Here is a 121,896-nt window from a genome sequence, read left to right on the forward strand (position 1 = left end):
ATAAATTGAAAATGAACGAAAATTTTAGGCATTATCTTAGATTATTTTTTAGGTTTCATATTGTAATTCCATTTTAGCAAAAACATATATACTTCAATTGCATGCATGCACTTTCAATTTATCTGGAATTGGGCATCTAGAAGCCTATAGAAGAACACATATAGTTCGCTCATTTAACTATCTCTACCATGCCAACATCATGCCATATACTGGAACATGACCACTGACTGTAAGGTGTTAGTGTTGGCCAAACTGCAAAGAACAGTGATGTTGCGGGGTTTCGCCTAGCCCCCACCGTCTGGACAGAGAAAGCGACTGCGTCCCTCCCGAGGTATTGTTCGCTCTGGAAGGTTCGTGGATCGTAGCCTGCGGAGGTCCGCGTAGGTACTGCCCCCTTTTTTTTTTTTTTTTTGCTAAAAAATAGGGGAAGGGGGGAGGAAGGGACAAGCCCACCCCCGCGTAGCAGCTCCGACCACTGGGCCCCCACCCCGCCAGGAGAATGTTCGATGCGGGTAGACCGAGTCGTGTGTTGGGCACTCCGACCTATTTTACTCATACCCTCCCCACCCGTGGGCCGGCTCAGTTACCCGACCCGACCCTCCGTGTGAGTACGTCACACCTGGCACCACCCAGGCTACCAGCCGACCAGTAGCGCTTCCAGACCCCGTGTCCAGGCATGGGGCATCCGGTCCCCAAATTTAATCGACGCCCGCGCGTTTCGAACCTGGAACCACTTGGTTGGAAGCAAACGCTCCGTTCCAACTGGGCTACCACCTTGGTACTGCCCCTTTTTTGACAGGAGCCACCAGCCCTCCCCTCACGATTTTGCCCCAAAGGGCGCCTCGAGAGGAAAGGTTTTAGCCTCCTCATTATAAGACACAGACCTTTCCGCTATCCGGCGATGTGGGACTAAATTCGAGAACCCATCCCACAGCAAGTGAAGTCGCTACAAATAGCTTGGCATGCATAGTGGTCAAGTACACAATAGAACCAGCAGCCCCACACGTATTTTACTTGGGATTCTGGTGAGGACGGCTTCGTACTGCACTTTGATCTGCAAGCCATGCTCCTACCAAGCTTCTCTTGTGCTCTTCTATTGTATGGCCAAATGCTATTGTCTTAGATCTGCACAAAGCCTCACTATCTCTGAGTAGAAGGCTTTGATGAAATTCCACTAGAGTCACATAATCAGACTGTGCCGGACAACTTGAACATGGTGAACATAATCATTAAAACAAGAAATGCCATGGAGGACCTGCTCCTGTTTGGTGCTCTACAAGAAGCTAATCATCCAGCTGATTGGTTAACTATGAGAAGTTTTTTTTCTAAAAGCTGGGAAATTTAATTTTTCAATCCTGAGCCCGATTAAGCACGGCAAGTAACATCTCTTCAATGGTTTTAATGGATTTCTGAACTCAGGTATATACTCCATCTCTTTTCTCTTCTGTTGGAACTGGCAATGTCCAAATCACTGGACTCGCATGTCCAAGCGCAAGCAAGATGCTGGTATCATGCAATAATAAAGTGGCCCACCAGTTTTGGAAAGACTTGGCTGCTGGCAGAATTATACCGTTTGTTCCAGCTGAAAATTTGTAAAAGCTTGACCAAGTCACAGGTGACAGCACACTCGAAAGAGACGGATATGCGATCCTTTTCTTGCTACTAGTTGGATACCATAAATATTGAATTATGGACTAAGGTGATAAAATGCCACCATTACACAATGATTAAAGCTACAAGTCAGCTAACCAGTATTAATAACACCATCACACGATTATTAAAACTACAAATATGTTCTGACACTGCAAAGAAGGCTAAACTCTGGCCTAGATTAAATGAGGACGATGATAGAGATGCCTCGTTCTGGTGGATCCCAAGATAGAGGTGCCACCACTGGACAGGGCTGATAACCTGTGAGATCAAAGCCTGCTAGACTCGGATTCCAAACATCATTAGGCATTTTATTACAAAGCATGTATACTTGGTGTAGAGTAACATGTTAGCATCCAGCTGGTTCTAAAAATTAAAGAGGATGCTGCAACCCAAGCGTTCAACCAAATGGTCATTTCTTCATCGTTGTAAAAGGCCGTTTTTACTTGTTACATAAGCACTAGATACCTAGGGCATGGAATAGAAGAGAGTAAAAGTAGATTTATCCATTAGTTATTCTACCCTTTTTCCAGAAGGGCAAAATTCTAATATATTAGTACACAACCTTTTACCTTCTAAACCTACTTACTCCACTTAACTCATGAATGAATTACTCTACCGTACAGAGTGAAGTAATTTATCATAGAGTAAAAAGAGCAAATTACCATATTTATTATAAATTAACTTATTCACTTCCAAATAGAGCCAAAAAGTAGAATAAATATTCTAAATATTTACAAGAAGAAAATCCTACTACACGAAGCTCCCACTATTGTGAGTGTTGTGGTTCAGTTTCTGCCCGAGGGTGATCATGCCGGAGGAGTCGGGGGAGCTACCGGTCGGGATGGAGTGGGGATGCCGCTTCCTGCACACCGGCGGACCTACACAAAGTCTCACCGGTGGAATTCCGGTAAGAGCCCTCCAACGATTAAATTAGAGTGGATCTTAGGTGGTCCAGCTAAAAGTCTTTAGGCGTTACCTGATGAGACTATTTATAGTCCCTGCGGAGGTGCCCAGGTAGCGTGTGGCCACGGCTTGCTTTGGGCACAAGTTTCGAGCTGTTCCTGCGCACGGTATGGCGCTGCAGGCATTAACAGGGTATGGCCCTTGGCAGCAGGGTATGGCCCCTGGTCGTCATGTCGTAGAGTGGCCAGCAAGCAAAGCATGACGCAGTGAGGTTGTAATGTACGGCCACATATGCGGACGTAGGGGCGTGCATGTATACGCGGCCGTAGGCGAGATCAAGCTCGCTTAGAGACCACAGCCTTTACTTGGTGAAGTTAGCTTGATGAGCACTGAGGTCAGGACGATTTGGAGGGCCGCGGCATACGTTCGGTGAGGTCGGCTCGGTGGACTCTGAGGTTGGCCCAGCCTCCGTGGCTTTGAAGTCAGCTCGGTAGGGGGCCCCGAGCTCGGACTGGGGCGTCATTGTGGATACCTACGGTCGATGGGGCCTCTTTGGCTCTTGGTCGATCTTGCAGAGCGCCCCGAACCCGGCTCAAGAGGCGTCATTGTAGATATCTGCGGTCGACGGAGCCTCTTCGGCTCTTGGTCGATCCTGCAGGGCGCCCCAAGCGGAGAGGTCTGGCCGAGGTCGACTCGGCCTTTTGTAAGGTCCGGGGTCGGACTGATGCTCAGCGAGACCGAGGTCTGGCCTGCTCCGTGTTAATATCTATTTGGCTGAAATTAGGTGGTCCCATGTTGTGAGAAGGACGATCCATTTTGCCCTCCATCATTTGCTCCCCAACTTCCAAGGTAGAGTCGCTCTTTGGCTCAGGCGAGGGAAGTAGCTGGACAGTTGGTCGTCCTGTCATAACCAAGTGCTTATGAAGATGTGGGCACTGAGCTGGGTATACTTTGCATAATTGAGGGCTGGTTACTTCAGGCCGACTCCTGCAAGCCGAGCTTGAGTGGATCAGGTTGCCACGTCAATTGAAGCGGGAGCGGCCACAGGAGCTCTTTGAAGTGTTGCGTGCATACTCCTTCTCAAGACGTCGCTGAGTGAAACGCGAGGAGTCAATCATTAATGCTCCGTTCTCCAAAGCGGCTCTCATGACCATTTTGGTCTTCAATGCTATGATCCAGAAAGATCCGCTGAGGGAGCTTCTAAATGAGGGTACTCCGGCCGAGGATGGAGCACGCTGTGTACCGGAGGCGGAAGGCCGAGGCTCGAGCAACGGCCGCCGAGCAATAGCAGCCAGAAGGCCGAAGAGCGGGCGACGACTGCCGAACAGCGGCAGCATGTGGCCAAGGAAAGGGCGGCGACTGCCGAGCAGCGGCAGCAGGAGGCCGAGAAGAAGGCAAGGGCAGCCGAAGTTCTGATCAAAGCCGGGCTCGTCCAAATCCGTGACATGGAGGTCGAGCATGCCCGAGCTTATTCGGCTGCTAAGGGCCGTATTTCTGAGCTTGAAGCTGCACTGGGCGGCCAGAGGCACGAAGCCGAGGTTATAAGGCTAAAAGCCGAGCGGCTTGAAAGGCGCATGGAGGAGCAAGTCCGGGAGGCCGTCCAGAACTTTGCCAGTCCGAGGAATATGTGAACGAGCTGGCGGAGGGGGCAATTGACGCTCTGATCCAAGGCTTTAAAAACTATTGGGATCAGGGAGTTGACCTCAGCGGCCTTCGTCCAAATCTGTGGGGTCGCCGAGGAAGCAATTTTGGCGGAGGTGAGTGAGCCAACCGAGGCATGCGAGCTCATCACCGATGCTGCGGATGAAGACGTCGCAAGAGCTACTTCCGAGGTCGGGACTGGAGCCGATCCTGAAGTTGCCGCTGGGACCGAGGCCGCTACTGAAGTCGAGCCCGAGGCTGCCCAAGAACCTAAGCTTTGTCCTTTGTACCCATTTTTCTTCTTTTTTGTGTATTCAATCCGGCCTCTTTTGTATTCGGCCTTCAGCCTTTAATCATCAATAGAACATACATCTTTAGCATTCCGTGTTTTTGAAATTTAGCCAAATACTTGGGCTTGCCTTGCTTTGCGCCTTGTGTCGAATCACTGTGCTCGACTAACAGAATCCGAACTTCATAACAGGGGCGCCGACTTAGTTTTTACGCTGTTAGATAACTTTGGCCAAGTTACTATGCCCGACCCTTACCTCCGACTTAGTCATAACCTTGGAAAGTTGGTAAAGAGCTAGCTGCTCCCAAGCTTACCCACTGGGGCACTTTGGGCACCCAAGTCGAGCATCAGGTTTGCTTTGGACCCTCCTATAAAAATCGAGATCAGGGTCTTTTCACTTCTGTACCACAGTGTGCCAGAGGACCTTTTAGACAGGGGGGTCATCATAAGCTTTTTTGCCTTGTAGATTTCCATAGGCTTTAACCGGGGCGCTCGATCTATGGTCGGGTCGCCCTCGAATATTTTTCTTGAAGTCGAAGGAGTCTTGTTGACTTGCGGCCGTTACAGCAGGGCGCCCGAGTTTGGGCTTGGGATGTCCTTCCATGCGATCAATGGGGCCTCTTCGGCTCTTAGTGCCTACGATCGCGGGAGCTCTTCGGCTCGCGATCAACACAACGCATGGCACCCCGAACTCAGGTCGGAGGGCATTGTCGAAAAATACTTGGTGCCCTGAGCTCGGGTCGGGGCGCATTGTCGAAGAATACTTGGTGCCCCGAGCTCGGGTCGGGGCGCATTGTCGAAGAATACTTGGTGCCCCGACCCGAGCTCGGGGCATATTGTTGGAGAATAATTGGTGCCCCGAGCTCGGGTCGAGGCGCGTCGTCGTAGATGGGCGCCCAGAACTCGGCCGAGGCGCGTCGCGTAGATGGGCGCCCCGAACTCGATCGGGGCGCATCGTCGTAGATGAGCACCCTAAACTCGGCCGGGGCATGTCGTCGTAGATAGGCACCTCGAACTTGACCTCTTCGGCTCTTAGTTGATTGTGCAGGATGCCCCCACTCAAATCAGGGCGCCTGTGTTGATGGGCCTCTTCGGCTCTTAGTTGATTTTGTAAGACGCCCCCACTCAGATCAGAATGCCTATGTTGATGGGCCTCTTCGACTCTTAATTAAGATCATTGTATGTCGTTGAATGTCGTCGAGATAGCGTCGAATGTCCTCGAAATACTCCTGTGATCGCAGAAGCTCCCTGGCTCGCGATCGACACAACGCAGGGCGCCCCGAACTCAGGTCGGTGTGCGTCGTCATGATATTTGGCGCCTCGAGCTCGGGTCGGGGTGCGTTTGTCGATAATATTTGGTGTCGTTATGTCGTAGTTATGAGCTCGTGCCGTGGAAACAACCAAGTCGTGTCGAATCCATTAAGGCATTTCAGAGACACATTCTTTAAGGCCTAAAGGACAATTTTCATTGATAATATACTTTTAAGATCAGAGTTCTAACCTAAAGGAGCTAAAATCTCATCTAGGGGTGACAGCCTGTGGGCCCTAGGCCGCTAGACCCAAGCTAGTGGGGATGAGGCCTTCGCCACTGCCCCCCGAGGTCAAGAAGTTGCCAGCACGTGGGATACATGGCTATGTTGTTGATGGTGCCCGCGATGGGGCGATTGTTGTTCTGCCCCTCGCGCAGCTCTGGGCTCTGTTCCTCAAGCTCTCACAAGTCGGCATGGGCACGGACAAACTGACCTAATATACCTCGACGGATAAATGCTTCGATCTCATCTCGGAGCTGGTAGCAGTCCTCCGTATCATAGCTAGGGCTGGAAGTGGGCTTCGGGTCGGGCCGCCCGCGGGGCGGGCTATGGGCTAGGCCCAATGCATTTCGGGCTGGGCTCGGGCTGAATGATTAAGCCCATTTCTATTTCGGGCCGGGCTCGGATATTTCATTGGCCCGGCCCGGGCCCGGCCCAGCCCGAATGTGTCTGGCTGTCTGCTAGGGCTGGAAGTGGGCTCGGGCCGCCCGCGGGCCGAGCTATGGGCTAGGCCCAATGCATTTCGGGCCAAGCTCGAGCTGAATGATTAAGCCCATTTCTATTTCGGGTTGGGCTCGGTATTTCATTGGCCCGGCCCGGGCCCGTCCCAGCCCGAATGTGTCTGGCTGTCTGCCGATTGCCGAATGGCCCGAATCACGGCTAAACCCAGTTGCCCGAGGGATTTGCAGAGGCGCAGAGGCAGAGCGATGGAGGCGACGAGGCGTGGAGCTAGGGTTTCTCCGCTTGTCGGCTAGTCGTCGGTCGCCACTCGCCAGTCGTCGTCCTCGACCGTCCAAGCTCGGCGAAGTGGTGAAGAGGAGTCCCGACCACCCTATCGTCGGCGAAGCTAAGTTTTGAGGTACGATTACGAATGAACTTCTTCCTTTTGGTTGAGATTTGCAGAGGCGCAGAGCGGACGAGCGGTGGAGGCGTGGAGCTAGGATTTCTCCGCTTCTCCTTGTCGGCTCGTCGTCGATCGCCAATCGTCGTCGTCGACCGTCCAAGCTCCGCGAAGTGGTGAAACCCTAGATCCGAGGGCTCGTCGACCGTCCAAGCTCGTCGACCGTACTCGACCGTCCTCACCCCCATCGCGATTTGAGGGCTTTCACCCCCATCGCAATCTGAGGGCTTCGATCCCTGAAATGCATTTGGTTCTGAACTCTGATCTCTCTGATCTCTGTCTGGAATTTTGGTTCTGGAGTCGGATGGTGGTGTTGTGTACTTGTGTTAGTCTAGCAATTCTTCTCATTATCTTAACAATGATTCTTTGCTATGGTGTTAGAGAATCATCAGTAGTGAACTCTGTTATGACAGTAACAAAGGTAATCCTTTATGAACTAGTATGATTCTCTTCCACCAGTTTGTTAAATGGGTAATATTTTGTCTATCGTGCAGCTTGGCTTCTTGCAATGGTCAAAAGAAGTTCTTCGGTAAATTTTTGTGTGGATTGATGTTCTGTAATAGTCATCTATGTGTAGGCAAAGTAATAGAAAATTGTGTGCAACATAATTAAACTATACAAGCCCTTTTCATAAAGATATTTGAACTTATCCACCAAATGGGTCCCTTTTTCATGAAGAGAGCTTTTCCTCTTTCCTCTCTCACATGAGCAGGCACATAAACACATATTATTTATTTTGTTATAGGTTAAATTTGTGATATTTATTTTGTTATTTGGGCAGGTTATTTTTACTAATGTCTCATTCTAAAATGGGTGAAAATGAGATTATTGAAGATTTAAGGGATGAGGATGATAGAAATGAAGTTACTGCTGAAAATGATTGTGACAATTCTTCTAGAAAAAAATCTTGGGTATGGAATCACTTTATCGAGGAAAAAAATTCTGAAGGGTCAATAGCTAAGTGCAAATATTGTAAAAAAATTTTAAGTGGGAGCACTAAAGGAGGAACGAGTCATCTAAAACGCCATCTTGAAAATGTTTGCAAGAAGTATAGAAAGAATCCGACTAATCAGTTGCTCTTACTACCAAGTTCAAAAAATCCGATAAAGTTTTTCAAATTCAATCAAGAAGAGAGTAGAAAAATTCTTGCAAAATTTATTATATGTGCTGAGCTTCCACTTCGTATTGTTGAGCACACTGTTTTTCTAGATTTTATGAGATCTCTTCAGCCATTATTCAAAATTATAGGTCGTAAGACCGTAAAACATGATTGTATGGCTTTATATCAAGAAGAGAGGAAAAAATTGCATGATGTATTCAAGAACCTAAGTTCTCAGGTTAGTTTCACTACTGATATTTGGACATCAAATCAAAAAATTGGTTACATTTCTTTCACAGCACATTATATTAATTCTGATTTTATTTTACATAAAAAGATTATTAATTTCAAGAAACTCTCATACCCTCACACCAGCTTTGCAATTGAAGATGCTATAAGAAAATGTCTTGTTGAATGGAAATTGGATTGTAAAATATGTTGTATTACTTTGGATAATTGCAGCACAAATGATACTGTAATGAGAAGGCTCTGAGATCACTTTTGTTATGCAACGTTGTTTGGTAGGGAGTATAGTCATATTAGATGTTGTACACATATGTTAAATACCATGGTTCAGGATGGAATGAAAATCATTCATGAAGCTATTGAATGTATAAGAGAAATTGTTAGATATGTCTCTGCATCCCCATCTCGAATGCAAGCATTTAATGAAATTGTACAACATATGAGACTTCCTGCTAGAAAAGGACTCACTTTGGATGTTCTTACAAGGTGGAATTCTACTTATGAAATGTTGCATGATGCATTTGGTTATAAAGATGCTCTTATTAGATATGCAACTGAGCATTCATGTGTATGCCCCACCAATGATGAATGGAAAAAGAATTCTATAATTCTTAAATTGTTAGAAGCCTTTCTTGATGCCACTAAAGTATTTTCTGGTTGTAAGTATCCCACATCCAATTTATACCTAAAAGAAGTTTGGGAAAATAGAGCTTTATTGATGGATGAAAGTATCGATACTGATGAAACAGTGAAGCAATTAACAAATGAGATGCTAAAGAAGTTTAACAAATATTGGTCTCGGTGCAATAATTTGTTGGTAATTGCTTCTATTTTGGATTCCAGATCAAAGTTGATATTTGTAGAGTTTTGTTATCAAAAGGCATTTGAGTTGGAGTGCAAGAAAAAGATTGATGATATTCGTGCTTGTCTTTTTAAATTGTATAATGAGTATGTAGATGCAACAAGGGTGCAGCCTTCTATGAGTTCAAGTGAGCGAACATCTAATTTTGGTGGACAAGGTGATATAAGTTCTGTTTCTTCCAAAAAGAAATTTGGTATGGATTTTGCTCAATTTAGAAGTCAGAGTTCTTCAAAACGCCCAAAGAGATCCGAGCTAGATAGTTATTTGGATGATGATGTGCTTCCTGATTTGGAGAATAAGGAGTTTGACATCTCAGCTTAGTGGAAGAGCAATGCAGCAGTCTATCCTATACTATCAAGAATGGCTCGAGATGTTCTAGCTATTCCAGTCTCCACTGTTTCATCTGAGTCGGCATTCAGCACTGATGGTAGAGTTGTGGATCAGTATCGAAGCTCTTTGAGCCCATCTACCGTAGAAGACTTAGTTTGTACCCAAAATTGGCTTCGTGAACAATATGATGAAGGTATATAAATCTTTTAAATTTATCTAATATTTTTTATTTGCTTATTGTACTTATAATTTAAACATTTATGATTGATTTGTGTGTTAACAGTTGCAAATTGCTCGAGTTCTATAACGTTGAATGTAGATGACGACACCCTGGAGTGGGCAATGTAGATGAACTTTTCAATTTTTCTCTATCTGATTGTAAGAGATGCTGCCAACTTATCGCCTTTAAAATTTATGTTTGCCATCTTGTACATGATATATTTTTCTAGACATCACTAATTGCTGTTTAGTGTTCCAATCATTATTATCTGCACTTTTATTCCTGAAAACTGTTATCACGATCAGGCTGTGTAGGCCTCTCTCCTCTAGCTGCAAATTACAGGTCAAGCATCACAGGTTAATATTTCTAGCGTGTTTGCATTGATTTTTTTTTGTTGATATTGACTTTTTTTTAGGCATCTAGCCTGCTATTGTGGTTAACCCTGACTCGTGAATTCATCTAATGGCTTGCTTGAACTTAATGTGCATGTTAGAGAGCACTATTTTTTTTAGCAACATTCAAGCTGTGAAAGCTTGGAAATGGTAGCCAATAAAAATTGGTGCGTTGAATCAAACGGGTGTGTGATTTTCCTGTGTGCGAACATGATAAATTTGTTAGCAAGCTTTATTCTGCACCCAAGGTTAAGGCAGTTGCAGTCAGAGAACATAGAGGAATTGAAGTGCTCGGGTCGGGCTCGTGATCGGGCCAGGCCCAATCGGGTTGGCCCAATCGGGCTCGGGCCGAGTTTCTGTAAAACTGTTCGGGCCTAGGCTCGGCCCGAAGCCCGAAAAATAATTCCGGGCCTAGCTTGGGTAGGGATGTGGCCCGGCCCGGCCCGGCTGGAAGCCGTGATCTTTGTGGAAGTGGCAATATTTGGCCGAGCGCTTCCGCAACTCGGACGGTTGCATCTCGGTGATGGTCAGAGGTAAGCTTGACCCTCGATTTCCATGAGGATCTCGGCTCGGGTAAAGATAAGGGAAGTGTATTTTCCAAACTTATGGAGAGACCTTGGACGAGCCGAGCTCTTAGGCCGAGGAAAATTTCTCTCAAGCCGGGGAGATCTACTCCTTGGTCGGTCGTATTCCCTTTCAGTGAACCATCATGTGCCGCGTGGCAGGGGAGTAATGTTGCGAGTGTTGTCCTGAGGGCTTGCGCCCGCGAAGAGGAAGTGTAGACTAGGCTACCGTCTGCTGCAGGCCTTGAATGGCCGCAACAAGCGTTTGGACTTGTTGGATGAGCAGATTAAACTGCTCTGATTGGACCTGAGGAGTTTGGTCGCCGGTGCAGGTGCTACAAGAGGTGGACTTTGCAACGAGTTGCCGAAAGTTGGTGCCCAGCTCCTCGATGTGTTTAAAGCTCCGTGGCTCCTCAGTCTCATGATCACGACTTAGGCCCTTCCTTTAGCGTCAAATGTTGTGGTTCAAATTCGGCCCGAGGGTGACCACGCCGGAGGAGTCGGAGGAGCCACCGGTCGGGATGGAGTGGGGACACTGCTTCCTGTGCGCCGGCAGACCTGCACAAAGTCTCACCGGTGGAATTTCGGTGAGAGCCCTCCAATGATTAAGTTAGAGTGAATTTTAGGTGGTCCGGCCAAAAGTCCTTAGGCATTACCTGATGGGGCTATTTATAGTCCCCACGGAGGTGCCCAGGTGGCGTGTGACCACGGCTTGCTTGGGGCACAGGTTTCGAGCTGTTCCTGAGCACGGTATGGCGTTGCTGGCGTTAACAAGGTATGGCCCTTGGCAGCAAGGTATGGCCCCTGGTCGTCATGTTGTAGAGTGGCCAACAAGCAAAGCATGACGCGGTGAGACTGTAATGTACGGCCACGCATGTAAGCGTAAGGGCGCGCATGTGTATGCGGCCGTAGGCAAGATCGGGCTCGCTTGGAGGTCACAGCCTTTACTTGGTGAAGTCAGCTTGATGAGCACTGAGGTCGGACCGATTTGGGGGGCCGCGACATACATTCAATAAGGTCGGCTCGGCAAAATCTGAAGTCGGCATAGCCTCCTCAGCTCTGAAGTTAGCTCGGTAGGGAGCCCCGAGCTCGGGCTGGGGCGTCATTGTGAATACCTGGGGTCGACCGGACCTCTTCGACTTTTGGTCGATCCTGCAAGACGCCCCGAGCCCGGCTCGAGGGACGTCATTGTAGATACCTGCGGTCGACGGGGCCTCTTCAGCTCTTGGTCGATCCTGCAGGACGTTCCGAGCCCGGCTCGAGGGGCGTCATTGTAGATACCTGCGGTCCACAGGACCTCTTCGGCTCTTGGTCGATCCTGCAGAGCGCCCCGAGTGGAGAGATATGGCGGAAGTCGGCTCGGCCTTTTGTAAGGTCCGGAGTCGGACTGGTGCTCAACGGGACCGAGGTCTGGCTTGCTCGGTACTAATATCTATTTCGCTGAAATTGGGTAGTCCAATGTTGTGAGCAGGACGATCCATTTTGCCCCCCATCAGTAAGGTATGGCGAGAAACTATTATACATAGTCTTATCCACATGTGCATAGACTATTTTCATGTTTCGAATCCGTAACATGTAGATCATAATGGAGCAACCTTGCACTTGTGCCAAGGTCATTCCAGATATTCACATGTGCTTATCAAAATTTAGAAAGATCTGAATGCAAGCCTTTTTTTTAAAGATGAAGAAAATAGCATAAAATTTGATAATCTACATGCACTTGCGTACTTGTATATGCGACAAAAATGGGATGGCAACAGATAATCAGTGAATAAGTAGGATATAATAATTCATAATTAGGAACAATATTTGAAATTTAGACATTGTTGTGACTGTTCAGAAACAAGAAATAAGACTGCAAAGATAAGAAATTTAATGGCATTGTATACAGACAGAAGCAGGAGATAATGAGTAAAAACACACTAGCATCACCAGAACCAGGGCTGGTTGGAAGTCTGAGAAATAAGAATCAGTAGCAACCCATCAAAATGGTTGCAATCCAAATAGATGGACTAATTCAGCTATAAAATTATCAATACATCCACCTTTTATTACAAGAGAGCATATAAATGGTGATCTTCTTCATCCATTACTAGCTTGAAGAACAAAAAAGGCAGGTCTATGAAAATATAAAATGTCAAAAGATATGCAAAACTTCGAGGCACAGACTAGCAGCATGGTGTGTATACACATGCTACAAAGAAGGAACCAAACTGCTGCTGAAAATCTTACCAGGTAATGTAGAGACAGACCACCTCATCACTTTCATCTCAGACTCTACATAATAATACATCACCGTGTTTCATCTTCTAGATTACGGAACCCAGCAGTGAGGTCATCATATAATTTCTTGAACTTTGCAACAAGGGCTTCCTCGCCTTCTGCGGGATCTTCAAATTTCTGGGACCTGGTGTAATAAATGAATACATTCATATTAATGTCATTTCTAACATCAAGAAGTATAGCTTTTTGACTAGCCTTAACCAAGATACAACTTTCTGTCACAAACGGCCAACTCAATTTATAATGAACTTCACTGATCTGATATGCATTGCAATTCGTGGATTTGCTTAAGTTTAATGGAAAGCAAACACTGTCCTCCAGGAAGAATAGCAACATTACCCACAGAAAATTTAATATTTTTCTTTTACCAACCAAAAAACCATATAGGATTGCTTTTGTACTGACATGTTTGAAGCAAAGCTTTCCAAGCTTAATGAAGTTGTTCCCAGAGGAATAAGATAAGAAGACCTTCATCGAGAAAGGATCTCTGTTCTTCGCTTGATGAAATATCTCTCATGAGAGTTGTTACTATTTAAAAATACGATAGTAACACAGAAATTGGTGTCTGTTGTCCTGCACTACTTTTTCAAGCTACACCAACTTTTTTCACATGTCTATTTACACATGCCCAAAGACCAAAACAAAAGACATTTGACATGGTACTAAGCAAGGGCTAAAAATGTTAGGAGTTAGGATGTGCCATTTTGATAAAAATGCATTGAGCCAGTTACTCACACTAGACGATAGAAAAGATCACCCAAACGATGCTTGACGACACTGTATGTTATCTTCTGGCCTTCAGAACCTGCTCCTCGCTCAACTGCCTGCAAATAAACAGCATAAAGTACGTATGGAGAATCAGAGAATCCATCATGTAAATAAACAGAACAAATAAATTTATGGAGCAATAAAATACATTAGAAGATAAAACACATAGAAGTCAACAAAAGTATAATTCAAAGAACCCCTTAAAGCTGTTTCGTAGATAAATCTTTTCATCAGCATCAGCCAGAATTCGTTTGTTAAAATGAGGTATTATATCAAATTCTTCAACAACACATCAAACATTTGAGAAAGATATTTTGAACAGCTTTATGCAACAATTTGGCAAGCCAAATCCAAGCAAAAGATATCAAGAACCGAAGTTAAAACACTGGTACCAACCAATGAATCATCATTGGATTTTTGTAAGGTAAAATAGTGAATAATTTCAGGATTTACCTGATTTGCCAGACTATTAAAATGAATAATGTTGCGCATCATCCAAACTGATTTATAGAATGGGCAGAATTTATCATACCTGTCACAATTGCCATAAGTGTCTTTTATGAAGAGATTGCACAAAACTACTAATATCGAGGGACAGAAGCAACTGATAAAACAGCAGAGGTAGCTTATTATGATGAATTAGTATACTTACGGTGTAAACGCATTCTGTGCGAGGTAATCCTCCCTCAGAAGCTTTGCTGTCTCTAGGATGATTTTGTCAGTTTCCGCTAATGCATCTTTGCCAACAAGCTGCAGTATTGCCAGTTAATCAGACAAAAGGCAAAACTTGATAGCAATAAAACAAGCGATTGGAGATCTAATCTTCTCATCACTAGCTAGCATAAGACATCCAAAGCATGCCTCTACAGGTCTAGAAGTTTTCATCAAAAGCAATAGCAGATGCTGCATGACAAATAGAACAGATAAAGATAAAGAATCACTGAACAAATGTGATAATAATAATATTCTGCTGCAAATTATAGTCTCAATAGAACTCATGACCATGAGAGACATGTTTTAGAATTGTACGCATAGAGATAACAATTACCATTATCGTCATTTTGGGCTTGTTTCCATGGATAAGTCTTTTACAACTCCTGACAGACTTGACACTTTATATCTCAAATGTGTTAGAGAAACATCAAATATAGGAGTTACAAGGTCATCAATATTGTGGAGAAACTGATTGTGGACAAGTAGATATATTGCCTACAGTGAATGTTAACATTTGCAATACATATCCTTCACAAAAAAAACATATTGCCTACGAAACTACAGTAATAATATATTCCACACACTGAAACCATGAAAGACTGTGTCTTCCTTTTTCAGGTTTCTGCATTATGATTTGCCAGAGAGAACCCAAAATAGGTGATGAGATCAATGTAGTTAAAAATGGCAAGCCATATTAAGATTTGTCAAGCTGGAAAGAATACCTGGACAATTTCATTTAGATCATCCTCTCTCTGCAACACCTCACGGGCTTTTGTTCTGATGTCAATAAAATCTGGATCGAACTTCTCATAGAAAGATTCTAAGGCCTGCAGTACATAACATAATGAAAGAACTGAAATTAAACTTAGCTTAAACAGTATATCACTTGAATGTGTTTGTGAGTGCACTCTGAGAAACTGTGATTAGATCATAACATATAAAACTTGTATGAAGTAAGTGTTGCAGATAAGAGCAATGGAGGGGAAAACAGGAAACTACTGTTGCTTTCTGTGCATTAGTGCCATATTCGTGGAAATCCTTGATATGGTTTGCATTTCTTTCTTTTTCTTTCTTTCTTTTTTTCCATTCTTTTTTGAGGCTCTCTAACAAACAAGAGTGTCATGCTTCCTCGTAATAAATTATGTCTTAGGCATAAGAAATATGGTACAATAGCAAACCTTTGAGTACTTTGAATATGATATAAGCCAATTCACTGATGGAAAATGCTTCCTCTGAGCAAGCTTCTTATCCAGGCCCCAAAAGACCTGTAGAACAAGGTATCAAGGCAATGGACAAATAAAACAGGATCAACAAATAAAGATTATCGTATCTTAAGCTAGTAGTATTTCCTTTCACCTGAACAATACCAAGAGTTGCAGAAGTCACTGGGTCTGAAAAATCACCACCAGGAGGGGAAACAGCACCAACAATTGTGACACTGCCAGTTCGATCTGGACCGCCAAGGCACTTCACTTTACCAGCACGTTCATAGAAGGATGCTAGACGTGCTGCAAGATATGCAGGATAACCACTATCGGCTGGCATTTCAGCCTGTCACAAAACATGGTTACCATTAGTTGCAAAGTTAATAACGCACTATTTTTTTCCTTTAAAGTAGATAAACTCGAAAGACAATACATAGAAGACTTGAGATGGGATATATATTAATTAAACAACTTCCTAAAATAAAATTTCTGATAGTTCGACCTATGGGAAAGTGAATTGCCACATTCCACATTAAACAGCATTGTCCTGTTTAAGTTGGCTACTTAATTATTTCTTCACAATCCTTTTAAAAACCAGATAAGATGGTTTATACATATATGATTAGTTCTCCTGTATATAACAATAGCTATATACATATATATAACTTCAACCATCCACATTTTTCTTGTAATCCAAAATGCTTTTCATAAAGTTGGACAGCTAATATCTGCTTCGTTCCACAAAGATGTGCTCCAGCAGTGTCTTCCAACTTGAAGTACCAAACATGCATTAAGCGCAGGTAGAACTTAAGCAGTAGAGGAACAAGGACATTAAGAAAAGAATCTATATTCTCTATATTCCAGAATTGCTTGCCTTTAGTTCCTCACTACTGTATAATAGCACACATCAAATGAGTGAGAGAGTGTGGAGTCAGCATGCATGCGTGCACAGAGAGAGAACTGTCACAGGATAGGGAAAATCTACACAGAAAGAGAGAGAACACAGAAAGAGAGAGAGAGAGAGAGAGAGAGAGAGAGAGAGAAATCTGTCACGAGATAAGAAAATCTAAGGTTAATTACCAGTCGGCCGGATATTTCACGCAATGCTTCTGCCCAACGAGAGGTGGAATCAGCCATCATGCTAACATTGTAGCCCATATCTCTAAAGTATTCAGCAATAGTAATTCCTGAAGACAACCAAGATCATTAAAAATCATTTTTCAGAAAATATAAAACCAAGGAATTAATATATAATATTACAGAATAAATGTTTAACATAAGCTTCTGAATAAAGATAACAAGCAAAACAAATTCATCATGACACAGTGATGTCCTTGTTATCTGAGGAATGAATCTAAGATTTACACATTCATTGATATCGAACAAGGGAATATAGCAAAAGCGCTCCATATATTAAGAAACATCATAAAATATAACATTCTCATGCACACCAAATTCCACTCAAGTTGATCTTTGATCTTTAAAGCCCCTTTTGGCTTCTGGCTAAGAAAAAAATGAAAGTGAGAAGATTAGGGTTGAATGATTGATTATGTTCGCATTGATAAAAATTATGTGCATCCTATGAAGGCTTTATCAATGCTATGAAAGAAACTAAAAAGAGAAAATGGGTGTGTGCCCAGACTGGGAGAATATTGTGTATTCTTCCCTGAGTAAAACCTCTAGTTTGATCTTTTTTCCTGTGCACATTTGCAATATTCAAAGAGATACTAAGACAACAGGTATCCATAAAACTTAAGAGGTGCCAAACAGAAAGCATGCACTCTATAGCATACTTGGTCTGGTATATCAGGATTTACAGTATGGTTCTGTAAATGTTCAACTTTTTAGGTGCATCGTTGCTTTAGCATGAGCCATTGCAAAATGTCCACCACTCTGCATAACCCGTGTTTGCACATAAAAATCAACTATTCAGTAGCATTCATTCCCATGTATGTGAGAATGAGCGAGAGTGAATCGGTGGAGCAGTGACAGAATTACATAATTGGTCTCGCATATCAGGATTTACAGTATGGCTCTGTAAAATGTTCAACTTTTTAGGTGCATCGTTGCTTTAGCATGAGCCATTGCAAAATGACCACCACACTGCATAACCCGTGTTGCACATAAGATTCAACTATTCAGTAGCATTCATTGCCATGTATGTGGGAATGAGCGAGAGTGGATTGGTGGAGCAGAGACAGAATTACATAATTACAGAAAATGAAATGCCAGAGACATCTCAAATCCTTAATTTGGTCAACTAGTGATCATTAAGAATAGCAAAGCAACCAAAATTCAATAGGATATAATCAAGTTAGAAGACATTATATTTTCTAATAATCCTTAGAAAATTTAACTATCAAAAATAGTAATATTCTGTAAGCAGAACATTCGTGCAATAAAATCACCTATGCAAATATCATTGAACATGACTAGAAAGACAAAAAAAACTCATATGTTTATAAAAGTCTAATATTATGCGTAGGGCTGTCAGTTAATTGGGTTCTGACTAGAACCTGATCAGGTTAAGCTGGATAAAGTCAATATTTATCACTCAAATGACCCACTAACAACCCCATTAAGGATGAATGGATAATCTCAATATTTATCAGACTGAACTCAGGATGGTGGTCAAGCAATCTGGTAATGACCTGACCCACCTATCTTACTATATGATATTGATATATCTTAGATAATATAACTATATCAAATATATGAAAATCAAAACCCAATCAATGCTATTTCCATGTCCACTTCTCTCACAACCGACACTATCCTCATCTCCTCCACCCTACTCCTTCCATCAAGGCCAACCACCTTGCTCCCAATCCCAAATCCTAAACATTAATGAGAGTTGGACGGGTTAAGGTAGCTTTCTCTCCAATCCAACAGGCTGTCACATCAGCTCATTTTTGGATCAGACTTGGATCAACCTCAATCCATTAGCAGTCTTTTTTGTTTGGATCAGCCTCAATCTGAACTAAATTCAATCATTAGCAGTCCTAGTTAAGAGCCCACTCCACATAGTTGTTTGTTTCTCCCTAACTGGACAAATAGAAGCGATCTGACTAGAGTATTCAGCTCCAATTTGTTTATGGTTGCCTCGTGCTTTTAATTCCACCAAGCAGATGTTTTATCCTCTCTTGATTGAACATATGAATCATTTGCATTGGGGTGCAGGGATTGGAACTGATACCTGTATAAATAGAAGCCTCTCGAGCAGCCACAGGCATATTGGAAGTATTAGCCACAAGTGTAGTCCGTTTCATGACAGATTCTTCACGTCCATCGGGCAATGTCATTGTCAATTGGGGAAAATCCATAAGCACCTGCATAGCAGTAAACATTAGATATCCAGAAAAACTGAAATGAACAGGACAAGGTAAACTGGAGAGGGGGGATGCAAACCTCAGCCATTTCATTTCCTCTTTCTCCACAACCCACATAAACCACCGTGTCAGAATTGGAGTACTGGACAAGTGGGATCAGGTCACAAAAATAAGTGAAAGGTCATGTTGAGACAGAAAACATAAAACAAGAAATAATCATTCAATCAATGGTTACCTTTGACAGTGCCTGACTGATGACTGTTTTTCCACAACCAAATGCTCCAGGTATAGCACAAGTGCCCCCAAGAACAGAAGGGAAAAGGGCATCAAGTACACGCTGAACACCATTTACACAATTTGGTAAATTTAGAGAAATGATATGCAAGGACAAATGAGGTCACTAATAATAGAAATAATATTAAAACTATAATTCATTTTTACCTGCCCTGTTAACAGAGGTGTATCAGCAGCAAGCTTTGCTGCTACAGGCCTTGGTGTACGCACTGGCCATGTCTGCATAAAAGGACATTAAGTAAAACTGGCAGAAATTCAGCATACCGCTAACAAAAACCAAACTCTGAAAATAAACAAGTTATTAACCTGAAGCATTGTGAATTGCTTTTTGACACCTTGAAACTCAAGCTCAAGAACTGTATCCTGAATAAATCACACAATAATAAAGAAAAAGGAAGCAAAAGATGATGAAAAGTCATATAAGCTTGTTTAACAAAGATTAAAAGCCTTAAAATTCAAAAGCAGGGAAAACTGATTACAGACCTTCAGGCTGTAATGACCAGCAGGGGCAACATAAGTGACCTTGCCCATGGAACCTGGAGGAAGTGCAACATTGTGTTGCATTAAAGTGTTCTCAAAAACAGTCTGCATAGTAAATAATCAATGTTATGCTCTCTATAGAACTGAAATAGAGCTAAGAATTTTTCTGCCATCAATTAAAAGAGTATGCATTACAAACTCAAAAAAAAAAAAAATCATCCAATATTGCACAACTTACAGCATATAGATCTCCACCAGTAAGAAGATCTCCGACACCTGCAACAAGTGCAATAAAATATCAAGATTCTAAACTATACAAATAGCTGCCAAAAGTCTAACAACTGAAACAAGTGTGCTGGAAAACAAAGGCATGACTCAGTCAACTCACCTAATTTCTTAGGCTCAAAATCCCACAATATATCTTTGTCAAGGGCAGGGACAGAAACACCACGAGGAATGTAGACATCACCAGACTTTAAAGCAATAGTTTTTAGAGGGCGCTGTATTAAAGGAGAACAAAGAAATGCACTGTTAGGTAATCATTTACTAACTGCATCACTGCATGATGGTTAAACCATATTAGGCATCTAAAGCATGATGCTTGGAATAGCTGAATCATCCGAAGAACAACAACCTACAAGACAACAAATAGCCAAATAGCTTTTGAGACACAAAAGAAAATGAGTTACATGGCCAAACAGCAGCTGCACCATATGCTTATTAACAAGTAGCAAGCATCACGAATATAAGCTGCTAATTAAATTGAAACATGCCAAATGTACTTAAGTTCTTAAATTCATAGGCTAACCTGAATCCCATCAAAAATATTGCCCAAAATACCAGGCCCAAGCTCCACGGAAAGAGGCTGCAGGAAAAAACATCAAACACATAAAAGGGAGCACACTACAATCAATCAATATTGATTGCACACAAGACACCCCCGCATATATACCTTATGGGTTCGCAAAACAGGGTCATTTACCGTCAAACCAGCAGTTTCTTCATAAACTGAAATACAAGCAACAATGTTTATGTTATAGCAACTCCGAATTTCTCATGCACTATCATGTACTAAATCAAAATAATTCCACAAAAGAGAAACAGAAACACACAGAAATAAGAATATGATTAAAAGTCTATCAAGCTTTGTACCCTGAATGGTAGCTGAATCTCCCTCCAACCGAATAATCTCACCAATAAGGTTATCATGACCAACACGAACCAATTCATACATGGCAGCACCTCCCATTCCATCTGCCACGACAACTGGCCCAGAGACCTGCAAATTTTCATGGAAGAGTCAACCAAATAACACATCAAGGCTCAGTTCCACAATGTCGTCCCATTACAGTCAAGGAAATGCAAATGAGCTTGTGCATCTGTCTGGAAGTCCCACTTCCAAATGTCAAAATAGAAGTATATTCAATAATGGAGATAGGCATGATTGAAAAAAAAAAAGCATTTTGGAACATAAGTAATTGGGATTGTTCGCATGCAATGGAAAAAGAGAAGTAATTCAAAATAGGTCTAAGAGTAAGTTGTTTAGAAACGTTTGCAGCAACCAAAGAGTATAAAGCCTTTTCACCCATAACTGAAAACAAATTCAATTGCTCTGTAAAAATATGTAGGTTGCTACATTTCACAAGCCCATAATGTAGCAACACTTCTAATGTTTTTTTTTCTGGACTTACTGGTGACAGGCAACAGAATAAAGCTTAAAACACTGCTTAGAATTAGGAGAATTGGAAATAAAACTTTCTGTTCATCTCAGAGTCTATTATGAATTTGAAACCACAGATGGGCCATATTGCATGGAATCTTTTACCTACAGTTTTGGAAAACACATGGTCATTGAATAAACAGATTTATCATAGTTTAGTTGAGCACAACGTTTCCTACAACAATTCACAAATTGATGAGGCCAAAAAAATGTGATAAAACTCAGCTAGAAAGAAAATGGTACTTCATAAGAAGCTGACAAAGGACAATCAACCAACAGAAAACATTTGAAAACGTTTGAAGATCAATCCAGCAAGTTGATGCTGACAAAATGTTGAAGTCATTCTGTTTATTTTTTTCCCCTAAACTTGAACATATAGGATGGTACATTTCTTTTATCTATGGCATTCAGAAAAGCAGTCAAGTACACGAATGTAAAAGCATATGATGGAAACATTTCAATAAGCAGAAAGTCTCAACCAAAGTAATATTGAAACAAGACCAATAAAAGACCTGCTAGCAAACATGATATAAAAGTAGTATTCCTGGCTAAACAGAGATAACCAAGAATGCTTTTGCATCTGATATAACCAGGTTCAAATTCAAAACTGAGCTGGTCTCAAGACATTTGTCTGGGAATATGGTTCAAAACTAATATTCCTAAGCACAGTATTAAAGGATCAGCTTTATCTGTACCTCCAATGGATCATTTTGTACTAGTAATGATATTATGAAATACCATTTCTCACAGTCCAGCACACACCAATTCAGATGAAAGAGATATTCCAACCATAAGAAAGAAGATTTTAATTTTCGAAAATCTAGATGAGCAAAGACCAAGTTTTCAATTGAAAATTGACACCTGAGATGTAAAGAACCTGAGCACCTAACCATAACTAGATCGTAGCCCTTGCCCTCACTATGTGAGATCCACTTTGTAGATGCCTCTTTGTCATTCATTCTTTCAAAGGCACTTCATAGTTCATACCCTAGCAAAACTCTTCCCGTTTAGAAAATTTATAACCCAATAACCTTAAGTCACCTTCTCTGTTTCCAGAATTTTAGATAGACACCGTACAGCTCCTCTCAAAGAAATCTCCTAAAAACTTTGATGCACATGCCAAAACAATCTTAGTGAGTTCTTAACTCTTTCATCCCGAAAGGCATGCTCTTATGAAAAGGAAAACTTTGATAAGGTGTACAAACTAGATGGAAGACAAGCATTCAAATAGTCATGGTGGATCATTTGAAACTTGAAAGAAACTATCATGACCACAAATAAAAGACCTCATATCCTTGCTTATCAGGGTGCTTCTTAAAAGATATACTTTCCATAGTCTAAGCCTTACCATCATTCATGAAAACTTCTGTGAAGCTACACGCCAACAAACCAAATTTTTTATTCATTAATTAAACTTTTAAAAAGAAGAAATTCAGTTTTTATTTCATCAAAATATAATGAGAATTGACCTTCATGGTTGAATCTCATGAGGGGGTGAGACCTGGCTTTTCAAAAACCAGATACAAGAATGTGGTGGACAGGTCTCAGACTGGGCAAATAGAAAAATGTTTGAGATGTATTTAATTGTTACTATCAATCATACTAGGTCTTGGGGCATAGCAAAGTGTTCTAGTTCCCAGGGTGCATCATAGTTCATAGAAGTTAATGTTCACAACCATAAGAATGTGCTGGAAGGGTCACAAATCAGGGAAAGAGCAACATGTTTGAAAATGCATTTAAATGTTACAACCAGTCATACTAGGTTTCGGGATGTAGCAAAATGGTTTGATTCATGATACATAGTCCTTGGTCATAGAAGTTAATGTTTGCAATAAGGCCACCAACTGCAGTGGTTAGATACATGTTAATTACAGGCAACTCAAAAGAAAGGAGGGGGTGCAAGTTTAGCTTCTGAAGGAATGATTCAGTAGAAAACAATGGAAGTGCAATAGTCAAACGGTTTGCACTTAGCAGATCTCTTTATCTTGTTATCACACTAAGCATTTGAGCAAGAAATTTCCTTTTCTTTTAACATAATTGAAGGCATATAATTTTTGAAGAAAACCATAATAGCAACAGTCCATATACAATGTCCCTCTTCATACAGAGTATCTTTCAAAAATATATTCGGGCCATTTTTTTTCATCTAATAATTAAAATCAGAGGGACAAAGGGAGAATGTTGCCAGTTAAGGGGAAAACAAAAGTTATATTTATTATGGTGGGATGAAATTTAAACTGCTCCAGGTACATAAATGCAATAACTTATTTGTAAGTTGGTTTGGACATTCAGGGTTAAATATCTAGAAGGCATGTCTTCCTCATACAGACCAGAAATTTTACAATGATTAATTGTCGACTGAGAGAATTATGCCGTCAACTGTATGTCTTTTCTCTCAAGAAACATAAAGTGGCTCTATACTTCACAAACAAACCATATGACGAAAAATCTCTCTTGACATGAAGGCTAAGTGGAAAACATAAAAAAATGCCGCAAAAACAAAAATAGAATATTTAGCGAAAAAATTCCACATCTTGCTCTCAGGTAAATAGTCAAATTAACACAGCATTTGCATGAGTCAGATGACGTCGGAGGAAGGAAGGGAGGGAAAAAACTGCAAAAATCCAACATAAATCATGATACAAATGCGTCACTACCGGGAACTTGGCAGACATTCCGACACTTCTAACAGCTTGATTACCAGATAATTTTGATCCGTCGAAATCAAGTCCAGAAAATGATCTTGAAAAGTCCATTACATTCAAAACCCACTTAGAGATGAAACGATGCGAAACGTCCAACAAATCTATTACCTCTTTACAAATTTTTTCTTTAAAAAAAAAAAAGAATGAGAGAAAGAAAGAAATCTCACAAAAAAAAAAAAATCGCCCATAAAAAGCTGATCCACATAAAATCTGGACATCTTTGTAATTTCTAATCGCATATTAAAAAGAGAAGCCCTGAATACATCTCAAGATTTGAAAGCTCAAATCAATGAAATCATATACTCCATCAAATCTGATCCTCGTAAACAGAAGAATAAATAAGAGTCCAGAAACGATACCTTGCGGACATATCCATACTCGCTTTCCTTCTCCGAATCCTCGAAGGTCGTCATCCGATCGCCGTAGGCCATCTCGGCGGGTCGAGATCAAGAATCAAGAAAGAAGAACCGATCGGAAATCCAAATTCCACGATCCGAGGGAAGACTTCCTCGGAGATCAAGGGCGATCGCAGCGAAAAGAGAGCAAAATTTAGGGTTTTTTTTTAGAGAAGGCGAGATCTGGAAGCCCAGGGCCAGAGAGGATGACAACGAGCACCCCGTGGGGATATACCAGGAATTGAGACCTCAGAGAGCGATCTCCTGCACGCTAAAAAATAATGCGAGGGCGATCTGATTTCTTTAATTAAATTTACCATGTTGCCATGATTGATTGACTGTTAGATCGGCTGTCTCTCCTCGAACAGCATTACAGCAATCTGCCGCCGTTCGATGAGATAGCAGGTCAGAGATTTGGCGGGACCTCGGACGAAGATGTGGGCCCACAGAACCGACTTTGGGATGTCGCTTGAGTTCCTGCCACGTCGAGAAAAAGAGAGCGCTGTCCGCTGACTTGCTGTGAGCCAATGTCCTTCGCCCACGTTTAAATCGTGTCTCATCGAAAGGGACTCGAGGAAGAATTAGAGGGAAATGGTGCAGCTCACGGGCTGCGGAGAGATACACCTTGGGCTTGGCTTGTGGAGAGATGCGCCTTGGGCTTGGCTTGGGAACCGGTTGGGCCTGGAACATTCGTTCTCTACAAAATTGGGTATGTTAAGGATCGCCGGAGTTGGGCCTGAAACATTCGTTCTCTAGAAAATTGAGCGTATCAAGAATCGCTAGATCCAAGACAGCTTAGTCTTATCGCTTTAAAAAGTTGTATTGTCAAAATACTGATTTTTTTTCATAAATCCGATTTATTACATAAATTTAGTGTAAATATATCCATAAAAATTTAAAAATAAAATATTTAAAGATTAAAAAAAAAATCTAGTATATATTGGGATACGGTGATCTAGTATATATTGGGACATCCAGTTTGAAGCACTATTAGCTTATCTATAGGTATGTATCATCTCATAAGAAAATAAAAGTTCATGTGACTAACGAGAGAACAACTTGTTCTTCTTTCTATCTGCTTTCGACATCGTCTATCCTCCTTTTTTTAGCATAGCTCCACTTTAATAATGTTAAAGAGCTCCTTTGGCCCGTCACAACTCGCAACTCTAACTTTCCTTCGACGTCCTATCTTTCTTCTCTTCTCATCAAATCCCGATGACCTAAATTTTCATAAATTGGATGTTCTTTGCCTCACAAACTTGGCTCATTGCTGTAGTCTTCGAAGAGGTGCCTAAAATTAGATTGTCATTAGTAAGACAAGTGCGTGCTAGCAATACAATAAATGTGTATCAACGAATAGTTAGGTATGCATTAGAGGAGACTTAGGTGTGTATTATGTTGACAAATATTATGTATTAGCTAAATAACAATTTAGACTTATATTGCCGTTTCATTCTGATCTCTTTCGGCATCCATTATTGCCTTTGCCCAGCCCCCTAGGGCCTCTTTCCCCTCCTTGCCTACTTCCCCCAGCTCCTTCCCTCTTTCTATTTCTCTCTCTATGTGGGCCCCCTTCCTCGATTTGTCTCTCCTCCTCTCTCGTTCTCTCTCTCTTTGTAAGTGCACCTCCTCGATTAGTTCTTCTCCCTCTCTGCTAGCTCTCCAGGACCATGCCCTCCTCTCCTTTCTCTTTCTCTCTCTTCAGTGCAGATATCTCCCTCTAGTTACGTTGAAGGAAAAAACTGAGAAGTGGTAGCAAAGGCAAGGTGATGCCGTGATGGTGGCAGGGAATGGTGGTGGAGATAATAATGAGTGTTGGGGAGATGGAACAACTGAAGGATGGTATGAAAAATAATGTAAAGTTGGTGCAGCTACCAAAGAATACTGCAAAGAGGGTAGATGGGTAGAATACAACTAGATTCATTTGAGTTTTGAATTTTGAACTAATATGTGGCTCGTTGGATAAGATCATTGTGTTGTTTAGGTTTGTTCAGCATTGTTGGACTTTTCCCTTTCCTCCTCCTTTGTTTTGTTTTTCTTTTGCTTCTTGAGTAAAACAATTGAAGGATGCCTAGAAGGATCACTAGAATTAACTGAAACAAAAAAAAGAAAGTACACACACACACACACACATACACACACACAAAAACAAAAAAAATGACTACCTTAGTTTGTGATATTCATCAATACACCATAAGGCGTGTCTTAACAAAATAATAGATGCATCAACAGACGGTTGGGCATATATCAGCATACGGAGAGTTTGTATTGTAGATGGTAGTATTTTGGTGCTCCAGTCGAGTTCTAGAGAGAAGATGGGAGAAAGATGTGAGAGAAGAACAGACGAGACGAGGGGAGGAGACTGGTGTCTTTGCATGCACGACGATCTTGATAGGGTTCCTTCCCATAGGCTTTTTATTCACTAAGAGGCCTATTACAAGAGTACATTATGTACGGTCTATGATACTGTATAGGAATTCTCATGCAGAAGTACGTGTTTTCGGTTATATTTGTGGTTGTTTCTCTGTTGATACAATGGGGCTTAACTAGCACTCACGGAATGGGTGGCCCTGGTTCACAAGCGTCACATGCCCGACTAAATGATGATGACCATTTTCTCTCCTTAGTAACGGAATCGTTTGATGGATGCCAATCATTGATCAACTTTGCCGTGTCCATATTCATCATTTCATATCCGAGGTTTTAGGGTAATCAGCTCTTTCTAGGTCAAGCCTGAGATTGAATCTAGGCTTGCACTCCGAGCGCAAGCTCTAGACTGTAGACCAAGCCTCGACAGAGTTAGGATTGACCATCCGGCCTCGAAAATTAGGGTTTTTGTTCAATGACGGGGGCTTGTGCTAAGGAATGCATGATGATCATCGATGCGAAATGGCAGGATTATGGTGTTCGAGATTAAGTGGTTTTGGATTTAGTATTTGTTTCGCGAACATAGTTTAGTTAAGTTCGCATTAAAAGCAAATCAATTAAATTCCAAACACTCTTTTGTTTGATATTGGACTCAAGAGAGACTCCTTCGTGCGATCATGGCTATTTATGTACTGATTGTATGATGAAAAACACATGCCTGCATGCTCTCTCTCCCTCTCCCTGTTTTTACCTCTCTTTTTTCTAGGTAAATCAGTTAAATTATTAGAAACACAATCAGAGGCCCATGTCAATTGCAGGCTAAAATCTTTTTGGCCATAGCAATGGCTGGAAAGAAAATGCCTTTTCTATCAATCAAGTACCCTACTTTTTCTCAAATTCAAAAAAGGGGGGGTGGGGGACGCAAAGTGGCTTCCTTTTTCTATCAATCAAGTAATGGAAAAAAAAAATACCCTACTTTTTCATATGCGTGCGTTGGGTGGGTTGGGTTGGGGTGGGGTGGGGTCTTGAAATTTTTGGAGTCACATTGCCTTGCTATTGGGACGTAAAGTGGCCAAGCTGCAGACCACATTGAAAATTATTTAGGTTGGATCTCAATACTTAACCTATTAAGGGCTCATGATTTTATTATTATTATTATTTTTAATTTGTAGAGCTACAAATTGCATCTAATTGCACCATACATGATATGCTCAATTATAATAGCATACCCAACTCCTAAATTACATTCTGATCACATTATAAACTATGCATATCGTTTTGCTTGCTTATAGAAATATTTAAAACAGCCCAAGGCACAATTTCACAAAAGAACCAAACATCACTTCTTTATTTAGGAGGCTAGCTAGTTTAGATAAAGCTTTAACTTGCCGTTAGATTGTAGATTGTTAGATCAAGATATCTTTTCAAATCATTTTTATGGCCAACATTTAAGCATACATGCGCAAATATTAGTCCCAAGTATCCTCTTCCTTCTATGCCTTTTACCTGTATAGCTGTTACTTTTTTCGGTCACATGTCCTTCATTTTTATCCAAAAGATATTGCTTGTTCTCTCATTTTATCACTCAATGATCAATAGGTCTTTACTACATGCGCAATCAATAATTTAGGAATCTAGAGCATATGGATATTCTCATGCATTATTTATACATTAAAATTTAAAGCCACATTTATATGTGCTAATTGAGACTTACAGCAATTCTGAGTTACTATTCCAATATTTTATATGTGCTAGTAACATCCCCCCCCCCCCCCCCCCCCCCCCTCTCTCTCTTTTCCATTATTTGCTCTTATACTAGGACAAACAAAGCAACACTAAAAATGAATATCTTTACTTACGTCAATCGATTTTCGCTAAACAATACCCAGAATAATGTACTCCTATTTTCCATGCTTTTTCCATGGTGTTTCTTTTCTCTTTTTTTTTTTTTTTTGAGAAAACATGTTTTAGAAGCCGAGCAAAGTTATAATTAAAGTAATTATGGATGCAAAATTTATCAAGTATGTTGATGATCACAAATAACTTATTGTTATGTGATTTCTAGGAGAGAAAAGGGGCCAGGAGAGCCATCTTTAGCAAACAAATTTCAAATTCAAGTGAATGATTTTTTTATTGTGCTATTTGCTATCTTAAAATGATATGTGAATCCAATTAAAAAAGAAAGAAAGAAAGAAAAACACTCCTCGATGCATCGATAAATCAATGAACGTAACTTCATAAAATGATCATCTGGACATCCCAAACCCTCCTAGATTAATGGAATGAATAGCTACTAATTTATGGTTGAAGAAGTTTGCATGCTGAGTCACTAAGATATAAAACACATCATTTTGTTTAATAAAAAACAGATGCCTCTCAACCATCAACCATCAACCATCAACCATCAATATCTGAACTAAATAATAATATTGCCCATGATAATGCACTGTTCAGTGTCACAGTCTATACAAGCATTACACATCTATGAGAATAATACTATTCATGATAACGTAGCAGCGGCAGCGGCGGCACCAAAATTTCCAAGGGAAGACCCCCAAAAGAAGCGGGGACACGACAACGGATAGGGTGGCAGGAGACTGGCTCCAGAGGAGAAGGGAAAGCGATATTTGGCCTCTTCTTTTTATAACACTTGCCTGACTTCAACCACCATTATTTCACCAGTGGAACTTGAAATTATTGAAAAAAGGGGGTGTATACATCAACGAATCCAGTTATTTTTTCCCGATGGTTCGCTTGTGGGGGAACCAACCGCCCGATTACCCGGTCCAGCGGACCGACTGTTTCCCGGTCATAGCGGAAGGAGAGTAAGGGAAGGGCCCAGCTGACGTGTCGAACAGGAACTGGCGGGATTCGGTTGTCTGTTGGGAGGCCGGTGGGCCCTGACACACGTGGCTTGTTTCCCGACCGCACGTTGGGTTTGGTCGGAATCCAAGGGATCCCACCAGCGTCTCCACATGGCACCCCGCCTATTGACTTGACATTAGCGGCTTGTGTTCCTAATGTGCCCCTAAGAGAAAAATTTGATGTTGAAGAGTTTTTTTCCCAGATTTTTAAAACCACCTTCTTTATTATGGAGGTAGAATCGGCTACTATTATTGGGTGAATCCTAAAGGATCCGAGGGTGTCGGAATACGACCATCCCCTACTCTGAGATATTTGGGTCATGGGCAGAGATGGAGAGACCTTTCTAGCCAAGCATGTCTATATGGAGACTAATGGAGCCGCGGATTGGATGGCTTCTTACGTGGTTAGTCATTCAGGCAGCACTCTATAAACACAGGGTAGAGAGCTACTCAGTAACTCAGGGCTCTCCGCGATATTTTATTTTCAAACTTTATTGGATATGTTCGTACTCGTGAGGCATCCACCTAAATGCAAAAAAAAAAAACATCTTTGTTTTATCTACGTTCCTTAAAAGAAAATATGGGGCGGGGTGTTAGAGGATGGTCCTCTATTTTTTCTTCAACATATATTTTCTATATGTCATCTCTTCAAAATCTAGCCATAAAAAAATATCAATTAGAGAATACATTTAACCTATAGATAAATCTAGAATAACATAAAAACTTTATAAGGTAACATTAAAAGAAATTTCTTAGGATGCAATTTTTTTTTTTTTTTTTTTGAGAGAGAAAGGAGACTAATGGATGTAATCCCTATTAGTTGCCAAAGTTTTATTCAAAATAAAAGAAGAAAGAAATGTACATTTAGCATAAGTTACAATATAGAAGAGAAGTAGATAATGCTGGAATATACGGGATTATAAGAGAAACTGAAACTGCTGCTTCTACGAGATTCCAAAAGAAAAACATTTTTTCATGGGTTGAAGACAAAAGAGAGACTCATAAGAAAAGAATCTGAGTGCAATCAGAATGCAGCAAGTAAAAATATCCTATGGATGATCAGAAGGCTGCAGGATTCTCTCCATAATAGTTTCTAGTAGAGATAAAGATTGAAGGTAACGTTTAAAATTCCCAAAAGTGATGAGAATGAAGCAGCTTTCCAATCATGAAGCTAGAAGACTTCTCCATTCGGTTATGTATGAAAAGATAGAAATAAAACAACAACAATCTTGGATATTTACTTAATTTCTGAAGAAAAAAAGAGGGGCAGGAGCCTCAAAAGTGCAAGGCAGAGTAACTAGTATCAGTCAGACTAGTTAGATCTGCACCAATGTACCAATATTTATTTAAAAAACAGGGATAAATAAGTAAATATCAATAGCAAGAGGAGACAGCGAGTAGCTATCCTCATTTTCTGGGGCATCTTCAGCTGTAGAGGCGATCATCTTTTGAGTGATAAGTAGATATATATATATATATATATATATATATATATATATATATATATATATATATATATATATATATATATATATATATATATATATATATATATAGTGGCTAAGAGCTGCAAATTAAGTAGAGGAATTCACAGCCTCAAACCACCGTTGTCATGCAAAGAAGCCAACCTTGCTCCACTTTCCACCAGAAAATTAGAACTTGAGAGTGTTAAAATACCTGGTTTTTAGCATTCAACGACTCCTCTATTCTTCTTCTTTTCTTTCTTTTAATTGATTCCACTAAGGTAAAGCCTAGGCCAACTAGGATGATATCTCAGCCTCCTTTTTAAATGATAATTCCGAGTCTGATCTGATCAGATGGTCATTGACAATAAACCCTAGTGAGCAGTTAATGTCCATCTTGGGCTCCATGGTTTTGAGTAATAGAAGGAAAAGTTGCATGGAATAGAGCTAGGAGTACTCTGCGTTTATCAACATCCTTACATAAAGTTAGCTAGAAATTAAGGCAGAATATTTGCGCCAGAAGAAATTGTGAAGTGTTTTTTGTTTTTGTTTGTTTTTGTCTATTGGAAAGAAGGGACATGGAAGAAGAAGATAAGGAGCAGGTCTTGCCTCCTGGCTTCAGATTTCATCCCACTGATGAAGAGCTTGTCAGTTATTATTTGACCCACAAGATCTACAAATCCAATTTCACAGCAAGAGCTATTGCAGTCGTTGACCTTAATAAGTGCGAGCCGTGGGATCTTGCAGGTATGTGAGATATCAATTCATGGTTCCAGTCTGAAGCTTATATTACTACTCTCTTATTCAATTTGAGAACTTTAAATTTAGTTGTATTATAGAATATTCATGTCGTTGAAATATGAGAAAGAGCGTGATCGCATTGAAGTTTGTTTGAGTAAGAATTTCGAAGCTTGGTTTTTGGATGCCTTGTTTTGTGTAGGACTTAACAGAGTAAGTTTTGTTTTATTTCTTGTTTGGTAACACTACTATCTCTGCTTCAATTTGAGATCAACTAGCTTCATGACAGACACTTAATTGAGTTGTACATAGATTATTCATGTCATTGAACTTTGAGAAAAAAGCTCTATGCCATAGAAGTTTTGTTTAAATAAGAATTTGAAAGCTTGCTGTTTTGATGTCTTGTTTTGAGAGAAAAGCTCATGATGCCTTGTTTTGATGGATTCAAAGAAATTTTTCCTCACCAACCGTTAATACAGTTAATTGGAACAGAACCAGAGAGAGAGAGAGAGAGAGAGATTTCTCTCATGTCAAATTTAGTGCAAGAATACGAGGATTGATGTCCAAATTCCCATGAGATCTAGTTTTTTTTTTCAAACTTGACCTCTTTAGGAAACAAACATTTCAAGATAGATTTCTTTAGGGAAATCTTATGCTAAATAGTCCAACAAACATTCGGTTTTCTCCACAAGCTACACATATGATGATAATGCTCATGATTGTATGAGTAGGGAAAGCAAAGATGGGAGAGAAAGAGTGGTACTTCTTCAGCCTAAAGGACCGCAAGTATCCAACTGGACTTCGGACAAACCGTGCAACAAGTGCAGGTTACTGGAAAATTACTGGGAAAGACCAGGAGATCTTTAATAGACATACTTCAGAGCTAATCGGAATGAAGAAGACATTGGTCTTCTACAAAGGCAGAGCTCCAAGAGGGGAGAAAACTAGCTGGGTCATGCATGAGTACTGTCTACAGTCCAAAACCAAAACCACTTTTGAAGCCCAAAAGGTAATCATCTTTTCCCTTTTTTTTCCTTCTTTTTTTTAACAAGAATTTAATCTAATCAGTTTGCTTTGCAAACACTTAGGTGTATGCCACTCATTGAATGCACATTGTGGCCGTTTTTTTACTTTCGTTTAGATTTATTAGGTTTCAAATTCTGCAGTCTTTTGGAGCTAAACATCGATGAAGTCAGAAGATAGATAAGAACCTGAACCTGAACTTGCTTTTTTCCTTTTTCTCCTTCTCTTTGAGTTGTTGATAGCATTTCTATGCCTGCAAAAGCCATAATTCAGACAGAGAACTGAAGAATCTTCCTTTAGTTTATGTCAGCTTCCACCATGCCAAAACTCGATCAGTATTGACTTCACTTCACCTCAGAGTTATTTATCAATGAATTAACATCCATGAATCCATCAAAAGCTCTAAACTTAGACTCAATTATATACAGTGATCTGTATCCAAACAAATGGCTGACAAACTAATGAAATAATGAAATCAGCAACCACTTTGATGATACGACTATCTGGACATGAAAACACTGGGGAAGATTTTGCGCCGGCAGGAACGCCGTATTTTTTCTTTCCAATTTCGATTCCAAACAAAAAAAATTAATATTGGCTATTCATCGACCACATGTTTCTCTACAAGACTTCTTAAACTCCACAGGAGTGGGTGGTCTGCCGAGTATTCAAGAAGAGCTGCAGAGAGAAGAGATGCCTCCCCAGCCAGCCTCAGCCTGATCATCAAAAGCTTCAAAAGAGTTCTGCCTTCATGCCATCAGTGACGCAGGCCAAGACGTACCAAGTGGCTGGCAGCAGAAAGGGCTATACAGAGCTGACAAGGCCATCTAAGGCAATTCTAGGCCTGAGCCCACCGAGCCAGCCACAGTTTGGTTCAGCTGGGAGCTTCACGCTGTCATCAGGTCTTGGATTACTCCATCCCACGGTGGCTGCCATGGAGGCATGGACCAACTGTATCCTCTCAAGTGCTGATATGGAGGTATGGCTGCCTCATGTGGATTCTAATGTGGAGCTTGAGAACTATTGGCCCCCTTGTTTGAGTGGAAAAGAGACTCATGAGAGCCTAATATAAGCTTCTTGTGCAAAAAGAGTTGAGCTTTCCTTCAGCAAAGAAACCTGTTGTGTTCTCAGATATGATATGATAATACGGGTTAAACTTAAAAAGAAGAAAAGATGATACTTGGGTTCATTTTGGAACTCCTAATTGGAAGTGCAGCACAGGGGATCTGATACTAAAATTGTGGTGTAATATTTTGAGTTATCATTGCTTTTCTTCTCTGTTTACTGGAGATTAAACAATGCATTTAATAAGATGGATTTCGATCTTCCTACTAAGCTTTCATCGATTACAGAGAACACTCTGGTGCTTAAATAATTTGATTAGTCAAGAATCAAACACCATTCCACAAAATATGACATCAGGCCATAAGCCAACTGACAGAAGATCAAAAATATAATTTCAAGCACTGGTACAGCCAGCACCGTCAAATGCAAAAAAAATTCATCGCAGCTACATTGCTACATTGTTTCCATACGTTCCTGTGCTAACTCAAATGCTGCAGATTTAGCTAATGCTGCATCTAACGATGCAAATTTTCACTCAAGTAACAACGCCTGGCACCAAGTTTGGCAATATCGCCCTCTACTGAATACACAATAGCTTAACATGGTAGCCAAGTATCTACATCGATGTCATAACATGGTATAGGAATGGAATCCGAAGTTAACACCTCTGTTACAAACTAATTGCAAATTAACTAAAATTTAAAAACAAATACAATTCAGCGAACAAGAAAATAGTAGAAACATAAAAATTGTCAGTATCATTCATAGGCAAACGTTTTCTCGCTAAACCAAAGTAAACATAGCACAAACCTACGGCCTAAAGGGCAAACCATTGCCTCTGTCCGAGTCCTCTTGCATAAATTGGCTTAAGTTCAATTTAAAATAGCATTAGTCTTTTACAATGTCATGATAGCTATATAAAGACAAGATCGAGTTCTCACAAAAAAAAAAAAAGAAAAAAAATGCAGAGAATTTTTCTCATTTTCCATAATAGAAAAAAAGAAATCCACAGAGAAAAATGAATCCTAAAATGAGAAATACAACCCCTCAACCCCATAAAATATTAGCAAACCGTGCCACAGGATAGTCAGACTTCTAGCAAGGCGATTGCCAAGACTAATGTTTTATGTTAAAAAGAAATGACGAGCTTCGACTTGTCCCGGTAACTTGCCTGCCGAGACTGGCTCATATTTGACAAAAAGCCTGGTAACCGCAGTCCCAACAAATCCCGGAACAAGTTCACATATGACACAAACTTGTTATGGCGAGTTCCAACCAGTCCGGGCATACAAAGACGCGAGCTAACAGCTGCAAGCAAACCGATAAAAAAAACTAATATAAGTTTTAAAACAAGGCTGATGAGAAACCATATAAACTTTTTTTCTTCCAAAAAAAATTGAACATTTTTTAGGTGAAGAAACAGGTAGTAGGGGTGGCCGCTTATGTGGCTAATTATTCTAGAAGTACCTTGTAGGAGAGTTGCTCCAAACGCTCCGTGACATTTTGTTTTTTAACTTTATTGAATGTATTCGTACATGTAAAATATGAGTAGCCGCTTAGGTTAAAAAAAAGAAAAGAAAAGAAAAGAAAGAAACTTGTGGTACCATCAGATATTACATGACAACAGCACGTTCCATAACCTTGCTTCAGAAAATTATAGCAACTGGTCGCACGACGTTGCCTGCCAAGACTAGTTTACACAGCACACTGCCTCCCAAGACCAGAAGATTTATATCTGAAGATCAGCAAAAACTTAGTCACAAGTTACACAGCACACTGCCTCCCAAGACCAGAAGATTTATATCTGAAGATCAGCAAAAACTTAGTCACAAGTTACACAGCACACCCCCTCCCAATACTAGAAGATTTTTATCTGAGATCGCTATGGCGCCCTTGGTATTTGGTCTGAGTTTGTGGCAGTAAACATTAGTATTTAGAAAAGTATTCGTTCAGTCCCCATTTTTTCCTAAATCAGTGATATATCTACACACATTCGCAATAGATATTGACATAGATCTAGCAAACAAATATATCACCAAACGAAAATAATTTAAAATGACACACACAATCCACGATCCCAGGAAACGCTTATGAGCATAGGAGCTGCACATTTCAAACATGTAGGTCAAGAAGAAAACGTAATTTTTTTCCGTACACGACTGTTAAAGCATCTTTCAGTGGGGTGTCTCCGAACCCCAGAATTCATGGCCTATCACCCATAACTGGACCAGACCTGCATGGAAATAAAATATAAGTATTAAATGTGTTCAAAGAAAAGAAACACTGTAACAGTTTAACAGATTGAATTAAGAGACTATCAGACGGTAGACAATCAAGCATCTTCTGAAGCACGAAAAACAATTATCCATGTTCTTGGCTCATAACTTCTACGCATAAGCTGAATTTTCCAAATAAGTTAAATTTTGAGTTGACAGAGGAGCTTTTTAAGATTTGTCGTATAACATACATACATACATATCAAAAGGAGGACAGGAGCTCTCTCTTGGATTACCACCGTCCCGAAAAATCCAGAATGTAATAAATATGAGCTGGGCATCATTAACTTCTATGTTTATGTTATTGATATGGAGAATTTAGGGTTTTTTTATGAAATGGTCTTATTAGGTACCATTATCTCAATGCACATATTATTCCCATTTGCCTTAGTTTGCTATTTGATATTATGGTAGCTCTATGGTAGAAGACGGTCAATGATATTTCTTACTTAAGAAAAGAGCAAAACGCCTTGATTCAATGTTAGCCAGTATGAAACCTCTGCACGATCTGCTTCCAACTTGCTGATGACATCACTCTTATGTCAGGGTAGCTAGGAGCGGCTCTCGCATGCTCAACTAAGTCTGTGTGGGTGGAGGCGGAAGAAGCTCTCAAAATCAACATAAGTCAACATAGGCGAATGTAAAAAAGGATGCTTACGACCAAAGTTTGCCATGCCAGTTGGCATTGTACCATATCAGACGTACCATATCATATCGGTACCGAACTGGTATGTAGCGTACCATATCAATAAGTGGTACGCCGAGCTGTACCATACCAAACCGCATACCTACACTATAATAGAATGGTACCGATATAAGATTCGGTACTAAGACGGTGAGCTTTGCTTATGACGATAATGTAAGAATTTTTTTTCCCCCGAAAAGATGTTGGGGGGGGGTAAGATAATGCAAATATCATAAACATTGCAAAAACTCCATTTGCAACTTTGTCATGTTCTGGTGAGATTATTTGCTTAGAGCAAGGCAATCTGAGGAACTCCTGCTGTAAAGATTGGGGAGGCTGGGAGCTTCAAATCCTGGTGCATCTTGCTCCATGCAATCATCTCACAAATCATTTCCTTTTTTAGGTCACATACGGCCTTAATGAATGAAGTTCTCCTTTTTATGGTTTTGGATGCAATATACCCATTCAAATATGAAATATAAAGAGCATAACAAAAGAAAATCTCCTCATTACCAGGAAATTATCTGCAGGATCAAAAGGAGGAAAGAGAAGCATCAAAATCATCAAGCTTAAGTAAAAGCAACGCATGTACAGCAAGACCAAAATTGCAAGCTTTATCTTCTAAAAATACTGTTTCAAATTCAAACAGAAACACTAACTAGACAAAACTTGGTTAGCCTACAACGTCCGTAGGTTTAATCAAGAAGTCAATTTTGAAGAGATAGCAATAATGACCCTGTTTTGATCTACAAATGGTGCAAACAACTTAAAGGACTATGAAGTGTACCTTTGAGTGTAAAATAGTGCAGAAGCTCGCCTATATCTTTGATTCACTCTATTTGCCAGCATGCCTCCTTTTATGTTTATGAGATGCATGACGGGAACTGGCATTCCGTGTGGTCCTCGTCTTTTTGCTACAAAATTCAGAAATTTTAAATGAGAAAAAAGTGAAAAAGATGAACGGACTCAGAACACATTGGGATGGGCCTCTAAAGAAAAATAGTTAAAAAATACTAACCAGAATATGGATGAAAAGATTCTGTAAATGCAGAAAACAGGTAAAACCAACAAAGCAGAGGCCTGCAATAATAAAATTGAACAAGTCTTACAGATGCATTCTTTTGGTCAAACTCTCATATTAAAAAAAAAAAAAAAAAGGTTACTGCAGATAAAAATGGAGCACTTCATACCATGAACCACACCAGCTCTTTAGTTGCAAGAGGTTTTGTGAGTTTATGCTTCACTAATTTCTCATGGACAGCAGCTTGAACCTACAGGATGGGGAAAAAATCCTCTGATACATGCTAGGTGTTCTAGATTCACCAAAACAAAGACTACTTTAACTTCAGAGAAAAGGGAATATTGCAATTTATATTAGAAATTATGACCATACACACACACACACACACGCACAGAGAGAGAGAAATTGCATATGTCTACCACTCTGAAGCTAATTTATTATGTCTTTATCTCATAACTAATCTAGGATACCCATATGGATGATCTAAAATTATTCTACAAATATAGATGCAATGAAAAGACAAGCAATATCTGTAAGGATTCCAAATCCCGGTAAAACATAATTGTCTTATACATTGTTTTGCATATACTGAAAGCACTGATCTACCGATGATGAACAATACAATTAGAAGTTTTTAAAGTGAAGTTATAGCAGAAGTAGGTTTGCATACTGAATGCCATCAACTGCCTTCCCTTGAAGGGGTTGATAACATTATAGATTATTTACATTACGATATTTACATGAAATTCAGAGCTATGCCTCATCATAAGCACTAGTTTACACAAATAGCTATGCCTTTTCACTGAATAACATATAATAGTTCATAAAACAATAACCTCCTCAAGTCCTATAAGATGTTCTTTGTGATCCACTCAGCTTTAAAACTTCTTTTCATTCTTTATCTGATATTTTACAATGCATTTGGAGCGCACACAGTAAAAGATCAGAGAAACATTCTGCAGGCCAATTCAACATCCTTGTTATCGATGTATACATATCTGCAAATCTAAAACATCATAAAAATATTTCACTATCATATCTTTGACCTACTTTGCATGTTCTGTACTATAACATGTAACAAACCTACACTACATTGACTTAGGCACGTGGGGGCATTTTAAGGAAATCACACTTACGCAAGACAGTATCTCAATAGAAGTCAAAAAAGGCGGTTCAAATTCAAAATTAAATATATGCAAGGTATGATCGTTATAATCCAAGATGTTAACTTGCTTATTCAGGCGAAAACTAATAGCCATGTAGTGCGCCCCACAAAGTCTCAAAATACAAGAAATATTTCAACCAATTAAAAACAAATAATGTAGGCTTAGAGTAAAGCAACAACTGAAAAAGGAATACCTGATGATGACACGCAGTCGTTGATTCCACCGACTTTCCATAAGCATGGGCTACATATTTTGTGTAAGGTTTCAAAACAAGACGCACGTTCTCAACATGAGGTTTGCTGACAGCAGCGACTTGGTTAACATATGGTTTAGAAAATTTCTTAGCTTCCTGGCAAAAATTTAGCAGTCTATATGAGAAACCAAGTCGCAATAATCATGATAGACATTTCACATAAGCTGTAAGTTACAACCTTAAAGAAGACATATAGTTGCCAGTTCATAAATTCATCATGAAAGATACCTGGAAATAAGGATCGGCAAGTTCTTTTACTTTCACAACATGAGGTGTAACAGTATTTGTGCACACCCAATAAGCCTCGATAGCTTTAGTAGAGACCATTTGCACATGGGGCCTAATATAAGTTATCAAGGTCACCCATTGTTCCTTGACAGCAGGGATCCATTTCTTCACAGAACAAAGATAAAATGAGCAAAGAAACTTCAATAAACTTATAATATCTACAAAGTGAGACATGTTTTTTAAAAAATAAAGTCATCTACAAACTAGCAGGAATATATGATAGAATAGGTACAGGTTCAGATAAATAACAATAAATGTCTTCCATTATATACCACTGCAACAGTAGCACAGAAGATGATTAATTCCAGCAAAAACATAAGAAATGAAGCTCCACAATGAATATGATATTCCAATCAAAGAATTTATAGTACACAAACATATATTAAAATCTGATAGGAATATCATATTCATAAGGTATATTTAGCAACTACTTACTGTTTTAGCAGTTTCCAGGTGGGGTTCTACCCATTTCTGTGCCTGGGTTGATTTCTCTGATGCCTGAAAAAATTTTCGGATCCAAGAAGCGGTCACCTCATGCAAACATTAGACATCTATAAAATATTATGTTCAAATAATGTACATAAAAACACTGATGTAGTCAAAAAAACAAAACTTGCAGACCCAATTTTATTACAATTTCTCCATTAAGTCATGTGATTTTGGATAGGACAAGCATGGGCACCTTTTGTAGGAAAACATCCAAAGCAGGTTTCCCATGCATATTCCAGTGACTCACTGCAAGATCCTACAAGTCACAAATAAAACCAACTAAGAGCTAAGCTGAGGATATATATATATATATATATATATATATATATATATATATATATATATGCATAGGCTTGTTCAATATGAGCTGCACAAGTTAACCTGACAACGAGCAATATGGTTTGCCAGCCAAGGTGGTAGCCATGCCCCATGAACCTGAACAAAAACATAGAATATTAACCTCACTCTTGAGTAAGCTTTTACTACTTGTGAAAGCACAATGAATAGAAAGCAATAATTCCCACGTAAGCCAGTAAGGCAACCCAAATATATGCAACTAAAGGCAGAATTTGAGGGTTCTAAGAGGTCAGACAAGAATGCATGTTGCTACCCTAAAAAGTCTAGCTCTGATTAAAAGAATCCATCACCAGCTTCAGTATGTTAACAAAAGGATTCTAAAACTCATGTCCTTTAACTCTTCCTTAAGTTGAAATTTTCAGAATCTGAGACTTTTTAAGTGTAAATATCTGGGTGTAAAACCAAAGGGAGGTTAATATAGGTTTAGTCAGGAGAATGTTCAGAAAATTATTTTAATAATACTTAAACTAGAAATGTCAAATTCTTGGGATGTATGTGTCACGACCCCCGCCCCGTTCCCGGCGGGCCGCCGCGACGGTCCTAGGGTGCGGGTAGGCATAAGGCCACCAGCCACCGCGTAGAACCCTACTACCTATCAATCATCAATAAATCTTGAAAAATTTGGCATGATACATGCACAAAATGATCACTTTTTCTATAGTGACCTGTCAGGATTATTTCATTACATACAACAACGCTACCTGTCAGAGCAGCAATCACATAATCCGTCACATAATGAACCTGGACAATATATATCAATACATTATCTCAGGCATATAACTCATCTGTATAAAAATCTGGTTCCCATTCCATCCATGGTCAAACCCATATCCACAACAGGATCTATGACAGTAACTATACACTATATACAACAGAAGGTTTATAATACACCAAAAGGGTATAAACCTTTATCTACATTATACTATACTATGGAGCGGCACAGCTAGCAGGCAACCACTAATCCTGCTCCTCTATATACAATATCTGCCCTGCAATCAAAAATATCAAACTGGGGAGTGAGTATATGAATACTCAGTGAGTGGAGTAGAGTACTATGCACATGAGACAAGATATAATCATGGCTCGAGGTGAAATCTCAAGAGCAATAATAAGATGAACATGATCTCAACATAGAGAATATGGAGTAAATCATCAATATCACCACAATCAATATCAACTCATCTGAAGCATATATGGAATAATCAAGTAAACATATATGCTACTCATGAATATGCTCAACAGATCATAATGCTGGAACATACAAATCAGGTGTCAATATGCTGAAATCATCACTAGACAGCTGTCGGGAGGTGGGTTTTACGCCCCAGGCGAACCAGCAACAACTCTCTACTGTCACATGCATATGCAGGATAAGACACCATATCGATAATGTAAATGCTAGACAGCTGTCGGAAGGTGGGTTTTACGCCCCAGGCGAACCAGCAACAACTCCCCACTGTCACATGCATATGCAGGATAAAACACCACACTAATCATGTAAATGCCGGCCAGTATCCAGAACAGAAATCCATCTCACATCTACATACTAAACGGCACCTCGCGGGAATTCTACATCCGCGGAAAGCCATACTGCATCTCGCGGGGTCTTACTATGCCCGGCGGCAAGCAGAATATAAGTCGTAGGACCGGCCGATCCTACGCCTAGGGCCATGTCCCCCCTAGGAAGGGACTGGGTTCCGCCCACCCAAAAGGCTACTATGTGCACAAAGGCCGATGTTCAACCCCATCGACTATAGGTGTCCTGCAGATACTGCCAAGCCATGCATAAATGCCATAATGCACCCTCCCAATACTCTACTAAGAAGGAGCATAATCAAGACTACCACTCACGCGGCCACGACCCAATTATAACTAACATCAGGGTTGGGAGTGAGGAATCACGGGAGTACAATGCAACTCAATATACCATGAGAAGGGCTCTATAAGTCTTTGAAATAGAGGAAATGAAATCAATTTACAAAAGAAATCATTTCACAATTCGGAATCAATTTGATTACTTTTCCACCCCTTGTAGTTCCTCTCAATGTTCCCTCAAATGCGTGCACAAGATAATCAAGTATGGAGAAACAAGATTATAGAGGAATCTACAACAATATCAATCAATATGCACAAGTGGAATCAATTCACACTTGGCGGTATTCATGAAAAAGAATTAAGGATGCTCATGGTGCAAAGTACATGACTCCCACTCACCTGTCAATCCGGCACAGCCCTGATACGCCTCCAAAAATCTACAGCAGGCAGTGGAAAACTTCTTTCTCTTGTTCCCTAGCTTCTTGCCCAACTGTGACATGCATTTACAATACATTTAGTCTTGTATCAAGGACTATAATCTACGTGCCAATTATAATATAGGGGACTTTAATTGATTCAACTCCCCCGTTCCCTAAATCTTTTCTTTTCTTTCTTCTTTTTCTTTTTAATAAATTAACTCACCATTTATGTGTATTAGGGACTCCTTTGCATGAGTACAAGGTCCCTTTTAGCTTGATCTAGGCTTAATACTCTATTATAGCATGAAATCCCTTATTTTCCACCCGGATGAACAGTAACCCGGACTGACAGTGGGTTACTTCATCCCGGTTTTGATCTACTTTCAAGACTCCAAATTTGATGAAATTTTTACCTAACATTCTACACTCATAGGAGATTCTAAAGAGGTAACATGCATTGCTATCGGAGGTCGTTTGACCCCCTAAATAATTCGCCGAAGTTGGGACTTCGACACAGTTTTTCCGTAGTGCCGGAAAAATTTGTCAAAATCCGATTCTTCCTCTTTTAACCGCCTCTACAATCCTTATCCGACCCCTCTAGACTATATCCACCCTTTGTATAGCCTAATGTCATCAAAAGACTAGATAGGGATGGATATTTACCTTTTTCTTTTTGGAAATCGAGGTCCTTGCGTAGAGGGAAAGGAGATCTACGTTTTTCCCTTCAGCTAGAAGTGCAACCGGGATCTCCTTCTTCTTCCTTTCTTCCTTTCCTTTCCTCTTCCTTTCTTCCTTTCCTTTCCTCTCCTTCTTTTTCTTCCTCTCTGTCCGTCTGAGACTCCCCTGTGACTCTCTCTCGGTTTCCATCCAAAAGCCACACAAACCCCCTAATTAAATCACATCAAAACACTATTCACCCTTTGTTTAATATTGTTAAATTTCCATTTTGCCCCTAACACTTCAACATATCTACCGTTATGCCATTAACTTTTGATTCCTTCCAATTTTACCCTTACCACTTCAATGCATCTACAACTATGCCATTATCTTTTGATTCTTTCCTATTTTACCCCTTATATTAATTGAAAAGGACTATTCTATCCCTTTTTATATAAAAAAAATATTTTGAGGTTATTACATCCTCCCCCCTTATATAAAATTCGTCCTCGAATTTAAAAGAGTAAATTACCTGATTACTCAAAGGGATGAGTATATCTACTCTTCATATTCTGCTCGGTGTGGTATTGGGAATCAAATAAATTGGAAGTGTTTTACCTTCTATTTCTACCACACAGGTAGGATACACATACTTCGCTTTTATACTATCCCCTACAGGTGTACTAATAGCTAAGGGAATATGCATTAATATGTTATCCTAAGCTAACTTTTTAGCAAAATAAGGGGATACAAATGAATGGGTAGCTCCAGAATCAAATAACACTCTAGCTTTAATCTTATCAATGAGGAGTGTACCTGTCATAACTGCATTCGATGCCTGTGCCTCCTGTGGATTTACCGTGAACACCCTTCCTTGCCCTCTGCCTACTGGAGCTGACAGTTGAGATGGTCCAGCACTCTGCTGTGATGTTTGTGCTTGACCTCTACCTCTGCCTACAGGCTCCCTACTACTAGGCCTGTCCATCTGCACATAAGGGTAGGATACCAAAGGCACTAACTGCTGGGTGGCACCCTGCGGGCATTCTCTGACAAAATGACCCGGCTGTCCACATCTGTAGCACACTCCCTGACCCATTCTGCATCTGCTAGGGTGCTGCTTCCCACATATGCCACATACTGGCCATTATTGGAACCTAGATTCAGTTCTGGCCATAGTGACTGGAGGACGAGGTACTGATGGTAGAAAAGTATCTTGTGATTGACCTCTTTCCCTCCACTTCCTCTTACGCGGGGCAGGTGGAGCTGAGCCTACAGACTGCTCCGTCGGGCCCTCCGAGAGATCTACTCCCTCAGATCTACCTCTACTGCTTTGCTCCTTCCCCACACTCATTTTCCTTTGTTCTCTTTCAGCTCTTTCCTCTTTGTTTCTGGTCTCCCACTGTTTTGCTTTATCTATCAACCTAGACAAGGTGGGGACCTCTACTGCCAGTACTGCATTATAAAGCGGGAAAATCAAGCCCCGCCTAAATCTTTCTATCCTGGCAGCTTCAATGGGGATGATGTAAGGAGCATACTTCCCCAAATCTAGTGAACTCACGAGCGTACTCAGATACGCTCATTCCGGGCATCTGCTTCAGCCTCTCAAACTGAAGAGCCCGATTCTGCCTCTCAGCCGGAGACAAAAACTCATCCATCAAAGAGATCACATAGTCATATCATAATAAATCTGAGAATCTACAATATTCACCTTCTCTTATTAACACAAATCTTCATTATTGAAAAATCTAGTCTCCCATCACAGTCAATATTTTTGACCAATTTAAATTGATTCGATCCACTATACTTTCGCCACACAACTCTGATCAATATCCTCCGAATTTATTATTGACTTTCTGTCAAAATATAAATCTTGATTGTAAACTGAATGATATACAATTTTTTCTCAAGTAGAGCCAAAAAGAACTCTTAAGTCTCATCCCCAAATATATTTTACAGAATTGTATATGACTCATAAAATAACATATAGAAAAACCCTATGCTCCATAGTATAATCCTATACTTAATCCTGACTCACCCTATTGCTCTGACAGGACTCTTCTTAACCTTTGCTCTGATACCAAGCTTTGTCCCGACCCCCGCCCCGTTCCCGACGGGCCGCCGCGACGGTCCTAGGGTGCGGGTAGGCATAAGGCCACCAGCCACCGCGTAGAACCCTACTACCTATCAATCATCAATAAATCTTGAAAAATTTGGCATGATACATGCACAAAATGATCACTTTTTCTATAGTGACCTGTCAGGATTATTTCATTACATACAACAACGCTACCTGTCAGAGCAGCAATCACATAATCCGTCACATAATGAACCTGGACAATATATATCAATACATTATCTCAGGCATATAACTCATCTGTATAAAAATCTGGTTCCCATTCCATCCATGGTCAAACCCATATCCACAACAGGATCTATGACTGTAACTATACACTATATACAACAGAAGGTTTATAATACACCAAAAGGGTATAAACCTCTATCTACATTATACTATACTATGGAGCGGCACAGCTAGCAGGCAACCACTAATCCTGCTCCTCTATATACAATACCTGCCCTGCAATCAAAAATATCAAACTGGGGAGTGAGTATATGAATACTCAGTGAGTGGAGTAGAGTACTATGCACATGAGACAAGATATAATCATGGCTCGAGGTGAAATCTCAAGAGCAATAATAAGATGAACATGATCTCAACATAGAGAATATGGAGTAAATCATCAATATCAACTCATCTGAAGCATATATGGAATAATCAAGTAAACATATATGCTACTCATGAATATGCTCAACAGATCATAATGCTGGAACATACAAATCAGGTGTCAATATGCTGAAATCATCACTAGACAGCTGTCGGAAGGTGGGTTTTACGCCCCAGGCGAACCAGCAACAACTCCCTACTGTCACATGCATATGCAGGATAAGACACCATATCGATAATGTAAATGCTAGACAGCTGTCGGAAGGTGGGTTTTACGCCCCAGGCGAACCAGCAACAACTCCCCACTGTCACATGCATATGCAGGATAAAACACCACACTAATCATGTAAATGCCGGCCAGTATCCAGAACAGAAATCCATCTCACATCTACATACTAAACGGCACCTCGCGGGAATTCTACATCCGCAGAAAGCCATACTGCACCTCGCGGGGTCTTACTATGCCCGGCGGCAAGCAGAATATAAGTCGTAGGACCGGCCGATCCTACGCCTAGGGCCGTGTCCCCCCTAGGAAGGGACTGGGTTCCGCCCACCCAAAAGGCTACTATGTGCACAAAGGCCGATGTTCAACCCCATCGACTATAGGTGTCCTGCAGATACTGCCAAGCCATGCATAAATACCATAATGCACCCTCCCAATACTCTACTAAGAAAGAGCATAATCAAGACTACCACTCACGCGGCCACGACCCAATTATAACTAACATCAGGGTTGGGAGTGAGGAATCACGGGAGTACAATGCAACTCAATATACCATGAGAAGGGCTCTATAAGTCTTTGAAATAGAGGAAATGAAATCAATTTACAAAAGAAATCATTTCACAATTCGGAATCAATTTGATTACTTTTCCACCCCTTGTAATTCCTCTCAATGTTCCCTCAAATGCGTGCACAAGATAATCAAGTATGGAGAAACAAGATTATAGAGGAATCTACTACAATATCAATCAATATGCACAAGTGGAATCAATTCACACTTGGCGGTATTCATGAAAATGAATTAAGGATGCTCATGGTGCAAAGTACATGACTCCCACTCACCTGTCAATCCGGCACAGCCCTGATACGCCTCCAAAAATCTACAGCAGGCAGTGGAAAACTTCTTTCTCTTGTTCCCTAGCTTCTTGCCCAACTGTGACATGCATTTACAATACATTTAGTCTTGTATCAAGGACTATAATCTACGTGCCAATTATAATATAGGGGACTTTAATTGATTCAACTCCCCCGTTCCCTAAATCTTTTCTTTTCTTTCTTCTTTTTCTTTTTAATAAATTAACTCACCATTTATGTGTATTAGGGACTCCTTTGCATGAGTACAAGGTCCCTTTTAGCTTGATCTAGGCTTAATACTCTATTATAGCATGAAATCCCTTATTTTCCACCCGGATGAACAGTAACCCGGACTGACAGTGGGTTACTTCATCCCGGTTTTGATCTACTTTCAAGACTCCAAATTTGATGAAATTTTTACCTAACATTCTACACTCATAGGGGATTCTAAAGAGGTAACATGCATTGCTATCGGAGGTCGTTTGACCCCCTAAATAATTCGCCGAAGTTGGGACTTCGACACAGTTTTTCCGTAGTGCCGGAAAAATTTGTCAAAATCCGATTCTTCCTCTTTTAACCGCCTCTACAACCCTTATCCGACCCCTCTAGACTATATCCACCCTTTGTATAGCCTAATGTCATCAAAAGACTAGATAGGGATGGATATTTACCTTTTTCTTTTTGGAAATCGAGGTCCTTGCGTAGAGGGAAAGGAGATCTACGTTTTTCCCTTAGCTAGAAGTGCAACCGGGATCTCCTTCTTCTTCCTTTCTTCCTTTCCTTTCCTCTTCCTTTCTTTCTTTCCTTTCCTCTCCTTCTTTTTCTTCCTCTCTGTCCGTCTGAGACTCCCCTATGACTCTCTCTCGGTTTCCATCCAAAAGCCACACAAACCCCCTAATTAAATCACATCAAAACACTATTCACCCTTTGTTTAATATTATTAAATTCTCATTTTGCCCCTAACACTTCAACATATCTACCGTATGCCATTAACTTTTGATTCCTTCCAATTTTACCCTTACCACTTCAATGCATCTACAACTATGCCATTATCTTTTGATTCTTTTCTATTTTACCCCTTATATTAATTGAAAAGGACTATTCTATCCCTTTTTATATAAAAAAAAATATTTTGGGGTTATTACAGTATGGGTCTTCTTTTTTGGAAGGGGAAAGACAAAATAATTGGATTCATGAAGTTTAGCATGTTTCTATCATAAATTCAGAACACCTTTTCTGTTCTCCACATAATTTGAAGTTTTTAAATATTTGGAATGTGACAAATTTTTAGGAAGGTACTTAAAGATGTAATAAACACAGTCACACCTAGAAACTTACATTCATAAATTTTTAACTAGTTTCTTCATGAACGAAGCAAATCCCAATCATTCTGATGTTATAATACATTCAAACAATAAATGAGGCCAACCGTGTTGTAGATAAAAAAACATAGTTTAGCGTGACTTTGTTAAATGAGTTTATGTAGGTTTTGAAGCAAGTTTTAGGGGTTTTTTCTTTTGTTAATTTAGGATGACTTATAGGACGACCATGGAACACCATATAATGAGGAAATACTTGACTTAAGAATTAGGGAACAGGTAAACACTCGCTATTGTGTTCAGACAAACAGAATTTCAGATAAAGGTTCTGCTCAAGCTGACAGAAGATATGGAACAAAATAATTTTAAGGAAGCTTTAAGGGCAATTTCATGTATCTGTAATTTCATATGAACTTCTAATTTCACAATTACTCCACAGATAGAACCAGAACCTTTTATTCATATTCCCTCTGATACTGGGAACTGCTCAGACGATAGTTAAGTTTCCAGTTGAACATTCAATAAAATTCTTTAGTTGCTTTCTGGAAATAAGGTGATCAAGTATCCTTGATAATTAATGAACATTCGCTGTTGATCAGTTCGAGATTAGGTCCATCGTTACTTGTTGGAAGTCTAATTACTGAATGCTACAGAAAGTACTAAAAGAAACTAAAGCATTATGATTCATATTCTCACCTCCCTCAACTTGTCTGATTTTGATCTTGCTTCTAATTGCGTCTTTGCCAATTGCTCCTGTAAAATAGGAGAAAAGGGTTATTTTACCGTGAGAACAAACATCATGTGTTTATTCTGGGAGGTACCATATGGTGACCCTGGAAAGTACAAACAAACCTGTGCCACTTGAAGAGCTTGTTCAGATTTCTGAAGTCTGAGTCTCTGTTCATCATTTATCCTTTCAAGCTAGAGAGGAGAGAAGAGAGAGAGAGGGAGGGGGGAGAGGTGGAGATTCAGTGGCATCATAAGTACAGAAAATTCTGGAGGCAAAATCAACATTATTTATGCCCTATTTAACCAAATCTTACTGCTCAAAAGTAAAGCTTTTGACAATAAAGAAAGCAAGCATCTTATACCTTCATTTTATGAGGCACTTGTTTATCTAGCATATTTCAGAGAACAAATCTTGCAAACAGATGATATAGTTATCTGTCTATTTTCATGTGACTTCTCTAACTAGTGCTCTTTATACCTCTGGAAGACCTATCGAATGGCAAAGTCTTCTTAGTTGGTTATGGTCTGGCAGTATAAAATGAGGAATCAGCAGAGTCCAGGACCTTCCATATCATTTTCTAGGATCAACCACAATGAAATTAAATAAAATCCATCTTCTGGCTTGTGGGAGTAGAAGCACCTATTATTTTACATATCCAATGGTGATAATATAGATAAATAATTTGCAGAGGAAAAAAATTGTTGTTCAAGTCCATGATCGGATAGTTGGTCTGCTTTGCAGCAAGGTGGTCTAATGAAATATCGAGGCCATCAAGAACAACACTATCTGAAGTCCTGAGAGACAGACATCTTATTGTCGACTTAGCTTTGAACATTGTCCTATTATTTTACTCAGACCTTCGAGGAAAATGTTTTCTGATGTACTATAAGATTGTTCCTTACTTATCCATCTACCTGAAACATAATGAGTTTACAATGACCCAGATGGCCAATAACTTTTTCAGCTAGCGACTCCACAAGCTCCAGCAACTATGCATCAAATAAGAACATAGGACCAAAATCTCTAGAATGCTCAAATGAGCTTCAGCACTGGAAGCAGTGCACATGGAAAATAAACCAGATTGTACAATGCATAGTTCACACCTACCTCTAGCTCTGGTTCTCAGGAACTCGAGAATGGTATCCTTCTTAACAACTCTAGGGGCATGTTACATGTATATAAATAATACTTCCTGTTACATGTACATGTCTGAAACATTGATTGCTTAATGGTGGATACAACTGTCACACAACTAAGAGAAATGTGACATCAGGATACCAAATTGAACACGTAATTGTAAAGCTTACATGAGATAGGCTGGCAAAATTGATACCACATATACAAGGAGGTTGGGTGATCATGAAAGGTAGACAAGAGAACAAATAGTTCCATAATACACTCATGGCACTGGACAGGAAATAGCAAGCTGAGATGTTTGGAACACGCAATACTGCCATCAAACAGAAAAAAGAACTTACGTTTTCCAATTTCAGACTGAGTTCTTGAACTTTCTTCTCTGCTTCGCCAGCCCGGGCCACTAAAGCATCTCCTTTTCCAGTCTGGGCCTCTATTTCATTTTTAAGCTTCTCAATCTATGCATCAAATTCAGATTATGATTCTATCAATGCTATCGGAGTAGTCAAATACCTATTCTTCTAAGAAAAAGAAGACATTCTTTTCTGACCTGTTTCTCAAGTTCATCAGCACGTGCACCAGCCCTTCCCACCAATTCCTGGGCGTCTACAACTCCTTTTTTCTACACAATAACAAAATAAAGATGCTGACTTCAAAGAATGCAGACAAAAATATTAAGAAGTATCACATCATTGCCTTACCTGAAGCAATTCTATCTCACTCTGCAGCGAAGCCATGGTCGCCAACTTCTCCTCGACAATCTTTTCCAGTTGTGCAATTCTCTCTTCTTTTCTCTTCACTTCATCAGTTCTATCCGATAAACTTGATTCTTCATTAAAAAGGAATAGAAAGAATAATTTAACAAAAATATTGAAAACTAGTATACCAATCACTCCAAAATTCAAAAAAAAAAAAAGATCTTTTGTCATATAAACGTAAAACTAGCTAGATAATTTCAAGATCAGTTAACAGAACAGATTGATATGTATGTGTATTTCTCAAAAAAGATAACAATATGTCAACCTGCAGAGGAAAAAAAAAAGATAAAATCTCCGCAAGAAACCACGAAAAAGGAAGAATATAAGAAGAAGAAGGAGAAAGAAGAGTCGGCAATCCGCGGATATTAAAACAAAAAAGTTTCTACCTTTTTGGATAAAAATATCAAGAAATGATTATTTACTCCTTTAAAGTCCAAAAAGAACGCGAAGAACGTGTTAAGAACTTAAGCATTGGACAAACTAAATCGCAAACGCTAGTCGAGCGAATGAGACCCCTGATCTCCACGAAATCTCTCGTCCACGGATGCAAAACAAAGAACAAACAGCCACGAAAAACCCTAGCTTTCAAAAGGATTCAGCGAAGTGATCGAATCCAGGCTGACCTAGACCGGCGACCTTGGATTTAAGCTGCTCGATCTCCGGCTTCAGCGGAGAATCCCAAGCCTCGGCCACCGTCCCGTCCTCGACCTCCGCGTCGCTCCGGATTCCAACTACCAAGATCGAGAGAACGATCGAAACCATCCAAATCTTCGAAGCCGCCATCGATATCAGATTAAAACCCAAAAGAAAAAAGAAGGAAAAAAAAATTCCCCCCTTTCTTTTTTTTCTTTGTTTTCGTCTCTACGTTCCTTTCTTCTCGTCGCTCGCCGTGGGGAAGAGAGCGGGAGAAGGGAAGGGCCACGAACGAGTTATGACGAATTAATAGAGTCCGTCTCCACTTCATTAACCGACACGTGCCGGTCGTCATCTGGCGGGCTGACACGTGGTGTCGAGCGAGGAGGGAATGGATACGTGGGTGGGGACGACGATGGCGGCACCAGCGGTTGTCTTGTAGCCGTTCGTTTGGTAGACTCTCGAGAACGACGGCCGATAGCTGCCGTTCGCTAGCCGCTGGCTAGAAGTGGAGAACGGTGGCTCTGGGAAATCGTGTGGACGGTCGTGATCGGATGCCGGACGCGACATTTAAAGTTGGTAGCGGTTTCAATACTCGAGTATATATAGATGGATTCTATTTTTTTACAAGAACTCTTTATCTCCATAAAAACAGAAATATTTTTACTAATTTTGGCTGCGACTTGCAAGGACATGCAACTATTAAATTTTCCTTTTGCTATATTCTTATCCCAATCCTACTCAATTGCCATGATTCAAGCCAAAGTCAATGTGGTTGCTAAGTTCTAGCATCCAAGGGGCTAACATAATAACTATTTCAAGGTCTAGCTTGGTCTAGCTTAAGCCTTCTAATAACTAATGCTTAGGCTAACATAATAACTAATGTTTAAGGGCTAAAATAGCTTAAGCTTTCTAGCATCCAAGGGAATAACATAACAACTAATGCTTGAATAATGACACTTATTATTTCAAGGCCGTTCATAAGGGCTCAAATTTAGCATTAGTTCCTATTTCACCCCAAGTCAGTGTCATCAACCGTGGTCTATGTAATATAACAAATTCATGCCCATAGTAACTATAACTCAAAAGAATGTGATACAAGCAGTGACCAACAATTTATGCACAAACCAATTTCAGATGCTTGCATGGGATTTTATGTTATTTGCGTGCAAAGGACGACTCCTAAATAAGGAGTGCAAAAGAACCAAAGCAGGATGCAATAGTTGGTTTGCCCGTGTTCTTTTTTTTTTGGGGGGGGGGGGGTGCACACTAATCTCCCGTGAGAGCTGCCTAGAGAGTTAAAAGATAAAATACTCCACAGAGGTAGAGACACAGATACAAAACAGGTGCCAAGTCCTTCTCCTGGCAATATTTGAAAATGGAGTTGGTTGTGTCCATTGTTGCAGTAATCCTGGCTAAAGTCGATGAAGCAGCTTGCACGGGGCTGCTGTTTCTTTACTAGTTCTTTGACCATGCAAGCGTTGCCGTTTCCTAAACGGCCATCGAATGGTAGAATAATATTTTAAAACATTAACCTACTAATTATGCCTTTGTCGAAGTCTAAACACATTTGGCTTTACACCCTGCTGTTTGGAGAACGCATCCAGTGGGGTGTGGAAGCTTTTGAATGTACAATGAAGGAATTGTCAAAAGCAAGAATTTTTCGGCAGCGGGTCGAATCAGCCATTTGCTTCTCTCACGCTTGGGATTCTTTAAAATATATGCGTTAATCTTGTTTTTTTTTTCTTAAATGAAAAAAAGAAAGGAAGGAAGAAAGAAGCTTATATGTTAGTATGGTGCAGACCTATTTGACTTATAATATCCCTGCTGAGCCAAGATAAATTTTAGGTCGTGGCTATAGTTAATTAATAGAATATATATATATATATATATATATATATATATATATATATATATATATATATATATATATATATATATATATATATATATATATATATATATTGATATAACGGTTGCTCACACAACTAGTACAGCCAGTAGAGATAGAACATCTTTAGGTTACAGCTGTGGCACTGCAATTCATGGAATTCAATAGATTGCCATCTTGGCCTCTTGTTAATTTATGTACGTATTGCAACATGCTGTCTTTACAAGTAATCAAGCGTTAAACATAGTCCAATAAGTATTGGGTCCTTGGAGCTTCAGCATTGGTAGAATGATGGTGCAAATTAATTGCAAGAGTTCACGTCCCTAGAGTAGCCTCCTCATAGATATGTGCACCTTGATGGGTTTAAATTAATCCAAGACCAATTTAGACACAAATTTTCCCAATAGACCAGTTCCATCTCATGCACAAAAAGTCTATGAAAGATCACATGTTTGGCTGTCCCTTGTAGAAATGTTCAAATGGAAGCTTTAAGGGCTCGTTTGGTTCGCGGGAAGTATTTTTCCTCCTAGGAATCTGATTCCTGGGAATCATATTCCTAGGAAGAGAATACCTAGGAAAGTACTTTTGGCATGTTTGGTTAACCATGGGAAAGTGACAAATTTCCAAAGTGCTTATGTTTGGTTGACCATCCACTTTCCTAGGAAAGTTATGTATAATTCCTATTATGCCCTTAATAAAAATTAGGTCTTTAATGCCTCTTTAATGCTTCTTTAATGCTGAAGGGTTTTTTTGGGAAAAAATAAAAAAGGAGTGATTCCCACCTCATGGGAAAGTAACTTTCCCATGTTTCTCATGGGAAAGACTTTCCCATGAAATGTGGGAATCATATTCCCATGGGAATACAACTTTCCCATCCCTCTCCTTTGAAAACTCCAACCAAACAAGAGGCATTTCATTACTTTTCCGTTGACCACACTTTCCCCCCTCCTTTTCCTGCGAACCAAACGAGCCCTAATAGTCATTTACGAGGCGACAAATTTGTTGGAAATTCTAATTTCCTATTAAAAAAAAGGAAAGGACCAGGATAAATCTCTAGTTCTCTACCGTGCCCAGCAAAGGAACCAAATTAAGATCAAGTTGTAGGGACATTAAGCTGTGTAAGCCTAGTTCTACAATACTTTGGTATGGATATACTTAATTTTTAGGGACTTTGGTTGTATCAACAATTTATCTTTTTTTTTTTTATGACGAGGGAGGTAAAGTCACTCGGCGTTTATTAGAAAAGTGGAGTTTACAAAAATTATTTATAAAGAATTTACAAGAAAAAAAAAGCATAAAAAAGCAATAAAATTCTTTTAAAAAAAATAGTGATATGTAAGTAGACCTGTTAAACTATTCCACAATTCATCGAGGCAAGCCAAATGTGCTTAGAGGCCAACCTGCAAGGTGAAGAAACTACTGTAAACTGGCTCCAAGGAGATCGGCAACAGCTGATTGGCTCTCCAAAAGCATGGAGTTGAAAGCACCAAGACTTGTTCTTGGGAGCTCGAGTTCAACCTTGCATGGACTGTTTAAGTGCCGCCAATCATTTACACTGGTTCCAGAGAACTATGAATTTATACTGATTATTGACTAGGATCCTGCGCTTTAAATCAAATGAAAAGGTCGAACGTAGGCAGGTAATTGATGTTTAATTACAAGATGATCGACAATTAATAAAATATTTTGATGAATAAAATATACAAATCATGTCGTTCATGAATCAATTTGTTTATATGCAGTCGTCGTCTCCGATGTGCTTTGAAAGTTGGCATATATTTACGGCATGTTGCATGGATGCTGTTGAAGGTTTTGGATCAAAAACAATATGATGCTTATCCTACACTTGAGGGCTTAGGGCTCTCAGGCAAGGGTTCTCAACTTTTGCACTCATGGCTTAAGAATCTCGAGTTACAAATTCCAATAGCCAAGCCCAGTAAATGTGATGCATGGATAAAGTAGTTTGCCATAATGCAAGCATAAGTATTGAGTCAACCACAATGTAGCTGGAGAGAAATTATTTCCTACCCTACATGCAGAGCGTTGTCACGCACCCTATCAATCATAACTACTTATTTCTATAGGCCCATTCATTAAGCATACATCTTGATGCATTCTTGCAGAAATGAGCGGCTATGATTGGCGGCGCCCTCCGCCACGTGGCTACGCAAACTTCAATTTTGCAATTTATAATAAAAAAAACATGTATCCAATATCAACATTTAATAGGGGGTTATATGTGATGATGCACGTGTAAAATTTGACCCACTTCCGGCAGTTTTTTACCGAGACTAGTTTGTTATTCAAGTTCAAGTTGAAGAAATTTAACACCTTCGAGTTTTCTTAAGGTCAATTTGGATGGCTCGATCTCGGATGGAGGTAGAAGGGGATGGGCTGGATTTTTCACCAGGGCCCGAGCTCTAGTGCGGTAGCAGCGGGGGGCTGTCAGATTTTCGATACCTCGATTCTTGGAGTAGAGCAGCAGGCGGCCTGGATGGACATGTATTACGCGCGGCAGGTGCTTTAGATAAGTTCAGTCTTACTGGAGGATGATTCGGCCATGGCGATCAGCTCGGTCTGAAAAGGCCCGAGCAGCGACAAAGGAGTTCATCCTCTGCTCCGCGATATTTGGATGATAGTGAGAGAGGGCGTTACATTTTAGGCTATGCATGTATATCGTGAAGCTAACAAGGCAGCCGATTGGATGGCGGCATATATAATGAGCTACTCAAGAGGCACTCTATGGACTGAAGAAGGAGAGATGCCCGGAGCACTTCGGGACCTTTTATTTTTCGATTTTATTAGGTGAATTCGTATCCATAATGTATGAAATGCTCGTCTTAGTGTAAAAAAAAAATAATAATATATATATATATAAAAAAAAAAAGCAGCATAGGCAGCGCTATTACGTAAAACCCCCTAGCATTTAGGCATTTAAGAAGAGAACCTCAATAACGCGCTCGTGCGCGGCGACGCCGGCGAGACCCCGAAAACTTTCGCCCCTCCTCTCTCTCCCTCTCTCCCCGCCAACAATTGTTTTTTCCCTTTATTCGAGATATTTCCATCCCTAGGTTTATCCGATCGCACGGAGACGAGGAAAGAAGGATCTCGAGGATTTGCCGAGGGATTTCGATCATGTATCGGTTAAGGTTTGGGAAGTTCTTCCTCATCTCTTTCCTGTTGGTTGAAGATATTTTGTATCTGTTGTAGATCTTCGACATTAGCTTGCTGAGGGAGAGGAAAACTAGAAATGTAGATCATATCAGTCGCATTATGTGTGGGATTGATTAAAGAAGCACGAAAGTTTTCTTTTTTTTCCCCAAAAAAAACGGAGTGAGGAATCTACTGGAGAAACTTGTTTAGAAGAATCATAATTGGGAGCTATCAGGTCTGGCATCATCGAAGTCCAAAAACTGCAATGAGATATTACGACTAAATAAACTATATTAGTTGAGATTTGACTAGATGGATATTTGAGATAAAAGTGTACAAAATTGCACCAACTATTACATAGAAAAGTAGGGGAATTTTCAAAGGATCGATCACGTACGTGTGGAAGTAAAACATTAAGAAAAGCATGAAGTTTGTCTTGATCAGGCTATGTATTACCCGTTGCATTACATCACCGTCATCTTTTCTGTGTTTTAGATCTGTTACTTTAACACATTCTAAACTCGGTATTGATTGTCCACTCATGAGGCCAAGCAGAATGGCAGATGCACCTGTGTGGAAACTCACAAGTAGTGGAAACTATTCAGTAAATTCCTTCTGCAAATTTCTAAACCATGAATTGGGTATCCTTTAGCCTTATTGTACACCTGTTTGGATGGCAGCAGCTACTACTGAGAAGGCTAAAATATTACTCTAGCTTGCTCTCGAAAATAGACTATATATGGGAGAGGTACTTGCGAAGAAGGGTTGGGGAGTTAGTTCTGGATGTCCCTTGTGTGCTGCAAATGTTGAGTCTGTAAAACGCCTTTTTATAAAGTGTCCATTCATAAGAACCTTTTGGTCAGTCTTGAAGACACACCTCAAGTTCTCTAGGCTGCCGACTAATCTTCAGGACCATTAGACTTCATGGTGCTGTAGAAAAATTAAATCTCCTTTGAGAAGAGCCTGGGATCAGCTTGTCATGGCAATGCGTCGGCTAGTTTGTTTGGAACGAAATTCTAGAATCTTCTTTGATAAAAAATATCTTCACCTTCTACAGGGTAATCTTTGTGATGGCAAAGCAAAAGAGAGCCACGATCAGCTTATGAGTACCCTTGCTCCCTTGTTCTCTCGGATTTTGTAACTTTTGTTACTTTTCTCTTGTACAGATTTATTTTCTACTGAATAAAATTTGAGGGGAAGTATTTCACTTCCTCCCTTCTCCCTTCAAAAAAAAAAAAAAAAAAGATTGTCCGCTCATAAATCATGAGTTTGTTTGTTTGTCTTTGGCTTCATATCTCTAATATCTCAAAATTGTCTGGTTGTAACGAATGTCGAATCAACTAGCATGAAGCACATGCAAATGCACATGTTTGATTTTAGTTTTTGAATGGCAAGATTACATATATGAAAGCATGGGACTAATCTTTTAGTGGTTATATACTAAGAGGGTTTTTAATAAGGTTGATACACATCGACTATGGCTTTCTTTATAGTGCTCGAGAGAATTGGAAATGAAGCAAGTGCCTCATATTAAAGGGAAATGCATTTGTCAAACAAAGAAGGAACCATGCAAGAACTTAAATTCAACATAATAAAATTTTGTTGCAAGAACAACTGAGAACTGTAAAAATTCCTTGAATAAAAATTAAATGACAAGAAACTTGCCATGATCTGCAAAATTATATTTACAATTCCATATATATTAAAGATTCCCTGGAAGCGGGGAACAACACTTCCTGCACAATTGTTTTTTCATGTTATCCTTATGTTTTGGCCTTTAACATTCATTATGAGCAATGATGCCTTCTATTGCAAAATGGAGTATGGAGTCACAATTTACCCTTGTGTTTTTGTTGAACCTTCATACAATTTCTAAAGCTTTTGTTTCCATAGCTATACCTTCACCTACAGCTCCTAAGTTACTTCTAAAAGTCCATGAACCATCAGTTCTTCTCTTGAGGTTTCAATGGAGTAACGCAACTGCAAAATGTGTTATTAAGTATATATTCATCAATAGTACAATACAAGTCTTCCAATTATCTATTTATTCAGGTAGTGATTAAATAGGTGTGCAAGTACTCAGCAAGTGGCCTCACAAAATCAAGAGGTACATGCTTGTATCCATGGTTCACTGTACCATCCTAAACCGCTTGGTTTGGGGCAACCAAGCTATACCAAAAGTGGATCAATACGGTTCCGCCCCTCAATTCAAAACACTGGCAAGGGACAGGGAGAGGGAGAGGAAGAAAGAGAGGACGAGAGAGGGAGAGAGGGAGGGAGGAAGAGGGAGGGGGAAGAGAGAGGCCGAGAGTGAGAAAGGAAGAGGGCTTTCGAGCTCCCTCTCCTTCGGCGCTATGTAACAGGGGCAGAGCTCCTATTTTGAAAAGAAATAGGGGCTCTATCCCCTTGACCTTTTCGTTTCAAAATGCCCTTTTTTTGAAACGAAATAGGGGCTCTATCCCCTTAATCTTTTCATTTCGAAACAAGGGCTCTGCCCCTATTATATAGCACCAGAGAAGAGGGGGCTCGAATGCCCTCTCCCTCTCTTGGCCTCTCTCTCTCTCCCACCCTCCCTCTCCCTCCATCTGTCTCTCTCTCCTTTCCACGCTTTTGTTATGGCATGGCAGGAGGAGAGGAGGCGTGAAAGGCCCCTCCCTCCCTCTCTTTTCTTCTCCCTATCCCCTTCTCTCTCTAGCTTCCCTTTGTCGATATGCCACAAGTCGGCATAGCACCGTACTGAACCATACTGTATTGTTGGGCAACCGGTACAAGTCCCGGTACCGGTTCCACCGACCTTGTTTGTATCAGATAAATAACTTTGTTTATTAAGTACTTATATTGTTAAATTTGAATTGTTTTATCTATAATCAAAATCATTTGCATACCTTGATGTATTGCGATTCAGCAAGATTGCTCCAGTCTGGATATCAATGAATGAAGGCTATTTTAAAAAAATATGCTATTATATTTTGACATCTCTATAAAATTATAAGATAGTTATCCAATGCCGCCCCCTTACCCCCCCCCCCCCCCCCCCTTCACTCTCTACGTGTGTACACAAGCACATGTGGGCATTCTGCAGAAGTGCAACAAAATGAATTTCTTGCTTGCAAATGAAGAGGCCTTACACTTCATATTTCTAGCACCAACATGCACTTAAGAAACCACATTATTTAGGAATCCATGCTAACATGGTTGCGGATAGCTGCGATCTGCCCCTTCCACGAGCCTTGCATGAGAAGACGAGGGCAAAATGTAGCCAAGGACAACCTGCCGACAGTCTGCAGTAGAGGAATTTTCTCTTAAGTTGATGCCGGCAGATCATCCTTGGCTGCACTCCACTCTCTGCTTCTTCATGTAAGGCCTGGTGACAACTCTTGAATGTCATGATACTTCCATATTTCAAAAGACTAAAGAGGAGGATGAACTTGCAGGACCCATCTTCTCCATCTTGTGCTCTTCCTACTTCATATCGCTGATATGGTGTTCATATATATAGGCTGGTCTGCTTGACAAAGTGCTTGTCGTATTCTCTGTTTGATTCATTTGGTTGTGTGGAAAAGTGATGGAAATCTTGGGATGCCTGTTACACCTTCGCGACAAAATTTTCAAAAGTGATTTGTTACTTCTAGTGCAAAGGTAATTCCCTCTCTTTATATCATCAAACTTTTTCCTCATTTAGGAAGATCTACAGCATTTGAAAGTAATTGTCTAGGCCACTAAAATGTGTTGGGCTACCCTTACATGACTCCATTGCCACTAAAACATTAATTAGATAGCATTGGGAATAAAATCTTGACTATACAATGAGATATGCAAGTGCCCATGCTTAGCCACAAGGAATTTGAGTTTTGTCAAAGGAATTTATGCTGAGAATAGTGGGGTTATTATTCCTTCTGTTTTACTTTCTGACAATTGCATGAGGTGCTCTCCTCATGTATTGTCAGGACTCTTGGACTTTTTCAATGTTGGTTCTGGTGAATGTGTGTTTACACTTCATTCTTCTATGAATTCTGTGTATGGCATTTCAAGCAACATTGCATTTTTAATGATTTGCTTGGTAATGGTGCAGATGCTGTCCATGTTTGGCCTAGGACAAGACTGGCTCATAGTTGGCACAATATTCCTGGTAGTCTTGTTGGAGTTGATATTCTGTTTAAGCCTGAGAATAAAGTTTCCAACAGTCCATCTGGATAGTGGCACTTATATGGTGCCAATGCTTAGGCTCTTCTGGCTGGGTTAGTATGAGGCCTGCTTTTCTGTATTCATTGAAAAGCAGTCTGAAGGCCTAAATAATTTTGCTGCTGAGACATCTCAAACCAGGTCCAATGATGCATTAAAATGTTACACACACACACACACACACATTAGAAACAGTGGTTATTCACCACCACTCAGGTTTGAACTGAGGCCCTCAATTGGAGAGGTAGGTGCCAACCAGCTGAGCTACCACTACCAGCTGCTGGTCCATTTACATGTTATATACTGCCATTGTATTAACCACATCTACTTGTTATCCCTTGAGCCATCACTAGCACATTTGCTTTGAATGAGTTTGTTGTATTCATTAATATATTACATGTTATGGGACTACACATGTTGATATTGCTCAGTAGTGGTTGATGCTTATCTAAACGTCTGGCCATGTAGACCAATAAGACTGCAGTGTTTCTCCGGCTTTTTGAATGGTTCTGCTGTCATAAAGGTTCAAGCGACCCTTTAATGCTAGGGAAGGTTGTTCTAGTGGATACTTTTTTGTAGAGCCAGATGCTTATCAGGAAGTAGAGTATATAGTACTTTTTGTTATTTTCTTTATTATAAAAAGACAGGCCATTCCCAATGATTGTGTAGGTACCACAAGTTAATGAATTCTGATCTATCTTATGGAGGACTAGGATTTAATTGGTATACTGTTTTGGGACCATGACAATTGCTTGAGAACCAATTTCATGGTTTTTATTCTACAATGTAAAAACTCAAATGGCAGGAATGAGGAATTGTTTTAAGATTTAATTTGCCTACACTATTGTTGGTAGTGAGCTGAGAATAGGGCGCTGAGCTGACACAAATTTGATTGGTCAACCAAAGGATTGTGGAGATTGAGGTGTAGTCAGAGAAAGCCAACAACATAGGGTGAACTTCAGATATTGAAAGTAATGATATCTTGGTAGAATGGGATAAAGGAGGATGCATGATTTTGGGCCAAGTAAGAAGTTTTTGGAGCAGAAATTGAGACATTGAAAGATGCAAGGGAGATTTAAAATTATTATTAGCGGTTCACTTCAGACCACCATTCTGGCAAACAAGACAGACTTTCTCTCTAGGTGATGTTACAGTGTTCAGGTGCCAGGTTGTGCTGACTTCAGATCATTTATCTAATGGAATTGGGGCTATACTAGCAATCTCCAAAGGAATTGATATTTCACTTCTGGTTGATATGGCTATGTGTTCATTTTGGATCTTAGTGCTCAAGTGGAACTACATGCATATTTCCATTAAATTCAGGCATTGCTTGATGTGTCTGTGTTGGATGGTTGGCAAGTATACGCCCATGACAAATCAAGTTGTTTGTTGGTAACTACAAGAAGCCTGAGTATACAATAATTGGTAATTAAATATAATTTACAACCAAATTAAACTATAAGTACTGCTGATCTACACCCACACTTGCCTCTTGGTAGGTCAACCTTGGTACTTCAACCGACTAGCATGATTAATAAAATCTTAAGAGGTTAATAATTATTGCATTGGACCTAGAAGGAAATTAAGCTCTAGCTGGTGAATGATTGGCAAAATTTTTGCAATTTGAGTTTCATAATAATTGTAAGTAAAAGAATGGCAGATGTCATGGCAAGAGGGAAGTTGGAGAATCTTTCTCTAGAAATGAAAGAATGCAAATGTTTTCTAAGGATGCCATAGATCTGTTGGAAGCCAAGAGTATGTCTATAGGTAAGCCAAAGACGGTAGAATCATTTGGGACACAGAGCATAGAATATTATACATGTGGAAAAGTTAGTCCGCCATGTTGCTTGTTATAAGCTGAATAATGCTATGGAGAATATCTCAACCTTTAATTCTTTTGTTTATGAAAAATGCAACATTAGAAATTCTAAGAAACTTCTAGCGCAATTGGAGGTGCCTTTTCTTTTGAGAACGTGAACATTTATCGCTAAATTGTGCTATGCATATGTAATATTCTCTCTTGGAGGAAAGCTTTGACTGTGCTTTATCTTGGAGTTTTGACTTAGATAGCTGCATTTTTTACATGTGACAACAACTGATTTTAGTGCTGTGAAAACTCTTGAGGCTGTAGATATGATTAATCCACTGTTATGTCAATGGAACACTGAAATTGGTGTCATGATCAGAATCAAGTAAAAATTTTGAAATCGTGGTTCCTTGGTTCAGTGAATGTTGACCAAACAGGCATCCACAGAATAACTGTTCATTGCATTTTTGCTGATCCATGCAACTTTGTCATCTGAAGGCACTCTTTTAGCAAAGCGTGGTTGGTTATTCTCTTTTAATCTGTAACTCGATATAGTTTTCAATATTGTTATGTCAAGGGAAAACTTTGACATTTTTTGCTGATCCAGGGGCAAAATCATTCACCCCAAATTTGTACTATTCTGAAAAAAAAAGAGAATAAATCCAGCAATATGTTGCAAAACCAATAATTAAGTGGATTTTCCATTGAAAAATCACTATTTTCATTATAGATTTGTAACTTTACCATATTATTGTTCTGTCATGGAATAGTAACTTTTAGGTTGTTCATCTCTTTAATATGTTTCAGAATTCTTATCGTCATTTCTATAATATTATTTCAAGAATATGCTGAATAAAATAAAAAAGTATGAAAACTGTAAATCTCATGGTACATTCTTTTTCTGCTAAATAGATTAGCTGAGATTTGTTGCTATTTGTAGCACTACATACTTAGGTGAAATGTAGGCAGAGAGATATTTAACATTTCCCTGTGATTTCCCTTGTTATGGTGCACATGTGGAACTCTCAGCCACGATATTAAACATAATTACCACAAGTCTTGAGCAAAGTAGAATGTCTATAAAAATCTTAAAGCAAATTTATGTCAATTCAGAGCAATTATAATAGAGTTGGAGAAGGTTGTAAGGTACATCTTTGTTGGATTAACTACTGCTGGCGAAAGAATGGGTAGAGCGTAGGTAAGCCTGACGGCATATATTTCTTCATGTTGAGTTATCTTTACTTAGTCATCATCGTACTCACTGAATGCAAACATTGTACAAGAAAGGGATCCCTGATTCAAATATAGTTGGTATTTGAGGAGGCAATATTCAGTCCTGGACTTTAGGTATTGTTTCAAATCTTAAGGTTTATTTTTTTTAAACTGTAATCATGGTCATTCTAATTGGCATTATTGACTTCACCAGCTTCTCCATGAGCTGATAGGTAATTTAGTTCTTTGAATGAATTCTAAAGCTTGCTGGTTGGCATCTTTTTGTCCGAGGCCTGGGGTGAAGAAATTCAGGAAGGAATAGCTCAAGAACTCATGTCTCTACTGGAGGGAGTTGCACAAATCAAATTACTGCTGTCATGTTACATGCGTTGAGATTTTGACATCGAATAAACTACTCGTTTTTGAACTATGAAATTTATTACGTATCAAGAGGTGAAAGTGTTGGACCTAAGGAAGGGCAAGCGATAGCGCTAGCAGTATCTTGCATTCATTAGAGTTCTTCAACTCATATGCATTGTATGCATGTGTTGTTTGAGTTGGCATTACTCATTTAACTTTTGAAAAATCCTTAGCAATCCTTTCAGTATTTATGCGTACCTCATATTCCAACAATGGGTAAACACATGATCATCCTGCCACATAAATAATTTTGAGTGCTAAGAGAGCTATTGCTGCTTATAATCCATTTTACAGTATGTTTTATGTGTACTCAATCCAACTCATAATCAGATTTTTCTACTCTGCTTGATATGCACTTAATAGTATGAAGTGTGTCTAAGACAAAGTATGACTGGCTTGGTTCTTGATAAATTTGTATATGATGGTAAATACGGCCATCCAGTTTTGAAGTTGATTTCGTCATTAGGCCGCTCATTATGTTCTTATCTGTTGTTGCATCATCTCGAAGCACAGGTTTACACTTTGTATTGTAAAAATTTTCATAGTGCTCTTCGTTGACATTATACTGGTCGCTCAAGAATGCATCTTTCACTAGTACTGCACGATCCATGAACAAAAGAAACAAGAAAAAACTATGAAAGGTTGCATACGAAGGTTAGAAAACAAAAGAAAAGAAAAAACTAGACACCATGAATATCTTACTGTTTCAGAAGCCTAAATTTTTCAGGTCATACCTCTTGGCGCCGCCGAAGTTCTTCAGGGGGCATTGCTTGAGTCATGCAAGGGCCTTGTGTGAGAAGAAGAGAGCAGAAGGTAGCCAAGGACAGACTCGCCGGCAACTTAGGAGTGAGGTAGAGTCTCCTCTTCTTAAGGCTAATGCCGGCAAGTCATCCTTGGCTGCATTCCACTCTCTGCCTCTTCACGTAAGGCCTTGGATGAGAAAAAGATGAGACTCCGGCCTCTCTTTCACCATCTGATCTGTTGATGGAGATGGTATATATGGGCAGAGATGGGTGTTTCAAATGGTGACTCGGAAGCTGGCAATGGAGAGCCAGTGGAATGGTATGTAGATATTCTCTTAACCCATTCCCTGGTGGAACTTTTCTCACAGGCAGTGTATGATTTTGTGGTGCCAGCTTGACTCTTTCCTTTTTAGGATGGAAGTGCAGAGGCTAAAAACAGTAAGTGGGCCACGTCTTGTAAGGGATGCGGGCCCACTCGCATTGGGTGGTTTGCTTTCTAAATTGTTTGTTGGGCTGCTGATGGGAAGAGAATCTTTGTTGGAGGAAAGTTGGAGATGAGAGATATGGAGTGGGGATCATGCCTGGCTCATGATCTTTGGCTGGGACCGACATGGAGATTTTGACTTTCGACTTAGTCGGAGGCATCCATAATTGGAAAGGTTGGTTTTTGGCTCCTTTTTCCTGCTCTTTTCTGGCCAGTTCGTGCACGAGGTGGTTTCTCCATGATCTCGTGGGTGAGCTTTTGGTGATTCTAGACGAATATGTCTAAAGATTGCATGATGTCGAAGCGGAGAAATTTAGAGTTTTAACTTAGGAAAAAAATTTTAATTTTAAAAACAAATATACCAGTTTTATTTTCTAAATTTTACATTTTGAAAATTTGAAAAGTCTTATTCTTTTTCATCGTACGCCACAACTTTTCTGAAAATAATGTTGGTTCCAATTTCCGTAGGGATGCGATATTTCTGAAACATTGCATCTTTAAAAATGCCGCACCGTATCGATAACCAGACAAAGTCTATAAATAGGTCAAACCTTCCAGAGATCAAGTTTGAGAGTAAGTCGAAGGCGTTGTGCCCTCGATGCCTCTAATAATTGGCTTTGTTCGATAGAATTCTCTCACGAGCTTGAGCTATCCTAAGAGAAATTTCGGAGGTAACCAGCCATGAGATGATTTGATTAGTCTTTCGTACTTGTTATAGGAGGATCGCGCTGAGTTGGATTGTTGTACCTTGGGGATGAAATCGCCGTAAATCTGTACATAGGGGATGAAAAACGTTCTTAGGATAGTCTATACCACATGCTTTAATCCAATCAAGTTTTTTTTTCAATTTTCTGATTTTTTTAGTAGATTATTTTTTATAATACTTTTATAAAATAAAGATATGGCAAAACACTTTTCCAACAAATGCTGCCATTAATAATTCTAAGTTTGCATGCAATCATCGATGACCGCTTCAAACAATGATTGCATGGTAATAATGCTAATCGTATCACATTTCTTTATGACAATTGAATCATCTTAGATGAAGAAATATTGTGGAGTGGGGCGTATTTGGATTGGCATGATCTCATAAAAGTTTCGAGAGATTCGGAACCATACTTTAGACCATGGTCGGAGGTTATTCTTATTCCTGCCTTCTGTGGACTTGCTTTTAAGGGGGCATTTTCCGTGCTGGATTGTGATTAAGGAGCCAGCGACGTTATATGAAGGAATGATTCTGGTCTTTTTTTTTATCTGGTGAGGGAATGGGATTCTGTCAACTGATTGCTGGGATCACTTAATCACAATTTTAGTTTCACGTCCATTTTGACTTCCATCGATTTGATTGTTAAATGCTGTTTATGGACATTTGTTGAAATATTGTGATCCATGTTGTTTAGGCCTCTGCTGATTTTTGGAGCTTTAGGCCTTCATTATGCATTCATTGCCTGTGACACCAATCTAAGGTGAAAGAATATTAATTTGTCGAGCGTATAATCTCATCAACTGATTAAATATTTGGTAATGGATTTTATGCTTGTAAATTTTTGTTGAGAGAGAGAGAGAGAAAGGTGGGGGAATGTTAAAATATTGGCAGAAGAAGAGAAAAACAAAAGAACAAAAGAGAGAAAAATAATTTTATTCGTCCGTTCCATCATATTCGATACATCTCAAGGGTTATATATTTTTATATATGGACTTCGTACAAGAAAAATAATATAGCCTGATATACAATCACACTAACAATGGAAAATAATACTGACTGATACAAGTTATCATGTGATCCCTAAAATCACTCTAGCAAGGTTGTACTAATAATATAGGTAGATACAGAATTATGCTAATAAAAAAAGTTATTATAGGCGATGCAGATTGTTACGTGATCTCTAAAATTATACTCATAAAGAATACGATTATATGCTTGGGTAGTGAGCTGAAATGGATTCCTCTGCTAGATAACCTGCTCTGTTTGAAGAGACACTGTTATTAAAATTTTTTGTTGTTAGAACGATCTAACATGTTTCTGCAATTCAAATGCTCAAAAATTGACTCAGGAAGATTTGATGGCATGTTGCTTCTTTTGGACCACTCTAATGGCAGATTCTATCATTGAAAGAATCTATGCAATATTCTTTTGAACCACTCTAATGGCAGATTCTATGCAATATTCTGAAAATCAGCTACAAATTGCAATTCGGAGCTCGAAATTGGATTCCATAAAATGTATTGAAATTAGATAGATAAAATACGCTTTAGAACTATGAAATTAGAACCATGCCTCAAGTAGCTGTTTCGGTCTGGGCTTTTGCACAGTATTCAGCACTTTGAGCATAATTTGAATTCTGTAAGTTGTGTTGGATTCATAAATGGATGCTATTTGCAGCAAGTATAATGTTCACCATATCGAGACTCATAAAAAAGGTAAAGAATTTTAAAAATTCAAATAATTATCGAGACTCAAGCACGCATGGATCTCCTCCTTCTCAGCACCTTTGACACCATCGATCACAAAAAATCTTCATGAGGACAGCCATGATCAGAGGCTCTCTTGCTATCAAAAAGTGTTAAAATCACCAATTGTTCCAAAAGATTAGGGGCTCGTTCGATTCGCGGAAAGTATTTTTCCTTTTAGGAATATGATTCCTGAGAAGCAGATTCCTAAGAAGAGAATGCCTAGAAAAGTACTTTTGGCATGTTTGGTTGACCATGGAAAAGTGACAAATTTTTAAAGTGCTTATGTTTGGTTGACCATTCATTTTCCTGAGAAAGTTATGTATAATTCCTATTATACCCTTAATAAAAATTAGGTCTTTAATGCCTCTTTAATGCTTCTTTAATGTTGAATGGCCTTTTTGGGAAAAAATAAAAATGGAGTGATTCTCGCTTCATGGGAAAATTTTTTTCATGAAATATGGGAATCATAATTCCATAGGAATACAACTTTCCATCTCTCTCCTTTGAAAACTCCAAGCAAACAAGAGACATCTCATTATTTTCCCGTTGACCACACTTTCCCCCCCTTTTTTTCCCGCGAACCAAACGAGCCCTAAGCTTTTAGGATAAGTGATGATTTTAACATGGTATCAGAGTAGAGGTCCTGAGTTCGAAACTCCATTATTAAAAATTTCATATGTTGGGCTCATTCATTAAAAAAAAAGTCCGGCCTACATGTGAGGGGAAGTGTAAAAAAATATAAAATATATAAATAAATCTATCTCATCCTATTAGCTTAAGCTTTTAGGATAAGTAGTGATTTCAACATCGTATCAGAGCAGAGCTGGAAGTGGATATTAAAATAATGGTGACAAGACTAGGATTCTCAAGAGATGAATTTGCCATAATATGATCCTGTAATCTGAATGTGTTAACTGCTCATGCACAATTGAGGGCAAGTGTTTGATGAAATTAATGTTGGAGACACTTGAAAAATATCCTGGAGATGTGTCGCTAAGACGTGGCCAAAGCTTGCTGATATCTCTTAAAACAAACTTGAAGTTAACTTCATTGTTTCATAGGAATTCTAGCTGAGTTGAGAAGCCAAACTTCATGCGCAGAGTTTTGGTGTTTTTTTATTATTTGTATAGAGGTAAGATTTTGTTCGTATTTAATTATAAAGGGTCAAGCAAAATCTTAGAAGCTATCTAATGCAGAAGCATTTGGCAAATATATGCTACGTAATGTGCATCAAACATGCCAGGATCAGAAACAAATATCAATTAAATGAATCAATAGTGGTGGGCAAAAAAAATTTAGAGAAAAATATAATTTATTTTAAAAAATAAAAATCTAAATAATGAGTACGGCATCTCTCATAAAAAAAAAAAAAACTTCATGCATCTCACAAAAACTCTCCCTGCCACTGAGACTTAAACTCTCTCCCCCTCGCAAAAATATCACCATCTCCCACAAAAGGAGAAAAAAACCACCATCCTGCCTCAACTAAAAAATAAATTCAAGTATATTGAGCCTAAAACTCAACCTATTTTAATGCGAACCTGAATCCTAAAATTTTAGAACTAATGATCAGCTAAACAGAAATCATAATAAAAGTAGGACTTGGATTAATATCAACATATTCGGCGGTAAAGTACAATAAAAAAAACTTATAGTAATAATATTTCAGAAAAAGATTTTGAAGCTTCTTTTTCGCATCTTGATTGCTGGAACTTCAAAATAGTTGTGGCATTCATGGAGATTGATGGATATTGGAACATTGTCAAGGTAGCAGCAGCTCGATCTAGTGAAAGGCTTTGAAAAGTTCTTGAGAAAGGTTCATAAAAGGAAGTTGTCAATAGAAGAGGAGGGACAAGCCAAGAGAGTGCATGTGGGGAGGACATGAAGCATGGAATTGAGGCTGTGATGCTTCTTATAGTGCTGCCTGGAAGAGAAGAAGGTACGTAGCAAATGAAACAAGAAGGAAAATAAGAAGAAGCAAGGAAGCAAATGAGACACGGAAGATGAGAAGAAGAAGGATACAGTTCCAAAGGCTCTATTTTAGACGCATCTTTTATTTATTTATTTTGGTGGTCGACCCATCGTTTATTTACTTTCCTGTGGAAAAACTTGCAAGTCTATCTCGGGAAAATCCGAGTTTGACCAGTTGAATCGAATTCCTCGGTTCGTGAGCGCTAAACGTCTGTTGCGATCGCACTGCATAGTGGTCTGAAAACGTTTCCCAAGCTTTCACGGTCGCTGGAATACAATGAACCAGGCCCCATTTATATTATCCAGCATTCACGGTAGTCACGATGGGGGGCAAGCAGAGTTTTGGTGTGCTTCTCGAAATGTTGACTTCGTTCCACGGATGATGGCTAGCCTTGACACTCGAGGGGGTTACCCTTATATAGGAGTATGAACAAGAAAGAAACAAGAAGTGTGAAATGAAGGAGAGGGTTACTCTTATATAGGGGTATGAATAATTCTGATTAAAGCGACAGTTCGACTACCCGATCTAATTCATCTACATGTCAGCTCCGGATACGACGTGAACGATTCATCCGGATCACCACATTAATATTGTCTCGAGAAAATTCTAAAATAATGACGTCTCAGGACAGGTTGGTATGATGACGCTTTGAGAAAATCAATCAACGCATTAAAACTCCCTTGTAGATGCCATGCCCTTGATCAAGATGACGAGACAACACTTTTGTCATCTGAACTAATATTTAGTTCGGCCTCAAAAGTAGAGGCAAGTGATGGGAGAAATATGGGACATCTTGACCTTGGCCTAAACCGACCTCTTTGATCTCAGTACGAACCAAGGTGAGCAATCTCAGTAAAAACTAAGCTGCTACTCTGCTCATGCTAATAAAGACTAACAGTTATAGCGATACTATAGTTAATGCACGATCGGCGTAATTGTTGTCGCACGCTACTCATACGGGACGGTTACCATATTGTTAACGTGCAGTCAACTGTTACTTTGTAGTTAAGGCATGTCGCGCTAAATTAGATAACAAATCAATATTCTACCCTATACAAAGGAGTGGCCCAAGGATCCTCAGGTAAGCCCATTTTGAAGACTATCTTATACAAATTTTTTCTATTCTATATTGTTGCTCTACCATTCTGACTTAAGAATTGAAGGATTCTCTGTCGAAAACTTTTCGGTAAGTAGACTTTTTGCAGGTTAGTCTCAAAGGCAACCAGATATTTTTCACTTCGGTCTTATTCAACCTCATTCAGCTCGATTCTTGCTAACCTCAAGGCAAGCCGAGCACCATCCCGACCTCGATTTAAAATTTAACGGAAACAGTTAGGTAGGATGTGGGCATCAACACACACACACAAAAAAAAAACCAGTAATACACGATTCACCAAGGGTGTGAGATCTCACACCCTTAGTGGTGAAATCAAAAACAGTAATACACGGTTCCGCCCATCTGCCAGTCTACAGCTACACGAGTACCTAATACCTTTAGTGGTGAAATCAAAAGCCTTGAGCACGATTCACAAATAGCGTGAGGTATGAGCAGCTTATTTGGTGTGGTTTGGACCACGGAAAAGTGACTGAATGCGTTGGCCCAGCGGAGCAGGAGAGATTTTATGGGTCAAGCAGGCCCACTGTCCCCAGCTTCCAGAAAATTGTTCTCTTAGGACCCGTTTGGTTCACAAAAAGCATTTTTTCTTTTAAAAATATGATTCCTTAAAAGTAGATTACTAAGAAGAGAATGCATGGAAAAGAACTTTTAGCATGTTTGGTTAATTATGGAAAAGTGAGATATTTCCAGAGTACTTATGTTTGGTTGATCATCCATTTTTCTGGAAAAGTTATGTTTTATTTCTATTATACCCTTAATAAAAATTAGGTCTTTAATGCTGAAGGTCTTTTTTGAAAAAAATAAAGATGGAGTGATTCCCGCCTCATGGAAAAGACTTTTCCATGAAATGTGAGAATCATATTCCAATGGGAATACAACTTTCCCATTTCTCTTCTTTGAAAACTCCAACCAAACAAGAATCATCTCATTACTTTTCCGTTGACCACACTTTCCCCCTTCTTTTCCCGCGAACCAAACGAGCTCTTATATCCATTAATACAGGATAGAATATTACAAGAGATACGAGACATTGTCCACAAATTACAACATGGTCTTTATTCATCCACACGTCAATATTTTTCATTCCCCTGTTCGGGACAAGTTAGTTTATTCATCACGGATTGTGCTCGGATGGTCCGGATTGTTGCCAGGACTGCAAGTTGATCGGTTCGGGTTGGAGCATGCTTGACCCAACCTAATCTGGCTCCGTATTCGGATCTTGATGTCTGGTCGAACTCAACCCAATAAAAGTCTGACCGGATCTATAATTTTTTTTAGATCCACTGGATCATTCGGATCAGATCAGGGCATATATGATCCGATCTCAACCCAAGAATACTATTGGCTATGGAATATTTCTCTCACTCTATCAAGATGAATGGATAACAAGTCCATATGCCACGATGGCAGTGTGCAAAGCACAGGTCTCGTGAACAAAAGAGAATAGCTTCGTGACGCCCTTTGGATGGATTGCCCTAAGCAAGCGCTTGCCTGGTTTGTTTTGGTGTAGTTCCACCGTATTCAATGAGAGCTAATATTATAATTAATTAAGATTGTAATAAGGGTGTCAATTTAAAATCCTTTCTATTTCCAAGTCCAATTAGAGAGCCCCATGATTGTTGGTGAATCACAAAATAGCTCATTTATTCATGGATCCTGTCCCACATCACTAGAGTTTTTTGTTTTTTTCTTTTTTTCCGGAGGGGCAACGGCATTTGGTCCAAAGGACCCGAGAGCAAGCCGGATGAAGGAAGAAATAAAGTGAATGAAAAAGGCTTGGAGGCATATTTCCAAGAAGCGGTAGTTCTCGCATCCCTGTGCTCAAATCGGGGTGGGCGAGTTCGGTTCGAGTGTTTATTGATTGGATGGAACTAGAGGAATCAGAAAACGAAATATCACCCCAAGGTGTAGGAGTAGATGCACTAGAATCTCGAATTGCAAAACTTTGATCGTTGGCCACAAAGAATGCTATCCAATCTACCTCACTATTTACCTCCTGAAAATATAAAGCACCCACAAACTGAATGGTACAGCTTGTGATCAGACTAATAATGATCCAAAACTACTTTTCCAACCCTCAAGGCAAAAGTGGCATAGACAAAACCTTCCCATACTCCTTTCAATTCAGCCAAAGTTGTGGAGGTATCAAACCGATAAGAACCACTTGCGGTTATCAATGCAAAGTTCGGTCTTTTAATGATGAAACCTTGCACTCCACTGGCACCATTGTTCACCATATTGCCATTGAAGTTAATCTCAAGGAAACAAGGAAATGAAAGCATCCAAGCAAACCGAATCACTCTAAAAGATGTTAAAGCTGCAAGATAGGGTCCCAAATTTCCTCTACTATGAAAAATCCCTCGGGCATCTGAGCACAAGCGAACCCATCTGCCTGTGTAGTTGCTTTTACGAGGATCATCTTACGTCGATGAGTTAATCCCAACATCCAAGATTGCTGTTCCTTTACAGCACAGGGTCCATGCAATCACAAGCAATCACATGGCAAGCGGACAGCCATGATTGCATAAATACCATCCCAAAGTTCAATATATATATATATATATATATATATATATATATATATGTCTACTCTAAACATATAAAAAAGAAATAGCGGTAAGTAATTTAATATGTTTATCAAAATAAAAGAAGTTCTGCAAATATAAATATAAATATAAAATCTAAGGCAATTACATTGTCATCTATTTGACAGAGTTGTTGGCAGTAGAACTTTCGGAAGTAGGACTTTTTAAAATAGAGCTTTCTAAAGTAGAGCTTCTATAAAAAACTATTTAATGTTTGGTAACTACATTTATAAAATGTTATACAACTTTAATATGTATTTGATAAACAAACTGAGAAATTATTTTTGCTATAACAAAATAACTATAAAAAAATATTGCATAGTATTATATAAATAACATAATAAAATATAATATATATTAATACATAAATATATAATATAGTATAATATTTTTATAATATAATATAATATTATTATAATATAGTAATATAATATTTATTGTATATTGCTGAATCAACCATTTCCAAAAGCGTTCTCGCGTGAGTAAAGGTGAGGAAATCATAAAGGATGTGAAGTGCCGTTTGCCGAAGTCGTGTTGGTGAACACTTTGAGTTTCGTGCACGTGATTAAAATAGTAGAATTTTTTGCCCTCCCAAGGCGTCGCGACTCGAATTTTTGTGCGCAAAGGCAGTCCACTGCTGAAGCAAACAAACGCATGCACGGGTCGACTGCATTCCTTAACGCAGCACATGCGAAATTTCGACATTTGTAAAAGATCTCACTCACTTTCCAATGCACCTCTCGAGTCACTAAATTTTGTGACACAGACTTAGTAAATTCTCCGAGGAGACGTTTTGTTCGTAAAAAATATTTTTTCTCCTGAAAATATATTTTTTTAAAAAAATTTCTATATAAAAAAATTAACTTTTTCATGAAAAAAATTTTCTACGAAATATAAAAATTATATTTTTAATGAAATACAACCTTTCTATCTTATTATTTTTCTATTGACCATTTTTTTTCGCCTTCTTTTTTCGTAAACCAAACGAGCCCTGAAGCCTTTTTGTGTAGTGCGTTGGAGCTTATGGTGGTGATTTGGAGGCTATGGATGACTTGGATTACGGTCAAAAATAAAAAAATAAACACAGCTTGGCACTTCCCCCTCCAAGAAATTGTTAGTCTCTTTTGGTACAACCATGAAATTGTTGTTTGCAACCGACTGGCGGCCAAGATTTTATTTCATAATTTTTTTGAGTGCTTAGCAAAATGATGTATAAATATTGATCAATGCAAACTAATGTTTAATTTCAGCATATCAATCAATATAATGTCAAGATATTGGTGAAAATATTTTAATCAATATTTCACAATCTGAAAGAAAATTTTATCGAGATTAATATTTGTTGCTGCCAAATTTGGAACCGAGGTTGGGAGGCTGCTCGGGTGGCTCGGAGATTGGTAAGTATCGAAGAGCGTTGAGGTCGGCTGTGGCTAAAGTGAACACACGTTGAATTCCGCCGAGGCCCAACTTGCAAGAGGTCTGCTTGCTGGAAGATTTCCAGCAGAAGACCCTCTATGGTTAAGTCAGAATAGTAAAGTAACAGTGTAAAAGGGAGAAATTTTGTAGAGAGAGTCTCCAAAAGAAAAATAAGCTTACTTGAGGATCTCTAGGCCACCCTTTTATATAGGATAAAATACAACCCATTACTTGATTTGGCGTGTTGTGCCTTAGCTGTACGTTAACGGTTTGCACCATTTTAATAACATGGAAACCATCCCGCGAGAGCAGTACACAGTGGCAATTACGCCAATCGCACATTGATTGTAGATCACTATAACTGCTGGTCTTTATTAGCATGAGCAGAGTGGCACCTCGGTCTTCACCAAAGTTGTTCACCTCATGCCAACATCTCAGCGAAGTGTATAGGAAAGTGCTTCTCCAAAGAAAAGAGAAAACGAGATGAGCTTAGACTGCCCTTCATTTTTGACTTCGCGACTGACTATCTACGTCACGAACTTCTAACTTCGCCGCATTGAAGCAGTTGACGTAATCTCTAAGGGACTCTCTTTTCCTCTGTTTAACATTGAGCAATGCATCGAAACCACGATGTTGTCTTCGGCCGATGATGAAGTGGGCCATAAAAAGACGTCCAAGCTGCTCGAAAGAGTGAATCGGTTTGGGATGAAGCTTCGAGAACTAGAACCACGCTGCTTTGCGAAGAATGGTGGAAAAAGTTCTCCAAATAATCATGAGAGCCTTAAAGATCTCCAAATGATCCAAAGGATCCGAGGTGCCGTCGTATAGCTCCAGCTGAGACATTTTGAACTGAGGTAGGATCGGTTCCTCCATGATCTATTAGGAAAAGGAGGTTTCTGTGTCGAGGTTGAGGTCATTATTCGACCTCTAAGTCTGCCCCTTAAGCGCCTGACTAACAGCCCATCTCCTTGATTTTCCTATCGAGGTTTGCTTTCCATTAGGGTAGGGGCTCCCTATGACGAGGAGATGAAAGACCCGGAGCGAAATCCTTGTCGAAATGGAGACTTGGAGTACGTTGCTTCCCACCCTGATCAAGACTCCTCCATCGGGTATACCGACTCTGGTGAGATCGCTATGGACTTTGGCATTGAGAATGGTGCTTGACTTGGTGCATATGAAGCGTTAGTTGTTAGGAGTGGTGACTAGGCCGAATAGGTTCTGGTCGGATTGATTTCGACCATGGGGATGCTTGCTGTAGGCCATGGACTGCTGCAGTCAAGGCCTACATCTATTATACGAGTAAATTAAACCATTCAGTGTTCACAGGTGCAGCGGGTTGTACGAGCTAGGCATGTTTCGGACTCTGAGGCATGCGATGCTTCACGACTCTTTCATGACCTCATATTGATGATTCTCTCTTCATTTGGTGTATAGTACCCTTTTCTGGCACCAATCTGTTGCTGCCAAATTCAGAATCGAGGTTGGGAGGCTGCTCGGCTAGTTTAGAGATCGGTAAGTAGTGAAGAGCGTTGAGGTCGGCTGTGGCTGAAGTTAACAGACATTGAATACCGCCAAGGCCTAACCTATAGGAGGTCCGCTTGTCAGAAGGTTTCTGTCGAGGGACATTTCAATAGTTAAGTTAGAATAGTAGAGCAACATTGTGAAAGGAGAAATTTTGTAGAGGTGTTCGAAAGAAAAAATGAGCTTACTTGAGGATCTTCGAGCCATCTTTTTATATAGTATAGAATACAAATCTGTTATCTGATTTCGCATGTGGTGCCTTAATTGTATAGTAACGATTGGCACCACGTTAACAACGTGATAACTGTCCCATGAGAGTAGTATGCTGCGGTAATTACGCCAATCGCGTATGGACTTCAGTATCAGTATTTATTAGCACAGACATAGTGGTATCTTGATCTTCACCGAATTTGTTCACTTCAGTTAATACCGAGGTCAATAGAGTAGATCTAAGCCTAGACCAAGATGTCTTTTTTCTTGTGCCGATATTATAAATATAATTAGCTTCACATCTAAATTCTAAGGTTATAGCAAGTATTTTTGTTATCTTAGTTTCGGCATACCAAGTGCGATCCAAAACTCTTTTATTTCAATATTTTTAACCTCATTTCATGACTGTCTAGATAAATTGATATTTATCGAAGAAAGATCAACACTTCCGCATTTACTCTTAAAACTGCTGATGGATTTAATTTTACAAATCATTTTAAGAAACTAGATATTCAGAGACGAGCAGACAGCCGATAATATAAATTAATAAAAAATCCGTTTAAAGTACAATTTTATAATTTTAGTATTTTAATATTTATTTTTATGTAATATAAAATTTCAAAATATCATTTTCTTAGTTGGAACTGCAGCTGAAAAGGTTCATCCAATAACAACTTCCAACAACTTTAACAATTAGCATCATCAAATGTTTTTATTCGAATTATCAAAAATCAATCGAACCGTTAACTTACAGGGAAATTTGAACCATTTTTTTTTCAAAAAAAAAAAAAAGAGGGAGCAGCACCCACGCCATGGTGATAGTTTGGAGGAATGGCGAAGCAGGGGCAAGAGAGGAAGATAAGGAGAGAAGGAGGGGATGGAAGTGAGATTTTGAAGTCGTATGTGGGTTCTGACAATATTCCCCTTGAGACAAGACAGTACATGTCGCGCGATTTCCCAGGCGTTTGGGTTTTGAACCCCCCAACTTCATACGACACATCAATTTTCCGAAGACAGAAACGAGCAAGCAAGCAAACAAAAGTAATGAGTTTTTATTAATTTTAGTAACTTGATAATTTGCTCTTGGATTGCTTTGTCCGACAATCTAAAATGGAATAATTTCGTAGGCTCATGCCATCCTCGTTCATCAACTGCTCCTCCTCCTCCTCGGAGTAGTCGCCCCCTTTTACTCACCTTCTTCTTCTCTAACCCTAACCCTAATCCTAAATCTGCCGACCATTCAACTGGATTTCTAGGGTTTTTCGGGCTCCGTGCCGGAGAGACTGGATCAGGTACCGGAACTTCCGGGGCTTGCTTTTTTTTTTCGCTTCTTTTTTTGGCATTATTTTTGTTATTTTTTGCTTGAAGGAGTGTCGGTGGAGTCTTGGTGGGATCTTGGAGGGATATTATGAGGTTTTCGTGAGCTGCATTTGGGATTTTTCTGATCTTTGGGTTGGATTTCTAGGGTTTGGAGGCGATTTGTCTTTCCTTAGAAGGTGGCATTTTGTTTGGTCGCATGGGCTTCGTTTGGTTGTATTTGTGGTGGTAAAGAGGCTCATAATGGGGAATGGGGGATCTTGGTGTCTTTGGGATTTTCCGAGGCTCCTTTGCGTCAATGCGGTGATTTAGCTAGCCGCATTGCGGAGATTTGGATGTTTTCTTTTGTTTCTTTGCGTCAATGCTGGGATTTATCTAATTCGTTTTTTTTTCGAGGTATTTTTAACGTTCCTTCTTCTTTTTCTTTCTTTCTTTCTCGATTCTCTTTTGTTGTCCAAGTTTTGATTTTGTTCTCATTTTATCTCTTGTCAAGCAGAAAGGCGCGATTTTACTTGTATTTTAGCTTTCTAGGGCTTTAGAAGTTGAAGGAATCAAGAGAAATGAGAGGGGCTTTCGTGGATCGGTGTTAGCTCTGGGGTGAAATCTTCCCTTTTGGAATCTTTGTAAAGAAAAGGAGGAATTTACTTGTTCTTGCTTCGCCAACAAGCTTGTTTGTGATTTGGGTTTCTGAACAAGGTCGAAATGGAGTTTTTTAAAGGGAAAAAGTTCAGAAGAGCTCGCATGCCAAAAGAGGAGGATGATCTGAACCCTGAAAGCGATCAAGGGGCCTTGGAGGAACCAAAAGTTGGCACCATGGATTCGGCACCGAAGGCAGCTGCTGCTGACCCAGCTGTGGAGGAGGAGGATGATGACGATGATTTCATCACTAATGAAGTGAAGAGGCGGCTGAAGGAGCTGAGGAAGAACAGCTTCATGGTTCTGATTCCTGAAGAATCGTGCCCAGAAGAGGAGGAGTCAAGTTCAAGTGAGTGGAGGGAATCGGAGGTGGAAGATGGGTATCCCTGGTGTGGATTTGATACATTATACAATAAATATTGCGAGAGGATGCTGTTCTTCGACAAGATGATCGCTCAGCAGTTGCAGGAAGCAGGTATATCACTGTCTGATGATGAATCTGGGTTCAACCTTTTATTACTTTTTAGTTTATACATCAAAATTTTCTCAGTTCCATTATAACAAAGTAGCTTAACTTTGAAGGAAATTGGTTTGTCAACCAATTATGTTGATTTTCAATCTGGTTTATGTTTGTGAATTTATTCAAAAATCCAAAATAAATAGGTGATGGTTAAAAGTGTGCAGTCTTGATGTCTTATTCTGGCACGCAACTATGGTTTGAGCTTCCTCTAGTTTAATTGAATATTTAGGATATTTTCTATTGAGTTCTGAGTTTTTGGCTTAGCTTGTCAAGGTATTTTCTACTTTATAGTGTACTTAGTTATGTACTAAAAAAAATTGTGCTAATGTCTTTAATCTCTTAATTAAATAAATTTGCCAGTCAAGCTCTGCATCTCAAATGTCTCTGATGGGTCTGCAAGCAGGGTTGAACTTTTTTCAAGGCCTTGGCTGAACTATACTTGGCATTTAATGCATGCCCACAATCTGGTGAAGGCCAGTAATTTAGGTGCAATCTTTTTGAGTCTTGAAACTCAGGCTGACAGTTTGTGTAAACTTCTGGCGAGTCCTGCTGTGAGAACCTCTTTAATTTGAAGTTCTGCACCACTGCTGATCTAAATTTGATAAGGTTTTGCTTTGTTGTTCTTGTTGTTGTTGTTGTATCTTTATCAAACCCTTGAGTGCCCTCCTACTTTTTTTATCGTTCTTTTTGTTTACTAGCAACCTTTCACACTATTACATGTCTAGTTCCCTTTGTCTTCAAAATGTAACTGCCTCAGTCCTGAAGCAAACAAATTTCTTCAAGCCTTATCTAGTTACAGAATGTTTGATTCCAGAGCAGATGTTCACTGAATATTCAGGATGCTTGCATGCAGGTGCTCTCTCGTTCCACCAATTTCGTTCATATAATTTGTTTCCTATTGTTTATTATGTATATTTCGGGAGGGGCTGCAGCTGTTTTTGTTTCCATTGGCTACTGCATATAGATTAACTTGGAATTTAAGTCTTCTGAATTTATTACAATATACCTGCATCCATATTGACTATTGCACATGAAGATTACGACTTCTGAAACATTTTCTTAGCTTGCATGTGCAAATTACTTTGACGTGTATTTGTAATACCATATTGGACATAATCCCAACCCTGATATGCCTTTTTAATGTGGCAAATAAAGGTATGTCTGCTACCATTTTTGATGTCACAGTAAGAGTTTTATGGAAATTTAGAAATTTTTCTTCTCTATCTTTTGCTTATGTGCATCACTACTTTATCTCTGACTGGTCTACCATTGATCCTGTATGTGATTCTGTTATGTTTGGCAGTTGTCTAATGCTCCTCATTTTTATATGATAAAACACATCATGTCGCAGGATCTTGGAATATTTCAAATAATTCACCGAGATCTGTATCTAAGAAGCTGTCATTGACTCTAAGGAACCTTTCTTTCAAGAAGCGAGATGAACTTCAAGATGACTGTGAGCATCTACGACAATCTCGGGAGGATGACCCTTACCATAGTCTTGAAACTGCTTACATAGCACAAATTTGTTTGACTTGGGAGGCTCTCCATTGTCAGTACACTCAACTGAGTCAGAAACTATCATCCCAACCCGAAAATGCCACCACCTATTGCTATGCTGCTCAGGCATTTCAGCAATTCCAGGTTCTGTTGCAGAGGTTTATTGAAAATGAGCCCTTTGAACAGGGTTCCAGGGTGGAAATTTATGCCCGAACTCGAAGTTCTCTCTCCAAGTTGCTTCAAGTTCCTAGTTTTCAAGGTAAGTGCCAAGAGATAGAGAAGTTCATGTAACTTAACTAATTCACAAAGAATTTGTATTCTGATGCTTGTTTGAGTGGGTAATTTCTCAAATCACTTTGAAAAATTTAGTTTTAATATCAGAATCATGTTCTCTTGCTTTGCACTAGTGATCATCATCTTTGCAACCTTATATAATTCTTTCGTGAGAGCTTGATTAAGTGTTAATCTGCTCATTTACGAGATTGGTTGGTTATGTAAAACTAGTAGCTTTGTTGCACTTAAGCATTGATCGGCATGCTATTTATAAAACCTACATCACTTGTCAGGTATGTTTAAAAGTAAAATGGTCATTGGTGCATGACCTTATGGTCTATCCTCAGCATACTATTTATAAAACCTACCTCAGTTGTCAGGTATGTTTCAAAGTAAAATGGTCATCAGTGCATGCTCTTATGGTTCTATCTGATTTAACAAATTTTGGAGGGTTTTTAACCAGAGGCATGTATTTGATTCTGCACCCTGTATATGATCAATGAATACATGGACATAGAACATCATATGAAACTGCTGATTTCATGTATAAGGTTGCCTTGTGAGCTGAACCTGAATTACTTTTGTTTTTTGTTCTGAAAAGAACAGTCTTAAGAGAGTAATAGATAGGGTGGATCAACAACTATAACACTAGTTAACACTTTCAGTGCTTGTGAATGAAACCCCACATGGCTTTTGTGGAAGTATCAAGCATTTGAGTTCAAAGGGATCCTGTTTTCCCCCATGTGCAGGGAATTGTAAATTGACTTACGGAAAAAAGGGAAGCTGGCTTAAAATTTGGAAGCCTGTTCATTTTAGTTAGTTGATAGGTGCATGCCATTCTTCTCTATGATGTTCTAATGTTGACTCTTTAACTATGAAGTAAAATTTAGGAATACTTTGATAAAACTGGTTCTAGATTTCATATAAATTTCATATATGCGGGAACATGACTTGCTTTATGCCTTCTATCAGGTATGGACCAGAAAGAAAATGAGGCAGATGAATTAGACCCACCGATCTTTTCCTCCGACCTTTTGAATATAATGGAGGAGTCAATTTTAACCTTCCTCCTTTTTGTAAAGACGGATAAGAAAAAATCAGTCAGTTCTCTGAATTTATTTAGGGGTCACAATCAGGATGAAAGCTCCCTTCAGCAGGTTAAAGCCTCTCTTGAGAAGGTATGCTTCATAAGCTGGTCCATTTCTATCCCGTTTCTAGTAAAATCCCCATGATCCATCTTTTTAAGTGGCTACTTATGCGGTTCATTTAAATGTACTTGAAAATACTCTAGAGGAAAAACTGGCATTCTCTTTGTTTTGCAATAATTCTCCTGCTTTCTTGTTTTATTGATCAATTATTTAGTGAATTCTCTTTAACCATGATTATCCCCTTCATTGGTATCTCATCTGTGCAGTCTTTAGTTTTAAGTATCGGCTAGTCAAGAGTTAACTTCTTCTATAGCTGTCTGTGGTTGTGTAATGTGAGAATGGCATTCTGTTAAAGTATCAATAAAAGCCCCTCCAGAGGCAAGTAATTGTGATTTGTTATTGCATAAGGTATTTTGCTAGCCTAAGAATCCGAGGTTGCTTTTGTTGTAACAATCAATTTCACTTACATATGTAGCATAGATGATTTTATTGTGTATATGTCTCAATGAAGTACATGCTTTGGAGAACTCTTATTTTAAATTCTCCAAGATCTCGTCTCCTGAGGTTAGTACTCTCTAAAGATCCGTGTATGTAACAACAGAAGGAGAGCAAAGTGAAGGAGCTCTCCAAAATCAAAGGTTGGAAGAAATCGTGGCCAGCCACCCCAGATAAAGTGGAGCTGCTACTTGGCCTCATTGACATCAAAGTCGTAGCAAGGGTTTTGAGAATGGCAAGAATCAGCAAGGAGCAGTTGCTATGGTGCGAAGAGAAGATGAGCAAGCTTGATTTGTCTGAGAACAAGCTCTGCCGAGATGGGTCGCCAATCCTTTTCCCTTGTTGATGTTTTTTTTTTTTTCTTCTGTTAAGGTGGGTAGCATCTTTTGGAAACCTGAACCTATATATTTATCTTATGATTTGTAAGTTGGTCGTTTTGCTGCTAGCTTGTAGTAACCCGAAGTAACCAATCATGAAAGTTCGCTTGCTAGTGTGATGTCACAGTTCATCAGCAGACCTCATATTGATATATCACAGCAGGTTTTAGTTACTGAAAAGTAGATCTAAGTTTGTTCACTTGCATTATTTAGTATGGCATAAACTTGCACTGAGTTATTTGAAAGCACTGTTGCCAGGTTGTAGATGTCAGCATGTATTTGATTCCTATATTGCATTGGCAATCTTAAGTAATCAAAAAGATTAAACTAATTGTAGAGCTCAATCATCTCCCGAGCTGTAGGGTGGTCAGAAGCTAAAACAACAGAAGCAGCCATTTTGACTTCTCAGATCTAGATCTGTACCTGATAATTTAATCGAGCTTTGTACTTTAGCTTGCTCGATTTGCTGATTTATTAAGCTCAACGTTGTCTTTGTCAGGTTACAGGGTGTGAAACTGGGGTCCTTTATGGATTCTGTTTTGAGCTGGACCCCCTCTTCTATAACTTTTTATCAGCACATGAATAGGTTTAAAATAAGGAATGTAAAGTGTGTGGGGTGGCCTTGGTTCTTCGTTTTAGCTGTGTTGGAACTGCGGCAGTTCTGACAATTTTGGAGGGCCTACTCTTAGGGATTCACATTGGGCCATTAGGGCTGGGCTTTAGTTGGTCACGGGTTCAGCCCAGTTTATTGGACGCTAGAATGAGTCCACCAAACTGTCACAAATGGAGCTTGGGGGGAAATTGGGCCAACCTAAGTTATGGACCGAGCTGTCTCATGATAGTCTGAATTCAGCTCATGTACCATGGGCGAACAGCCCAACCCCTGGAACATATTATAGCTTTAGGTGGTGAAGAGTCGGGGTCGATGTGAATTTTTGAGGAAGATCAGTCATCGTCGGATCATTGAGGCTGGCCTTCTTTCTTGCTCGATGGATGGGTTTTGCAGTCAAGCTCTCTTCTGCCTTTGTACTCGAAAGTCTCCGTCCGGCTTGAGGAAACTTTTGCATGCCGCCATTATCTTTTGGGAGGCCTACGCCCTATAGAACTTATCTATTTGAGACTGTTCTTTCGCCTGAAGGTTGACATTAGAATTCTAGCTTTCATTAAAATTCAAAACATGCACCGTCATTTCTCCTTCTGCAGTCCTATCATATGTATTATGTTAAATCTTTGTCAACGATTCTTAATTAGAAGAAAATTCTTTAAGTAATTATTATCTTGATCTGTATTTATCATATTATACAAATAAAGAACTATGTAGTATACAAATAAATACATTTGTATAATATATACGTCAAAATTGAATATTGGGCTGGGCTGGATTGGGCTATTGGGCTCATAAATCACAAGTGCAAGATTGGTCTGAGATTTAAATCAGGCCAATGTTTGTGGCCGGAGCTCATCCGTGCTGTAAATTTTGGCCCATTCTTTTTATACTTCGGCCTGGGTTAAGTAGGACATGGACTGGGCTAGTCCAATGTGCATCCATATGGTGCATTTGAGTAACTTCCATGATGAAGCAGGGGATAGCTACCAGCTGATCTTTTCACTATCTGCATCATAAATTATTATCTTATTTTATTTTTTAAAAATATTGTGAGCTGTTAGATGTTAACTCAGAAAAGAAAAAAAAACATCCTATATGAGCAGTAGGGTTATAATAGAGTTAAAGCATAATCAAGCTTGGGTCTGATCAACTTTGGTTTGAAATTTGTTTCCAGCCGGATAGTTGAGATCTTGCATGATTTTTTTTACCTCTATTTCAAGCTTGATTTGAGCTTAATTTTGAACCAGGCCAATACAAGGCAAATTGAACAGCTTGAAGATCCTAAATCGAATTAAAGAAATTCATGCTCAAACTAAGTTTAGTTCTAGCTTAAGTTAAAGCTTGATTCAAGCTAGTTTGAAATTAATATTTAGTAATTTTAAAACTAAATAAATATTCATGCTTGAAACAATCTTAATATTATGGATCATTGGATCTAAGACCCAATAATTACTATATAAATGAGATAGACTTTGCTCATCTCAAAACGATAGTGTATCTATCTCCACAATTAATTGTTACTTATCCAAAAAAAAGTTCATACTATTAAAAATATCTAAAAACTAAAGGCCATATAGTTTAGTGGTCTAACCTAAGCATTAAAATTATTGATTTTAAATCTATACATGTTTTAACATGTGTAGATCAGGATCAGCACTATTAATCCTTAATTTAAGTGCTTTATATTGTATTTAGCTTAGTATGGTGGAAACTGTCTATTTTTGCATTTATTTGATATATAAGTGAAGAGATCATCAAAACAAATAGTTTTTTGATTTCTAGACGTTTTTAATGATATAAATCATGATCTATGATATGAATCTTCGATTTGAGTGCCTAATTATTGATTTTAAACCTAACAGAGGTATATACCTTCTCTCAAGAAAATAGTACTCACATACAGACATACATACAGATACATATATGTATGTATGTATGCATGCATGTATGTATATGTATATAACTTAATCTAGTTGAGCTTGATCAAGCGAGGTCTATTTTTGGCTCGATGTGGGTTTATTTTCGATCCTTTATTACTAGTTTAAAATTGATTCATTTAGTTTTGAATTGAGTTTGAACTATACTTTTATAGCCAAACTGTGCCTAGATTGTTTGCCACTAGGGATGGAAATATGCCGGGCTAGGCCAGGCCACACCCTTACTTGAGCCTGGCCTACAATATTTTTTCCGGTTTTAGGTTGCCCTTAGGTTTGAAAATTTTTGGAAAATCTGCCCATGCCTAGGTCCAAGCCAACTCAAACCTGATTGGGCTAGCCCAACTTTGTTGAGTGGACTGTGGTCTATTGAATCACAAATAGCTTTCTTATTGATAATTCAAAATTATAATTATTTTGAGATGATTGGAAATGCATCCAACTATTATGCCTTTAAAAGATTCCAGAGGCTTGAAAACACCAATGTTCCACAATTGTAACCCAAAAACTTAAGGAAGGATGATGAAGGGTTTTGGACTTATTCGGGCCTAAATCCGAGCTCTATTTTAGACCTTGTCCGGGCTCGGGCTTGGGCCGGGCTAATAATATACTCAAGCTCGATCCAAAAAACAAATAGGTTCTTATATTTAAGCCCAAATCTAACCTAAAATTTTTCAAGCCTAGCCCGTTGTCTAACCCGAAGTTGGTGCAGCCGAGTTTATTTCCAACCCTATTCGCCACCCCCAGCGAACCATGATTTTGTCAAATAATATTGTTTACGGTTGTAATTTACTCTTATGCAACTAACAACAATTTTATAAGTGCAACAATTATGTTGCAAAATTCAGTTCAAGATATGGCCCTAAATCTTTTACTTCATTAGAAGGACAAATAGCGCATGTTGTGGTTCAAATTTGGCCCGAGGGTGACCACGCCGGAGGAGTCGAGAGAGCTGCCGACTGGAGCGGAAGAAGGAGAGCCACTTCCATGCGACGGTGTACCTGCACAAAGCCTCACCGGGGGATCCGGTGAGGGCCCTCCGATGCTCAAGTTAAGGTAGATCTTAGTTGGTCCAAAAAGTTTTCCTAGTGTTACCTAATGGGGCTACATATAGCCCTCGGAGATGTGTCTAGGTGGCAGAGGTATGGCCCATCCTCAGCATGGGAGGAGATAGGTTTTAGACAGATGGCGCTTAGCTAAAGCTTGCTTGGGCACACGGCGTAGGCCGTTCCTGTGAACGGTAAGGCGTCGATAGGTGCGGCGGGGTATAGCTGGAGCAGCATGGCATTATTCTTGACTATCGTTGGTCAGTAAACAAAGCATAATGCGGTGACGTTGTAATGTACGACCACGTAGGCGGGCATAGGCACATACGTGGATGCGGTCGTGGGCGAAGCTGAGCTCGATGAGGGGTCGCATCATGCGTTCGGCGAGTTCATTTTGGCGGGTGTTGAGGTCGGCCTAGCTTTTTCAATTTCGAGATTTGCTCGGTAGGGCGCCCCGAGTTCAAGGGTCGGGGCACGTTGTTAGATGGGGCGCCTCGAACTTGGCCAAGGTGTATCGTCGAATATTAAAGGCGCCCCGAGCTCGGGTCGAGGCGCGTCGGCGAATATACAAGGCGCTCCAAGCTCGGTTGGGGTGTGTTGGCGAATATTGTGGGAGCCCCGAGCTCGTTCGGGACACATTGTTGATTGGTCCTGCGGTCGGAGGAGCTTTTTGGTTCGCAACTGACTCAGCAGGGCATTCCAAGCTCGGGCTCGGGACGTCATTACAGGCAGAAAAAGCTATGGGAGGTCGTAATAGCAGAGAGATCCAACCAAGGTCAATTGAGCCTTTGGCAAAGTCTGAGATTGGGCCAGTTCTGAGCATGGTTGTAGTCTTGCCCAGTTGATGTTGTGGGATGATCCCTTGCGCCAGGCAGGACGATCCATTTTGCCCCCCATCAGCGCCAACCCAAAATAGTTGCTATGATAGGCCAACAACGTTATTGAATCTTGATTTTTGGTTAGTTCTTAGCCTAAATTTTAATTTATTTTCTGTTTGGTAAGAAGGATAGATAGAGAAGGAAAAATATACTGGGAGAAAAGATAGATGGGTCTTCCATCGATCTTTGCATATGTTTGGTGAAACATTAAGGATGGATGGGAATGCTTCCCTCGTCTGTTTGTTATAGGAAGAATTAAAGAAATAACAGGTAATATATGTATGACATTTTTACTAATTATGCTTTGGTAAAAAAATAATTATCAATTTATAACTTTTATTTATACGAAAGAAGTAGGGATAACTATATAAAATTTAATTTAAGTTAATTAAATAAATGATTTTATAGATTAATTATATATGAACTTGTTTTTATTCATTAATTATATAAATAACTAATTAATTTGTAATTTAATGATGTTAATTTAAAAGTAAAAAAGTGTTAAAGTTTTGTTTAAAAAATAATGAGGGGTAATATTATTAATGTAAAAAATTCACCCCTCATATGCTTCATCTATCCTTCCTTGCGTCCTCCTAAATTGAAAGGATTTAAATTGGCGGTCTAGGATAGACTGATAATTCCTCATTTTCATCCATCCTTCCTAAAATTTTTTGAACTAAATGGTAGATCAAGGCTATCCATCCTTCTAACTCCATCCATTCTCTCTCTCATCAGCCTAACCAAACGCAACAGCGGCTCACCAGGCATTTATCTGAGACAATGGTAGTAGTACTAGAGATCCAGAAAATGATTAATGCTAATAGTTATTATAACATATGCTACGTTGATTAGATAACTGTTATTTGTCATTTTTATTACCTCCCTAGTCAAATAATATTTAAATTATTTTTATCTTCCATTTTGGTTTGAAAAATAATATCTTATTAGGCAAATGCTGATACAGTCAAATAATGTCATATTTTTCTGTCTAAATAGCCTATTACAATTATTTGAAAAACTCATTACATGACTAAACTAGACAGAGTAGTAGCCGTTATTTTCCTACATTGGTTAATAATGGCCTCACGGATGGTCCATTATTTGACACTTCCCCGGTCCAACTTCAAGCAAATTAGAGAAGCCTAGGACCCGGCAAATACGTACAGTCATCTAACGGTCCATATCTTTAGCTTGTCTCCATCTTTAGCTCCATCAAACGGTCTGGAGTTTCTTATCAGGTGGAAGTATATTAGGCTGTATGACTACACGAAAAATTATAAATTAATTTGTTTGGCTTGGGTTGTCTTTTTTTTTTTTTTTGTTTTTTTGGTGTAACGGATGTTTCATACAATTTTAGTACGGATACATGCAAAAGAGTCAAAATACAGCATATTTCGGAGCGCACTAGGTAGCTCATTCTCTCCAAACAAAAAATGCCTCCAGAATGATTTATCATGTATGAGGCCACGCAGTCTGCAACCCCATTAGTCTCTCTGTAGCCATGTATAGTCTAAAAGGCTATCCCACCATAAACTATGGCTCGGATATTTCGGATCAAAAGGTGGCACTCACATGCACCGCCAACAATCCGTTGAACCCATCTAATGGCTGCGGTCGAATCTCTCTCAAACAATATCGCACTAGCCTATAGCACTCATTGGGCATAGCCTAGCCCGGCCCATGCCACCCCCAACTTAGTCCTCCGGGGCTAGTTCGATTCGTCCATTAAGAAATTGTGAGAATGAGGGCAGTTTTGGAGAATCGGCGTCAGAAGGCATCAAGAAGCGGCTTTAAAGCTTCTAGACGGACGCGAATCTTCTTCATCCATTAGCTTTCGGCCGACGACAATTTTTCTTTTTTCTTAGCTTTTTAATATTCCCTTGGTGTCAAAGATTGCAAGAAGGCAATGATTACTGTTGTAATAGAAGTAGGGTTACCAAATTACTCACTATTATAACGTTACCACTGTTATTTGTCCAATAAAATCTTTAAAATTCTAAGGCAATGGTCGTCATTGGCAGTTATAAACATATAAACAAACATCTCTCCATGGTACACACACACACACACACACACGTTAGTAACATAAAAATAATACTATCCTCCTCTGTAAATTGAAAAAAGATTAAAAAAACATAATAATGTTTGTTTTAAAAAAAACAATTGATTAGTGTTCATATTGTTCCTTTCCGACAAATCAACAGCTCTACACGGAACAACGGAATAAAGAAAAAGAAAAGACCGAGTTTATACAAACATTGGCTTTTTATTAGCCTTTACATGGCGACCTTAGTCATGTAATCTTATTAAAGTGCCAAAGCCATTGTTAGATGCAAGCAATATTTTGCCTCTTCGCTGAACTTCCCCACTCTTCTGTAGAAATTTTCTTTGAATTGATCGTTGTAACCTTCTCTCTCTCTCTCTCTCTCTCTCTCTCTCTCTCTCTCTCTCTCTGTGTGTGTGTGTGTGTGTGTGTGTGTCTCCACAACTCCCAGCTCAGAAACCCAGGTTTCTCTGCCAATGAATACTGTCTTTTTTTTTCAAGTTTGCTTCAGAAATTAGCAGTATATATGCTTTAGTTTGTCTTGTGTTGATTTCATAATTTCTGTACTTCCGATTTATAAAGGTGATCGCAGTAGCCTTCAATATGCCAACAGAAGTTGCATATGGGGTGTATAACTTCTATTGTCATAGTTCGATCCTGTTTCCTTTTCCTTCTCTAGAATTTTTATCTCCAATAGTTGTCACAAAAAAACATAATCAAATTAGCTTCTTTTATCTCCAAGCCAATAGATAGTTTCCTTCACAAAATTCGTTGCAAGCAAGCTCATGAAGCAGTCTTCTTTTGAATATTTCTTCTCTTGTTTTCCATCTAACTTCTTTATTCTACTAAATACTTTCATTCTTGCTTTCCTTCATTTATCCATACCGAACTTTCTTTTTTGTAGAAATATTGATGGGAGTGCATCTGATGTAATAAGTGCTATTGCCATATAAGTTCTTATTCACCTTTTTCATTTTTTTAATTTGTAGTTCAACATTTGAATCCCATCCTCTCTTGATTTATGATAATTTACTACATCATGGGATTTCTGATGTTTCCTTGCTGCTTCATAGAAATATGCACAGCAGATTTATTGATGTATACTGTGCATGTTTAATTTTTTATTTATGATCACAATTATTTTACAATAAAATTTCCCCCTAGATTTGTTTATGAAAACAGAAGAATTTTTTTTAGCCAATTAGTCTTTGCTCAGCCAATTGGCATCTCTCTCCTCTCTGCTTACACTGGGAGAGGTCTCGAGTTTGGCTGGGAATGGTGGCAAGAGCCATTATTTTTTCTTAAAATAAGACTCTGTTTTCCCTATTTTCTCGATCATCAGCTTCTTCAACTTCAGAGATACTGTCTGCAGATTTTCTTTTTCTTTTGTTTGGAATGCAGTAACATGACTCAACTCATCATCTTTCCCTGCCACTTTAACACTGTCATCCCATAAATTATTAGAGGAAAAAAGTTATGCTTTAACTTGGATTTCTTCGCAAATAGGATATACTATTAAATCTTGTTAGCATAACAGATGTAGATTTGATTTTCTTTTCTTCTTCTTTTTTTCCCCAGACTTGTGAAGTTTTTTATACATTTTCCCTAGTTTTTATCTTTCTGACCAAATTTCTACCTCTCTCCTTCCATCTTTTTCAGTGTCTGGAAGGATTTATAACCGAGGAACTGGGTTGAGATTTTAAAACATCATTGCCTTTCTCGGAGAGGAAAAGAGCATATAATTCTAGGATTCCTTTACTGATTTCTTTGCACAGTATGTTTCATCTTTCCCTAAGTTTTGTTTGGAACAAATAACTTGAAAACCAAGCATAGAATATTTTTCAGTCTGGTTTTGCATGAGATTCTAGAGCTGTTAACTTCTATGGATAACCTTTGTGTTGCTTCTTCTTTCAAATATGCTTTTCTTGCATGAGCATACTGGCTCCAAATTTTCCTTTGCAGCTCGGATGCATGGAATAGTAGTACAAAATCCTATAGAGTTTTGGAAAAACATCAAGAGTTTTTTTATACTGATTCTGGTTTCAGCTCGAGCCCGAAGAATTCATAGGAAGGTACCTGGAGATGGGATGTTCAACTTCAAAATTGGATGATCCGGAGGCTGTCCGGATCTGCCGGGACAGAAAGAATTTTATCAAAGAGGCCATCGAGCAGAGAAACCGGTTCGCTTCTGGTCACATTGCTTACATCCAGTCTTTAAGGCGTGTCTCCCTTGCTCTTTGTACTTATGTTGGTGGAGATGAAGACCATGGCTTCTTCTTCTTAGATTCCTACACAACACCACCATTGACACAGGTCAGAAAGGTAAGCCCTGAAGTCATCTCAATTCCTTTAAAATGCTTCACACTGACACCAACCAAGCCAGGCGAAAGCAGCTCTTTTGTTGCGAATTACTTTAGACCGGGCGAAATTCCATCAGTTTCTATTGAGGAAGTGCCTGAGTCACCAGAAATTGTGAGAATTGAATCCTACTACCCTATGGATGATCATTATGGCATCAATAGTTCTTTCACCGCAGATGCTCCACCACCGAGCACATCATTCTTCTCTTCACCTTATAACAGACCAAGCTATCCACCAGCATCACCTCAAACCTCAAACTGGGACTTTTTCTGGAACCCTTTCTCATTGATGGATACATATGGATACCCTCCTATGAACAGTCTTGATCAGGTAATAGATGATGATGAGATAACAGGGTTAAGGATGGTTCGGAAAGAAGGGATTCCTGAATTGGAAGGAGAGGAAGACAAAAATAACAAAGAGAATGAAGAATCTGTGAAGGTGGAAATGGTAAAGAAACCAAAGGTTGTCCCAGAACATACTGGAGAAAAGGTCAGCAGAGATAGAGATAAAGATGATGACAAAACTAGGAAGGTGAATGAAGTAAAGGAGCTTCAGTCTCAAGGCACAGAGAGTATGGAAGTATCAGAATCTAGGAAGGCCATGGTTCTTGAGGTCAATAACGAGCAGGGAGTCGTGAGCAATAGAGAGAGTACACAAGAAACTCCTCGTTTTACAGTATATGTGAACAGAAGACCCACAAGTATGGCAGAAGTTATGAAGGATGTAGAGGGGCAGTTCTTGAGAATTTGTGATTCTGCTAACGAGGTTTCAGTGATGTTGGAAGCAAGCAGAGCTCAGAAATCCTCGAACTCAATAGCAGGTATTTTCATCAAGCCACTAGCTACTTAAAGTTCATAGACAGCAAGATGTTGAATCTTTCATGCCTCTTGAACTCTTTTCCTCAACAAAAAACATACATTAGAAGATGTTACATGCCAACAAATTTTGCTGTGAACTCTTTCCTTTTGGTAAACGAAAGAACGGTGCTTTTCATCACTTAAATATATAGCTCGATAGATATTCTTATTCTTATTCTTATTCTTATTATTATTTTGTTGTAAAGATGACAGCCAATGTTCCATGCCAACCAGATTTACTTGCCGTGTTTGCATTGATATTTTCAGGAAAATCCAATTATGTTTTTGTATTGTTACATGACAGTTTGGATGTTGAACCCAGCTTCTTTGTTCCATTCAACATCATCCCTTTCATCATCTTCTAGGCTCCTCAAAGCTTCTTCCACTTCGAGGGATGATGGCAATGAAAATGGTGGTAATCACTCAGAGGAATCTCTTATGATATCTGGAAGCCACAAGTCAACCCTGGACAGATTATATGTATGGGAAAAGAAGCTATATGAAGAAGTCAAGGTATTTCTTTATTACAATGTCTTGGCTAGGTTCGTTAGTTAATGATATTGGCGTAGGAAATATGAAAATTTCCAGTTTATAACTAAAAGTTCTTGTTGGCAGGCTGAAGAACTTTTGCGTATAGCATATGAGAAGAAATGCATGCAGCTTAGGAGTCAAGATCTGAAAGGGGCAGAGCCTTCTGTTGTTGATAAAACAAGAGCTGCGATAAGAGATCTCCAAACTCGGTTAAAAGTTTCTATAAATTCAATGGAGTATGTTTCAAAAAGGATTGAAACGTTACGTGATCAGGAATTATATCCACAGCTTGTGGATTTGATACGAGGGTATGTTTGATTAACTACCTGCTAGTTAATTATGTTACTTGAAATATGCAACCAGAAGATATTCCTCTACAGATGATAGATTTTTAAGGTTTATGCAACATTTACTCATTCTAGATACTCAAAAAGTCTTTTTCTTCCTTTTTAAGTTTTTTAGGTAAACTCAAAAGTGTTTGATCAGTTCAAGAAAATGGAGAGAGAAAAAAAGATGGAACTTATGACGATACTTGCACTTTACTTGCTCTAGTAACAAGTGTTTATTTTATGTTAGAACTTAAGAGTATATCATGTTAGCAAATAGTGTAACTATATACATTTGGAAATGTGCATAAGATGCCCGCTGAACTTGATGAAGAAGGCACAGATAGATTGTAGATTGGCTAAAAACACGTACGAATGTATGTTAGTCCCACTTCAACTATGCATTGGATTAATCTTGGGTATTTTTACCTGATCCAAAAATTCAAATAGTATCTTTCAGCTAGCTTTCTTGAATGAAGCCCTAGCTATTGCAAATGGCATCAGAGTGATTTAGGCTCATAATCCATGTAGACTAGAAGACATTGAAGCACAGAATTTTTGAGTTGACTGCAAGCTGATTGTGATGTTTGTAATTGAATTTAATTATGTCCAAATTCTTAACCTAATGAAAATGCCAGAGCTTAAATAGCGAAAACATGTATGGACTTGTGCAAACGTGGGTTTAGTCCCGTATTGGTTATATACATAGTAAATCTTGGATGCTTATACAAGGCTAAAAAATCTAAATAACGCTTTCAGTTAGTCTTTTTTAGTGAGGTTCTAGATTGTTAGAAGAAACAAGAGATTCATCATTGTTATATGTATGCTCCGTGCCATGCAAAATATTTTGGACATACTAATTTCTTGAGAAATTAAATTTTTTAACATCATACATACCTTCTTTCCAACAAAAATATTATGGGGAGTTACCGTTTTATACATACACATCAAACATCATATATATGTGTCTAGCATTATGAAAGCCATAAACACACGCGAGAAAGGCAGTATCGTTACCTTGATAGAGAGGATTTTCTTAGTCTCAGGCATAGGAGATGTTTTTTTGGATTAGCGAAGGGAGAATTTTTGTATTTAAAACACGGCAGGATGCTTGCTTTTCAGGCACCTATCTCAGTTAGTGCAGTAGAATTCTCACTTTATTTCTTCTCTCTTTATGATTCCTTAACTTTGTTTAATGTTTTCAGATAAAAAGGCACACTTGGTTAGGTTGTACACTGATTTATGTTTGCGCGTAGTACGTCATCGCTGTTGCTTTCGGCGCAGGTTAGCGAGGATGTGGACGGCCGTGGCGGAGTGCCACCGGATCCAGAAGCGCACAATAGACGAGGCCAAGCTCCTCCTCTTCTCCTCCTCCCCCGCCGCAGTCCCCGCCGGAGCTCCGCCGCCAAGGGCCTCCCGCTCCGCCGCCCGCCTCGAGGCAGAGATCCGGAACTGGCGCTCCTGCCTCGCGGCCTGGATCGAGGCCCAGCGGTCCTACGCCCGCGCCCTCGCCGGCTGGATCCTCCGTTGCGCGCCGCCCACGAGGGACACCGGCGACCAGTCGGCGCAGGTGTCGCCGCTTTCCGGCGCCAGCGGAGCGCCCCCGCTCTACGGGGTCTGCGTGCGGTGGTCCCGGGTGCTCGACGCGGTCGACGAGAAGAAGGCGATCGAGGGCGTGGATTTCTTCGCGGCGGGGGTAGGGTCGGTGACCGGGCAGCTGAGGGAGGGGGCGGCGGCGGCGGCGGAGGGGCTGGGGATGATGACGGCGGAGGCCTGCGCGAGGGTGCTGTGCGCGGGGATGTCGGTCGCCGCCGGAACACTTGCGGAATTCGCCGGCGCGTCGGCGGAGGGGTACGAGGCGTTGCTGAAGACCTGGGAGGAGGGTGGAAGGGAAGGTGGGGTGGATTCGTAGTATGGGAACAGTTTGGGCTGATAACTTATACGTGATTAATATTAAGTTCTTAATCGCAATATATGTGACAATCTCAAGCATGGCTACCAGTTCAATTATGTGACAATCTCAAGCTTGGCTCAAATTAAACCTGAATCAAACGAAACTGAATTCAATTGAAATAAGTTTGAAACTAAGTCAGCTCAATCAAGCTTGAAAAAATTATATGGTGTAACATATTGGATATATAGTACCATATACTCTATTTGTACTTCCATACAAAAAGTTTTAATTGATGAATTAGATAAATAATTTTTATTATTTAGGTGTGATAACATATTTTTTGAGTATTTATTATTTTTTGTTATTTCCATCTTTCTAGTTTCTACATCTATCTATTCTATTATATAATTTCAAAACTCTTCTAATGTGTATAAAGGCATGTTCGTATTTTTCTACTATGCTTGTTCCATTCTGTGTATTTCCTCCACCTCTCTCAGCCGCACATTCTATCTGTTGTTTCCTCCTTTTCCAATATAGCTATTAACTATAAGATTAATTAGTGGCAATGTTGCGCCGAGCATATTTACAGTGAGATTAATAGGGATACGAATAGTGAAAGTCCCAAATCATCACAAAAAGAAGCAACCCGTATCAAAAGAGCCTAATCATAAACTCAGTCAGATTTTTATTTCTCTACTTGCTTATCCCACCATCAAATCATGTGATCATCCCAATTGGCATCCCATGTGTAAATTTCTTTTGTCACCGCTTGCTATGGTAGAAGCGTTGCAAACATGGCAAGGCTGGAGATTTGCTAGATTAGGATAACCCTGATTGGGTTGAGAAAAAGAGTCAGATCGGGTATAGAGGAGGCTTTTGTTGCCGATAACCCAAGTTGGGTTGTGCCTGTTGACCTGAGCAGGGGCCCAAGTCGGTCTAAGATTTGGGTTGTATCTTTCAGACGAAAGTTCGCAATATCAACGGTTGGATCATTTTTAGGCATTGAACGAGAGTTATAAACTTAGGCCCTGTTTGGGGGAGCTTTTGGAGGGCCAGAAAGCACTTTCTGGCCCTCCAAAAGTACTTTTAGATTAAAAATTGTGTTTGGTAAATTTTTCAAAAAGCTGTTTCAGTTTTTGCGAAAAGCTGAAAACAGCTTTTGGGAGGAAGCTCCAATTTGGAGCTTTTGGAGGGAAGCTGTTTCAGCTTTTTCGGAAAGCTGTTTTTTTGACAAAAATGCCCATATTAAAATAACATAATTACATAGTTTGTCCCTTTATAAACCTAAAAATCTGCTGGAGCTAAGAACCCTAGCCGTCAGACTCCCTTCCATAAGAAAAGGTATTTTTCTTTTCAATTTTTGTATGCATCTCTTGAACCACATTTTAGAAGAAAAAAATTTTAATCCTTTTCCATACCTTCCAAAATCAATCTATTGTTTTTTTTTTTTTTAACATCAACCTCGCGGCCCACGCTGAGGTCCTCCTCGAGCGTGGACCACGAAGAAGAGCCCCTGGACCGCGGAAAATTATTTTATGGAAAATTATTTTATACTAATAATTATAATATTTTATACCTTTATTTTTGTGTTATACTGTAAATATAATATCATATTATATTATATCATAATACATTAATATGTTATGTTAAATAATTTAATATTATGTTATATTATGAAAAATTAATTTATACTAATAATTATAATATTTTATACCTTTATTTTTGTATTATACTATAAATATAATATAATATTATATTATATCATAATACATTAATATGTTATTCTAAATAATTTAATATTATGTTATATTATCGAAAATTAATTTATACTAATAATTATAATATTTTATAACTTTATTATTGTATTATACTATAAATATTATATTATATTACATTACATTATAATACATTAATATGTTATTTTGAAATAATTTAATATTATGTTATATTATGGAAAATTAATTTATAATAATAATTATAATATTTTATACCTTTATTATTGTATTATACTATAAATATTGTATTATATTACATTACATTATAATACATTAATATGTTATTTTAAATAATTTAATATTATGTTATATTATGAGAAATTAATTTATACTAATAATTATAATATTTTATACTTTTATTATTGTATTATACTATAAATATAATATATATTATATTATATCATAATACATTAATATGTTATGTTAAATAATTTAATATTATGTTATATTACCAAATATTAATTTACTCTAATAATTATATTACTATTATGCTATATTAACATAATATTATTTTATATTACAATAATATTATACTATATCGTATATTTATGTATTAATTTATGTTATGTTTTATTATGTTCTGTTGTATAATACTATGCAATGTCCTTTATGGTAATTTTGTCATACAAAAGTATTTTCTCAGTTTGTTTACCAAACACAAAACAAAGTACCACAACACTTTACGAATGTAGTTACCAAACAGCAAACAGCTTTTTATAACAGCTCTACTTCAGACAGCTCTACTTCCAACAGCTCTACTTCTAACAGCTCTACTGTCAACAGCTCCCCCAAATAGGGCCTTATTCGTTCGACTGCACGAATCTAACAGTGGCCAAAGTTACAAACCGAATCCGTCGGTCGAGGAGGCTCGAACCCTGCTTCCGCCGGTGCGTAGACTGAAAGCCTTGGGAGGCAAAGCCTCTTTATTCTAATCAAAACCCTCTCACTTTATAGGGAGCGCCTCTCCCTGCAATCATCTCTCTATTCTCTTGTCCAAGAAACCCCAGACGCCAAAACCCTTCAAGAGTCCCTCCTTCGGCGCCGGTTCGAGAGTCCAGGAGAGGAAGGAGGAGGGAGGGAGAGAGAGAGAGAGAGAGAGAGAGAGAGGGCGGTCGAGATGGGGGACGAGAGGGGAGAAGAGAAAGGGAGCCTCGTTCTGGTGGCCAGAAAGGGCTGCTTCGGCCTCCCCACCGCCTGCCCTTCGTGCCTGCCCGTCTACGTCTACCTCCGACTCGCCAATGCCTCCTTCGACCTCAACTTCGATGTCTCCAATCCTGACTCTGGTCCGTTCTCAATCTCTTCTTGTGCTTTTTTATTCTTTTTTTTATTTTTTTGAGAAAAACAATCTGTTCTTTTATCATACCAAGGCACAGGAACCCATCGCTCTCACTATTCCGATCACTCTTCAAGAATCCAGAGGGGTTCGAGTTCCAATGGGAAACTGTTAACTTTGATCTTTCCTCCCGTTTACGTTCTTCCGTTAGAAAAATTCGGAACCTGTTTATTTAGGAAGAGAAAAAAAAAAGGAAAAAACCTGGTTTGCACGAAATGATCAAGAAGACAGGTAATCTGTGGGAAAGGTTTCATTATTTTAGAGCTGCAAGAAAAATCAGTTTTCTTGAAAATCTACAAACATCGGTATGCCTCTTGAGATTATCTCCATGACTTTGTGTACTGGGTTAAGCAATATTTGGTCATAGTAAGATAGTACTAAATCTCTTTGCATCGAAGAAGCTTTGGGTCATGGTGATTCGCATTGAGAGCCTAGATACACCGTTGATTCTGCAGGGTGAACTAAATTGGCCATTTTTCAGTGTTATCATCATATTAAAGATATAGAGCAATTTTATGAATAATCACTAAATCCTAGTTTTCTTGAAACTATCTCCTGCTCATGTCTTCCTTCTCTTTGTCCCTCTCCATCTGTTAATCTTTTGTTTTAAATAATCAATTACCTTGTGGCCATACTTCTTTAGGCATTGCAGAATTGCAGCAGTATCTGAGTTCCAATAAGCTAGAGATGGGTCAAGTTGATTAAGCTCTCAAAATATGAGTGGTAGCTTCTAATGATCACTTCTGGCATCAGTTATTGTGTTTTCCTCTCAAATCCAATAATCTTACTGGAAATGAGTGTAGCAGCAACCATTCATTAAGGGGAAAAATGCAGTGCTTCTTGTATATACGTCTGATGCTTTATATAGGATGTTCAGAGGTCTATTTTGGGGTTTGAATTTATATGTGAGATCAATTGGAGAATGTTCCTGTCTATGTACTTATGACTGTTTATCAATTTCTAATCATATATTACATTGTAGATAAATGCAGATGTACTGCATACGATATTGAGCATTAGACTAAGATAGCACTATAATATTTAAGGACTATTGTATGGGAAATATCCAAAGCATTCCTTGTATTCATGTTATAGAAAAAAAGTAAAATGTTTAAACTCACATATGTTTATTTTTCAGTTATCTTTTTACTCTTATGTTAGTCAATAAAAAAATTTCAGAAGAGACTGAGAAGCTGAGATACTGAAATACTGATGGATTTGCTAACTGTTATCAAGGAGCAAAGGCATGAAAGGGGTTATGTCAAGGTTCTTTAGGGTTATGCAATGCTTCAGTGAGTATGTGAAGTAAGTTGATATAATAAGCATGTTTTTGTATCTGATTTGTCTATACCAAGGTTGGACATAAGCAGTTATCTCTTTAAAATTGTTTAGGATGCAACTGATGCTTATTTTGATAGTGCGTTCACTTATTATATAATCTTTAGAAGATCATTGGTGGAAAGCCTTGGAGTTTAAGGGTTCAAACATTTGTTCAAGAAAATGGAGTATTTGGAACGCAGTAATGGCGGTTCAAACATTTGTCCAAGAAAATGGAGTATTTGGAATGCAGTTATGTAATCACGTTCACTGTAATGGCCATAAGATACTCAACAGCAATAGTTTCCACTATTATGACTTGTTATATGCAATAGCCAAGAGATGCATGAAACTAGGTGGTGATGCAAGTTATTTATGATTGGAGGATAGCGTTGATCTGGGACTTACACCAAATCTTGAGAAAAAATGCTACAATTGTAAGGGTGAATCCTTAAGCTTGGGAAAACAAATATGTTAGTCTGTAATCATAGGCTGAAGCATCACCTTTTTTGTCTCATCTTCTATGTGTACAACTTCTATCCCTCATATTTTTACTGCATCATTTGTTACCATTAAATGCTGCAACTGTCATATCTTTTTCTGCTATTTTTTACAGATCATGTACCATATGTTGAGTTTGGTGATTATGTTGCATTCAACAATGAGAAAGGAGGGGTTATTGATTGTTTGACAGAAGATAGTATTGTTGATTTGGACTCAAAACTTCCAAGCCTTTCAGTCCCTGAATGGGTATCTACAAAAGCAATGATCAGCACTTGGCTTGCGCAAGCGGTGCAATATGAACTTTGGGTGGCTTCTGATGGAAGTATTGCCAATAAGATATATTTCTCTGATCTTCCAAGGCCAATTGGAAAAATCCTTCATTGGAAGCAAACTCGAGCTGTGAAGCAACTATGCGGAATAACCAGTCTTAATGCTGCAGAGAAAGAGGCAGAGGTCTCTTTCTCTCTCTCTCGCTCTATCTTTAATTATATTTGCATTCTTGAATAGGTGGACTTAGTTGAACATTTGAAAAACATATCAAGGACACTTGAAGGAGGGCAGAGGACTCAATAAGTTTTGCTACACAGTTCTTTATTGTAAATTGGATGGATCCATTAGTATTCTCTTATATTTTTATAATTAAAATGCAATTTCACTTAGTTTATTGATGTATGTAATTATTCTTTGCTTCGTTCCTGCAGATGTTGCCACTTGTGCATGCCTTTTCTTTTCTTTTGCATTTTATTTATTTTTTCTTTTTTTGGCACTTTGTTCTTATAAAGAGGCTTGAAGAATAAAGAAATATATTTTATCTTGGTAGTCGTTTGACTGAGATTTCTGCATGAACAGATATACAAAAAAGCAAATATGGCATATGACGCTCTCTCTACGAGGTTAGGAGCACAGGAGTTTCTGTTTGACAATAGGTACTAACTAGTTCTTTGATCTACAAACTTCATCCTATTTTTTGTTCCTATAATATGTACTATTATGTGCTTAGCATCCTTTTTAGAAACATATCTCCGATAGTTTACTAGGAACTAGTAATTAATTTGGATGTTTATTTTCCTTGCATACAGGCCTACAAGTGTGGATGCAATTTTCCTTGGACACGCTCTTTTTGTCCTTCATGCATTACCGGTAAATTCAGTTGCTTCTAGATTGTTGCATATTTGATGGAACCTGATTGTTGATTGTTATTTTAAATTTTAACTGAACATATCAATGGCTTATTACAAAGAGGGTCTCATTATTCTCATTATCAGTTGCCCTGCAGCATATTTGTAACCCTTCTGGAAGCCTGCTAAAAGGATTTGGATTTTAAAATATTTTTACTTGCATTATGAAGCAAAAACAGTCCTCTTTCTTTCTTTTTCAATTTAAAGACAAACTACAGTTTTTTGGACATTGCTATTAATGGAAAGTGGTGGATGCATACTCATGTCATCTGCTATTCACTTTTTGTCATTTCATCGCTGCTGCTCACTTGTGGATGGTAACATTGATGAATAACATAACTATCGGACATATTTTTTGATGATGCAGCTTAAAGTAGGGTCTGCTTGCAATTTATAAGTTATTTAGATGTGGTATATGTGTAGTTTAAATCTTTAAATACGTACGTCTGTGTCTTTCTCATATTTGAGGTTGCTTACCTGTGGTAATTATATTTATTGGGCTATTGTCTGCATAATGTCATGCATGATTACTTTTTCCCTTGAGTTTACATTAAATAAATCATTTCCCAATAGGCCAAATCTATATAGATAGAAAAATCACCTGACCTGCCATTTGAGTTGTAGATCTAGATTTTGCTTAAGAAGAAGTGGAGACATGGTATCATGTGCAAGTTCTTGTTCATAAAACAATAATTTATTCCATCCGTAGCAAATAGGAGAGAGCTGGCAAGGTGATGGTGGTGGGCTGTTATTTCATCTCTATGATCTTATCCATTTCATGAAAAAAAAACCTGAACTCTGACAATTTGGACCAGTTGTGACGACAGATGAGTTGCATTAGAAAATCTGTTGCCGTTGTGAGAAAGGAGGTATATGTGTAACAAAATCTTGAATTGCTTGATCTTGGGTGTTAATTTTAAATATCTTTTTCTTATTGTGTTGTATGTGAACTTTCTAAAGAAGATGCATAAGGTGTTAGTGGAACATTGTTTAGTTTGGTTGGTCATCATCATAAAATGATGAAGGTTTGCAAAACAAGAAGATGATGGCACTAGATATGGCAAAAATGATGATACAAGGGTACCTATGAATACATAGTGAATCATTCAACACTTGCCTCATAATATCTATAGCTTGCCTACATTACAGTATGAAATAGAAAGATCAGGCCTTTGGCAAGTTGGTTTTACCAGCTCAGATCTTAAAGAGAGATGCTTCACCAAAAAAAGGTTACAGATCGGAGCTCATTGTAAATATATGAGTTCTGTAACTTGCTAGGAGCACCATTGAGAAGATTGAGTATTTAGTTCTGCTGCAAATTTACTATCAAGGAGAGAAGGCAATTGATGAGGTGCAATATGCAATAAGGAGTATTTAGACCCTTCTTTTGACGCATTTTGGGATTTTGCAAAGCAAGATAAGATATTTAGTAAAATGTTTCATTATAAACATTAGGAGATAACCTTTTCAAGCCTCCTCAAACTAAATCTATCCATTTTTCTTCCTCTTTTACATCTAATAGTCTAACTAGGTCAAAATTCATAGCTTTTATTTACTGAGTACCTGATAATTCATATATTCAATTCAAAGAGGATATTTGTATGCTTGCCTACGATGCTAGTTTGGAATTCGTAGCTATTGGGGTTGTTGGTATAGAGCAAAGAAGTAACCATGGTTTGTATAATCTGATTTTTGGGCTGGGAAGATTTTAGTGAGGCTTTACAATAGCCTTTTGGCATCATTTGACTGATGGAATGAGCATTGCTGCTAATGGATCGGGCTCAGGCAGGCCCACCTCAGGCCTAGGCTCGGCCTGTCATATTAGCTATCAGCCCGAGCCCACCCAATCATAAAAGATCATGCCTAGGCTTGTCGCAGCACAAGGTCACTAGGCCTTGGTCCAATACAAAACGAGATTTCTTAGTTCTCATTGTATTTGAAAAAAATAAAAAAATCCCCAATCTCCTCCCCTCTGCTGCTTGTTGCCACTGCATGATCCCCTCTATCACAGACCATCTCTGCATCTTCCTCTCAGCCACTGCATGCTCCCCTTGGTTGCTGGCCACCGCTAAGACATCCCTCCACTGCTCGTCAATGCGGCAGCCTCCCTCCCATAGCTCATAGATGTGCTAGCTTTCCATCTGCCACTTGCCAGCTGTGCTCCCTCTGTCGCTCGCTGCTATCATGGCCTCCTCTCCACGACTAGCTGCCTCCTTGCCACCATTGCCTATCCTCCATGTTGCCTCCCTCTATTATGGCTTCCCTCCCCCCTTGCCCCTGCTGTGGCCTCTTCTTCATTGTTTGTTGCCACTACTACCTCCCTTTCCTCTCTCATCATTGTCGTTTCCTCCCGTTTGCCGCTTGCCACCGCAGCATGCTCCCCTCCACCTCCCTTTCATGATCAAGAGATGGGGTTTATTTAGGGCAAATAGGCCATGAGCTGGGCTGAGGGCGGGCTGGGCTCAATCCTATAATATGCATGGGCCTAAATTTTAAGGCATAGGCTTAGCCCTAAGCAAGACTGATAACAGCAATAGGAATGAGTAATTAAGTAAGATTCATTATAATGGAAGTAACTCTTGAAAACTAACTTGGTTTAATTTTGTAGCAGGATCACGTAAGGTGTGATGAAGTTGAGGCCTTGGTCATTGGTGTTTAATTTAGGTATTGACACATTTTTGGAGTGCTAATAATTGATGGGCATCCAACTCTAGAATAATGTATCTTATAATGTTAATATATATTTTCTTACACCACAATTAAGCAGTGTAATATTGGAAATGTCACAGTATGTAGTTTGTAGGTTTTATAAGTTCTGGTTCTTGGCCCATGGCAGAGTTGGTTTCCAAGAAAACTAGTCACTTTGGGTTTGAGGGTTAAATCCAGCTTATAGTAAGAAATAAAAACAATGTTTTGGGCTCAAACACAACAATGTGGTCCCCTTTTTCTCATGTTTTACCTATAGGAAATAATTCATTTCTACTTCAGCGGACTGAAACACATTTCCACTTTATCAGTTGCTTGCATGATGATCTTTTTTTGAGACTGAGCTTGTAAGATGATCTTTTCTTGATCAAATGGTTGATACATCACATAAAGATTTCACAAAAGTAAGTTATTCTTTATCCATATAGTGGCCAAAATTGATTATTCAATCACTCTAGCTTATCCAATACTTCAGTTTGATTCATGGACTTGTGGATATGAACTTGGTTGTGTCTTTAATGTGATTAGCGGGATTTGTGATTACATCACATATGTTCTTTAGCTGTAGCAGTTGTAAATTAGGTTTTATTTTTTTCATACTTGTAGAAATATTTGTTTGGGTTCTACAAATGTTAGGTGACTACTGCCTCTTTATGTTCCCGTTAATGCCTCATAATCTATTAGTTGCTAGAGTAATAAGAGGACCCGTGAAACTGAAAGAATAAATCTAATTCTATTCGGTGGACTAACGAGCTAAATGTCCTTCTTGTTGCAAAATAATAGAAAAATAAAAAGAAAAAGAAAAGCTAAAGGTGATCCAAGAGGATCACCAAACTCGATGTAGACTACTTTGATCGCTACGAGTATTAAGAAGGATCACCAAACTTGATATGGATCACTATGGCCACTACAAGTATCCAAGGGGATTATCAAACTCCATGTGGAATATTTTAACCACTACGAGTATTTAGGAGGATGACCAGGTTCGATGTGGATCACTTTGGCTACTATGAGCAGGGCTGGACAGTATTCAGGAGCAAGATCTGCCACATCGGAAAGTCGAGTCGTAGCCGAACTTTCGAAAGCCATAACTTGGTTATACGGTGCCCAGTTGAGATGATTTTTTTTTTTTTGAAATTAAGTATTTTTTTGAGATCTACAACTTTGGGCTAATCTCCTAGGAGGTTGAATTGGGCCAAAATTCTATTGTTTAGGCTCCAAAATGGGATGGTCAAAGCGAAAGTTTTCTTTTCGGATTAGATTTTGACCGAGTGCAGCTCTCTATCTGAGAAGAATTCGGTGGAGCGACAGAAGGCAGAGTTGATGGAGAAGTCGAGATCTACCTTCTTGAGATTTTTAACTTTTTTTGCTAGAGATGTCTAATTAAGAAAAAAGAGTTCTACTAGGATTAGGAGAGGAATCTAATTCAAATTGTGAAAGGGGGAACCTTACTATTATTATTATAAATAGAAGTTATGTACCTCAGTTTAAGATGTGGATCATCAATAAAAGAAAAGGTGACTTAAAGTCCTACTTTCGGGATGCCTCCATCTTCTTCTAGTTTTTTTTTTGGGAGATCCGAGTTGAGCGGGTTGAAGAAAATCTTCTCTCCGATCGGGTCAAGTTGGTATCAAAGTTATACTCTTATCTGGTGGAATTGGAACTTGATCTGATCAGATCAAGTTGGTATCAGAGCTTCGGTCCTCTGCATCTATGAGAGCTTTAGTGCGTGGTCTAGATGTGCGAGCGGTACAAGCAGTCAGAAGAAGAGCTATCCGTGCTTAAAGTACATTGAAGGACAAAGGTGAGTATGGTTGCTACTTCTACCTCGACAGATGATGAGGTGATGGAACGTCTTACACAACTAGAGGAGAAGATAGCCCAAGTCACCAAGATTGTGTCTTGATTGGTGACTCCTTCAACACAAGCACCAACAATTCTATCTTCGAGCAAAATCAAGTGGTTCAGCCATGGGTAGGGAAGCAAGCATTTTTCCATCTTCATTTCTAATTTAGCAGCTAAGTCCTCTAAGCAAGAGAAGTTCTGATTCAGAATGATCACCGGACTTGATGTGGACCACTCTGACCACTACGAGTATTCAGGAGGATCATCAAACTCGATGTGGAACACTTTGACCACTACGAGTATTCAAAAGGATCACTAGACTCGATGTGGATCACGTTGGCCATTACGAGCAGAGATGTACAGGGTTCAGGAGTAAGATTCGCCACATTGGGAAGCTAAATCGCAGCCAAACTTTCGAAGGTCACAACTTGGTCATATGATGTCTGATTGAGATGATCTTTTTTTCTTGGTATTGAGTATTTTTTTTGAGATCTACATTGCCAATCTCCTAGGAGGTTGAATCGAGCCGAAATTCTATCGTTTAGTCTCTGAAACAGGCTGGTCAAACTATTTTTTTTTTTTTCGGATAAGATTTTGACCAGGCGCAGCTTTTTATCCGAGAAGAATTTGGCAGAGCGACAGAAGACAGAGTTGATGTAGAAGTTGAGATTTACCTCTTTGAGATTTTTAGCTTTTTTCTACTAGAGATGTCTATTTAAGAAAAAAGAGTCCTATTAGGATTAGAAGAGAAATCCAACCCAAATTGTGAAAGGCTGAACTACATTAGTATTATAAATAGGGGTTATATATCTCAGTTTAAAAGGTGTGGATCATCAATGAAAAAAAAAGGGGACTTGAAGCCCTACTTTCGAGATTCCTCAATCTTCTAGCTTTTTTTTGAGGGATTCCAGTTGAGCGGGTTGAAGGAAATCATCCTTCTCCCTGATCGGATTGAAAGGTCATGTATCTCTCACAACAGAAGATTATAAGAAGGTTGTGATTTTTGGCTGGGCTGATGTTGAACATTGATTAAAGCAGTGAAACATATATATTAATGAATCTTTTTTAGGGTGGTGAAGAGAGATTTTGATTGTTTTGTAATGTGTATTCTAAATGATAGGGACTTTCTAGGGCCGAATTCATTTGTATCTCTTGCAATCACTATATGTGGATCATGGAACCAACCAAGATTTGGAAGTGCCACCAAATGACTGCCAGGAAGATTTGTGAAGATGTCAAGTTTGATAGCAGATGCTATGGGGTCTTTAACCATAAAAACTGCTATTTTCATAGTTTAAATGTAAGGTAGTGTCAGTTTGTTTATGTTAGATTGCTATGCAAGATCAAGCCACTATCTTTTACTTGCATTTCAATTTTATTTTTCTTGAAGAATCACTTCTCTGCTATAATTTATTTGTTGCAATTGTCATTTGTGTTAGTCTGCATTTACTGTAAAAGTAATCTAGTTCCAAGCAGTTGAACTGGTTGCATCTTGGATGCATTTGATTCATTCCAACTCTTGATGTTATCATGTTTTTATTTGCTGCTACACAGGATACTTCAGTGCTGCGGAACAGCCTCCTAAAGCATACCAATCTAGTAAAATATGCTGAATATCTTAAGACTGACTTGCTGGAAGCCAGCTCATCATCATCTTCATCGATACCAAGATCTCCATTTGATGCATCAACATCATCAATGCCTAGAAAAAGTGCCTCCTCGCGATGGAGTATGATAAAAGAGAACCAATGAGCTTGGTTTATTTTTTGATTTTTTTAAACATGATTTGTAGAATTTGACACTAATTATAGGATATTATTATCATTGTCATTATCATTATTATTGTTATTGTTATTATTATTATTCTCTGCATGATCCATGTCTTTGCAGAACTAGGCCTTTTTTTTTTCTTTGTTTTAAAAGCATATCTAACTCCTGCTATTCAGTCCTGATGGTTAAGTGTATTTTAGCCCTTGATTATAACGAAAAAAGGAAGAATTCATAAAGCTGTTTCCAATACACAGGATAAGACTGGTTGATTAAGTTCATAAAAAATTGTGACGGATATTTGGAGCCAGGTTAGAAATTCAGTCCATGATTAATATAAGCTCAATTTGTTCCAGACTTTTCTTAATGGGACATCTCAGATGTTATGAGACCTTGACTCCACTATTAAGAATTCTGGGTATCTAAGGAAACTAAATTTTCTCTTTTTTTATTATATTGCTTTATCCTCGTCATTACGGATATATTGGTCTACTTCTAGCTTGGCGGGTTAAGTTGAAACTACAACACTATTTACACATTCATTTATGGAACAGTTTCCTCCCAAATTACATGAAGCACAATGCAGCCAACTGACTTCAGCATTTGATAAAAATATTGGCAACAATCTGTAGCATCCATGATCCCATGGATAATATGTCAGAAACTTAATTTAGCATGAATTACTTAGGTGAACCATCAAAATACTTTATTAAGCATGCAAAACTTGGTATTAGATGACACACGCCATCTTTTGTTTTTTGCTGGCCGTGATGCATACTTGAACATAATCTGAACAAATCATTGCTGTCACCTTAAAGTTGCTTGATAGATTATAATTATTCTTTAATGTTATAGATAATTTATCCTTTCCACGTGCACCTTTATTGGACATCTTGAATATTTCATAAATTTAGTTCTTGTCATGTTAACATAATGAAGTGTTCAGCTATTCGCCATGGTAAACTGCATCCTGCTTCTTTGATACCATGCTTTTTCAGGATCAGAGCCCAAGCCAAAAGCCAAAAGGGAGAGGACAGAAGAAGAGAAAATTTTCAGGAGAAGAGCCAAGTACTTCCTTGCAACACAGCTTGTTGCGGTTATTGTATTCTTGTCACTGTTTGGAGGGGCTGATGGTTCTGAAGATGGTGCTGAAGATGGGGGAGCATATGAAGAAGACTAAAAGCTTCCCAGTGTTGTACCGATAATTTGTCCTTCCGTACATCACAAGTTGTAACTTTTCAGAGGTTTCTTTACAGGGTTCTGTTTTTGCACATTGATTTTCTAATCAAATTTAATAAATTCCAATCACTTGTATCATGCACTAGAATTTTGCCAACTTTTGTCAGTTATTATGTAACAATCATTTTTTTTACTTTTGCGAACATCAATCTGGGGTTCCGGACATTTAGTAATGGCCATGAGATCTTGGTTTGATGTTCATGATTGGTATACCTATGCTTCAGTTAATCACACCAGCACTTCTAGCATGCTGTGTTACTAAATTGTGGATTTTTTTTTATCCCTTCTTAAGCCTTTAAATGTGTTTTTTTTTTTGTCTGTCAAGTTGCTCTTTGTTCTACTGACTTGCATTCACTTACATCCCACATATGCTTTTGACTACATCTCTGCCATTACAGTCTCCTTGTCACAGTATATATTCTCCCAAGTTCAATTAGATAGAGATTCCATAAATTTTACCTTGAGTTTTCATTTTTGTTCATTGGTTTGGCTGCCTTTTCCTTCTTAACAGCTTCTTTGGACCGGCTTAATGTATGGCTAGCTTATCGACTTTTATCAGCTGCCTTATCTATTAGCTTCATTGTGTTCTTGTTGATATCCAAGTGTTTTGTGATGGTCATTTTATATAAATCATTACTTGCAGCAGCTAAGAATTGTGATGTCTGTTCATGCTTGTGCTGAAGCTCACGTCAGTAGCTTTTTCTTAATGAATGACATGACTTGTAGTGATTCTTTGTACTTATATGTGGTTAATGGTCATTTGTCATCTATGATATCTTCATGGACTAGAGTCTGATACTGCTTGATGCAAAATGTGTGTATATATATGTGCGCCGCGATTACTATTTTGTTTGCACCATACTGGTCGATATAGCAAAGGTCAATGTATTTTCTATTTGCTATCTTCATTGCTTCAGATATCTGCTTAAGCTTTTGGTATATGCTAGCAAAATGCAAGTAGGGTTATTTCAGGTGAGCAGCACCGTTTGCAAATCAACACATTTGACTTCTTTTGTGCTAAATATGATCTAGTTGTTTGGATGGCTGTGGTTGGACTAGATGACACCGTTAATGTTTGGAGAAACAGAAATCCAACATTCCATGCCGTTAAGTTGATTTCTGGGACTCCAACTGTTATATCAAGTGGGAAGGCAGATCATGCAAGGTTCTGCTCGTGTATCCCTTTGTTATCGTGTCCTGGTCTGATAATGCTGAGGGGCTTGCGCCCGATTATGCTTCGAAATATCGTGTCATTGCTGCATCTTGTACTAACAGATGGTTTTTGTTGCGTCAAAGTCTGTTGTAGATAAAAATTAGAGGGCGGGCTCCGTCAAATGGAGGATCCCATATTGGAAAGGAAATTTATTTTTGAGTTGAAATACTCAAACTTTTTTTTAAAAAAATAAAAGAAATACCACAATTTGAAGTGGTAGTTTAGATTTTCTTTTATGCAGACATTAATGAGAGAGAGAGAGAGCAATAAATAGTTGGCATAATTAAATTAGTTATCCGTAAATATAACAATGAACTTGAATCCTTCTATGTTTGTACTCTAAAGTGGAGAGGTTGAATCCTTCTAATGCGATTAGTACTCTTTAAGTGGAAATGTTGAATCCTTCTAAGCATGTGAGTTCAGCCTGTTTTAATTTTTTATTCAACGACAAATATAGAGAAACATGTGAGTAATTGAAAACAGGATATAATACAGAAATATTAAATGCTATAGACTAAAACTCCACTTCCAAATTTGTTTTTCAGCAGGAAGAGTTTTTCGAGTCTATGTTCCCATATTCTTCGCAGTGTTGTTTCTCATTTCCAATTACTCTTCATTTAATTTATTTCTCCTTTCGAAACTAACCTTTCCTTATCTCCTTTCCCGGACCCGAATTGATGTCTTGCTTCCTTTTGCTCCGTGATCAGCCGCACAACGGAGGACGATGCCTCCTATCCTGATCTTTCGAAACCTGGAGTCACCCAGCTCTGCCACGTGTCTTAGCAGGCTCCGCATGCGGTCTTCTACGGGACTAAGAATTGGATGGACCAGGTCCAGTGGACCACTCGCCACATCACCTCTTGTATTTAAACAATTGAAGATCAAATAAGCGGTTCCTCCTATCTAACATACGAGCTCCGGGAGATTTCGACCGGTCCGCTAGACCTGGTCCATGAATAATTTCTTCTTTGGTAGTTTATCCCTAGTCAATGGCAAAGAAGAGGTGAGGCTGCGCTCTGCTTGCCATACATGATACACCGTTCGCCCGCCCACGCAGAGGCCACACCCGACTTTAAAATTACCAAAGTACCTTTAAACTACTTCCCTCCTTGACCGAGGTCTCCAGGGTAAAATGGTTACTTTATTATTCATTTGTATATTAAATTATAATGTTTTTTACATGCACATATATTTATATATATTCCTGCAAATATAATTTATTGTATATTTACTTTCCAGATATTACTATTTATACATACTTGTTGGGGGAAAAACCCCAAGTCATACCGCCACGGAGGCGCTCGGCCAAAGAGCGCCGACCAGGAGGATGCTCGGCCAAAGAATGCCGACCAGGAAGGCGCTCGACTAAAGGGCGCCGACTGGAGAGAGCGCCAAGAGGCGCCCAATCAAAATAACCAAGTAGAGATGCTCGGATAGGAAGAGCCGACCAGCGGACGCCGACCAGAGAAGCGCTCAACTAGAAAGCGCTGACTAGAGAGAGCGCCAAATAGAGGCGCTCGGCTAGAAGGTGCTCGCCCAAAGGGCGCCGACCAGGAGTACTCGAAGCAACCCCGCCACAGGGCGCCCCTCTGGGCGACCAGCTCGGCTCGGCACCCTTGCCGAGCCGATGCCTTAACTAATACTCCTCCCCGCCAAGCTTTCTCGAAAGGTCCGGCGGCTATACACGCGACTCTACTATAGCCTGCCACTATCTCCAAGCCATCAAGGCATAAGATCTCTGCAGGTATTCGGCACGACCTGCCATTAATGCATGAGATTCCCTCAAGTCTCCGATGCACCCAGTCATTTAATGAGCACGGCCCAAGACGATCTCTGGATCACTGAACCATCAGAGCGTATGGCTCTCCCTGACCGCCGGTTCATTCGGTAATAAATGCACTTACCATCCACGGACCCCAGGCCCACCACAGCCGGCGGTTCAACCACTCCAACAGGTCCGATCGACCGTGACAACTCCTTGATTCCGGTCCGATTCGGTCCCGTTCTCCACTACGCCATTAATGGGCCAAATCGTGCCCAATTATTACAAAAGAGGACAAACCTCCTGTCACCTCCCAGGTAACAAAAATCCTTCTATAAAAGGAAACCTGGGGGGAAAAGGATGGGGGCGGCCCGGACATAACCCTCCTGGACCGGGTGAAAAGAAGCAAACAGCACAGACACAATGGAGGATATCACCCTCTTCATCTTCTTCATCTTATCCAAATATTCCTGCTGTCTTCTCCATATACTCTCTTCCTTGCTCTCTCCACATATCTGCCCCCTCTGACTTAAGCATCGGAGGGCCGGCGCCGGGGAGCCCGGCCACCGGCTTTTTGCAGGACTTACACCCCTCCAGGAGGACGTCACCAGTCGGCGCGCCGCCGACCACCGTCCCTGCAGCGAAGCTCCTCCTTCCCCGGCTTCGCGGTAGCCCCCGGGTCCAATTTCCAGCAACAGTAGGCGCTAGAGGAAGGGCCCGAGTTCGCTGCCATGAAGCTAAGAAGCAAAGGGGCTTCCAACGCCTCTCGACGTCCTCCACCCAGTCCTGAGCATTCCGTCCGGAACTCACCACCTCCGGCTGAGTCAGTTCATCAAGTTCGGCCGGAGCAATTCGATGCCCTGGTGCAACAGGTGCAGGACTTGGCCACCGCTGTCCAAAGCCTGCAACCCAGGGGCATCCCAACGGCACCGCCTCCTCCGGCTCCAGTCCAACCGGAGCCTCCTGCAAGCGGACTTCCCCTTCGAGGTCAGGACTCTCAAGTCCAGGCCTCCCTCTGGAGAGAGCACCCCGTCAGAGGCCATGGAGGCTGGCCACAACCTTCAGAAACTGAGTCGGTTCCAGGGCAACCTGCACCCGAGCGAACCGCTGCAGCAATCCTCCAGAACGATGAACTCGACAGGAAGGTCGAGAAGCTGGAGCGCCAAATTCAGGCACTCCATGGCAGGAAATCGGGGCGCGATGGCGACTTTGAGTTTACTACGAAGTCGCCCTTCTCCCCGGAGATTGAAGATGAACCGGTTCCGCTACGGTTCAAGATGCCCCAGGTGGAGCCCTACAACGGCAAGGCCGATCCCCTTGACCACCTGGAGAGTTACCGGGTCTTAATGGCCCTACAAGGAGCCTCGGAGGCCATGATGTGCAAAGCTTTTCCGGCGACACTCCGAGGACCAGCCCGACTTTGGTTCACCGGGCTGAAGCCGAGTACTGTCTCTTCCTTTGAGCAGCTCGGCAGACAATTTGCTGGCAACTTTGCCGCCAGCCAGCCCCAGCGGCGGACATCCGACTCCCTCCTTGATATCAAACAAACGGAGGGAGAATCCTTCAAGGAGTACTTGGACCGGTTCATCGCCGCAACATGGGAGGTCCGGGAGCTTGACCAGTCAATCGCCATGTCGGCATTGAAGACTGGAGCCCGGTCCTACAGATTCCTCTTCTCGATCGAGAAGAATTTTTCCACGGACCTCACCAAAATGTTCGCTCGGGCGCGGAAGTATGCCAAGGCAGAAGAGGCCGTGGCAGTTAGGCGGGGTGGGACCGAGCAGAACCCCAAGAAAAGACGCCGCGAGGAGCGCGGCCGGCCCAGAAGCCCGTCTCCGCGACGAGCTAAGAATCCGCCCCGCCCGAAGAGTCCGCCCCGGTTGAGAGGACCGCCACAGCAGAGGTCACCACTTCGCCCGAGGTTCCCACTGCAGGCCCGTGCACCTGAAGGGAGGTATGAAAAGTATACTCCCCTCAATGCTCCTCGGGCTGAAATCCTCATGGAGATTGAGAGTCGGGATTGCATCCGGCTCCCACCTCCGAAGCCAGACACCAGAATCCGGCGTGATGTCCGGAAGTATTGCCGTTTCCACCGGGATCACGGCCATGATACCGAGGATTGTTATCAGCTCCGAAATGAGATCGAAGCACTCATTCACCGAGGGGTGCTCGATCGGTTTGTGCAAGGCCGGCGTGAAGGGAAGAAGCCAGCCGAAGGAGCAGCACAGCCTGAAAGTTCAAATGCCAACAGGCCCATCGCCGGCGTCATCAACACTATCCGAGGCGGGACCTCGGCTGGGGAAGCCTCAAGGGAAGAAGCCTCCTCAAAGCGCCCGCGCACCTCTGAAGCCATCTCCTTCTCAGATGATGATCTAGAGGGAGTCGAAACTCCCCATGATGATGCCGTGGTCATCTCCATGATCATAAATAAATTTGATGTAAAACGCATCCTGGTTGATAATGGAAGCTCGGCGAATGTTTTGTATTTTGGTGCTTATTGTAAAATGGGGATGACAAAAGAACAGCTGCGGAGGATGAATGCTCCGTTAGTTGGATTTACTGGGGATTCAGTCCCAGTAGAGGGCGAGATCGACCTTCTGGTCACAGCCGGGCTCGCCCCTCGTGAAAGTACCGTGGGTATGAGCTTCCTTGTAATACGCCTGCCCTCGGTTTACAATGCCATCCTCGGAAGACCAGGACTCAACGCCCTCGGAGCAGTGGTTTCAACTCACCACCTGCTGATGCGATTCCCTACCAGCCAGGGAGTCGGTGAAGTTCGAGGGGACCAAATAGTGGCAAGGCGATGCTACCTAGCGACCCACGAGGCAAGACGACCAGCCGAGGTGCCTGCCCCAACGACTGACCAGCCTTCGACTGAAATTATGGAGGCACGGGTCAACCCCCAGAAAGAGCGGGTAGAGCCTGGTGAGTTGTTAATTCAATTTCCCTTACGAGAGAACTTTCCCGAGCTAACCGTGCAGGTCGGCTCTGGCCTTGGCGAACACGAGAGGAGTCGCCTCGTCAACTTCCTACGGGACAATATGGATGTCTTCGCATGGTCGCCTGCAGACATGCCAGGGATAGATCCGGAGGTCATGGTCCACCGGCTTCAGGTGAAGCCGACCTGCAAGCCCGTGCGACAAAAGAAGCGAGGCGCCGCCCCTGAACGACAACGAGCAGCAGCCGAGGAGGTCGGCAAGCTCCTTGAAGCCGGCTTCATCCGGGAGATATCCTACCCGGAATGGCTCGCCAATGTGGTCCTCGTCAAGAAAGCTAGCGGGAAGTGGCGTATGTGCGTGGACTACACCGACCTGAATAAAGCCTGCCCGAAGGACAGCTTTCCACTTCCCAGCATCGACCAGCTCGTGGACTCCACCTCGGGTCACGAGCTGCTGGCATTCATGGATGCCTTTTTCGGATACAACCAGATCCGCATGGCGCCAGAAGATGAGGAAAAGACAGCCTTCATCACCGACTGGGGAACCTACTGCTACAAAGTGATGCCGTTCGGCCTAAAAAATGCCGGGGCAACTTATCAAAGGCTGGTCAGCCGGATCTTCAAAGACCAAATAGGCCAAAACATGGAGGTCTACGTGGATGACATGCTGGTGAAAAGCAAGGCGGCGCAAGACCACATAGCCGACCTCAATGAAGCATTCTCCACACTCCGAAAGTACCAGATGAAGCTCAACCCAGCTAAATGCGCATTCGGGGTCACCTCCGGCAAATTCCTCGGCTTCATCATTACACAACGAGGAATTGAGGCCAATCCAGAAAAGATCCGAGCCCTCCAAGAGATGACACCTCCCAGGACGGTCAAGGAGGTACAGCGGCTCACGGGCCGAGTGGCAGCCCTCGGGAGATTTATCTCCCGCTCGGCCGAGCGCTGCCTTCCATTCTTTGCAGCCCTCAAGAAGCCGAAGAACTTTTTGTGGTCGGACGAGTGCCAGCAATCTTTTGAAGAGCTCAAGCACCTGCTGGCTTCCCCTCCCCTGCTCACGAAGCCTCAACAGGGTGAGCTCCTCTACTTGTATCTAGCTGTCTCCCCTGTAGCAGTAAGCTCGGTCCTGGTCCGAGAGGAGGGAAAACTTCAGAAACCAGTGTATTACACCAGCCGGGTCTTAAGGGACGCTGAGACCCGATACTCCAAGCTTGAGAAGACCGCCTATGCTTTGGTCATCTCGGCTCGGAGGCTCCGACCCTACTTCCAAGCTTATACAGTGGCTGTGCTGACTGACCAGCCGGTCAAGCAGATCCTGCAGAGATCAGATCGTGCGGGTCGGATCACTAAATGGGCCATTGAGCTCGGGGAATTCGACATCGAGTACCGGCCCAGACCGGCGATCAAAGCACAAGCACTCGCAGACTTTATAGTCGAGTGCACCATACCGGATGAGGTCGAGCCTGAACCTGAGCCACCGCTGGAGCAGACCCCGAGTTTGACATGGACTCTACATGTCGATGGCTCTTCAAACTCGGGGGGTAGCGGAGCAGGATTTATTCTCACCAGCCCGGAGGGGGTGGTCGCCGAGCAGGCCCTGCGCCTCGAGTTTCCTGCTTCCAATAACATGGCGGAGTATGAAGCGCTCGTCGCCGGGCTTAAGCTAGCCAAAGAGCTAGGAGTGAAGAACTTGACGGCCTTCAGTGATTCTCAGCTCGTCGTCAACCAAATTGTGGGCGACTTCGAAGCCAGAGACCCGACCATGCAGAAGTATCTCCAGAAGGTACGGGATCTCGCCTCGACCTTGGACTCTTTCCACATTCAACATATTGCCAGGTCGGAGAATCTCAGGGCCGACCAGCTATCAAAGCTGGCGTCCTCTCGCATGAGCGAGCTTCCCAAAGAGGCAGTACTGGAATATCTCCAAAAGCCCAGCACAGACGAGCCCGAGCAGACCCTCTGCACCGAGCTCGAGCCAAGCTGGATGGATGAACTCATCAGCTATCTGCAAGACGAAACCCTCCCCGCTGATGAACGAGAGGCTCGCCGAATCAAGCGCCTCGCCACCCGGTACATACTATACGAGGGAAAGCTCTATCGGAGATCCTTCACCTCTCTCCTCCTCAGATGCCTTCGCCCAACGGAAGCTAATTATGCCCTGCGCGAAGTCCACGAAAGGATTTGTGGAAATCATCTGGGAGGGCGAGCATTGGCCCATAAAATTTTGCGCCAAGGATATTATTGGCCGACACTCCAGAAGGATGCTATGGATTTCGTCCAAAGATGCGACCGGTGCCAAAGGAACGCCAATGTTCAGCGCCGGCCCTCGGCTCCTTTGACTTCTATCAGCTCCCCTTGGCCCTTTGCCCAGTGGAGAATTGACATTTTAGGGCCATTTCCACTGGCCACCGGGCAAAGAAAGTTCCTGGTCGTCTCCATCGACTACTTCACGAAGTGGGTAGAAGCCGAGCTCCTCGCCCGGATCACCGTGCAGAAGATGCGGGATTTCGTCTGGAAGTCCATCATTTGCAGATTCGGGCTTCCCCGCATCCTTATCTCTGACAACGGTCGCCAGTTCGACAACATCCATTTCAGAGAGTTCTGCTCCGAGCTTGGCATTGACCATCGCTTCACCTCGGTCGCGCACCCTCAAACGAACGGAGAAACCGAGGTAACAAATCGTACTATTTTGCAGGGTCTCAAAACCAGGCTCGATAAATCCAAAGGACAATGGGTCGAAGACCTATACAATGTCCTGTGGGCTTACCGGACTACGTTCCGCGTCCCCACCGGCGAGACTTCCTTCAACCTAACATATGGGACGGAGGCCGTCATTCCACTAGAGATTGGGCTCCCCTCTCCAAGAGTCGAGCACCACGATGCCAGCTCCAACTCTTCGCAGCTCAGAGGCAACCTCGACCTGATCGAGGAAACAAGGGAGGTCGCCCGAGTGCGTATGGCAAGGTACCAGCAAAAGACAGCTCAGTACTACAACGCCAGGGTCAAAGTCAAATCTTTCAGACCAGGGGACCTTGTCCTAAGAAGAGCTGAAACCTTCCGACCAATTGAGCGAGGGAAGCTGGCCCCGAATTGGGAAGGACCATACCGAGTCACGCGCATTCGCCGATCCGGAACTTATCAATTGGAGTCTCTAGATGGGACTCCCATTCCGCGGAGCTGGAGCTCTGAAAATCTCCGCGTGTACCACCAGTAGAACCCTAAGGGGTTCCCCATTATTCAACCATTGAATTTCATTCTATGAATTTCATTTCACAATAAACTGATGGTTTGCGAACTTATTCCGAGCTCACCAATTTTTCTGATTATCTCATGGCATCAGGTTTATTCTTCTTTCCTGACCACGGTTGGGATGCCCCGATGCCTCGGGATGATGGAGTACCTGCGTGGACTCCCTGAAGATGTCCGTGAGTTCGTGGTGCGCTCTCCATCAACCAACGAGCTCGGCTCATTCTCCTACCCTGGCCACGGTCAGGATGCCCCGAGACATCGGGATGCCCCGGTTACCGGGAAGCTCGAGACGTCGAGATATGAGTAGCGGTCCTCTCTGACCGGACGAGCTCGGCTCGTGCTCCATCTATTGAGTAGCGGTCCTCTCTGACCGGACGAGCTCGGCTCGTGCTCCATCGACTATTTAGTAGCGGTCCTCTCTGACCGGACGAGCTCGGCTCGTGCTCCATCGACTATGAGTAGCGGTCCTCTCTGACCGGACGAGCTCGGCTCGTGCTCCATCGACTATTGAGTAGCGGTCCTCTCTGACCGGACGAGCTCGGCTCGTGCTCCATCGACTATTGAGTAGCGGTCCTCTCTGACCGGACGAGCTCGGCTCGTGCTCCATCGACTATGAGTAGCGGTCCTCTCTGACCGGACGAGCTCGGCTCATGCTCCATCGACTATTGAGTAGCGGCCCTCTCTGACCGGACGAGCTCGGCTCGTGCTCCATCGACTATTGAGTAGCGGCCCTCTCTGACCGGACGAGCTCGGCTCGTGCTCCATCGACTATTGAGTAGCGGCCCTCTCTGACTGGACGAGCTCGGCTCGTGCTCCATCGACTATTGAGTAGCGGTCCTCTCTGACCGGATGAGCTCGGCTCGTGCTCCATCGATTATTGAGTAGCGGTCCTCTCTGACCGGACGAGCTCGGCTCGTGCTCCATCGATTATTGAGTAGCGGTCCTCTCTGACCGGACGAGCTCGGCTCGTGCTCCATCGACTATTGAGTAGCGGTCCTCTCTGACCGGACGAGCTTGGCTCCTGCTCCATCGACTATTGAGTAGCGGTCCTCTCTAACCGGACGAGCTCGGCTCGTGCTCCATCGACTATTGAGTAGCGGTCTTCTCTGACCGGACGAGCTCGGCTCGTGCTCCATCGGCTATGAGTAGCGGTCCTCTCTGACCGGACGAGCTCGGCTCGTGTTCCATCGACTATTGAGTAGCAGTCCTCTCTGACCGGACGAGCTCGGCTCGTGCTCCTACCCCGACCTCGGCCGGGATGCCTCGAGACGTCGAGATGCCCCGGTTTGTCGGGATGCCCCGATGCGTTGTGATGCGGTCTTCATTGACCAAGACGAGCTCGGCTCGCTGTCCGCCGGCTCCAGCCGACGAGCTCGGCTCGTTCTCCATCGCCGGATTTCTCTGCCTATGTCCTCGAAGAACGGACCCCGAGCAGAGGAGTGTCTTTAGTTGCCTCGGCGCAAGGACGCATACGGTACCAGGTACCCGTTTATTTAATGTCTTTACATTATTCTATTCTTGGACTTTTCTCTGCCAATGTCCTCGAAGAACGGACCCCGAGCAGAGGAGCGTCTTTAGTCGCCTCGGCGCAAGGACGCATACGGTACCAGGTACCCGTTTATTTAATGTCTTTACATTATTCTATTCTTGGACTTTTCTCTGATGTCCTCGAAGAACGGACCCCGAGCAGAGGAGCGTCTTTAGTCGCCTCGGCGCAAGGACGCATACGGTACCAGGTACCCGTTTATTTAATGTCTTTACATTATTCTATTCCTGGACTTTTCTCTGCCGATGTCCTCGAAGAACGGACCCCGAGCAGAGGAGCGTCTTTAGTTGCCTCGGCGCAAGGACGCATACGGTACCAGGTACCCATTTATTTAATGTCTTTACATTATTCTATTCTTGGACTTTTCTCTGCCGATGTCCTCGAAGAACGGACCCCGAGCAGAGGAGCGTCTTTAGTCGCCTCGGCGCAAGGACGCATACGGTACCAGGTACCCGTTTATTTAATGTCTTTACATTATTCTATTCTTGGACTTTTCTCTGCCGATGTTCTCGAAGAACGGACCCCGAGCAGAGGAGCGTCTTTAGTCGCCTCGGCGCAAGGACGCATACGGTACCAGGTACCCGTTTATTTAATGTCTTTACATTATTCTATTCTTGGACTTTTCTCTGCCGATGTCCTTGAAGAACGGACCCCGAGCAGAGGAGCGTCTTTAGTCGCCTCGGCGCAAGGACGCATACGGTACCAGGTATCCGTTTATTTAATGTCTTTACATTATTCTATTCCTGGACTTTTCTCTGCCGATGTCCTCGAAGAACGGACCCCGAGCAGAGGAGCGTCTTTAGTTGCCTCGGCGCAAGGACGCATACGGTACCAGGTACCCGTTTATTTAATGTCTTTACATTATTCTATTCTTGGACTTTTCTCTGCCGATGTCCTCGAAGAACGGACCCCGAGCAGAGGAGCGTCTTTAGTCGCCTCGGCGCAAGGACGCATACGGTACCAGGTACCCGTTTATTTAATGTCTTTACATTATTCTATTCCTGGACTTTTCTCTGCCGATGTCCTCGAAGAACGGACCCCGAGCAGAGGAGCGTCTTTAGTCGCCTCGGCGCAAGGATGCATACGGTACCAGGTACCCGTTTATTTAATGTCTTTACATTATTCTATTCTTGGACTTTTCTCCGCCGATGTCCTCGAAGAACGGACCCCGAGCAGAGGAGCGTCTTTAGTCGCCTCGACGCAAGGACGCATACGGTACCAGGTACCCGTTTATTTAATGTCTTTACATTATTCTATTCCTGGACTTTTCTCTGCCGATGTCCTCGAAGAACGGACCCCGAGCAGAGGAGCGTCTTTAGTTGCCTCGGCGCAAGGACGCATACGGTACCAGGTACCCGTTTATTTAATGTCTTTACATTATTCTATTCTTGGACTTTTCTCTACCGATGTCCTCGAAGAACGGACCCCGAGCAGAGGAGCGTCTTTAGTCGCCTCGGCGCAAGGACGCATACGGTACCAGGTACCCGTTTATTTAATGTCTTTACATTATTCTATTCCTGGACTTTTCTCTGCCGATGTCCTCGAAGAACGGACTCCGAGCAGAGGAGCGTCTTTAGTCGCCTCGGCGCAAGGACGCATACGGTACCAGGTACCCGTTTATTTAATGTCTTTACATTATTCTATTCTTGGACTTTTCTCTGCCGATGTCCTCGAAGAACGGACCCCGAGCAGAGGAGCGTCTTTAGTCGCCTCGGCGCAAGGACGCATACGGTACCAGGTACCCGTTTATTTAATGTCTTTACATT

At 40.4% G+C, this 121,896-nt stretch overlaps 6 protein-coding genes and 1 long non-coding RNA gene across 24 annotated transcripts; 5 read left to right on the plus strand and 2 right to left on the minus strand.

The window, feature by feature from the left end:
• Window positions 1–12,591: 12,591 nt before the first annotated feature.
• Window positions 12,592–24,812, minus strand: LOC120111497 (V-type proton ATPase catalytic subunit A). 2 transcript variants are annotated; one of them, XR_015975434.2, is made up of 20 exons: window positions 24,486–24,806; window positions 20,854–20,980; window positions 20,654–20,709; window positions 20,510–20,566; window positions 20,090–20,201; window positions 19,940–19,977; window positions 19,705–19,806; window positions 19,528–19,584; window positions 19,369–19,440; window positions 19,163–19,264; window positions 19,007–19,069; window positions 18,795–18,927; window positions 16,679–16,785; window positions 15,750–15,944; window positions 15,572–15,658; window positions 14,728–15,220; window positions 14,332–14,582; window positions 14,133–14,211; window positions 13,647–13,735; window positions 12,592–13,035 (listed from the first exon to the last, which is right to left on the minus strand). XR_015975434.2 is itself a non-coding variant. In XM_039128571.3 (20 exons), exons 1-20 carry the CDS (start codon window positions 24,555–24,557, stop codon window positions 12,921–12,923), a joined length of 1,866 nt encoding a protein of 621 aa, XP_038984499.2. In that variant the 5' UTR covers window positions 24,558–24,812; the 3' UTR covers window positions 12,592–12,920. The 2 variants fall into 2 exon arrangements, 1 of the variants encoding a protein (XP_038984499.2); XM_039128571.3 differs by having other exon boundaries at window positions 14,332–14,429; window positions 15,116–15,220; window positions 24,486–24,812.
• A 6,543-nt stretch (window positions 24,813–31,355) lies between these two features.
• On the plus strand, window positions 31,356–34,165 carry LOC103701578 (protein CUP-SHAPED COTYLEDON 2-like). 2 transcript variants are annotated; one of them, XM_088716239.2, is made up of 4 exons: window positions 31,356–31,496; window positions 31,787–31,962; window positions 32,685–32,962; window positions 33,623–34,165. In XM_088716239.2, exons 2-4 carry the CDS (start codon window positions 31,794–31,796, stop codon window positions 34,046–34,048), a joined length of 873 nt encoding a protein of 290 aa, XP_088572365.1. In that variant the 5' UTR covers window positions 31,356–31,496; window positions 31,787–31,793; the 3' UTR covers window positions 34,049–34,165. The 2 variants fall into 2 exon arrangements, with proteins under 2 accessions (XP_088572365.1, XP_088572367.1); XM_088716241.2 differs by having other exon boundaries at window positions 31,357–31,496; window positions 31,790–31,962.
• Window positions 34,166–35,951: 1,786 nt separating this feature from the next.
• LOC103701468 (uncharacterized) lies at window positions 35,952–52,121 on the minus strand. 4 transcript variants are annotated; one of them, XM_039128565.3, is made up of 15 exons: window positions 51,832–52,121; window positions 51,152–51,279; window positions 51,001–51,072; window positions 50,795–50,908; window positions 49,439–49,507; window positions 49,283–49,339; window positions 40,601–40,654; window positions 40,413–40,475; window positions 40,166–40,228; window positions 39,671–39,835; window positions 39,383–39,538; window positions 38,193–38,273; window positions 38,021–38,082; window positions 37,790–37,916; window positions 35,952–36,274 (listed from the first exon to the last, which is right to left on the minus strand). In XM_039128565.3, the coding sequence occupies exons 1-14, from the start codon at window positions 51,989–51,991 to the stop codon at window positions 37,838–37,840; spliced, it is 1,323 nt and encodes a 440-aa protein (XP_038984493.2). In that variant the 5' UTR covers window positions 51,992–52,121; the 3' UTR covers window positions 35,952–36,274; window positions 37,790–37,837. The 4 variants fall into 4 exon arrangements, 3 of the variants coding, with proteins under 3 accessions (XP_038984493.2, XP_038984488.2, XP_088572364.2); XM_039128560.3 differs by having other exon boundaries at window positions 36,053–36,274; window positions 37,820–37,916; XM_088716238.2 differs by having other exon boundaries at window positions 36,053–36,274; window positions 37,820–37,916; window positions 51,152–51,260; window positions 51,832–51,973.
• A 7,788-nt stretch (window positions 52,122–59,909) lies between these two features.
• Window positions 59,910–65,923, plus strand: LOC120111495 (uncharacterized). Its single transcript, XR_005512632.3, has 2 exons — window positions 59,910–60,524; window positions 60,958–65,923. It is a non-coding gene; the product is annotated as an uncharacterized LOC120111495 (long non-coding RNA).
• Window positions 65,924–77,873: 11,950 nt separating this feature from the next.
• LOC103701466 (DUF1666 family protein (DUF1666)) lies at window positions 77,874–83,479 on the plus strand. 4 transcript variants are annotated; one of them, XM_088716242.2, is made up of 6 exons: window positions 78,015–78,049; window positions 78,136–78,300; window positions 78,822–79,436; window positions 80,833–81,240; window positions 82,227–82,432; window positions 83,004–83,479. In XM_088716242.2, exons 3-6 carry the CDS (start codon window positions 79,028–79,030, stop codon window positions 83,241–83,243), a joined length of 1,263 nt encoding a protein of 420 aa, XP_088572368.1. In that variant the 5' UTR covers window positions 78,015–78,049; window positions 78,136–78,300; window positions 78,822–79,027; the 3' UTR covers window positions 83,244–83,479. The 4 variants fall into 4 exon arrangements, with proteins under 4 accessions (XP_008781742.1, XP_088572368.1, XP_008781740.1 ...); XM_008783519.6 differs by lacking the exon at window positions 78,015–78,049 and adding an exon at window positions 78,474–78,721 and having other exon boundaries at window positions 78,104–78,300; XM_008783520.6 differs by lacking the exon at window positions 78,136–78,300 and having other exon boundaries at window positions 77,874–78,049.
• A 6,542-nt stretch (window positions 83,480–90,021) lies between these two features.
• Window positions 90,022–95,879, plus strand: LOC103701465 (protein ALTERED PHOSPHATE STARVATION RESPONSE 1). Of its 9 annotated transcripts, none has more exons than XM_088716245.2 (6): window positions 90,022–90,141; window positions 91,443–91,557; window positions 91,830–92,967; window positions 93,309–93,517; window positions 93,620–93,843; window positions 95,146–95,879. In XM_088716245.2, exons 3-6 carry the CDS (start codon window positions 91,866–91,868, stop codon window positions 95,771–95,773), a joined length of 2,163 nt encoding a protein of 720 aa, XP_088572371.2. In that variant the 5' UTR covers window positions 90,022–90,141; window positions 91,443–91,557; window positions 91,830–91,865; the 3' UTR covers window positions 95,774–95,879. The 9 variants fall into 9 exon arrangements, with proteins under 9 accessions (XP_088572371.2, XP_089785082.1, XP_088572369.2 ...); XM_088716244.2 differs by having other exon boundaries at window positions 90,067–90,247; XM_089928956.1 differs by having other exon boundaries at window positions 91,443–92,967.
• A 2,583-nt stretch (window positions 95,880–98,462) lies between these two features.
• LOC103701577 (metaxin-like protein) lies at window positions 98,463–109,552 on the plus strand. Of its 2 annotated transcripts, none has more exons than XM_017841418.4 (6): window positions 98,463–98,813; window positions 100,797–101,137; window positions 101,534–101,610; window positions 101,764–101,824; window positions 107,968–108,142; window positions 109,179–109,552. In XM_017841418.4, the coding sequence occupies exons 1-6, from the start codon at window positions 98,648–98,650 to the stop codon at window positions 109,358–109,360; spliced, it is 1,002 nt and encodes a 333-aa protein (XP_017696907.3). In that variant the 5' UTR covers window positions 98,463–98,647; the 3' UTR covers window positions 109,361–109,552. The 2 variants fall into 2 exon arrangements, with proteins under 2 accessions (XP_017696907.3, XP_038984410.2); XM_039128482.3 differs by having other exon boundaries at window positions 98,467–98,813; window positions 109,185–109,497.
• Window positions 109,553–121,896: the final 12,344 nt, after the last annotated feature.

This window comes from Phoenix dactylifera, chromosome 2, assembly GCF_051530095.1.
Source record: "Phoenix dactylifera cultivar Ajwa chromosome 2, Ajwa_hap1_PhDact_Kaust_v1.1, whole genome shotgun sequence".
NCBI lineage: Eukaryota > Viridiplantae > Streptophyta > Magnoliopsida > Arecales > Arecaceae > Phoenix > Phoenix dactylifera.

Excerpts from the sequence above, each read along its gene's own strand:
- LOC103701577 (XM_017841418.4), top strand. The coding sequence starts at position 98,648 with ATGGGGGACGAGAGGGGAGAAGAGAAAGGGAGCCTCGTTCTGGTGGCC. Across the intron at positions 101,138-101,533 it reads CTGCAGAGAAAGAGGCAGAG|ATATACAAAAAAGCAAATAT; the intron begins GTCTCTTTCTCT and ends CTGCATGAACAG. Across the intron at positions 101,825-107,967 it reads TTGTCCTTCATGCATTACCG|GATACTTCAGTGCTGCGGAA; the intron begins GTAAATTCAGTT and ends GCTGCTACACAG.
- LOC120111497 (XM_039128571.3), bottom strand. The coding sequence starts at position 24,557 with ATGGCCTACGGCGATCGGATGACGACCTTCGAGGATTCGGAGAAGGAA. Across the intron at positions 14,212-14,331 it reads GCACAGAATGCGTTTACACC|GTATGATAAATTCTGCCCAT; the intron begins GTAAGTATACTA and ends CAATTGTGACAG. Across the intron at positions 13,736-14,132 it reads TTAATAGTCTGGCAAATCAG|GCAGTTGAGCGAGGAGCAGG; the intron begins GTAAATCCTGAA and ends GTTTATTTGCAG.
- LOC103701468 (XM_039128565.3), bottom strand. The coding sequence starts at position 51,991 with ATGGCGGCTTCGAAGATTTGGATGGTTTCGATCGTTCTCTCGATCTTG. Across the intron at positions 51,280-51,831 it reads ATCCAAGGTCGCCGGTCTAG|AATCAAGTTTATCGGATAGA; the intron begins GTCAGCCTGGAT and ends TTTTTAATGAAG. Across the intron at positions 40,655-49,282 it reads AATCAGACAAGTTGAGGGAG|GTTCATGGGGCATGGCTACC; the intron begins GTGAGAATATGA and ends GTTTTTGTTCAG.
- LOC103701466 (XM_008783520.6), top strand. The coding sequence starts at position 79,028 with ATGGAGTTTTTTAAAGGGAAAAAGTTCAGAAGAGCTCGCATGCCAAAA. Across the intron at positions 79,437-80,832 it reads TCAGCAGTTGCAGGAAGCAG|GATCTTGGAATATTTCAAAT; the intron begins GTATATCACTGT and ends ATCATGTCGCAG. Across the intron at positions 81,241-82,226 it reads TCAAGTTCCTAGTTTTCAAG|GTATGGACCAGAAAGAAAAT; the intron begins GTAAGTGCCAAG and ends GCCTTCTATCAG.
- LOC103701578 (XM_088716239.2), top strand. The coding sequence starts at position 31,794 with ATGGAAGAAGAAGATAAGGAGCAGGTCTTGCCTCCTGGCTTCAGATTT. Across the intron at positions 31,963-32,684 it reads CGAGCCGTGGGATCTTGCAG|GGAAAGCAAAGATGGGAGAG; the intron begins GTATGTGAGATA and ends TTGTATGAGTAG. Across the intron at positions 32,963-33,622 it reads CCACTTTTGAAGCCCAAAAG|GAGTGGGTGGTCTGCCGAGT; the intron begins GTAATCATCTTT and ends TAAACTCCACAG.
- LOC103701465 (XM_088716243.2), top strand. The coding sequence starts at position 90,070 with ATGCAAGCAATATTTTGCCTCTTCGCTGAACTTCCCCACTCTTCTGTA. Across the intron at positions 90,142-91,829 it reads TTTTCTTTGAATTGATCGTT|CTCGAGCCCGAAGAATTCAT; the intron begins GTAACCTTCTCT and ends TTCTGGTTTCAG. Across the intron at positions 93,518-93,619 it reads AGCTATATGAAGAAGTCAAG|GCTGAAGAACTTTTGCGTAT; the intron begins GTATTTCTTTAT and ends TCTTGTTGGCAG.